This window comes from Bos javanicus, chromosome 26 (assembly GCF_032452875.1).
Source record: "Bos javanicus breed banteng chromosome 26, ARS-OSU_banteng_1.0, whole genome shotgun sequence".
NCBI lineage: Eukaryota > Metazoa > Chordata > Mammalia > Artiodactyla > Bovidae > Bos > Bos javanicus.
Genome location: NC_083893.1, coordinates 43,069,582 through 43,211,419, shown reverse-complemented (window position 1 = coordinate 43,211,419; position 141,838 = coordinate 43,069,582). Strand labels below are relative to the sequence as shown.

General features: G+C 50.5%; 1 protein-coding gene and 2 long non-coding RNA genes across 5 annotated transcripts; 1 reads left to right on the top strand and 2 right to left on the bottom strand.

The window, feature by feature from the left end:
• Window positions 1-7,335: 7,335 nt before the first annotated feature.
• LOC133239525 (uncharacterized) lies at window positions 7,336-18,081 on the bottom strand. The gene is made up of 3 exons (XR_009733862.1): window positions 13,783-18,081; window positions 13,307-13,432; window positions 7,336-10,639 (listed from the first exon to the last, which is right to left on the bottom strand). It is a non-coding gene; the product is annotated as an uncharacterized LOC133239525 (long non-coding RNA).
• Window positions 18,082-21,234: 3,153 nt separating this feature from the next.
• LOC133239524 (uncharacterized) lies at window positions 21,235-31,346 on the bottom strand. The gene is made up of 2 exons (XR_009733861.1): window positions 25,903-31,346; window positions 21,235-25,001 (listed from the first exon to the last, which is right to left on the bottom strand). It is a non-coding gene; the product is annotated as an uncharacterized LOC133239524 (long non-coding RNA).
• A 29,657-nt stretch (window positions 31,347-61,003) lies between these two features.
• CHST15 (carbohydrate sulfotransferase 15) lies at window positions 61,004-141,355 on the top strand. 3 transcript variants are annotated; one of them, XM_061403804.1, is made up of 9 exons: window positions 61,004-61,090; window positions 105,419-106,064; window positions 106,230-106,465; window positions 107,072-107,411; window positions 109,266-109,412; window positions 112,662-112,818; window positions 130,402-130,558; window positions 136,917-137,064; window positions 138,980-141,355. In XM_061403804.1, exons 2-9 carry the CDS (start codon window positions 105,920-105,922, stop codon window positions 139,168-139,170), a joined length of 1,521 nt encoding a protein of 506 aa, XP_061259788.1. In that variant the 5' UTR covers window positions 61,004-61,090; window positions 105,419-105,919; the 3' UTR covers window positions 139,171-141,355. The 3 variants fall into 3 exon arrangements, with proteins under 3 accessions (XP_061259788.1, XP_061259786.1, XP_061259787.1); XM_061403802.1 differs by having other exon boundaries at window positions 105,419-106,465; XM_061403803.1 differs by lacking the exon at window positions 61,004-61,090 and adding an exon at window positions 62,132-62,218 and having other exon boundaries at window positions 105,419-106,465.
• The last annotated feature ends 483 nt before the right edge of the window (window positions 141,356-141,838 follow it).

The window sequence follows — 141,838 nt, the reverse complement described above, 5'->3', positions numbered from 1 at the left end:
GGCCTGGCTCAGCCCCATGGATACAACTGAACTCATCTGAGCAGCCCAAGGGTGACCTTCCTGCCTCCAAGCCTGTTCGCATACAAGAGCCATGGTGCCAGAATTTCCACCATTAGGGAGTTCTTCCTTTGTTGCAATCTTGTCTTAGTCTCTGCTGGCCAGGCAGCAAGGTGTGGAGGAAGGACAGAGGCATTGCAGCGAAGGACGTGACTTCAGGACCTGCCTCCATGGGGCTTCCTGGCAGGCTGGACCTCTCCAGGTCGAGCCCCAGTTGTTTTGTCCCTGATGCGTTTAGGGTGGGTGTAGGGAAGGCATCAAACACAGAGTCAGTGCCCAATGAGTGCTCTATTCCTTTCAAAGGTCAAGTCCCCCAGGAACGGGGCAGGGAGAAAACACTGATCACCACATCACTGGGCCTGCCTTCCAGCTGGGAGCGGGGAGGATGGAGGAAGCCTGAGGGGGTGGGGTGGGGTGGGCAGGGTTTGGGGGAGTCTGCATGGGAGCAGGTGAGATGACTGGGCCAAGGTTTTGGGGCATAAATCTCCAGCCTTGTCTTCCCATTCTGAGGCAAAGAGCAAGACTGTGTGATGGTAACAGAGTCCTTTCTCTGTGTTGGTGCTTCCTTATTCCTAAAGGCACTTCAAGGTCAACAGTTTCCAGATTGAAATTTGGATACCAACTGGCGGACACCAGCGGAATCCCAATTCCCCCACTCCTCCCCCCGCGGCATTGACCTTGGAGAGCCTGGACCGCGTTAAAATTCTGGGGCTTCTTTCTCCCTGTTCTGCTGCCAGGGGCTAGGAGCCCTCATTTGCTTATATATTAAAAAAGGGGAGACAGAAAGGCTGCCGGACCACTGCAGAATTTCATCTGTAATCAACATCTGCCTAATTGCATTTTCTCCCAGAAAAAGGAGAATTTCAAGGCTACTGAGTTAACTCAAGACCTCGTGGAAAGGTCTCTGCCAGGGTTCCCTGTCTGCGAGGTGACGACTGAGACATTGTCGGAGCTCTTCCTCCAGGAACAGCATCTCAGCGTGCCAAGAATTTGCAAGCTTAAATGTCATCAGGTTAACTGAAAACGTCTTTCACCGAGTGTCCAGAGGTGGTTTCTTAGAAGGTTAAAGTATCTCAGGGCTGTTCCCCAAGCAGAAAGTGGGATTCTTGAAAGACAAGATGGTTCCTTCTCCCACATACACATAGAACCCACCCAGGGGGAGAGAAGTGCAGGGGTCCCAGGGACAGGGGTCAGGTCTGGGGATCCAGACAGATGTCTCAAAGTCCTGGAGTCAGTGCAGGGGAGACTCCTTAAAGACATTGTTCACAAACTGTCAGACAGTCAGGAGGGACAATGAAACCTTAGAGGAGAAATGCAGAGATGCCCCAGGAGAGGTGCAGAAAAGATCCTTTATAATAAGCCAGAAGCAGAGACTTCCACTCAGCCTCACATGGTTCCAGGAAGTGGAAGCAGGAACCAGATCAGGAGAACCTGAGTTACAGAAACACTGAGAACCAGGGCCCTGGAGGATAACCCACATCATCTGGGAAGTCTTCGACATCCGTGTGCAAACCGGATGCCAGGAAATTACTGCAGTTGTTAGCAGAAACACTGACCAAAACTGCTTGCCCTGGCCAGACCTGATAGTAACCACTTGCTTGACTTATCTTACAACTGGAGGTTCTGGTAAGGAACTGGGAACTAACAAGCTACCACCCACGGGAAGAATTCAGGAAAGGTCAAAAGGAGAGAGGGCATGCCAATTCATATGTTCCTACCAAACTCCCAGAATCCTTCTCACTGAAATCCATCTTGGCTGAGTGATACACATGCCTCCAGGAAGGACTCTGAGTCAGAGTGATTGGCCAGGGGCAACCTGGAAACTAACCCCATCACCGTAAAACCCGAGGCTGTGAACCATGTGGCAGAGCAGTCCTCCTGGGTCTCCTTACCCTACTGCTCTCCACCCAGATGCTCCTTCCCAATAAAGTCTCTTGCTTTGTGTCTCCTTGAACAATTTATCTCTGAGTGTTAAACAAGAGCCCACTCTCAGGCCCTGGAAGGGGTCCCCCTTCCTGCAACACCCTGACACAAGGAATGCAGGAAACAGAAGTATGGAGTGCAGAAAAGAATCCATGAAATGACACAGAGAAGTGTCTGCCCCAGCTTAAGGCCAGGAGGGTACTTGGTCAGGGCTGTGGGGGTTGTGTCTGTATCCGATGGTCATGATGTATTTCTGTGCCCTTGGGAGATGCATGCATCATGTTCCCAGTGCCAGCCAAAGAATGTCGCTCACCATCTGGTTCTTCAAGGATTAAGTCATTAGCCACTGCAGTTGCTGACCTTCAACACATCCTGGAAAGGACTCCAGGGTGGAGAGCAGGAATGAAGCATTCTGTGCTCTTGGAAAAACTGGTTGAACAGGCCTTCAGATGGTGAGATATTTTTAGGGAAAATTTTATGAACCCAGTTTCTTGCATCCTCCCATACCTAGAAAAGCACTAACATCCTTAACAGAGACATCTGGTCCTCATGTCTAGCAGCAAGCCTCTACCAAGATGTGTGCTCAACTCCATGTACCCTCCTCACCAAAGCCATATAGTCTGTAAAAGAATACATACATGTGTCACTTAGGTACACAGCAGAAATGAACACTATTATGCTGTGGTTTAGTCGCTAAGTTGTGTCTGACTCTTTTGCGACTCTGTGGACTGCAACCTGCCAGGCTTTGTCCAGAGGATTTCCCAGGCAAGCATACAGAAAGAGAAAAGCAACTATCATATACTAACACATGTAGACAGGATCTAGAAAGATGGTACTGACGAAACCATCTGTAGAGCAGCATGGAGACACAGACGTTGCGAGCAGACGTACGGACGCGGCTGGGGTGGGGGGAAGAACAAGAGGATGGGAGGTGTGAAGAGGTTAACATGGAAACGTGCATTACCAAACGTGAACAGATAGCCAATGGCAATTTGCTGTATGACTCAGGGAACTCAAACCCCGGCTGGATAACAACCTAGAGAAGTGCCATGGGGAGGAAGGTGGGAGGGAAGTTTAAGTGGGAGGGGACATGGGCAAACCTATGGCTGATTCAGGCTGATGTTTGGTAGAAACCAAAGCAATACTATAAAGCAATTATCCTTCGATTAAAAATAAATAAATAAATGCAGAACAAACAAAGAAACAAGCAAAAAAAGAATACCTGAGTGGATTGCCATTTTCTTCTCCAGGGGATCTTTCTGGATCAGGGATTGAACCCATGTCTCCTGCATTGACAGGCAGATTCTTTACCACTGAGCTACCAGGGAAGCCCCCAAATCAAAAACTAGACTTCAAACATTTTTTAAAAAATCATATATTTATTGGCCTCTTTGGAGCAGTTCCTCAGAGCTATCTGAGAGGCTGTCTCCCAGGCAATAGTCCTAAGTAAATCCCCAATAAAACTGAACCCACAGCTCTCATCTTGTGCCTTTTTTTTTCAGTCAACACAAGTCTAATGGGGTGGTGATCACCAGGTGGGCTTGGGAGCCACTGGTCTGGTGTTTGGGTGCCTGCTGCACTCCAGACAAGTAACCTCATCCTCTAAGCCTCTCCTGAGAAATGGAGATCGTGGGTGTGCCAACAGTTGTAGTAAGTACCAAATCAAGCAATGCTCCTTAGTTATAATAATGTTTTATAAGGGTCTGGTGAAAGGACTCCTCTGGGTGCCATTAAGGACTTTATCCACGTGACCCCCAGCCATGTCCACCTGGACAACCCAGGTGACCCATTCACAGAGCGGGGTCAGCCCTGTTGGATCCTGTGGGTGTGTGGACGACTCCAGCCTTGCCTCCGAGTTTCCCAAAGTGTGTGTTCCTGGTCCCTGGACTCCAGGGTCTCTCTTGACTCTGGCACAGCCCCCTCCCAACTTGCATGCAAAACAGCATGTAATATGGGACTTATAATATGAAAGCTAAAAACAGGAACCCAGCTCTATTTTTAGAAATGGCACTTAAAACTGTGCAATGTGGTGAAAGCTCTGTAATTTCTCCCTGGGTGTGAAGGAAGTGTGGTTTGCCCCAGCCCCGGAGGAAAGTGCTTCTGAAATGAAGAGTTAGGGGTGTCACGGGTGTCCACCCTCTGTTCATCCCGCTGCTCCCTTTCCTGGGCAGCGGGGGCCCCAGTCACCTACATCGGAGGACTGGGGAGACTCAGCCTGGGCGGTCAGTGCCCTGGCGGGATGGAATAGCCAGGATGGCTATTCTGGGGGGCTGTGATAAGGACGCTCCTCGCGGGCTCTGGGACAGGATCCCATGCGCTCACTGGAGCTGTGTCGTCCCAGGGGGATGCTCCTACTTTGATGAAGAGGTTTGAGCTCCTCTCCATTCTGTCCCTGCGCCCCAACTGTCACTGTTCCTCTCACAGGTCAACCCACGGGGTGGGAACCACATCTGGGCTCTCATCACAGCCTGGCCCCAGGTGAGCACGACCGGTCACTCAGGGATGAATGGAACGTGAACTTTCGACCCTCAGGGACACAGACTATGCCCTCCATGGCCAGAAATACTGGGCTAAGGCGCCACTGTTCCTGCCCAGAAAGGGAACTCAGCACAGGGTCTGTGGGGTGGATGGGAGGTTGAGGGTGGGGTGCAGAGTAGGACCCGGATAGGCAGACTTTTTATTTTTTAATTCTTAGGGGTGGAAATTTTTTTAATACTTATGTATTTATTTACAACACTATGCCAAGTCTTCGTTGTGACACGTGGGATGTGGGATCTTCGTTCTCAGACCAGGGATTGAACCCACATCTCCTGCATTGCATCTCCTGATTCTTAACCACTGGACCACGGGGAAGTCCACAGACAAGCAGTCTTTGAACCTTGCGTTATTCTAGCTGCTGCTTCATCCCTCTTGGCCTCAGTCTCCTCTGCTATAAAATTGGTGAATGTTACTTCTCAGAGACTGAATATGGACGGGCATCTCCCAGGGGCTGTGCTTCGTCGTAGCATAGGGGGCTCAAACCTCAGCATCCCCTGCAGGGAGTGGCTCATTAAAGCCTCTAGACATCTGCAAACCAGTCCTATGGCACAGACACCTGGGGACAGAGGGGCCTGAATGGAGTTTGTTGACCAGACGTCTCTTCCAGCTCTCAAGGTTTTCAAGCTGCTGAGTTGGACGTTCCTGTTTAACCCGTATCAGAAATCCCACAGGAAGCAAATGAGCAAAACACTCTGCTCTGGAAAGCAAACATTTGGGGCCAAGGGGACAAGGCTGGGGTGAGGAGCCAGGCCAGAGTCGCCGGACTGCAGGGCTTTCAGAGGTTCTCCAATCGGGGGAAAGATAGACCCCTTGCTCTATCTCTCTTCTGACCCACATCTGGAGCAGAGGCAGGCCTGGATCTTTGGTGATTCCTTTGGAAAACTAGACTTTAGGAAGAGGAGAGAAGGGGAAGGAGAAGATCCTGGTGGGAGCTGAGTGACTGCCTGGCTCTGAGTACCCTTGTCCCCAGGTACCGCTGGGTTGCGGCCAGCCGGCCAGGCAGGGGGCTGGCCCTGTGGGCGTCCCTGGCTGGAGTGGTGGTGTTGGCACAAGCCCTCGAGAGGAGTCTCCCTCTGTCACTCGGGAGAAGGGCCTTTGCTACTGTCAGGAGCTGTAAGGGTGTGTGGAGGCGGCTTCCCACTGCATGGGCCCAGCCCGCTCCGTCAGTGCCCTTCAGCGTCTTCCCAGCCGCTCCAGGCCCTCTGTAGGGCTTCCATCGCTGCTCCTGCTGGTCCTCTGCTGTACTAGGTTCTCCTGGCAGGTCTAAGAATGAAATTGACATGAGCCAGAGTTAAGAGGAGAAAATCACAAAAAAGTTTAATAACATGGAAGAGACCCAGGAAAACTGAGTAAGTCACTAAGATGGCTGCAACCATCTCTTTAAATTCCATCTTCAGCTAAAGATAAAAGATGTTGCGGATAATGCTGGGGACTTCAAAGGGGAGAAAGGTGATTCACCTGGAGATAGAAAAACAAATGTTTGATAAATGTTTGGTGGCCCTGCAGAGACAATGGACACAGAGCGGACGCTGATCTCTGGGCCCCGTTCCCCACCACATCAGCCCATGTTCTTTGCAGATGTCTCTGGTGATGACTCTGTTCTAGGAACAAGCCTTCCATCTAAATTTTTTTAGGCAATTAGGGGGAAAGAAAGAAAAGAAAGAAAGTGAAGTCGTTCAGTCGTGCCCGACTCTTTGCGACCCCACGGACTGTAGGCTATCAAGCTCCTCCGTCCACGGGATTCTCCAGGCAAGAGTACTGGAGTGGGTTGCCATTTCTTTCTCCAGGGATTTTTCTGACCCAGGGATCGAGCCCGGGTCTCCCACATTGCAGGCAGACGCTTTACCCTCTGAGCCATCAGGGAAGGTCAGTTTTTCCTGAGTCTTTTGAACCTTGCTTGCTTTCAATCAGAGATAATCTGCATGCCAGAGAGATGTTTTGGGGTGGCAAGTTCTGCTCCCCTACAGGTCCCACCCCTCCTTTCTTCTCAAATTCCCATGGCCTGGGCAGGGGCTCTGGGCCCCACCTCTGGTTCCTACCATACTTGGGGTCTGGCTAGCTGCTTTTCTCAGCTCCTTCCCTTTTTTTGGAATTCCTACTCCCTGCCTGCATGCAGCTGCTGGGCATCCATCAATGCCGCCTCCTCCAGGAAGCCTTCCCTGATGGGCTGACTCATGCGTCTTCTGAACTGCCACTTCACTTAGCACAGTCCTCCTGTGTTCAGTGCACTGGGGGCACCTGTTCTGCACTGGGAAGGAGGTGGTGGCAAGATGGTACCTTTGGAGTTGAATCTTGGCACTGCCAACTCCCAGCTGGGCGACTTCAGCAGATTATACCAACACTCTGAGCATCAGGCAGAAATCTGCCCTCACAGGTTGCTGGGAGGAGAGATGAAAGAAATCCTCCAGCACTAGGGGGCAGGTCTCTGAACGTTGGCTCCCAACTCCTTCTGACCACAAGGGTGGCACTGTGATGCTCAATGCTGGCTGGGTACTAAGCCCTCTGAACAGCCCTGAGCTGAGTTAACTCAGGGTCAGGGGCCTCTCCCGTGTCGCTTATTCAAGGGAGCAGGCAGAGCAGGGTCTGGACAGAGCTTGACCATGGCTCCACCTCTGAGTAAGCAGGCGTCCTGATGCCCTTCTCTGGGGACAGCGAGGCCAGCCTCACAGTGACAGCGTCACCCCGTCACGCCTGCCCCTCTCTGGGTGGACACGGAAGGGCTCTCGCCCACCCCCGTTTGCTGCCTTCCCCTTCTCTTTCTTCTCGGTGTGGACTGAGAGGCCCCCTGAGGGACCCCCTGCCCCCCGAGCCTCCAGGAGCATCTCAAGGTGTGAGGGCACAAGTTGGCAAGGGGGTGGGTGGAGGTTCCACTGCTGAGGCCTCAGGGCGGCTCCCGGGGCTGGTCAGTCCTCCTGGAGCTCAAGCAACAGAAACTCCGACAGGCTCTCTGGAAAGTGCTACCAGCCTGTGCCTTGGAGCTGGCTGTGGTTCCACAATCTGGCTATGTTGTCCGCTGGGGGCGCCGACCGGTCAGGAGACGGAGGCTCTGGGAGTGGAGGGCAGGTCTGAGGGGGTCTGTGCAGCCTTCCCTGGGGGCCTGAGCTCAGGCTTGGTAGTTGGGGGTGGGCAGCTCTCTTTCCTTCTCCCTGGACTATGGGTCTGGGCTGCCTGCCTTCACCTGCCTTTCCACTGCTTGCTGTCCAGCTGGAAGCCAGCAGCGCCCAGCCGGGCCTGTGCTGGTCTTCCCACAGCCACTTCCTGGGCCTGTTTATTGCCTCATTTACTTACCTGGTCAACAGCTCTGCCCGCCTCGGCTCCCATTACCTGGAGATGCGGCTGGGTAACAGCACAGCCAGTTTCTCACCCTCTATGAGCTGTGGGATTGATGACACTTATTTCACAGCCTTATTGTAAGGATTAAATGAGAAATGACCGCGTAACTCCAATGCATCTCTCCCCACCCCACTGGCCCAGGGCCCAGGGCCTGCACGCTGGCTCCTGGAAAGCACACGAGAACCCAAGATTGGCCCCGAGAGGGTGGAGGAGACATCGGTGAAGGCTTCTTGGGTCACACCAGAGAAAGTTCATCTCACAGGACACGGCCATGCTCCCCCGGTTCCCACGCGAGCCGTTCTCTCTCCAAAGTTCCCCTTTCGGTGCTCCTGGGAGACCCCCAGGCTGGCATTGGCTCCCCTCCCCCATCTTCCCTCTCCAGCCACCTCCCTGCCTAGGAAGTTAGTAATCTTGCTTCCTCTTGGCCTCTCCCATTTGCATTTCCTCCAAAAGATTGATTTCTGAGCCATACAAACAAAGGATTCATTTTCTTTGTTGGACAAGGCAAGGCTGCTTGGAAGCATCCATAATTTTATTTTTTAAATTATTTGCCGTCACATATGTGAAGCTCCTAAACAGTACACGGCCCCTTGCAGCTTGTTAATCAATAGTGCTTCCTGGTCCCAGGACAAGGGGCCCCTTCGACCTCTAAAGAGAGGGGTCCTCCAGAGACAGAGGCACGGGGGCTGCTCAGAAGGTGCTGGCGTTCAGAGTCTGGCTGTCCTCTGCCTGTGGGGCTCCCCTCTGGGTCTGGAGTCTCTGCTGTAAGGCAGGGATTCACGGTGGGGCTGGCTCTTCCTTGCGCCCAAATAGCCTGGTGGGAATCAGGGTGCACCGTGCTTGAAGTAGAGGCTTCCAGTCAAGTTAATTTCATGTTGATGTCCAGTGGAGCTACTCTCTGGCCCTCCCTCTGCCCAGAGCACTCACTGGCTCCCCAGCACTGTCGGGGCAAAGACGGCTCGTTAAGACAGCATCCGTTGCTCTGTGGACCGTCTCAGCTGTCCCTGGAAGCTCACCAAAGGCCTTTTGTATGCTTCTCTCTCTTACCAGAGCTCTCTCTGCCTGGGCTTGCTCTGATCCACCCTCGCAATTCGGCTTATTCATCCTCAGCCTCATGTCTCTCTGCTCCGGAGGTCCCTCCCAGCATCACAGATGCCTGTCTTACCCCATCAGCGCCCGTCTTGGCCTGGCTCACAATCATCTGCTCTCTTTTCTGAAGGGACCCCCCACCCAGACTCCAAGCTCTGTGAAGGCAAGGACGGTGCCTGTCTTGCCAGCACTCTGTCCCGAGTACCTCCTATGTGATGCGGATCCACACAAGACTCAGTGGAGTAGATGAAGAAAGGTTCTCATTGTGATCAAATGCCACACTTTTAGCAAAGAAATTCTTGGTGTTGGTTCAAAAGGATTTGTAAGATATTCATCCTAAATGACATGTTGTTGTTGTTCAGTCACCCCCCTCATATCCGACTCTGAGACCCCACGGACGGCAGCACGCCAAGCCTCCCTGTCCCTCACCAACTCCCAGAGTTTGCCCAAGCTCATGTCCATTGAGTTGGTGATGCCACCCATCCATCTCATCCTCTGATGCCCTCTTCTCCTTCTGCCCTCAATCTTTCCCAGCATCAGGGACTTTTCCAAAATGTCAGTTAAACGACATATCACTGCCTCAAATTAAAATGTTAAAATATTAAGCACATTGCTCTGTGTTTTTGGTTCAGCGTAAAATACGGTTTGTTGAGTTTCTGGAATCCTGGTTGGGTCTAGTTTTTGTAAAAAGTAAAACTTCTCAGTCAAGTCAGTTGTTTATTTGTTTGTGAAAATAAAAATCCACACCCAGCGTCTGGTTATAATAAAGCCCACGCTCCCCCACCACATGCCCAGTACCCCCCTCCTCTGGCCTCAGATCTGGGGATCCTGGCGTGAGGTCCTTGCAGGGCCTGACATCAGCCCAACCCAGGAGCACACGCAGCAAGCTGCCTGTGCTTCTACATTTTCCGTTTCCATTTTCAGATGATTGAATGCTCGGGGGTGGGGGTGGGGTGGAAATGCTTTGAAAAGAACCCCCCACCCCTACCCCAGCCCTTCAGCAGGTTAGTGTAGCTTAGTAATTAGCAATCACAATATGAGCTGGGATAATTATCCCCAAAAGTCAGATGAAAAACACAGATGTTTTTAAAGCTGCACAGTGGAGATTTTGCCTTTCGATTGTAATAATTCAGCATGTGAAATGAATTAAAGGCTGGCTTTTCCGGGGACTTCATTTCCAAGGTAGGTTAGGGAAAAACCTGCTGTTTTTGAAAAGAACAGTCTTGGTTTGGGGGGCAGGTGGGGTGGAGGGAACCCATACAATGCATGACAATTTTCAAAATCTAGCAAGAAGCGAGAGATGCCAGATTGAATGCATTAATGAGTTTTTTTTTCTTCCCTCCTGGGATTTGAGTTAAAGCTTTCTCATAATTGAAAACTTGTGGGATGCTCCTCGACTGAAATATCAATATAAAAGTACAGCTGTGTGTTTGGTTTGGCTAACATGCGGAACAGGTCTGGACAAAGGCATAGATACCTTTGGATGGCCCTGCTTTCTCTGGGTTCCAGAACTTTCCAGGGGCCTCTCCCATTTGCTCACCGTGATTCCTCCATAATTATAGAGTTGGTGATGGACAGGGAGGCCTGGCGTGCTGCGATTCATGGGGTCGCAAAGAGTCGGACGCGACTGAGTGACTGAACTGAACTGAACTGATATATCAGAAAGGTCCTCAGTGAAACAAACCAGCCAATCTTATTTCTGGAAATGAAACAAATGATCAAAAGGATCAGATCACAGGGAAAATGGGAAAAAAAACGTGGCTAAGACCGTCCCCTGGTGCACTGGGTCCTTTCTTTTTCTTTTTACGGGGCTGAGAAATTTTTAAAAATGTGTTATTGGAGTAGAGTTGCTTTACAATGTTGTGTTAGCTTGTGAATCAGCTATGTGTACACGTGTGTCTACTCTGTCTTGGCTTTCCTCCCCATTCAAGTCATCACAGGACACTGAATACTGTTCCCTGTGCTATACGGTAGGTTCTCGTTAGTCATCTGTTTTATGCACAGTACCCATCGTGTACAGATGCTGCACTGGTCCCTTCTGGGAGCTCCATCCTGTGCCATCTGGGAGGGTCCTCAGGAAGTTTCATTTGTCTGAGGAAACACAAGCATGCCCTGGCCTTGGGTCAGGGACTTGAATATCAGACTTGCTACTGACTATAAAGAAAGCTGAGCACAGAAGAATTGATGCTTTTGAACTGTGGTGTTGGAGAAGACTCTTGAGAGTCCCTTGGACTGCAAGGAGATCCAACCAGTCCATCCTAAAGGAGATCAGTCCTGAGTGTTCATTGGAAGGATGATGTTGAAGCTGAAACTCCAATACTTTGGCCACCTGATGTGAAGAACTGACTCATTTGAAAAGACCCTGATGCTGGGGAAGATTGAAGGCAGGAGGAGAAGGGGACGACAGAGGATAAAATAGTTGGATAGCATCACCGACTCAATGGACATGAATTTGAGTGAACTCCGGGAGTTGGTGATGGACAGGGAGGCCTGGCGGGCTGCAGTCCATGGCATCACAAAGAGTCGGACGCGACTGAGCGACTGAACTGAACTGACTCATTTGGCTTTTGTTGTTTGTAAACCCTGTCCCCTCAGGACCTTGGTTCCCTCAACTGTAAAATGGAACTTGGTTTCCATCGATGTTTTCCCAAATTGTGTTCTGCAGAATTGTAGTTCCAAGAGATAAATAAATAATAAATAAACAATAAAACAAAGGACAGAGGACCTAGTGGACCCTGCTTTTTCCCCTGGGCAGTAGTTCTCAGTCTGGGAGGTTTTATTCCCAGGGGACACGTGGAAAGGTTTGGAGACTTTTGCTTACTTGTCATAAATGAGAGATAGTGGGGTTTGCTGCTGGCATCTAGCAGGTAGAAGCCAGAACTACTGCTAACACCACCCAATACAGTCTCCTCAGCCAAGATTTATCCAGTCCCTCTTAAAAAAATTTCATCTAAGAACATTTTTAAGTTTTTATGAGCTTTGTTCAACAGTTCATGAATCAGGCAGTGTCCCAGCTAGTAAACAGAAAGGAGCTCTGAAGAACTGTACAAAATGGAAGTCTTGTATAGGCAGAAAGGGGCAGGGCTAGGCGGTTACTAGCAGAGCGGACTGTGGCAATTTTCTTGGGCTCCAAAATCATTGCCACCGGTGACTGCAGCCATGCAATTAAAGGATGCTTGCTCCTTGGAAGAAGAGCTATGACAAACCTAGACAGGGTATTAAAAAGCTGAAACATCACTTTGCTGATAAAGGTCCGTAGAGTCAAAGCTATAGTTTTTCTGTAGTCACATACGGATGTGAGAGCTGGACGGACCATAAAGAAGACTGAGCGCTGAAGAAAGGACACTTTTGAACTGCGGTGTTGGAGAAGACTCTTGAGAGTCACTTAGACTGCAAGGAGATCCAACCATCAATCCTAAAGGTAATCAACCCTGAATATTCATTGGAAGGACTGATGCTGAAGCCCCAATAATTTGGCCACCTGACACGAAGAGCTGACTCATTGGAAAAGACCCTGATGCTGGGAAAGATTGAAGGCAGGAGGAGAAGGGGACGACAGAGGATGAGATGGTTGGATGGCACCACTGACTCAATGAACATGAGTTTAAGCAAGCTCCAGAAAACAGTGAAGGACCGAGTAGCCTGGCGTGCTGCAGTCCTTGGGGTTGCAGGGTCAGACACAACTTAGTGACTGAACAACAACAGCACTTTCCTTTAAAAGGGGATGGCAGGGGTGTATCAAGCAGGTTACTTCACTAGTGCCGACCAGATAATTCCAGATTAACTGGTCTAAGATCCCACTCTTGGGAGAGATTGAAACTCTAAGTTTGATGCTAAGTCTTGGTTTGGTAATGTGGGCTTAGCACAAGTGCTCCATTTTAGGCTTGTTATTGTTATTTTTTAAAATGTGGACCATTTTTAAAGTCTTCATTGAATTTGTTACTATATTGCTTCTGTTTTATGCTTTGTAATTTTGGCCACAAGATATGTGTCACCTTAGCTCCCTGACCAGGGATCGAACTCACACCCCCTGCATTGGAAGGCAAAGTTGTTACCACTGGACTCCCAGGGAAGTTCCCTGTTGTTTCTTTCTTTAATGCCCCCATTTCAATAGTGCTGAGTTTGAGAAATGCTGCCAGAAGTTTCCAGAATCTATCTGAATAGTAAAGACTATGTGCAGTAAAAAGACCCTTTCAACTTTTAAGCCAAGATGCCATATATATATACAAGTAGGCAGAGTCTCTTGTTTTCCTACCTAACAATAGGATTAATGTACCTTAGGACTCACTCTGGGAAACAGAGCTAAGTGGTAACTGAGGTTTCCTTCTACTCTGACCAGCTCAGATGCTGTATCTAATGAACAGACCTTCCCAGAAGGATGCAGACCTTCTTCTACCCATATCTGGCACAGTGTATCAGTCAGATGAAGTGTTCAAGAACTGCCAGGAGAGCTGAATCCAAAAAGCTGGCCTTAGCTTCTGTGAAGCAGAACCTGAAACAGAGGCTTTATTGGAAAAGGGCTCTCAGGAGAAGAGAGAGGGAAGTGGATGGGGCTGGGCACAGAGCTAAGTTCAAGATGCGTTCTCTGCTAGAGTGTTACTTCTGCCTGAACTGAAGCTCCAAGGCAGGTATTGTATCTCACTGTTGGGAGTGACTTTGAGGCAGGAGGCCAGTCTATGGTTCAGACCAAGGACTTCGTCCAACACTGACCTTGGTGTAGGGGAAGGCATAGCCTCCCAGGCAAAGATGTGTTCTTTGGAGAAGGAGGTGGCTGTGAGCTGTCATCACAGACCCTTCTGGGGGTTGACTACACAGGCAGGAAGGAAGACCTATGACACCTACCTCCCTGCAGCAGAGTGTGGAAGTGCTCAGGATGGTCCATGCAGGGAGCCCCATAGCCTGGAGGAAAAGCTCGGTCTGTGCTTGACTGACTATTAGAACTGGGGAGTGATTTGGGGAATTAACCCCATTGCCACATCATTGGGTCAAATTCCCCTTCGACTTTCACTCAGAGTGACGAGGGGGGTGTGCAGTGGTAAGTGCTTCCCCACCCCCTTATTTCAATGACTACTTGGGCTTTCTTTTTTTCTCTTCTTTAGCTTTCTGAGATCCAGTTGTTGTTCAGTTGCTCAGTTGTGTCTGACTCTTTGCGACCCCATGGACTGCTACACGCCAGGCTTCCCTGTCCTTCTCTACTTCCCGGAGTTTGTTCAAACTCATGTCCACTGAATCAGTGATGCCATCCAACCATCTCATCCTCTGTCACCCCCTTCTCCTTCTGCCCTCCATCTTTCCAAGCATCAGTGTCTTTTCCAATGAGTTGGCTCTTCTGGGATCCTATCACTGCTCTAACTGGCGGGAGCCCAAGGAAGTGAAATGGCTGGTAAGGGAAACTGCAGAGGAAAAACCAGCCACCGGCCAATCAGCCACTTGATGAGCCCCTGCATTGGCCAGGTGCCAAGGGAGGGTGGTCTCAGAGCAGGAATTGGGTGTTCTTAGAGGTCCAAGGGCACACACTTGACAGGTGCTGGAAAGCAGAATTTGTGGCCTTCGCTTTGGGCTCTTCCTCATATGGACCACATGCGTACTTCCAAGTGGCCGGGGTGGGGCTGCTGATGGAGTAAACAAGAGTGAAATATGCAAGATGCAATTATTTAATTAGCCTCATATTTGAAAACATGTGGCTTCAAATCGGATGCCAGTGGAACATCCCGGCCCACATTCCCTCTCCTTCCCAGACCCGAGCCCATGGAGTCTTGGATCATTTCAGGGGTGTTAGCGACTGCTGCTGTCCTAGCAGATTTGCAGCCGCAAAAGGAGGAGGCTCTCCAGGGTCAGACTGAGAGGCAGCTACCTCTGGTGGGAGGACACTGGACTTGGGGTCAAAGCCTCTGATGCCATGGCATTTCTAAGAGCGGCATTATATCCCTTCATATGGATTTACTGTAATTTTCGTGAGCAGCAATTTATTGCTAGCCATTTGGGGTATTTTCCCCCCAGAATTTTCAGTATTCTAAGTATCAACACAATGACTATCTTTGTATATTCAGCTCTGCCTACATCTCAACCAAGTCCCTTGGGATAAAGCCTTAAAATAATTACGGGGTCAAGTGTATGTACATCTTAAAGGCTGCCAGATTGCCCTTCAGAAAGATGTGCCAATTTAAACACCCAGGGTCAGTGTACGGAGGGCCCATTTCTCTGCTTCCTCATCTGGACTAGGTATTGTCTTGGCCAATCTATTTTTAAAAAATAGCATCTTAGTATTTTAGTTTGTTTTTATCGTTCACTGTTGAGACTGAACTTTCCCCCTGCGCTCGTCAACCACTTGTATCTCTTTTTTTATAAATCGCCCTCACATGATGTTGCTCACTATTCTCTGGGTCATCCAACTCATGGTCACTTCTGCGTATGAAGGACCTCAGCCCTTTGTGATGAAGGTCACACCTACTTTTCTCAGTCGATTGTTTGCCCCGTTTTCGTTTTGTGGGAATTCAGTTTTGAGACCTTGACCCTCCAGGTGGAGATGGTTCCCCTGGAAGTAGTGACCATCGAACTTCTGGGTTAAGAGATTGTCTCTCACTTATCTTAAAAAATGAGAGCTCAGCTGGAACCAGAGAGGGTCAGTGGGGAAGAGGTTCAAGGGGTCAGAGCGTATCCTGTTCCTCGTTTCACAAATCACGCTGCTAATTGCCCAATTTGGAGATATTTGGTGGTGATTCTCGGCAGCTGGACGTGCATTGCTTCACACACAAGGACAGCTGAGGATGTTTTGTTTCATTGGGTGGTGTGTCAGGAAGTCCCGCAGTGGCCTCTGGGGCCCAGTGACGAAAGCCCTGGTCTTAGAGTGGAACAGAACTAGGACAGACTAGCTGAGCTCTGCGTCTCTGGGAGGGGTCACTGAACTCCTCCAAGCTTTCTGTTCCTGAAACAGGGGCTCTAATGCTTAGTCTGTGGTCTTGTTGGGACTACTAATAGTGACTGGCCAGTGTGAAAATGGTCCTGGCCATGGGTGGTGATCTGAAGCTTTGAACGGACTTGCCTTTGACCCCTCAGAGCTATGAGATGAAGTATGGAAAATATTTATTTAGGCCCTGACTCTGTGGGTGGTGACTCAATGTCCTTGCCCCTTCTATAAAACAGAGTTTTTCATGGGGTGGTATAGGCTGTGGCCCCACATCCCCTGGGCTGTTGGGGTTTCCTCTGAACAGAACTCTGGGTCAGAGGCTCCTCAGGAACCCTGCTGCTGCAAGGTGGAGGAGGGGGGCCGCCTTGGCCTCTCAGGCTGCTGGAGCACGGCACGACCACCCGCTGGCTGTGTTACGTACTCAGCCATGTCCGACTCTCTGCGACCCCACGGACTCCTCTGTCCACGGGATTTCCCAGACAAGAATACTGGAGTGGGTTGCCATTTCCTTCTCCAGGGCACCTTCTTGACCTAGGGACTGAACCCGCGTCTCCTGCATTGGTAGGCAGATTCTTTACCACTGGGCCACCTGAGAACCACTGACCGGGGGAGCTTATAAACCACAGAAATGTATTGCTCACGGCTCTGAAGACTGCAAGTCCAAGATGTTCAGGTGAGGGTCCTCTTCTTGGTTCTCGACTGTGCCTTTTCAGGGTGTCCCCTCTCACGTGCTAGAAGGGGCAGGGGAGCAGTGAGGTCTCTTTTATTAGGGCACAAATCCCGTCATGAGGGCACCACCCTCATGACCTAGTCACCTCCCCCAAGTCCACTTACTAAGAACATCACCTTTGGGGGTTAGAATTCCTACGTGTGAAGCTGGGGGGACACAAACATTCAGCCTGTAGCAAGGACTTTCCACCTCCCCTCTTTGCAATCTCCCTTCCGGCAGGACATGGCTAATCCAGCAGGGAGGACCTTGGTTTCAAGTCACCATGGCCTTGTGCTAACAGTAGTGGCTGAGTCATGCCGGGCACCTCCTGGGCACCAAGGCCTGAGCTCGGTGATTCAGAGACAAAGTCTCCACACGTGTGTGATTGTCACCAGGAGGCCACACCCAGCTCTCCTCCGAAGGATGTCCGGGGAGGGACTCAGAGACCCACACAGACACTAGTGTGCAGATACATGCACACACACACACACAGACATGCTCATGCACATATATTCACACTCATTCATACAGACGCAGACACATGCATGCGCAACGCACACATACACAATACATAACACTCACAACACGCACATATACACACACTCACATTTGCAGACACACACATATGTAACATAACACACACATGTACCGCATTCACCCACACAGACACTCAGACACAGACAGACACATATACACAGACACGCTCATACACACACACACACACACACACACACTCTCATTCACACAGACACACTCTCACACAAGCAGACACACACATATGCATACAACACAGAGACACACACTCACACACATGCACCCACACAGCAACACCAGACACAACCCTCAAGGGCTGGGCGGGCTCCTGGCCGTCACACGTGAGGAAGGACAGACACAGGCTGAGGCCCCTCAGAAGCAGATGGGCAGGCAGAGGAAGTTTCGAGACAAATACAAACGGAACGCCTCTCCTGGGCCAGCGCTGGGATGACGCCGTGCAGGGCAGACCCGCAGGGTCGCGTCCTTCCAGGGCGGGGCATCTACACGGATGACAAGCTGGAGTATCTGAGGGGCTGCAGGCAGAGCCCGGCTGGCTGGAGTCAGCTCCCTGTCTGTGTCAGCAGACATGTGACAAGACGCTGGCTGGGGTGTCACCTCCTGGGTGGGGAGAGTCCCTGAGACTGTCAGTGAGATCTTGCCCATCCATGACTCCAAAGCTGCTGTTTTCGATTTCACACTTGGTTCTCACAGAAAACAGAGCAGGAAGAGGAAGTAACAAGAGTTTCGTGGTTTCCTGCACACCTCACCCTCTGGGTTCTTCAGGGGGTGTTATTAGGGCATATCGGAGGCAGGGGGTAAAGGATGGTTCGGTAGCCCAGTGACCTCTGCCTTGGCTGCCCCCAACCTGCTTCAGCAAGGATGATTCTTTCAAGTTCGGAGGCCCAGGAAGGCAGGGCCGTGCAGGAGAAAGCAGAGCGTGGATGGGCCGGCAGGGAGCCTGGCTTCATTCAGCCCTCTGCTCTGTAACTTACTTGCTGTGTGCCTTTAGGCAAGTCACTCACCCTTTCTGGGCCTCTGCTGTAATTTGAGGGAGTTGCACTGGTTGGGTTTATAGCCACTCCAGCCCTGAAGGGCTACAAATAACCCTGTAGTTACTGAGCCCACGACAGGCCCCCATCAAGGGGTCAGTGGGTGGGTGGGCTGGCCAGCCTTGCTGTGTGGCTGCTGGGCTAAGATCAAACTTCTGAGCAGGATTTCTGGGGGTGATGCTATTTATTTCTTTCTGGGTTTCAGGAAAAAACCTCAGAAGCAGGTTTACTTCCCAGCCCCCCAGAGGTTTCTTTCCAAGGATGATATGTGCTAACCAAGACGGCGGCATCAGAGCTGAGACTTCTCTTTAAACCCTTTTCTGTAAACCTCCACGCGGACACTCCCCTTGTCTGCCGCAAAACTTGGATGGCGGCTTTAAATAGATCTCCTCAGGGCCTCAGATTTCAGCGGAGGCAAAATCCACAAACAGCCAAGGGCAAATGGGAAAATTAAATGTTTCAGAAACTTGCATTTTAAAACTTACAATAAGCACGCAGCAAGCTTTGTGAGACGACTCAGTGGTACTGACCAGTCTCCAGCCCTCTCTATCCTTGGGCTAAATCGATGCTGGTAATATACCAGCCAGCTGGCATGAACTCTGAACCATTTCTACAAAGTCTGTGGTGTAGGTTGACCCCCACTGCCTCAACCAGCCCCCACCCCAGGTGATATGAGCAGGCTTCATGGGTGGGCATGGTGTTTTTTGCCTAGAAGGGTCTCATGCTTGGTTTCATGTCCAGCTGTCACTATCTTAAAAGTCTTAAGTTTTGAACAAGGGGCTCTGTGTTTTCATTTTGGACTGGGCCTTGCAAATTTTGCACAGTGTCTGAACCCAAGCTCACTTTTCCTAGACAATCACTGAACTGACGGCAGTGTGTTAATATCTGGTCTAAAGCCATTTAACTTTCAGAAGAACTAAGCGTTCAACTTGGGTCTTATTTGCACATGACTTAGCCTACTTACCTGTCCAGGGTTAGTGCCAAGCACAAAATAAAGAGGAGTTATTTTTGGCTTAGAGAAATAAAACCAGGTCTGTCTCATGTGTAATTCCAAATACAAATGCCCAAACATGTAAATTTGATGAGGTACCTACAAAGACCATAAGGAATTGCCAATGTTCCAGTACTGGATGGTATAGATCAGGGGTGAGCCAACTATGGCCCTGGGTCTGATCTGGTTTGCCACCTGTTTTGTGAATAAAGTTTTATTGAAACTTTTACCTATTGTATAGGTCTGCCTGCAGGCTATAATGGCAGAATTGAGTAGCTACAAGAGACTGGAGGACCAGTCTGGCCTTTTACAGAAAAAGTTTGCCAACACTGATCTGCTATTTGAATTTATAAATTTCTAGAATACACTGATGAACTTCCAAAAGCATAGCTCTGAAGAATAACGTTGTACCCTTGGGACAGGAAATAATTACTTAGACATAAACCACAATTGAAAAAGATTTATTTATTTATAAATTTGATTACAGTAAAAAACTTTTGCAAAGCAAAAGCCACCATTAACAAGGTTAAAACAAACTTAACTCTTTGGGAAAAGTTCAAAATACTAAACAGAATTCAAATCATATGACGAAACCCTGAAAACCCAAGAGAAGTAGAAAAAGTGGCAAAAGGGAATCACGAGGAGGGTCAACCAGATGACCAGTGCCAGTGACAAGCCTGGACAATGATGAGGAGACCAGTGTGGCCATCCCTGACTGCCTGCTCTGCATTCCTGTGGTGGGAATTCTCTTCCCTCAGGTCTTTGCATGGCTCCCCCTTTCAGCATATGGATCTTGACTCAACATTGCTTCCCATCCCAGCCATTGGCTTGTTTGCCCTACGATCTAGTCCCTTTGTCCCCCTGCCCTGCTATAATATATCACAGAGCCCTGGGAAGGGGACTGGGAAATGTGTTTCTGGGCTTGCTTGCCATTGGCTCTTGGTTATGTTCAGCGGTTGGCAGGAGCTGGCAGCAGATTGGAAGGTGGGAGGAAGGAGAAGCCAGGTATCTGTAGCCCCCAGGCTTCCTCTGCTTCAGGGACCATCTCATCTCCAGCAGCTGCTCCATCTCCCTGTAGTCTGGATCCTGTTTCCCTCTATGGCACCCCCTCCTGGGCTCTGGGACACCCACCTTCCCTCCTTGGCCTCTCCTCTAGGATTAGTGCTCAGTTGCTCAGTCGTGTCTGACTCTTCACAGCCCCATGGACTGTAGCCTGCCAGGCTCCTCTGTCCATGGGATTTTTCAGGCAGTACTACTGGCGTACATTGCCATTTCCTTCTCCAGGGGATCTTGCCGACCAGAGATCAAACCCTATCTCCCGTGTCTCCTGCATTGGCAGGCTGATCCCTTACCACTGGGCCACCTGGGAAGACCCAGGGTTGGTGGCAGCTGCCTGTTGCTGCTAATCTCCAGGGGGACTCACCATCCTCTTTGTTTCTTCTGCTCTCCCTGCATCTTATAACTGGTTCTCCATACTAAAATCCTTCTATTGAACTCCGTGGTATAGGATCTGCTTTCTCCATGGGCTTGAGATTAAACATCTGGGATTCTGTGACTTTGCTTTGCAATTACTCTTACAATTCAGCCAATCTGGAAATAACTCAAAATTTCAAATTTCCTTTTCCAGAGTTGTCAACCTGGCTAATAAAAGCCAGAAATCACTAATTCCTTGGAGTGCTTTGTTCTGCTGGAAGCCCGTTGGTCCTGGGACACAACTGCTCTCTGTTAAGCTCTCAAGTGTGTGCACTCATTAGGAAGAAGGGAGCAGAAAGGCCATCACTCAGATTCAGCAATGACCTGACAACGTGAGCAGCTCACACCGTCCATTCCAAATACCAATCAGCACGTCGTTACAGCATCGGAGGCCAGCAGAGCTCGGCCAAGCTCATTGGAACCTGCCAGTCTAAGCTGTCTCTAGCAACACATGGGAAGAAGGCTGGAGCCTTTGTGAACTTTAAGGCAGCTGCACACTGAGCAGTCATTTCCAGGTGGGTGCACCACAGGCATTAGAAATCTTTCGAAATGGGCATTGGATAATTAGTATTTAGACAGCTTCTCTCTCCCCATTGCCACTGGCTCTATCCCAGAGTCCCCTTGCTTCTGGTATAGACCACTCTCCAGCCTCCTATTGGGTCCTCTGCAGCCAGAACGCACCCCCATGCCCCATTTCCGTCCAATCCATCCTCCACACTGCCATGAGAATGGCCTTTCCAAAAGGCTCAGAGGACTGAATCACTTACCCACTTAATACCCTTAAATAATTCCCTGTAGCTTTCAGGATAATTTCCTGGCTCCTTGGCCTGGCACTCAAGATTACTGCGCGGTCTGTTCCTCCCACAGCATCTGCAGCCCTCACTTTAACCGTCCCCTCTCCCTGTGTGCTTTAAACACACATTTCTTCTGGTTCCCCTGCTCTGCCTGCTCAGCGTCTTTGCTCATGTTCCTTCCTCCTCCTAGGTTCTAGGACCCAGAATACTCTTCCTCCCTTCTTCGTCTGATGCTCATAGCTTTCCCCCTCAATTTTAAAACAAAACGTCTGCATTCAAGGGTTATAAAGAATATCCTACTAAGCTTAAGAAATGAAGTCAATCAATACGACAAGGCTCTCTGTGAAGTGAAGTGAAGTCGCTCAGTCGTGTCCAACTCTTTGAGACCCCATGGACTGTAGCCTACCAGGCTCCTCCATCCATGGAATTTTCCAGGCAAGAGTACTGGAATGGGTTGCCATTTCCTTCTCCAAGGGATCTTCCCGACCCAGGGATCGAACCCGGGTCTCCCGCATTGTAGACAGACGCTTTCCCGTCTGAGCCACCAGGGAAGTCACCCCTTCCTAATCCTGGTGCTCTTCTCCCAGGTAACCATCATTCTGAATTCACTGTTTTATCGTTTCTATAAAGATCTTTGTACGTTTGCCATGAGTGTATGTACGCATGCCTAAGCAATATGCATTGTGGCTTAGAATGTTTTAAAACTTCGTATAAATGTCATAATCTCTGTGTTCTTCCACAGTTTGCAATGTGTGCCCAAAATCATGATTCTGACATGTTTCACGTTATTGCAGGTGGCCATAGGTCATTCGTGTTCAGTATGATACAGTATTCTAGCAAGTGCGTGCACACGGGTGTGTTCACATCTATCTTCTTGTTGACGGACGTTTAAGTTGATTTCTTTTTTTTCGCTAGTACAAATCTTACTGCTATGAACACTGTGAACACATGTCCTTGGGCACGTGGGCAAGAGCTCTTCAAGGGCATCCTGCAGAAGAGGAATTACAAACCACAGGGTGATCACACTTTCAGTTTCACTAAGTATTGCCAGATAATTTGCCAAATGGTTGGAGAAGTTTATGCACTCATTAATGATATGTAAAGAAAATTTCCTCCAGTCTACAAGGCTGTCTAAACTTTCTAATAACACATTTGAAAGATTGTGACAACCAATGAATGTGAAATGAAGTTCCATTGTGGTTTTGATTTGTCATTCCCTGATTCCAAGTGGACTGCCGTCTTCCTTCTTCTGCAAAACGCTTGATGATAACTTCTGTTCATGTTTCATTTTTGCCTCTAAAGGTTTTTAAAAATATTTTGATAAATTAAAAAAATTCATTTTGGATAATACCTTTTTGGTTATATGCATATATGTGTTTATGAATGAACTGTAAATAAAATATCTTTTTCCTGTTTGTGGTTTGCCTTTTTCTGTTTATGGTATCTTTGATGAGCAGAAGTTTGTTTTTTTTTTTTAATGTAGTCAACTTCTATTTTTTTTCCTTTTGTTATTTATTTTTGTTGTCTTTTTTCCTCCATATAATGAGAGAGGATCCATTTTTTTCCATAATCGATTTTCCTAGCACCATTTATCTAAGAGTCAATCCTTTACTCTTATATTCAACTTTTTCCATTGAATAGAAGCAACAATCATAAAATTTTAAAAAAGCAGTGATCATAGACTTGCCTTATTCATCATTCTAAAAGGAACACTTTTAAATGCTCTACTGTCCAATGTGATGTTTATGTAGATTTTAAATTTATTCTCTCAGAATAAGTAATACTATCTTTTTCTAGATTTCTAAGAATTTTTTTTATCATGAATGGGTGTTAAATTTTATCTAATGTCTTTTTCTGCTCTTAATGAGATTCTAATATAGTTTTTCTTTAATCTCTTAATATAGTGCTATTATTAGCCTTGATAATAAAACCAGAGGACAGTATGAGAAGGCAAATCACTGCGTAGCGTTTCTCACAAGTTTGCATGCTTAAAAGTCCTAACAGTACACTAGCGATTTGAATCTATCAACACCTATAAAATAATAATGCATAATCCTCAAGTTGGGTTTATCCTAAGAGAGTGAAGATGATTTACTAGCAAACTATGGCAATATAGCAGATTTCACTATATCACTGACTCAATGGACACGAGTTTGAGCAAACTCTGGGAGATGGTAAAGGACAGGGAAGCTAGAACAGTATCTGTAGTACAAACTCACTGAATATTTTTTGAATGAATGGAAGTCACTGCTGTGTGGAAGTTTATTGTTCGGTCGCTAAGAGAAAACTCTGGGAAACAGTGGAGGACAGGGGAGCCCGGTGTCCATGGGGTCAGCTACAGCCCACTGGGCCACAAAGAGTTGGACACTACTCAGATACTACTCTAGATGCAAAGAAATAATAGTGAACAAAACAGGCAAAATCTCCATTCTTAGTGTTCAGTCACTAAGTAGTGTCCAAATCTTTGTGACCCCATGGGCTACAGAAAGCCAGGCCTCCCTGTCCATCACCAACTCCCAGAGTTTGCTCAAACTCAAGTCCATTGAGTCGGTGATGCCATCCAACCATCTCATCCTCTGTCATTCCCTTCTCCTCCTGCCCTCAATCTTTCCCAGCATCAAGGTCTTTCCCAATGAGTTGGCTCTTTGCATCACGTGGCCAGAATATTGGAACTTCAGCTTCAGCATCAGTTCTTCCAGTCTGAAGGGTTGGGTTGATTTCTTTTAGGATTGACTGATTTAATTGGTAGGTACAGGAAATCAAGTATAAGAGTTGAAAGACCTTTGGAAACAGATTATTAGCTGGCTGTATAGACCAAAGTTTATAAAGCCAATAGCTGACCTCTATTCAGGTTGGTAGGTTTCGGGTTGTGAGGGATGACATGACCCTTGAGGGGTCATGATCTAGAAGGGTAGACAGACAGGGTTTTTTTTCCTCTTTCAAAACAGAGACCAGGCCCCTGGCAGCTGCAGCACAGAGAGGCTGGCGTGTAGAGCGGAAGGAGCCCAGGGGGCTGTGCCTCCAAATAGTCAGTGCTGTAGAGTCAGGGAGAGCTGTGTCCCATGGGATGGACAGGTGTGAGTGGCCTGGGTGCTGCTTGATCCAGGACCTTGGATATGGACTTGAGCAGTGACCAGACTCCCCTGGCAGGTTAATCCACGGGCTCATCATCTGAGTTCCCTACTGATGGTAGGATACGAGCCAACCCTGTTGAGACAGCCCCTGCAGACGTCACTCAGAATCCAAAGCCTGCTTCCAGGTCACTGCAAGTCCCTGGGGGTGTTCCCTGGGCCATCCAGTCATTTAACTTGTGGGAGCATTGCTCCCTTGTCTCGGGGAGTTGGATAGGACTAATGGGATGATTTGCAGTCTGAGAAGGAGAGAAATGTCCTCCCCTAAGATGTGTCATCAAAACAGTGACAGTATTTGGAATTAACTGGGCAGGTCCATGTTTCTTCATTTCCCAGCCGTGTGTGAGTGACATTTTCTGCCAGTCGGCTTTGCGCAGCCCTTTTCAGATGGCTCAGAATGTGCTGATGTGCTGGGGCTTGGCTGATGCTTCATGAGGGAAGCCGTCGTTTAGAGGAGTCAGGAAAGCAAGCTTCTAAATACACAAACAATGACAATGTCTTGTTTCAATATTTACCTACACCTTGTAAGGATGCGTTTCTAAGACATAAAACTTGCTCATTTCTTTCAGATATGATTCAGTAAATATGATATTTTGAAAATAATAGAACTCTCCTCTGCTAAAACAAAGATAAAGGAAATCTTGTGTGGACATGTGGTGGGGTGGGCGAAGAGGGGTGGGATGAATTGGGAGGCTGGGATTGACATACTTACAGTGTTATGTGTAAAACAGATAGCTAGTGGGAAGTTGAGAGTCCCTTGGATAGCAAGGAGATCCAACTAGTCCATCCTAAAGGAGATCAGTCCTGAATATTCATTGGAAGGACTGATGCTGAGCTGAAACTCCAATATTTTGGCCACCTGATGTGAAGAACTGACTCGTTGGAAAATACCCTGATGCTGGGAAAGATTGAAGATGGGAGAAGGGGGCTGCAGAGGATGAGATGGTTGGATGGCATCACCAACTCAATGGGCATGAATTTGAGTAAACTGCGGGAGTTGGTGATGGACAGGGAGGCTTGGCATGTTGCAGTCCATGGGATTGCAAAGAGTCGGACACGACTGAGAAATTGAACTGAACTGAACAATGGGAAGTTGCTGTACAGCACAGGGAGCTCAGCTCGGTGCTCTGAGATAACCTAGATGGGTTGGGGGGAGATCCAAGAGGGAGGGGATATATGTATACATACAGCTATTAATAATTCCCTTTGCTGTATAGCAGAAACTAACACAACATTGTTAAGCAACTATACCCCAGCTGCATTAAAAAAAAAAACAACAAACAAACGAATCTCCAACCACCATAAACAAAGAAAGTAATTGGCAATTTAGAATAGAAGCTAAGGAATTACAAATGTATAGGATCAAGCAGGTACCTTGACAAATACTCCAGTTATCAAGAGTCGCTGCTTAGTCAAAGCCGGTCTTTGCGCACAGTTTCTTTCAAGGGCTGCAGGAACCATCTGGGGCCACAGGGATGCTGGGATAAAAGCCTTTGTCAGTGCACCAATCCACTTGCATCCCTTGGGAGGAGGCATCTTCACTGCTTATCTTGTGGCGGGCGGGTCACTGTTCCTCTCCACCCTGGCTCTGGGGTGACCCCTGGGGCTCTCACCTCCCTGAGCTTGGCTGGTGAAGAAGCAGCTGAACAACAAATTCATAATAAGAGGCAGTTTTCCTGAAAAGTTACGGAAGAGAGCCTATGCCTTCCCTATTTCTTACTTTTTCTAAGTTTTTTCCTTGCAACCACTGTTAACTGATCTCTTTAGGAGGCTGGCAACCTGCCTTTTTTTTCTGCTTGCGTTTAGTCAGAGCTTTTGATTCCTTAAAGAGATTTATAAAATAGGTTTTATGTGCAAGAGTCAAACATCAAAACTCCGTCCTTCTATGCAGAGTCAGGATTTACCTTCACACCCTCAAAGGGCTAGACATGCCTGTGTATCCATAGCTGATCACTTCCAAATCAGTTCTTATCTTTGACCTTCCCTGTCCTTCAGCTGGGTCTCCTGATCAGGAAGACACGGTTACTCCACAGCTCTGATGGGGAAACCAAGGCCCTGAGAATTTGGGGGTACATCTAGCCCTGCTCTCTCTTTTCCATACTCACTGCTCTGAGGTCAGACACCACCCTCTTATGCCACACTGGGAATCCACAGGGATCCTATAGCTGGCCTTAGCACAGTCAGCTTTATCTGTCTCAGTCTCTCTGTGGCCCAGGACAACCGAGGAGGGTGTTCTCAAGGCTGCTGACAGCACATGTGCCCTCCACAGCAGCAGAGAGAAGTCTGTGCTGTAACCAGCCTGGGGAGGCAGAAGGCAGAGGCTGGGTCTCAAGTTGCACCTGGAGCCTCAGTTGTCTGCACCAGCTACACATCGAGTAAAGGGCTCAGTAACTGGCACAAACTTACATGTAAGCAAATGCAAAAGAGAAATCTAAAAATGGAATGAGGTTCTTAAGGTTTCCCTGGCTGGTTGGGAGCAGAGCTGAAAGGAGAGGCCAGGCCCCCAGTTCCTCCCCCAGGACGCTTCCTGTCTCCTTGTGATGTGTCTTCAAATCCTGCCATCTTGCTTTTCTTTTCACAGAAGTTGTTGTTCAGTCACCAAGTCACGTCCGACTGTTGGCAACCCCTTGGACTGCCGCACACCAGCTTCCCTGTCCTTCACCACCTCCCAGAATTTGCTCAAACTCGTGTCCATTGATTGGGTGATGCCATCCAACTGTCTCATTCTCTGTTGCGCCCTTTCATGGAAGAGTATTTGTCAAATATGTGCTTTCTTTATTTTGCTTTTAAAGCCCCGGGGGTAGGATCCAAATGCTTCTTTGCAGTCATCAATTTACAATAGGGTATTAAAAAGTGATTGCAGGCAGACCTCTTTATATTGTGCTCTGCAGATATTGCTTTTTTTTTTTTTTTTTACAAATTGAAGGCTGTGGCAACCTTGGGTCAAGCAAGTCTATTGACGCCATTTTTCCAGCAGCATTTGCTCAGTTTGTGTCTCTTTGTCATATTTTTATAATTCTTGAAATATTTCAAATCCCCCACCAACAAAAAGATGAGGATTTTCTGAAGGCTCAGATGATGGCTGGCAATTTTTAGCAATAAAGTATTTTTAAATTAAGATACGTATGTTGGGGGATTTTTTAGACATATGCTATTGCACACTTAATACCCTATAGTGTATTGCGAACATAACTTCTGTATGCAATAAGAAATCAAAAAAAATTTACACGACTTTCTTCTTTGTGGTATTTACTTTATCATGGTGGTCTGGAATCGAATGGGCAATGTCGAAATCTATCTATACTGCTGAGATGATGACGTTCCAGGGGAAGGGCCAAGGACCCACCTTAGAATTGTCTTTACCTGTGGCTGGGCCTAGGAAATGCCCAAGTTTGGGTTGAGGGAGTCTCTCCTCTCACAGAAAAGCTCCCCACTCGGCTACCTGGAAGGTAAATTATCCTGTAGCCAGACCCTCCCTGGGACCCCTGGACCTGGTCCCTGGGCCCTCGTGACTTCAACAGTCTTGGCAGGCCTGCAGTGCTACTGGCTGGGGGGTTAGTTTGCTCCCCACCCCCAACAACAGTCAGCTGCACTCCCTGCCTGGAGATCCAGCGCTGATACCTGCGGGTAATCATGGCTCTGTCATCTGTCTTCCCAGCCTGGCTCCATCCAGGTAATTCTTACTGGAACAATGCTTTTGTTCTTTCTTCTGAGATGACAAATGGTGGAATTAAACTGACTGATGGGGTGGGAAGTTTACAAATGTTGAAAATATGCAAAAATATTCCAGGAAGTTTAAATAGTGCCTCCTTTTCAAGACCAAGCCAGGGGAGTAGTGGCCATCAACATATGTACAGTGGATAAATGGAACCATCCGCCCCTTGAGCCACGTGGGGCAGGAGAAAAGATCACACGGCTGGTGAATTTCAAATTCTCCATTTTAGCTTGTTCTTGCTGTAAGAAAAGGGCATGTGCCCATGTTAATGTTTCATATCTAGGAATTTCCAAGTTCCTGCCTGAGGCTAACTAGAAATATCAGTGACTCTGAAGAGATTTGGCAATGTAACAGCAGGAAAAAAAAAAAAAGACTAGCTTCCGCCAGAGAGTCTGCAGGGAAGTCCCAAGATGCTGAGTGAAATGCCACCAATGATGTTATTTGAAAAGACGTTTTTCCTTATTTAATTTTTAAGCTATTATTTTTCCATCCATATGTTTTTCTTCCTTTGCTCCTGACTTCCAGGCTGCCCGCTCTTCTCCTTATTTCCTAGTTTATGGGTTCGTTTCAGTCCTCCAGGGACTAAACAGCATAGAGGATTTTGGCTTGTGACCTGAAATCCAGGAAGCACAGGGAGGTTGGGAGAGGTGTGAAAGGGAAACCAGGAGGCCAAAGAAGGGAAAGAGAAGAGGGAGGGGTGCTCTCTCCCTGCCGGTCCCCAGTCCTCCTGATGCTGGTCCCCTGGGGTTTCTCCCTGCAGCTGTATCAGCCCCCCACTCCCAGACAGCATGGCAGCACTTGGGAGAGTGTTGCTGGCCTGCCTTGTAATGTGCTGGCTATGAGCCCTGGGTAACTGCTCACAGAGTCACACAGCCTCTCCCCGCCCTAAGGTGAAGGCGTGCTCTGCCCTCCTGGGCAGCGGGGGGCGTGGGGGGAGGGGTGGCCTCAGCTTCCCTGCTCAGTGCTCCAGGTTTTAGCCCCAGCCTGGAGCCTGCCTTGAGCTGCTGCCTTCTTGGCTGGAACCTGATCAATGTCTTGGCAACCCTTCGGTCTTCCCCACTGCCCCTGGCTAGCCTGGCCCCAGCCTGGGTTCCCACTCGCTGAGGCCAATCGGTCCCTTCTCAGCAGAGTTGTTTTCCCAAGTCCCTTAAATGTCCCTTTGACCCCAGTAGCCCAGTCTAGGATTCTGAGGTCCCTGGGCATCTCAAACACAATCTGTTGTAGGTGTGGAGTAAAGGGAGAGGGGTGGTGGGGGGGCGGCTGTAAAGTCCTCTTTTGCTCCATCCTTCCACTTCAAGGGAAGAAGCTCCCCAGTGCCCCCAGCTTCCCCCCAGGATGTGAGGAGACAGCAGACACCTCTCAAGAGTTCTGCAGAGAAGGGAGGAGCCCAGTGCATGGTGGGCTTGCTACCGACCTTGGCAGCTTTGGGGCGGGGGAATGGAACAGCATCAGAACTTGAGCCCAGGGCCTGCCACCCCTGTGTATGCATGTGACAGGTCCCTAACCTCTCTGGGCTCAGAGGGCACATCTGTAAACCGCAGGGGGCTGGCAACCTGCTTGTCAAGGCTGCTGGAAGGCCCCGATGGATGCTGCAGCCCTGGGTTAAGCTCCCAGACAGAGAGGACCAGCCCCACTTCCCCTCCAGGATCCTCAGAATCAGGCAGTCTAGTTACAAACAGGTCTCCCTTTGGAGAGCAAGGAAGATGGTTTAAAAGCAGAGAGCAGGGACCCAGAAATGTGGCCTGCCTGCCCCCCACCCCAACCCAAGAAAACAGAGGCAGGGCCCTTGAGTGCAGTCTGTTCCTCTATGATGGTTCTCTCCTTTACTCCGTGTTCCCCGGGCACAAAGGCGTCCCTGGGGTGCCCTGGGGTCCCCGGGCACAAAGGCCTGGACCCCAGTGGGATGCCCTTCTTTCTTTAGTGATGAAAGGCACAGATGAGAGCAGATGTAGCTCCTTCGAGGAAGCAGATACGAAAGGCCTGGGTGCTTCTGGAAACACCTCAGAAGCATTTGCAGCGGAAATCAAAGCTGCGGCAAAATTCGTAATTGGAAACCCCTTTATTACATTAATTATCCCTCTTGGAGACCAGAGCAGGGCTTCCCAGGAAGCTTTTAACATCCTGCATTATGGCCGTGGGCGTCTCAGGGCTGCGTGCGGAGAGCATGGGCCTCGTCAATTATACATGGCCCCGCAGGCAGGCGGAGGGCATGCTCTGCTGGGAGCGGTGGGGCTGGACCACGATCTGCTCCGCTGGGAGAGCGAGCAGAATGTGGCTCATCTCCAGGCTGCCCTCCGGGCTGTGCCTCCTCTGTGGAGTGATGTGCAACTGAAGAGAAAAATCACTCCAGTGATGCAGGCTAACAGGGAAAATAATCGTTGGGAAATTTGTGCAAAATGGGACTTTTTCTTAAAGACTTTTTTTTTTTTTTTATGTGGACCATATTTAAAGTCTTCAATTTGTTACAATATCGTTTCTGTTTTATGTTCTGGTTTTGGGGGCATGAGGCATGTGAGATCTTAGCTCCCCATCCAGGGATTGAACCTGCACCCCTGCATTGGAAGGTGAAGTCTTAACCACTGGATCACCAAGTAGTTAGTTCAGTTGTTCAGTCGTGTCCTACTCTTTGCGACCCCATGGACTGCAGCATACCAGGCCTCCTTGTCCATCACCAACTCCCGCAGTTTACTCAAACTCATATCCATTGAGTTGGTGATGGCATCCAACCATCTCATTCTCTCTCTCTCCTTCTCCTCCCACCTGCAATCTTTTCCAGCATCAGGGCTTTTCAAATGAGTCAGTTCTTTGCATCAGGTAGCCAAAGTACTGGAGCTTCAGCTTCGGCATCTGTCCTTCCAATGAATATTCAGGACTGATCTCCATTAGGATGGACTGGTTAGATCTCCTTGCAGTCCAAGGGACTCTCAAGCTGCTGCTGCTGCTAAATCACTTCAGTGTCCGACTCTGTGCGACCCCATAGACGGCAGCCCACCAGGCTCCCCCGTCCCTGGGATTCTCCAGGCAAGAACACTGGAGTGGGTTGCCATTTCCTTCTCCAATGCATGAAAGTGAAAAGTGAAAGTGAAGCCGCTCAGTCATGTCTGACTCCTAGCGACCCCATGGACTGCAGCCCACCAGGCTCCTCCATCCATGGGATTTTCCAGGCAAGAGTACTTCTCCAACAGCACAGTTCAAAAGCATCAATTCTTCAGCACTCAGCTTTCTTTATAGTCCAACTCTCACATCCTTACATGACTGCTGGAAAAACCATAGCTTTGACTAGATAGACCTTTGTTGGCAAAGTAATATCTCTGCTTTTCAATATGCTGTCTAGGTTGGTCATAACTTTTCTTCCAAGGAGCAAGCATCTTTTAATTTCATGGCTGTAGTCACCATCTGCAGTGATTTTGGAGCCCCCAAAATAAAGTCTCTCACTGTTTCCCCATCTATTTTCCGTGAAGTGATGGGACCGGATACCATGATCTTAATTTTCTGAAAGCTGAGTTTTAAGCCAACTTTTTCACTCTCCTCTTTCACTTTCATCAAGAGGCTCTTCAGTTCTTTGCTTTCTGCCATAAGGGTGGTGTCATCTGCATATCTGAGGTTATTGATATTTCTCCCAGGACCACCAGGGAAGTCCCCCAGATGGGGCTTGCTATCATGTGAAAGCGGAAGAGGAAGTGCCTGTTTCTCCCACGTGTGGGCCCCGCAGTTTGGATGTTTGGGAAGCTCGTGCTGAAGAAGCCTAGGAGAGAGTCTAACCCACAAACTCAACTGACTGACGAGGATGCAGAGAAGGGTATGTGACTGAATCAGGGTAACACAACGGTGCGGGGGGAGATGAAATGCAGTGAAACCCCTTGGGGTGCCCCAAGGGGCTGCTTGGGAAATGTGGGGTGAGACCAGGGCCCCTTCTGGGTTTTGTGGCTTCACAGAGCTGGGAGCTGCTGCCCCCTCCCAGACAGACCTATCATGGCAGCCAGGATCCCAGGGCTTGCCTCCTGCTTCCACCCCTCAGCTGTGGTGCTTAGGCTGGCCCTGTGGAGCCACTCGTCTCTGCCCTTGCTGGGGCCATTGGGGTCAGCAAGCCTAGGAGTGTCTCAAACTACTGCTGGTCAAATCCAGAGACACCAGAGCCCTGCCAGGTGAGGGGACAGGATGGTGGCTATAGCCAAACAGAGAAGAGGACCACATGGCCTGGGAGGGCCGACAGCTGGTGAGGGCTGGGTGAGGAGACGCAGGGGGCAGGGTGGCTGGGAATCTCTCAGGGGTCCCACAGGGGCTGGGGGCCTTGGGGCAGATAGTCATTCCAGGGGTGGAGCAGTGTGGGGGTGAGGCGGTGTTTGCCCAGGGAGGTGTCCTCTGTGGTCTGCTGAATTCACAGCGTGCACACTGGAGAAGGCATTCAAAGCCTCAACTTTATCTTTGCAGACGGCCGTGCTGCTGAATGGCTTCTTGGGACGAAGCTCTGGGGAAGGTGAGGGAGTTGGTCACTTACCTGACAGAAAGCTCTGATAGCCTGTCCTGGCAGAGGAGAAAGAGTCTTGGGGCCAGGGTGCCCCAGATTTCACTGTCAGGGCCCCAGGGAAGGCTGGTGAGCTTGTGACAGGGAGCGTGTGCCACCTAGAAGAACAGTGGGGCAAGAATGCGCTTAGCTCCGAGGTGGGTGGCCACTGGGGCACCTGCAGCTCACCTCTGCTGAGGTGCCAGGTTCAAGGGCTCTGGCATACGAAGGCTCAAAGCCTTTAGAAAGGGAGCAAGATGGAAATTTCTAAAAATAGGAGTCCTGGAATATAGCGGCAGAGGGGCTTTGTGCTTGCTTGGATATGGGCTCTTGAGAGTGAGGGTTAGGGGACTCTGGCAACTTGTGGCAGAGGGGCTTTGTGCTTGCTTGGATATGGGCTCTTGAGAGTGAGGGTTAGGGGACTCTTTGGCAACTTGTGGGGGGCAACTTTGGTCTCTCCCAGGACCACCGAGCTATAGCAGTGGGAAATGTAGGGGATGGGCTGGGTTCTGCCACTTGCCAGCTATTATGGACTGAAGGTTTGTGCCACCATCCCTGCCATGCTGAATTCCTATGCTGAAGTCTTATTCCCTAATGTAATATTTGGAGATAGGGCCTTTGGGAGGCACTTAGAGTCAGATGAGGGTGGGGCCCCCACAATGGGGTTAGTGCCCTTATAAGAAGGGACACCAGAGAGATGCTCCCTCTCTGTCATGTGAGGACGCAGAGAGAAGGTGGTCATCTGCAAGTCAGGAAGAGTTCTCACCAGAAGCCTGGCCTGTGAGCAGATGTTTGAGCCTGGGGGGTGTGGTATTTTGTTACAATAGCCTGAGCAGAGTAATGCACAAGCCACATGGTGATCTCTGAACTGCTCTGAGTTGTAGAAAACATATTTTGGAGAGGAAGATACAGCATGTGTTTATGTTTGGGTCTGCTCAGAACACCACACCCCTTTCTCTGGGGGAATCTTCTCTCCAGTCATGGGCCTCTCGGGGTATAGCTGAACAAATGCTGTTCTTATGAGAACTGATGGCATCTGAGAGCACTTGGCACAGTGTTGGCCATAGAGAAGGCATGGGGTGAACACCCTCTTTCCACTGTTCCCTCCCCGTCCACCACCACAAGGGATCTGGGGCCGGAGGCAGGGCTAGACCCTGTGCCCAGCAAGCACTGGGCAGACAAAACGTGGTGGAGGGGAAGAGCTTTGAAGTGCCTTCTGGGATTTGCATCCAGTTCACCCTCGCAGGCTGCCTCTGGGCCTTTGCCTGGCTCCTTATTCTTCACCAGAGGGGAGATGAGGAGGTCTCAGGCTTCTTCTGAGGCTCTGAGCCCCTGATGACTGGCATCCGGGGCACTGGCTGGCTGTGTGTGTGAGGATGGAGGCGGCATCCTCAGGGACCTCGGTGGAGGTCTGGGGTATGGGCACTGCCCAACTAGCTCCCTCTGGGGAAGAAGCTTTCTGTGAGGGCATGAAGCTCAGAGGCCAAAGGGAGACCAGGGCTCAGCAACTAAGAGGCCACACAGCCAAACTCCAAGTGGGAATAGATTTAGCATCTGGCAAGAATACCATATTAAGAGGTAATTTTTCATCTGTTATAAATCCATTAGGAAATTAAAAATCTAGGCTGTGACTTTAAAATATGGAATGGGATTTTCTTCAGAGCCCCTGAAGGTAAGATTTTTTTTTTCCCCTTAATAAATGCTGAAATCCAATGAATCTAAATCCCCTGGCCGAGGATAATGCTCCCAGAGGCGGCGGCTGCTCCGTAACCATTTGCTGACTTGGGGCCAGGACCATATTTTCAGAAATATTAACATAAACTCTGGCAGTTTGGCAGTCTTTGCCCTGGGCTGGACTTGGAGCGGTACTCACAAGTGTTAGGAGACAGTGACTAGTTGCCAGGACCCACCAGGCGCTGAGCTGGGGCCGTGGAGGCGGGAGGGGCCGACTTCCAGGTGGCTGAGGTCAGCTCAGACCCTGCAGCTCAGGGCTGGTTTTGGAGACAGGAGGGAAACAATGTGCAAAGGTGCGTGTCGACCAGGGCAAGTCAGAGTTCAACGGGGACTAGTTAGTCTTCAACTAGGGAAGTTACTGTCCAACCAGGTCAAGTTCTTGCAGAGTCAGGGAAATCAGTGTACAATTAGGTCGTCACTGTACAACCAGGTTAAGTTAGTTTTTGACAAGAGCTAGTTAGTATACTCCAAGGTCAAGCTAGTATATAACCAAGACTTCAGTGTACCATCAGAGAAAGTGAATGGACTGCATGGAAGTGTTTTTAATACTCCACCAATCTGGAAATCAGACTTGGAGGAAATCGGGGTCTAGAATCTGATGTCTGAGCTGGGAGTGCGGATGGGGGAGGCCTGCGGAGGAGGCTCTGGGTCTTCATGCCTATGGCTCATCCCTCACCTGGGCTTCCAGTAACACCCAGGTTGGAGCAGGAGTGAGTCTCCCAGCCGGAGCCGGCAGGTCGGATGGCAGCCAGAGGACCAGAGCAAGGACACCGCAGAGGTCCAAAGCCTGGGCCTGAGAGCCACAGACAGCCGCGGATGAAGCAGATCTCTCTGCTCACGTGATGATCTTAAATCACGACTGATGTCAGAATGCAAGAAGCACATAAAACTTTTATTGAGGTTTTTGACCAAAGTGGTTGAAATTTTAAAACTTCATGTCCTGAGGGTGAATCTTACTGACCTGGGATACTTGATTTAGTTTGGCGCACATCCTCCAGCCATGCTGGAAGAGTGTGAGAATGTATGTGTGTGTGTGTGTGTGTGTAGTATGTATGTAATTTGTATGTACGTGTCTGGTTCGTGTTTGGGGTTTGAGGGAGTGTAGCGTGCGTGCGTTTCTGTGTACTGAATAAGTGGAAAAGAGATGCCAACAAGGGAGCTAAATACCCAGACAGTGCTGTAAAGAGAAGGGGAGCGTGGCTGGCTCAAGGTGGGCTAGGGCATTGGAAGTGGGAAACATACAGGCAAATGGATATACTGTTTTGACCGCAGATGAGGTAACACTTTTCTCAAAACATGTTTGTACAACTTGGTTGCAAGGTTTAAGCTGAGTCGTTTGGGTGTCACGTGACTTCTTACTGTAGCTGACTGGACCAGGATGATAGTGAACTAAGGCTACTGACTAATCAAATTATTTCCCCAAGGAAATGGAAAGACAGGGTCAGCCCATGAGGGTCAGCCTTCCCTGCCCATCCCGTGTCCTGGCGCTTCACAGCTCTTGGCAACCAGTAGGGCTCCCCAGGTGGTGTTAGTAGTAAAGAACCCACCTGCCAATGCAGGGGATGTAAGAGACATAGTTTTGACCCCCGGGTCGGGAAGACCCCTGGAGGACATGGCAACCCACTCCAGTGTTCTTGCCTGGAGAATGCCATGGACAGATGAGCCTGGCGGGCTACGGTCCATAGGGTTGCAAAGAGCTGGACGTGACTGAGGTGACTTAGCACGCACGCAGGCACCTGACATCTACTAACCGAAGGACTAGGCCAAGCAACCCAGAGGCTACTCAGTGTGTTGTGGCCATTAAAACTGCAAGGTCACAGGTACTCCGGCAGATGGCAAACGAGAAGAGAGAGACGTGGAGAGGAGCGAGACCATGGGGCTCAGGGAAGAGGGTCAGAGACAGAGATGGAGAGGAAAGAGATAGATGCATACAGAGACAGAGAGACTTTGAATTCCTGAATTCCGCAGCCCCTCAGCATAAACCTTTTCCAAGCTCTCTGTGCAGGTCCTGCTGTTAACCACGGCAATGGCAGGGCTAGGGATAGGGTTCAGGATCCCAGGACTTTCTCTCCTGATCAGCAGTTCTCGACTCTTGCATCTTTTTTCCAATCAGACCCCAGGCTCTGGACTTCCCTGGGGGTCCAGTGGCTAAGACTCTGACCTCCCCATGCAGGGGGCCAGGGTTCGATCCCCAGTCAAGGGACTAGATCCCATATGCCACAACTAAAGATCCCGTGTGTCGCAAGCTAAAACTTGGTGCAGACAAAATACAAACAATACCCGAGTCTCCTCCAGGAGAGAAACGGAAACCAGCTTTCCCGAGAGAACATGCTGGAGTTCCTGAGTGTCTCGTGTCTTCTAACATCTTTCTAGCCTGGACTCTGTCTTCCCGTTCTGGCGGTGCCCCCTTTGCCTAGAGAACTCCCAGGCACCAGAAAGCACCCCAGGCTGCCACGACCTTGGTTCCATCTGCATCCATGAATGGAGATCATTCCACAGGTAGTACACAAACACACATACACCGACACAGCCACACAAACCCACCCTCCCTGCCCCCCACCCCATTTCCTGTTTTGCTTCTATGTCAAGCCTGCCTGCTCCTGAGCCACCTCCTCTTCACACCAGCAGCATCTTAAACATAAGGCTTCCGAACGATTGCGCACTTCTCCAGCAGAGTTCCAGTCCCCACTCATTTCCTCCTATTGTTCAAAGAGGATGCACTTGATGCTTGTGTGTGTGTGTGTGTGCGCGCGCGTGTGTAACCATACGGCCTCGGTGTGTAGCCATAACCGAGGAAATGGCTGCAAAATGCTCTGTTGGTCAGGTTTATCAGTAAGGGGGAGATGGATGTGAATTCTAATTCCTGGGGCAGAAGCGAGGAGAGGAATCCCTCCTATAGGCTTGTCTTTTAGGTAATTTTAATGCACTGACCGCGTGTTTGCAGCATGCCCACCTCCCCAGCCCTTCACCAGCCACTGAGCAATGCTTGGGGAGTAAAAAAAAAAAAAAGAAAAATAAGACCTGCATCCACGTCCTGGGGAAGCTGAAGATTGGCAGGTGGTGAGAGGTCTGCAGGAGCGGGGAAAGCAGCCGTCATCTGTGGAGCTCTCGCTGGGTTGTCTAGGACTGTGCCTACATAAGCTTTCTCTTCTCTGTCGGCCGGGAGGCAGCTTCCATTCTGTAGATGAGGAAGTCGAAGCTCAAAGAGGAAGTGACACAGCTATTAAGTGGGGAAGCCAAGATCTGGGCCCAGGTCTGCCGTGGCTGGGTCACCGGGCCAGGCTGCCTTGAGAAATAAACAAAACCAGCAAAAGAAACATTCGCAGGCCAGGAGCTGCATGTGCGCCTGCTGGTGGGCCTGTGGGTTTGCAGAAGGGGTCCGGGAGGAGCCAGTTGTGGAGGAGACAAGGCTCCCAGGCCAGGGAAGCCCTGCGGCAGATGGAGAAGTGGCTGGCCCCGTGCTCCAGAAGGGACCCTGGGTGCCCGAGCTGGCTACGATGCTCATCCCGACCAGGGCTCCGAGGAGACAGGCTCCATGCAGGGATCTGGGAGGCCAAGGAGGACCGGCCCTGCCCTGGGGGCTGCGCTGCTCCTGGCACATGGCTTCTCCTCTCTCCCTGCCCCGCCTCCTCGCCCCCTCCCGATCCCAGCCGCACCCGCCCCCTTCCCTTCAGGCAAAGTGGGTGGGGTGCCCTGTGAGGCTGCGTCCCTCTGTGTCTGGGACTAGCTGAGAAGGGAATCTGTTTCCTCAGGAGGAGGAAATTGCTGATTTTACAATGCGGCATCGAGAAAGTCACCTTTCTCCATTTTGCAGGGCCCCGTCTTGATCATACGCTCCCCTGGGGAAGGGAGACGGCTCTATGCTGCCCTTGGAGCAGCTGTACGCCAGGGTGGTCTCGCCCCACTGATGGGAAAGGATGAGGACACAGGAGGACAGGACCCCCATCTTGAGCCGCAGCTCAGTCACCAGGAGGCAGGATGTCGACCCTCTCTGGGCACTGCACGCTGGTCCCTGCGTCTGAGGCCACCAGCCCCCCGCATCAAAGCCTGCCTGGTCCTGTGCAGCCTGGGGAGCTGTGTTTCAGCTCAGACTCTGAGCTGAACCCTCAGTGTGCCCTGGACCAATTGCTCTGCTCCCTCCTCCTGACCTCGGTGTCTCTATCTGTTCAGCGGGGCTGGGGGACAAGACAGCAACCAAACATTACCCCTGACCTGGGATCAAGCCTACTCCCTTGGCGGAGAGCGCGTGGAGTCCTAACCACTGTCTGCCAGGGAATTCCCTACTAGATCAGATCAGATCAGTCGCTCAGTCATGTCCAACTCTTTGCGACCCCATGAATCGCAGCACGCCAGGCCTCCCTGTCCATCACCAACTCCCGGAGTTCACTCAGACTCACGTCCATGGAGTCAGTGATGCCATCCAGCCATCTCATCCTCTGTCGTCCCCTTCTCCTCTTGCCCCCAATCCCTCCCAGCATCAGAGTCTTTTCCAATGAGTCAACTCTTCCCATGAGGTGGCCAAAGTACTGGAGTTTCAGCTTTAGCATTATTCCTTCCAAAGAAATCCCAGGGCTGATCTTCAGAATGGACTGGTTGGATCTCCTTGCAGTCTAAGGGACTCTCAAGAGTCTTCTCCAACACCACAGTTCAAAAGCATCAATTCTTTGGCGCTCAGCCTTCTTCACAGTCCAACTCTCACATCCAAGGCCCAGCCTCAGGCCCTGAGATTCTGATGTAATTTGTTTGAATGACTCGATTATTCCTGCCTTGAAAAATCTCTGCCAGCGAATCTGAAGTCACAAGCGAGCTGGATAACCGAGACCTAGCTGAGTGCGGGGGTTCTCTTCTGGGATTCCCCTGGGGTTCGGGGCTTGGCCTTAGGAAGGAGAAACAAGGTATTTGAAAGCCAGAACTGTTTTCACCTCAGATTCTCCTATTTATTTGTCCTTCAAATCAACGAATTTATAGGTAACTATATTGAGATACCGGCTGAAGCTTTCATAAAATTACAGATGAGAGTAAGAGCAGTGAGAATTATGCTACCCCACACAGCAGCCCCTAGACACACGTGGTGATTTAAATGGTTAAAAATGAAATAAAATCAAAATTTCACTTCCTCAGCATTCAATACCCCCGTGAAACCAGTGACAACAGGGGGTGGGGGGGGGGGGACGGCCCGGGTACAGGCCGCATCTCTCATCACAGAGAATTCTGCTGGATGGGCTGACCTAGCAGAGACCAGACCATAGTTGGGCCTTGCCATCCTACAGAGGGGGAAACTGAGGCCAGGGCCTGCTGCGGTGACGTGTCTTGCCGAGGGCCTTGGGGCCGAGTGAGGCTCAGGGCCTGGGATGCTAACATCCTGTCCCGTATCCTCCACTCGAGGAGGACTGAGGAAAGAGTTCAGACTTTGGAGACTGGAACTTTCCTGAGTCACATGTTTTCTTTCTCACTATTTGCCTTTCCACCCCAGCCCCACCCCCTCCACCAACTCCCTGAAAATGCCATGCTGGTGTTGGGTCTCCTCTGCCAGTGCATGGCACACACCAGGTGCCCAGATAATTACTGTCTGCATAAAAGAAGATCAGGAAGGTGGCTGGAACCCTGCAGAGAGCAAAGAAGGGGCTGCAGGAGAAATCTTTTAAGAAGCAGGTTGGGGGCGGGCAGGATGATGGGGAAGGGCCGGGGCTGTTGGGGGAGGACCAGGCCAAGAGGGGGACAGCCAACCCCTCAGGAGGAAGGTGACCACGGGCTCCTAATGCCGCTGAAGGGCCAAAATAGGGACAAAGGGTAGGGGGATATCGGGGCACATGCAGTGGCCGGGAGCTGGTGGGGTCAAGGCTATTGGCTGCCTCCTTGCAGCCATGTTTGCTTGGACCTTGGTCAGCACCTGGCTGCATCCTGTCTTTCAGGACCTTCTGTGTCCAGAGGACTTCCGAGTTCACAGATGCTGGCACAGGCCGGCTGCTGAAGGACCCTCATCCCCACCATGCAGGTTACTGGACGAGGTGCCTCCACTGCAGCCTCTTTCTCTGCAGGCCTGGGTCTGAGACAGGCGAGGGCGAGGCCTTGTTCCCAAGCCAGAGCCTCGCCAGTCAGTGCCCCCCGGCTGATGTTACATCCCAGGGGTTCCTTCTGAAGCCGCCAGTGCAGAGCAGAGTGGAAAAATGGATCTTCCTCTTTCCCATCCCCCAGCTCTCAGTCCTGAAGCATCTTTACAGAAGGGTGTTGATTTTATCAAGCGTGGATGGGAACCAAGTCTGTTAACCGAAGGCAAGCCTGAACTGGGCTTTCAGGAACCAGAGGCTCCTCCATCCCGCTTCCCGAAGCCTCCACATCCTAGACTTCAGGCTGAAAGGAAATTCAAATGCAAGGTGTCTTTAGGATAACATCGAGCGGTTTTTAAAAAATGCTATTTCATTTTCTATTCTTTTTTCAAATTCTCTGTGGAACATATGACTAATAAGTTTTTTTCTTTCTTTCTTTTTTTTTTAGTATTCAGGGGGCCGAGCTAAGGGCAATTAAAGCAGTCACTTAAAATACTCCACCCCAGTACTCTGAAAGTGATGTGCTAATGGTGATCAAATTAGCGATGGGAGCAGGGTTCCCACCAGAAGGAGAGAGAAAGGTGCAGCCTCTGCCTCGCTGTGCTCCAGTCTGTGAGTTGGGGTTCAAGGAACAATGTGGGCAGGAAGGTGCCCCTCCCTGCAACACGGCTGAGGTGTTGCAAAACATGCGGTATCTTTTACATCCCTAGGGTAGCTGGGGGAGAAGGAAATAGCAACCCACTCCAGTGTTCTTGCCTGGTGCATCCCAGGGACGGGGGAGCCTGGTGGGCTGCTGTCTCTGGGGTCGCACAGAGTCAGACACGACTGGAGCGACTTAGCAGCAGCAGCAGCAGCAGCAGCAGCAGGGTAGCTGGGAAGGGAGGCAGGATCGCTGTCTGAGAGGCACACCCTTTCCACCCCTAGGAAAATCACAGAGGTGCTCAGCGCATGGACTGGGGGACAGACCGCCACCCCATCGCCTGTCTCCGTGGACGGCCTTGCACCTGCTTCAAGCAGAGAATCGGAGCAACCCAGGAGGCTGTCCACAAGCTCCCCGCCCACCTGCCCGTTTGCTGTCACAGTCTTCATCTTCTCTCCTCGCACGCTGGACCGACCACCCACATCCAGCCCTTGGGTACCGGATCCCGTCTCATCTCCTGCTCTGAAGACTCTACTCTAGCAAGTTCCCATCCTCCTCGCCCACGTCAGGTCTTCCTTTCTCTATGGGTTCACCCCCATCCACATTCTTCCATGCTCTGCTTCTCTCTCCTCTTGTGACCCCACTTTCCCTCTACCTGCCACCCCCTTCTCCTCCTTCCTTTCGTAGCCTAGGTCCTGGAGAACACCGCCTACTCGCACTGTCTCCAACTTCTCTCTGCCAAACCCCTCCTTTTCCCCTCCCTGCCTTATTTTTTCTCCTTATACCTGTCTTGCTACAGAACCTTACTCGTTTCTCTGGTGCCGGCTTCCTCCCTGGAATTAATCTCCCTGAAGGTAGGGATTGGGTCTACTTTATTCATGGGTGTCACCTGACCATCTAGAGCAGTGCTGGTCTAGAGCAGGGGCTAGATAAATATTTTTTAAAATAAATGAATGGAGGAATTCACAGATGACAAAGCATGTCCATGTACATTGGTGAGTTATCGCCATGGATTTTCATAAATCCCCTGAGGCTGGTCTCGGTCTGCCTCATTTTGCAGAAGAGGAGACAGAAACGTAAGGGTTGGCTAGCTATCCCCAAGATGTGGGGTCAGGACGGAGCTGAGTCCAGCTCAGGTCTCCAACACCTAGTTAAGTGCTCTCTGCTCTACCCCATGGGGTTTCCACAGTGGCTCAGTGGTAAAGAATCTATCTGCAGTGCACAGGAGTTGCAGGAGATGCAGGTTCGATCCCTGGGTTGGGAAGATCACCTAGAGGAGGGCATGGCAACTCACTCCAGGCAAGAGCCTGGAGAATCCCATGGACAGAGGAGCCTGGTGGGCTATAGCCCGTAGGGTTGCAAAGAATCGGACATGACTGAAGCAACTTAACACTCACACATGCATGCTTTACCCAACGGCTGCCTCTGGCAAAGGGCCCCCCTTCTGTGTCTCTAGGGCCCTGATGAGAGCCACAAGCTCTGCAGATGGAAGCCAAGCTGCAGAGGACCTGCATTAACCCCATTGCCTCCTGCCTCAGAGCTTCCCTCCCTTTGTCTAGGACTGACCTCCCACTGCCTCCCAAACCTCCTTAGTTAAGCAAAACATTGACTGCGTTATGCGTTGGTTAAGATATTACATTTGGGGGTGTAATTATTTCAAAGGCAATTAGGTACTCGATATTTCTTATTCTGGCTGCCAGGAGGAATTAATAGGAAACCTTTCAATCAGGAACAACTGCAAAATAATTTCTGGCCCCAAAGATAATCAATATTACCCAGCAGAACATTCTTCGAGCTTCAGGAGGCTATTCATTTCTGGTACTTTCAAAACCGGAGGGCAAAGTGTTATTTCCATCTTCATCAGAAGGCTCCTTCATGTAGAGTGTTTAAGAAGACACTGACATCTATATGGCTTTTTCTGACCATCCATCTCCACGTCACCCTCCAGGGTACAGGCATAAAACCCTCTGCGGCGGACGGTGAATGATGTTCACGTTATTAGGAACACGAGTTGCTGTCTTGCCCTGAGCCTTCCCACCAAACTTTCTAGGGTGTGTAATGGGATATGAGACTCTCAACCATCCGCCAGGTGGTATGTCCTAGAAGCCCCCCTGAGCCCATGGACCCGGCATCTTCCCAGAAGCGCCTCTGGAGGGGCCAGTGGCATCTTCCCTCCCCATGCTGCGATGCAGGCAATTCCAGGGCTGCCCTCTCTCTCAGTCTCCCTGCTGTCACAAGGGATGGTGTCCTGCCTGCTTGGCGAGGTCCCTGACGTTCTGTCCAGCTCAGGCCTGGCCTTCTCCAGGGTGGAGGGTCTATGCGTGTGGAGGAGGGGAGATGTGGAATAAAGGTTTATAGTTGGTTCTTGCTCTCTATTCCCCTGCTCCTTTTTCTGGATTCACTTCAAGTTCTGCTCTGAAGTCTGCAGGACTTCAGGTGGGAAGGAGGTCACCACCAGGGACGATCAATGGAATGGGAAGAGTTTTCCTACACTAACAGAAAAAGTGATCTCAGAGTGTGCAGTAGGGAAGGAAAACTATAGGGCAATCAAGTCAGAGGGAGAAAGGTAGAGAATGTTCTAGAACAAAGACGTCTGTTGCATTGACTTCTTGGATAGGAGGATTCTGTTTCCACTGGAACCGATGTAATTTCTGCAGTTGTAGGCTTTCCCATCCATGAGCATGGGAAAGTCCTGCTCCTTGGATTCATCTACAGTCTGTAATGCTGGCCTCACAGGCTGAGGTCTTGAAGATGCTGTGGGAGATTTGAAAGATGATGGGAAAATGACCACATGGGGCCTTTTCTAGAAAGGAGAAGAGGGAACTATGAGCCTTAAAGGATTGAAGTCAGAGGTAAACCGCCAGGCTGTCTCTGTGGCCAGCGGAGCATGACGATGCTGGAGATATCCAGGAAGCCTGGGTTCCACTGGAGCACTCCTGTTTCCCGGTGGTGATAATGTGGAATCAAGAGGGCCAACATGGAAAGCACCTTCCAGGCAATTGACTTAAGCTCAGCTCAAAGGTGTAAGAGTGAATATACGTGGGGTGCTGTGCTTAGTCGCTCAGTCATGTCCGACTCTTTGTGATCCCATGGACTGTAGCCCACCAGGCTCCTCTGTCCATGGGGATTCTCCAGGCCAGAATACTGGAGTGGGTTGCCATGCCCTCCTCCAGGGGATCTTCCCAACCCAGGGATCGAACCCAGGTCTCCGGCATTGCAGGCGGATTCTTTACCATCTGAGCTACCCATGGAAGAGAGTAAAACTGTAGGTGGTTGAAGATGGGAAAAAGTTTACTTCTGATTAGAAGCCATAGAATCCCCTTCCTCCAGCCTTGCTCCTCCCCTTGTTCCCCCTCCCTCCACTCCCCCTTAATTCTCTGCCTTCAGTCCCCGCTGAAGAAGATCTAACACACACACACACACACACACACATGAAGTTTGGGGAAACTGAGGCGCAGAGATGTGAAAGGGCAGCTCTGTGGCCACCCTGTCAAGAAATGGCAGAGTTGAGATGTCATCCCAGGCGTGTGTGATCGCACGTGCCTCCCAACCGAGACTCCTAGGAGAGATTGGGGGTGAACTCCGAGCAAACATCTGGTGAGTGCCTGAGCATCCTGTGGTCCACTTACCAAACACTGAATGAACACCAGGATCCAGCAGGTGACGGTCTCAGGCTGCGTGACTCATGGGAGTAGCACATGCAAGATAAATATCCTAATCTGATCCCTTCTGCTCTCTGAAGACCATACACTGGCATTTCCTGGGCTTCTGACCTGAAATTTATCCCACTGTTTACTGGTAAAGGGAATCAGGAGGTGACGGCAGGATTACATGGTTGTGTTTTCGATTGACGGTGCCCTCCAATGACCGTGGGTTGACAAGTCAGGCACAGAGCTGTCTCCGAGGGTGGAGAGGTGATGGGCACTGCCCCTCTGGTGGGCACCCTGTCACACTGGAGGTCTGATGTCCTTCTAGGCTGTAGCTTATTCCCAGTGGCGGGATGGGTGAACTCCCCATGCCTGGTGATGGACCAGTGGCTCTCCTGCCCCTACCGGATGCCAATCTTTTCTGCTCTAAACTCCCAAAGACACCCTCTGGAAGATCTGGTCTTCTTTATGGCAGACTCATGCTTTTAGACCAGGCAGGGCTATCTGCCCATCTGTTAACACATCTCTCTACCCACCCACCCACCCATCCGTCCATCCACCACCACATTTTCCATCTGATCTCCGTTGCCTCCAGGATAAGGCCCAGACTCTTGGTGCATCGATTTAGGATGATTTTGCTCTAAGGAATAAGAGGCCTCGATTCAAAGTGGTTTCGACTGTCACCCAGACATCTCATAACCAGAAGACCAGAGCAGGGCAGGCTCCAGATGGGGTGTCAAGGTTCTGACCTTGTTCTCACGATCTCATTGGTTCTTCAAGACGGCTTTGTCCTCCGGCTCAAGACCATACGGCCATGGCCGCTCTGGGCATCTACACGGTCCCGGGGAAGAAGAGAGACCCTCTCTTCTTCTGTCTCTCTTAATGGCCTTTCGTTATGGATTTTCTCATCTCCTGAAGAGGCCACAAACCAATCCGGAGAGTGAATTCACACCTGGTCTCAGACAAAAGGCCAAGAAGCGATTGGGGCAGGGAGGTAGTGAATTCAAACCCAACTGACTGTCTCAGTGGGTCTCAAATAAGGCCTAACTGGTGGAAAAAAATCAAACAATGACCTTCTGCTGGTCCCTGGAGGCCAAGCGACTGGGCAGCTGAGCAGAGTGGTTGCAAGGTGGCACGGCCCGCTGGGCAGCACTGAGTCTCTCTCTTGTCCCGGAGCCTGGCATCTCACAGCCAGCCGGGAAAACACAACATCCAGACTGTCTGCTCACCTGGCAACTCTCCTCCACGCCCCTTCCCGGAAGGGGTCTCCCCGAGGTCTTTCAAACAGTCTTCTCACTTGTTACCTTGGGTTCGATTTTCTTTTTGCCCAGGAAGGAAGACAATCAGCATAATGGCTCTGTTGTGCTAAATGTGACACCAGAGACAAGCTCCTCTTGCTCCCTCCCCGCAGTGCTCACGGGCAGCGGGTCTCAGGGCCCAGCCCAGGGAGAATCTTCTACCTGCCCCCCCGGCCCCTCCCACCCCATAGCAGAGGCAACATGAGGCCGGGAGGTCACGTGACCTCTGATACCCAGAGGACCTGGGCTCACGCCACAGCCGCGCTTCTCGGGAGCTGGCTGAGTAGGGGTGACTGCCCACCATCTCTGGGCCTCAGTGTTCTCATCTAGGAAATGGGGGTAATAACTTCACAATTGAGAATCAAACAAGATAAGATGCTTAAAAAGTGCTCTGCACACAGCAGAGCGCTATGCAAATTTGGGGGCTATTCTAGAACTGGGGGGCCAAGGCCTCTGAATCTCAGTGTCAAGGTAGAAGCACATGACGAGGATCATGTCCATCCTGTTCCTTTCAGAGTTTCCTTTCAAAAACAAAACACAACAAAACCCCAGGCTCCATCACACACACATGAGTCTCCTGCAAACTGAGTTGAGAGAAAATGTCTGGCGTGAGCTGCCCTGGAGAGAGGGCGTAATAGAGATTTTTCTGGGCAACACTCGCCACTTTGCCCCAGCACCCGGAGCAGCCCCACCTGCCCCTGAAAGGAGAGGAAAGGAAAGTGAAGTCGCTCAGTAGTGTCCGACTCTTTGAGACCCCATGGACTGTATTTTCCAAACAAGAGTACTGGAGTGGGTTGCCATTTCCTTCTCCAGAGGATCTTCCCAACCCAGAGATCGAACCCAGGTCTCCCGCGTTGCAGGCAGACACTTTACTGTCTGAGCCACCAGGGAAGCTCCTGTCTCCTGAGGTCTCCTACAATAAAATGAAGGCCAGAAAGTCAGCATCATTTAGGGATTCAGTCGACAGACTTCACCGAGGATCCACTGTGTGCTGGGTGTGGGGATAGAGACGTGGATACGGAAGGGATCCAGCAGCGCTGGAGCACATCAGCTGTGGGCTTGGATGGACCACCCCTTGGAACATGGGCAACTGAACAAGCCACATAACCTCTCAGAGCCTCAGTTTCCTGGTCTGAAAAATGGGAGGAAGAAACAGTATATACCTGATCATGAGGGTTGGATGAGATGGGGTATGTGTGTAAAGCATTCAGACAGTCAGCATGATGATAGTGACAGGGACCGCAAGGATGGTGATGACCAAGTTCCTTCCCTTCTAGACGGGTGGCTCTTCAATGGGTGGAAGAGAGAAGGGAGTTCCTCAGGCCATCAGTCTGGGTGGGTGCGGCCTCTGCTACAGTCACTGCAAGGCTCACATCTTAGGGGGTTGACACGTGATTTTGTGTTCACACAGGCCATGTATATTGAAAGACTGGCCATGAGGTGTCCACCTTGCGGTGACTCAGTGCTGAAGTCTGCTTTGGCCTGGGGTGGGGGGGTCCACCCCTCCCCAGACAGCACAGGGAAAGCTCCAATCTCCTCTTCTGTGCTTCAGCCAGAAATGACACGCACCATCCTACTGGCAATCCCCTGACCAGTATCTGCCACATGGTCCCATCGAACCACAGAGAGGGCTGGGAAATGCAGAGGGCAGAGGTGGGGAGAGCCTCCCAGGTGAAGGGAGGGCCCAGGCGTGTTGAAACCTCAAGCAGATAACTGCTCTCCCTGCAGTTAGGAGAGCAAGGAAGGTGTGGGCTGGGGGCTGGGTGGTGGCGAGGCTGAGATTGTGGGTCACACTGGAGGGTTTTGGTTACTACAGATTGTGTGGCTGGTGGCAAAGAGACTCATTGGGAGGCAGGAATCTGGGCAACAGGAGTGGATGCCTGAGTTGGGGCCACAGCAATGGGGTGGGAGGAGAGGGCAAGCCTCAAGCTGTCAACAAACAGAATCAAGAGACCATTTGGAAGTTGGAAAGAAGGGAGGAGAGCAAAGCAATTCCCAGACTCCTCACTGGGTCCTCTGGTCTGAGATGGGATCAGGGAGGTTGGGGTAGCTTTGAGGGAAAATGAACTTCCCTGCCTCTGCCCTGGCCATGGAATGTAACAGGGCTTGGGAGAGAGGCCTGGGCCAAAGAGTCATCAGTCCACAGAGCCCAGACCTCCTGTCTGCCTCCCCTGTCCCACGCCGGGCACCGTTTGTCAGTCACCCTCCATATGCAGACCCCTGCTGGGCACACTTGGGGAAGACAAGGAAACCAGCCAGTCCTGGATGAACAAAGGGGAGGTTGATGGATTAAAAGCACAAGCACCCACTCCCCAACTCCGTCATCTCAGCTGCAGAAGTTCTGAAGTGTGAACGCGAAAGTGTTATTCACTCAGTCTCATCTGACTCTTTGTGACCCCATGGACTGTAGCCCACCAGGCTCCTCTGTCCAAGGGATTTCCAAGGGAAGAATACTGCAGTGGGTTGCCAGTCCCTTCTCCAGGAGATCTTCCCAACCCAGGGATCGAACCTGGGTCTCCCACATTGCAGGCAGATTCTTTACCATCTGAGCCACCAGTGAAGTTCTGAAGCTGGTGATCAATTCCCACTCTGAACATATCCAATCCTGGGGCAAGCCAGGAGGGCTTAAGGGACAAGAATCAAGGTGCTAATTATGGCATGTGGAAGTACACCTCTTCCACAAAGCATCATGCTGACATCATTCTTTGCAACCATTGAGGTAACAGAAACATGATGAATCCCCCTGGTCTCTGGTCTCTGGGATTTGGAATCTAATATACTGTAAAGGACTCCTTTCTGAAACTAGCTCTCTCACCCCGTTCTTTGCAGACAGGAGTTGTTCCCATCAGATCAGATCAGATCAGTCGCTCAGTTGTGTCCGACTCTTTGCGACCCCATGAATCGCAGCATGCCAGGCCTTCCTGTCCATCACCAACTCCTGGAGTTCACTCAGACTCACGTCCATCGAGTCAGTGATGCCATCCAGCCATCTCATCCTCTGTCATCCCCTTCTCCTCTTGCCCCCAATCCTTCCCAGCATCAGAGTCTTTTCCAATGAGTCATCTCTTCGCATGAGGTGGCCAAAGTACTGGAGTTTCAGCTTTAGCATCGTTCCTTCCAAAGAAATCCCAGGACTGGTCTCCTTCAGAATGGACTGGTTGGATCTCCTTGCAGTCCAAGAGACTCTCAAGAGTCTTCTCCAACACCACAGTTCAAAAGCATCAATTCTTTGGTGCTCAGCCTTCTTCACAGTCCAACTCTCACATCCATACATGACCACAGGAAAAACCATAGCCTTGACTAGACGAACCTTTGTTGGCAAAGTAATGTCTCTGCTTTTGAATATGCTATCTAGGTTGGTCATAACTTTTCTTCCAAGGAGTAAGCATCTTTTAATTTCATGGCTGCAGTCACCATCTGTAGTGATTTTGGAGCCCAGAAAAATAAAGTCTGACACTGTTTCCTCTGTTTCCCCATCTATTTCCCATGAAGTGATGAGACCAGATGCCATGATCTTAGTTTTCTGAATGTTGAGCTTTAAGCCAACCTTTTCACTCTCCACTTTCACTTTCATCAAGAGGCTTTTTAGTTCCTCTTCACTTTCTGCCATAAGGGTGGTGTCATCTGCATATCTGAGGTTATTGAGATTTCTCCCGGCAATCTTGATTCCAGCTTGTGTTTCTTCCAGTCCAGCGTTTCTCATGATGTACTCTGCATAGAAGTTAAATAAACAGGGTGACAATATACAGCCTTGACGAACTCCTTTTCCTATTTGGAACTAGTCTGTTGTTCCCTGTCCAGTTCTAACTGTTGCTTCCTGACCTGCATACAAATTTCTCAAGAGGCAGATCAGGTGGTCTGGTATTCCCATCTGTTGAAGAATTTTCCACAGTTTCTTGTGATCCACACAGTCAAAGGCTTTGGCATAGTCAATAAAGCAGAAATAGATGCTTTTCTGGAACTCTCTTGCTTTTTCCATGATCCAGCGGATGTTGGCAATTTGATCTCTGGTTCCTCTGCCTTTTCTAAAACCAGCTTGAATATCAGGAAGTTCACGGTTCACATATTGCTGAAGCCTGGCTTGGAGAATTTTGAGCATTACTTTACTAGCATGTGAGATGAGTGCAATTGTGCGGTAGTTTGAGCCTTCTTTGGCATTGCCTTTCTTTGGGATTGGAATGAAAGCTGACCTTTTCCAGTCCTGTGGCCACTGCTGAGTTTTCCAAATGTGCTGGCATATTGAGTGCAGCACTTTCACAGCATCATTTTCAGGATTTGAAATAGCTCAACTGGAATTCCATCACCTCCACTAGCATCATTAGTTGTTCCCATAAGCATCATCAAAAGTCTCGCACACAACTGAACAGGAGAGGTGGTCTTCATGAGCCCCAGAGTCCTTTGCCGTTTTTTCTGCTATGGTCAGGCATTTCAAAAGCTCTTTTCGAGTCTACAGAGAGCCACGGTTTGGCCTCCAGGGAGGAGCGCCCTGGTCCTGATCAGAGGCAGGCTCTTTACATGTCAGTCAACACCTGCATTGTATTCTAGCCATTTCACAGATGGGTACACAGAGGTGCCGAGGGGTCAAGACCTTGGCCAGGCTCATCGAGGAAAAGCACCTCAGGGTGAAAACAGGAACCAGAAGTTCTGCTCCAGCCTTTGTAATTCGTGGCTGCACCCGGCCTCTGCAGAGAGAAGACGAAAGCCCTGCTAGACCCAGAGAGAAGGCAGCACTCCCCCCCAAATCATCCGGCATGAAAGGGACAGGCTTGGGATGACAGCCACACTTGTGGGATCTTCTCTGCCCAGCAGAGAGGTCTGAGCGCATTTTATTAAACAGAGGACCATTCAACAATAAATATTTCTCTCACACGGCCAGAGAAGTTACCACAGTTGGCCCTTTCCCAGCCTGGCTGAGTCAGCAGGAAGTTAGCCAAGGTGCAGAAGACCTTGTGTTCTGTGGTGCCGGTGTGTTGATATTTTTGAACTACGGAGCTGGAAAGCAATGAGGACTGGAAAACACCCTCGAACACCACGATCCTCGTGTGCCCCTGATCCTGGAGAAATGAGTCAGGGTCCTAGGGTGCCAGGAGCCTCCCGAGGGTAGAAGGATGGGTGGGTGAATGTTACAGGGCGTTTGGGAAGAAGGGGCCCAGCTGTAGCCCTCTCAGCTACAGTTCCCTTATCTGTAAAACGCGGGTAGGAATGCATTTCCTCAAGGCTGCAATAAGGCTGAGATCTTCTGCCGAGTGAAGAGGGTTTAGTAGGGAAAGCACTGGCCTTGGACTGGATCCTTCCTTTACAGTTAGGACTGCTTAGCTGAGTCCTTGGGCAAGACCCTTTCTCTTTCTGAGTCTGTGTGTGCTCAGTCTTGTCTGACTCTTTGCGACCCCCTGGACTGCAGCCTGCTAGGCTCCTCTGTCCATGGAATTTTCCAGGCAAGAGTACTGAAGTGGGTTGTCATTCCCTCCTCTAGGGAATCTTCCTGACTCAGGGATCAAACTAGAGTCTTCTGTATTGGCAGACGAGTTCTTTACCACTGTGCCACCTGGGGAGCCCTTTTCTGAGCCTATTGCTTCTTCATATAAAGGTGTCTTAACACATCCAATATGGACCTTTAAGAGGTAGGTGTGGCAACCCACTCCAGCAGTATTCTTGCCTGGAAAACCCCATGGATAGAGGAGCCTGGCAGGCTGCAATCCATAGGGTCGCACAGAGTCGGACATGACTGAAGCGACTTAGCAACAACAATAGCAACAGCAGGGACCCAAGCGACTCATTGGAAAAGGCCCTGATACTGGGACACACTGAAAGCAGAAGACGACGGCAACGGAGGGTGCGATGGTTGGATGGAATCACCAATTCAAAGAACATGCACTTGGGCAAACTCTGGGCGATGGTGCGAGACAGGGAAGCCTGGTGTGCTGCAGTCCATGGGATTGCCAAGAGTCAGACACGACTTGGCGACCGAACAACAACAGGAACCCAAAGGACTGAATGAATGTGGAAGTGTCTGTGAATTGTAAAGCCCTAGAGAGACCAGGTATGACCTTTTCTTAGGTCCAGTTGTTATCGTGGCCTCTGCCTGGGGCACATCCTCACTGAGGTCAGGCAGCCGCATGTGGGATCTTGTTTATTTGTGTTAGGCTTTTAGTAGAGTCTGGGGACAGCTCCTTCATCAGGGCTTAATAGAAACAACAACAACAACAACAACTGATTCTGTTGTTCCCTTCCCATAATTAATATTCCAAATAAGAATTATGTATTCACTTTATGAATATTTGATACCTCCACTCTTCAAATATCAACTCAGCTCTCAGGCTGAATTGAAAGAAGAAGTAATTGTTTTTGCAAGAACTCCAATGGACCCTGATCACACCCTGAGAAGGGATGACTTAGTTTGGTTGACAAGACGTGTCATACAAACGTCTGAGTCATGGTCCCTGAAGCACCACTCAGCCCCTTTGAGGTGAACATTGAAGGGATGGACTTCCTGGTCCCGGGCCCTGTGAGGCAGGAGGGAAGCCCTGCATGAGGCTGGTTTCAGGGGAACCCCACGGCAGGGCATCCGGGACTCACAGAGACCCAGTCTCTGGAGGATATCAGTGGCAGTGGGTGAAGTGGGCGACTCATCTCCAACTCAGCCCCCGGTGGGCACCTGGGGAAAAATAGGTCCTCCTTCACCTTGGCACAAAGGTAGTGGATCCCCCAGGCTGAGGAAAGAGAGGACAGAAGGCTCCTTCTCCAGGGGATCTTCCTGACCCAGGGACTGAACCCTGGTCTCTTGCATTGCAAGCAGAGTCTTTATTGTCTGAGGAACCAGGGAAGGCCCAAAGGAAACTGTTACGTCTTCTTAAACCCATCTCAGTGAGAAAGCCCCTCTGGGTACTAGTCCTTAAAACTCTGACACTTGCTAATTTTCCTAACAGGGAGTATTAACAGGGAGAAAACACCCATCAGTAACCTTGCTGAAATGTGACCACTTTGCTGTCTTTTAATTATATGTACTTTTGGACAAATTTTTATGGTGAATGATAGTGGTTTTCCCATTTACGATGAAACACATGATCTTTTATAAATACATTTTCCCAATCTCTTTTTGCTGTTCAGTTCAGTTGCTCAGTTGTGTCTGACTCTTTGCGACCCCATGGACTGCAGCATGCCAGCCTTCCCTATCCATCACCAATTCTGAGCCTACTCAAACTCATGTCCATCGAGTCAGTGATGCCATCCAGGCATCTCATCCTCTGTCGTCCTCTTCTCCTCCTGCCTTCAATCTTCCCTAGCATCAGACTCTTTTCAAATGAGTCAGTTCTTCGTATCAGGTGGCCAAAGTATTGGACTTGCAGCTTCAGGATCAGTCCTTCCAATGAATATTCAGGACTGATTTCCTTTAGGATGGACTGGTTGGGTCTCCTTGCAGTCCAAGGGACTCTCAAGAGTCTTCCAATACCACAGTTCAAAAGCATCAGTTCTTTGGCACTCAGCTTTATTCTGTGGACACGTCCAAATGCAGCCCAGAAATAGAGATGGGTGCCTGACATCCCACTCTCTAGCTCCAACCATCATCAGCCCACTCTTCCCACACTCCATTATCGAAGCAACTTCCAGCCGCCTTACACTTTATCTGGATATATTTCAGTATGTAAATTGCTTCTATGTAAGCATAGTGAAAGAACGTGGCAAATGAATCACGGTACAGAAGGTTCCAGATAAAGCAAAACCTGCGAGCAGCCTGGATGACTGGGGGTTGGGGACCCTTGTGCAGACCAGCTTCTTACTGAGTGCATGAAAAGCCTGCCCCCGCCAGGCCTCTGCTCTAGCCCTGGCATAGGCTTGGCACTTGGTTCTCCCTGTCCATGTCCTTTCAGATGGTGTGCCTCTAGAGGGCAAGGCTGCTGTTCTGAGAGCTCTTGCATGGTATCTCTGGACCTGCTCAGGAAATGTTCCCTGAAGAACTGATGCGGGCAAGAGGAGCTAACCTTTCAGATTTCCTAACAATGAAGTGTGGTAGGCTGAATTTTAAATGAACCCCATCACCTTTGTCCCTGGGGTCACGTCTATGAATGTGTAGGTTACATGGCAAAAGGAACCTTTGAGATGCAGTGAAGGTTACTAATCGGTCAACCTTATCAAGATAAGGAGATTATCCTGCATTATTAAAATCTTGGACTCTCCTTGGTGGGCTCTGTGTCATCACAGGAGCCCAGAAAGAAAAAGCACAGGGGTCCCAAGCATAAGGAGGACTTGACATGCTGTTGCTGCTTGGCAAATAGAAGGAGCCATGTGAGGAGAGGTGTCGGTGGCCTCTGAGAGTAGAGACCAAACCCAAACCAGCACCCAATGAGGATATGGAGACTCAGTAACCTCAAAGAAATGAATCCTGCCAACAACCTGAAAGGGGCTTGGGAGGGCTTTCACCCCAGGACCTGCAGGTAAGAGCCCAGCCCTGCTGTCCCCTTGGTTTTATTCTTGTGAGACCTAGAGCAGAGAATCTACCAGACTTCTGACCCACATTACCGTGTGGTAGTTAGAAGATGCTGTTTGAAGTTACTGGGCTTGTGGTCATTTGTTACACAGCTGCAGGAGACTAATACAGATAGAGAGCGAACCACCTTCCATCACTCCTTGTGATGGGTAATCAAGATGCTGATGACACCTTGGCTCAGTCCCAAGAGAGAATCCAGTTCCACCCTCATGTCATGGGCAGGGATGTGAATCCTGGGGAAGGGAAGGGGCCATACTCACACTGGATTGTAACGTCAATGAAGAAAATTGTAAGGAAGCGACTTTTCTCTAGTTAACCCTTCATCCGAGAGCAGATAGTCCCTGGGAACGCCTGGTGATGCCACTGACCTAGAACTCATCTCAGCATGACCATGTCTGTTGTCCCTGGGCCACTTTGGGAGGCAGTGTGAGCAGTGCTGATGGGCATGTGGGAGCTGGGAAGGGAGACAGCACACAGAGGGGCCTTGGACCCTACCTGGCACTGTGGGCTGGACTCACCTTTGGGTGCAAGGGAGGCATTGTAGGTGTTTAACTGTGGGGCCGACATGCTCAGATTTGTGTGCTGGAAAAGATGCTGACTGTGTGTGTAGAAAGAACCAGTTAGTGGAAGGCAAGGAAAGGAGGCAGAGAGTGTAGGTAGTTAGAAGCTGCTGAACGAGGCCCAAGGAAAGAGCGGGAAGAGGGTTGTTTAATATACAGATCCCCACACACCACTCCCAGAGTTTCAGATCCTCGAGTCTTACCCTAGACCTACTGAAGTGGAGTCTCTGGTTCTGGAGCCTAGGAATCCGCATTAAAAAAAAAAAAAAGCAACCAGGCTTCTAAAATCTGTAGGCTTGAGAAGAAGATGATGGCTAATGGGAGATGGTGGGGCGGGGGGCGGGTAGTGGTATAAGGGCCAAGAGTTAAGGATGACACTGGGGTGCCTGCCTCAGGCCTCTGGGCAGGGGTGTGGAGGGGAATTCAGAGAACTGGGGTAGTGAGGGGTGAAGCAGGTCTGGTCTGGGTTGGACCCAGCAGCAAAGGTGGGCAGGGAAGGGGGTGCAAATTACCACGACCTGCTAGGAGCCTCTGAGCGTGGCTGTGTCACTCCCCTGCATTAAATGCTCAACCGGGAAAGTGGAATATATTTAGAAGGCTCAGGTATTTCACAACTAGGGCAGGCAGTGCTGCTTTAAATTTACCAAATCAACAGCTAATTTTTGTGTTGGGTGGGTTGGAGATCTTATGACAGAAACAAGTAAGTGAAAATGCTATCGGCTGTAAACTTTATTGGCTAAGTGTCTATTATGCAGCTAAAAACATCCAGTTAATAGGCGATGCCCGTCAACAGCTGGTAGCGACAGAGTCTTAGACGGTGATAACAATGACATTATGTCTCTCTCATCACCCGTAGGTTCTTCGTATCGCCAATTACTGGCCATACGCTGACTCGTGGAGGATAAAGAGGTGATGACATTGTCATCACTAAAACTGCTTGGAGTCCTCTTCCGATTTTCCTTCAGAGGTTTCTGCCTATGCTTGTAGGATCCCCAGGCTTCATTGGTGGGGAAAGCATTTGATTTTAGAAAATAGTTTGGTGGATAAGTTGCTAATCAAGCCAGGAAATTCCAACTGGGGCATTCACCGGAAATTGACTGAGCGTGTCCCCTGCCTCAGGCTCTGAGCTAGGGGTTGGGAGACTTACACGACCCTGTTCTCACCCTCAAAGGGCTTACGGTCTCTCAGATTTCCCTGGAGGGATCTCCAAAGTAGAGTTCTAAAGCCTTCAGCTATGGGAGCATCTTGAGAGCAAGTGAACTGACCCCCTGGGCCACCCCGTTAGAATAGGCAGCTCTTATGTAAATACACCTGTTCTGGTGTTTGTTTAAAACTGGCCTGTTGCTTTCTTCACTGAAGTTTTGAAACAGAGTTCAAGTCCACAGCTTTAAGGTATTTGCTATTATCCTAAATCTGGTTGAGGTTTTGGATCGAGTGTAGGAAATTTTCACAAGAACCTAAATTTCACGTCGATTTGTGATGGATTAGCATACCAAAATTGGCTTAAAGTGCACTTAATGGATGCATTACTGCAGAAGGGATCTGTCTAACCGGAGTATTTTTAAATTTATGAAATTGAAATGCACTTCAGGTTACCGAGCAGTCTAAATTCGTCAAAGTCAAAGGGCTGGAGGCAGGTCGTTGCCGGTGGCAGAAAGCTGAAGCCACGTCCACCGAAACACATTTGAGAGCTGGTGCACTGAGGCCCAGGGACCCCCATCGTCCCCGGGGTGGCCCTCCCCAGCACAGGAACTCTGACTCCAGTAGCTTTCCGCCCCACCCCCACTCTCCCCCACTCCAGGCTGTCCCTGTGGAAAGAGCCTCACATTTGGGAATAAAGTATCCCAGGCTCTGCTAAAGCGTTAACTGAAAATTAAGGGGTTAGGTGATAAGTAAGTCCTCTGACATATAAAAGGGGACATTCCTGGGACTTCCCTGGTGGTCCAGTGGCTAAGACTCTGCGCTCCCAACGCAGGGGGCTGGGTTCGATCCCTGTTCAGGGAACCAGATCCCTTGTGCCAAGACTAAGATCCTCATGCTCCAACGAAGAGCAAAGATCCCACATGCCGCAACTAAGACCCGCTGCAGCCAAATTTAAAACTGAATAAATATTTAAAAATAAAAGGAGCATTCCATTCTGATAGGAGGATCTGGGGAGACCCCAAACGCTCTGGTCTCAATGCTCCTATAGTGCAGTGACCGAAAGCAACGTTGTGGCTGTTGAGTTGGGGCTTGTAATGAGCAGTGCCCATGGCCTGACCTTGTCTCCTTTCCCCCCCAGGTGGTCTGTTCTTTCCATTTTCAAGTTGTTGGGCCAGTTCCTGGAACTGTGATTCCCATCTCTTCATTCCTTTAAAATGAACTTCCAACAGCCATGCCTCTTGTATCAGCAGCGTTATAAGATCCCAGAGCTGCAGCTTTCAAGGTCCTTCCTCCCTCCAGGTGGGGAAAGAGAGTGAGAGAGGGGCTCAAGGTCTTACAGACAGCTGATGGCAGAAGTAGAACCTGGGTCTCCGAGCCTCAATATTTCCTGAGCAACTCACACGCATGAGGCCAGGAGACTGACACAGCTGTGTCCACCTCTTTCCTCTACTCTCACTGCGCTTACATGATGGGTGTGCCCGCCGTGAGCTTGAATTCACGGACACTAGTGCACACTGAAGGTGTAGAGAGGCCTTTGGTCTTTGCCTGTGTGGCTTTGTTTCTGAGCCCCAGTCTCCTCACCTGAAAAATGGGGATTCAATAATAGTGGCTCACGAGGCTGTTGTGAAGGTCAAATGATACAGCACAGGGTGAGTGCTTCGTGGGGTATGTCACATGGTAGGGTGCTGTAGGTCCGCATTCTTAGGAGGGCGTGGAGACTTAACCGTCTTAGTAGCTCCCACCTTCACGCTAGTGTGTGGCCCACAGCAAGGGTTCAGGGAATGTCTGCCGGATGAATGAATGAATGAGTGAATGAATGTAACTTGGGGATCATGGCAGGTCCTCGGTCTTCCAGTTTTCTGATGTGCGTGCACTGTCTCATAGAATCTTTACTCAACTAATATTTGTTCATGAATTCAATTAACCAATTGAATAACAGTTCTCATGTGACTGTTACATGCAAAGCCACTTTCCATAGCACTGATTACTGATAATAGCTAACGTCCCTGAGCTCTAACTAGGGTCTAAGAATTGTGTTTGGTTTTTCTCAGTCACTGAGTCATGAATCTTCACACCAGCCCACTGAGGGCATGCATCAGTCAGCTACTGCCACGATAAGGCTGTGTAACAAAACTCCAGCATACACCTTGCAACACGCGTTTCCCCCTTGTTCATGTGTTTATAGGTCAGCTGAGGCAGTGCAAATTCCAGCTGTGTGGGGGAAATCACTCGGCTCCAGGCTGCAAGTTGAGTTGGGTCTGCTCCACATGTGTTTAGTTTAGAGCCTTGCTGGAAGCAGCAGCGGCTTCTCAGGATGTGTTGGTGTTGTTCTTATTAAGGATTCAAAGCACAAGAGAGCCAGCCCAGGCCTGCAACACACGTCGAGCCTCTGATTCAGCCACATTCTTCACAATCTCATTGTCTAAAGCAAATCATGTGGCTAAGTCCAAGCTCAAGGGATAGGGAAGCATGTTCCATGAACTATGACGCTGTGACAGGATATCGAAGTGTAAGAACCTGCATGCGGTCAATAATTCAACTTACTGCATGTAGTGGCTGTTATAGGCCCCAGACGGAGGCGAAGAAAGAGGTGACTTGTCCAGTGTCCCTCAGCTAGTCAGTATCAGCAGTAGGGGTTGAACTCAGACAATTTAATTCCAGAATTATGGAGGCCTAAGTGTGCATCTGGGGAAGAGACATTTGTTTTCTTAAATTACATTTTTTTTCACTCACTAGTTGCCAGTGTGATGCACCAGCCTCTCACACAGACATGTATCCGTCTGTCCATCCGTCCACTCATGCACACACGTCTGGTATTTGGGTGTTCTCTCAGCTCTCCAGAGTAACAGACTCAAGGGCAATTCTTGATTGATTTTTTTTTTTTTTTTGAAATTAAAGTTGAGAGGAAAAACTGCCCTCCAGTTAATCTCAGGCACGTGTATAAATACCTTTAGAAAGTCCCTGGTGGAATCTGTATCAAAGCAGCAGCATGACTATACTTAGAAACAATTTGCTCCATGTCAACCGTGATTTCTGACACCTGAATTTGAAAGTGACCTGGGTGGGCCCTGAGCCATCTACGCAACAGACAGATGTGTTTACTTGGAAGGAGGAGAGGAAAGACGGAGGTATGTGTGGCCGTGGAATAATGTTCCACACACCCTTACAGGAGGGGATTTCCTTCTGGGTGTTTCCACAGAACCTTCCCTGTGTTTGTTTAAACCCATTGCACACTCTGGTCTGACAGCTGCCTGGCCCAGGGCCTTCCTTGCAGACGCATGCACAACCAACCTTCTTTAACAGCACCCTGCTCTGTGCCCCCCCCCCCCCCACAATTACTTGAGTATATAAACCTCACTGAAAGGCAGGCTTTTCTTGGGAGCTAATAAATAAGCCCCAAAGCCACAACGTGTGTAAGACCTTGAAAAATGGCATCATCATCTATTGGGAATTGTGAACCCTGCAAAAAGCAGCTCATTGTATTTTCAGAAAAAGCTTTTTGTTAAAAAAAATAATAATAATGAACAAAACCCACCAAGTGGAGTCTATATGGAAAAAGCAATCTAGTCTGAGATTCTAAGGCTGGTCTCTTTGCTGCATTAATCTCTCCGTAGATTTTATGTAAGAGGCATTATTTGCAGGAAAACAAGATACCGTTTTGAAGAATTCCCCTCTCATCCCAGCTTCACATCTGCAGTTATAATCCTCTGATTGTGACCCCCGCGTTAGTTGCCATGGATGCTGAGCAGAAGTTTATGACCTCAGGGTGGGCTACAGTTTCTGGGGGTGAGAGGAGCCTCAGGCAATAAAAATCATGTTTTTCCAGAAAGAGAGGAAAGGGTTGGGGTGGGGGGAGATACCCTCAGGACGCATCCCTCAGCGGTGTGTCAGCACTTGACACGGAGAATTTTCAGCCCCACTTCTGGTCGCTCCTAGGACAAGATGCTGGACTGTGGTCAAGGGGACTCGGCCGGCAAAAGGCTATGTGACCGAAGACAAGGATTTTTTTTTTTTTTCCTGCCCCTTAGACCTGTTTTCTGAGAGGCTGGGCTTGAGTCTTTCCGAATTCAAAGTGTTTTCTTCAACTGGTTTATCTTCGGTGGAGAGTCTCCAGGTCGGCCACGGGTGCGGCACTTCCTTGACCTCAGGCAGCCCGGTGGTTTCCTGGAGCAGCCGCGCCCGGGGCCACTGCTCCGTGCGGGGCGGGGGCGGGGGGCTGGGGGGCGGGCTCCGGGTCCCGCTGAACCTTCCTTCTCCGTGAAAGCAAGCAGGCTGGGCCGAAGAGCCTGAGAGAGCGGTCTCCAGATGCAAAACCACAACAGAGGGCTTAGAACCCACCAGCGCCGTGGCCTTGAATATCAATGCACGGGCTGGCTTCAGACCACCAAGTTCGTTAAAAAAATGTCTCTGGCAGGGTGTCACTGGCAGACTTGAGGGGTTTCGGTTTGCTCTCTATTCGGAATCACAGCCGCGCACATGCCGTGTTGACTTGGAACGGGAGGGGGCGGGAACCAAACCCACCGCTCGGCGCGCACGCCTTGGTCTCACATTCCAGACCCAAGCTGATGTGTGTCCGCGCGACATGGGGCGGGGGGGCGGGTTCTCTTCGGATGTTTCATTCGCCATCTGCACGTCACTCCCAAAACTTTTCCTCCCTGCGCTCGGGGAGTCAGGTTGACGCGCCCCGCATGCCGGGCTCCGGGCGCGGGGCTAGGCGCGCTCCCGCGGAGCCGGAGCCGCAGAGGCTGGGCTGCCCCCGCCGCCCCCAGGCTGGACTCCTGCTTCTCAGGTACAAGTTGGGTGCCAGGCGCGGCGCGGGGGCGGCCACAGGCGGCGGGTGGGTGTCTGGCCCCGAGCTCCGGCGCCCCTCCGCGTTCCGGCCGGGCAGCGCCGGGGTCGGCCCGGGCTGGGCGTAGGGAGTCCGGGCCGGCCGAGGCTGCGCGCAGCCTCACTCCCCACGGCGCTCTCCGCGCGGTGGCGGCGGAGGCGGCGGCGGCGGAGGCGGCGGCGGAGGCGACGACGGCCCAGGCAGACAATGAACTTGCGAGCGCGCGCAGAGCCCAGGCAGGTTTGGGCCCCGCGACCCTCGGCCCAGCCTCACCGAGGCAATCGGCGTCTCCAGCGGAGGGCGTCCCCTCGCCGCCGATCCCGGCCGCGCTCTGGGCGCCCCGCGCGCCGGGGACTCCGCGGGAAGGGATGCTCGGCGGCGGCGGCGGCGCCAATGGCTCGCACGCCCCCCTCTCCCGCTAGGGAGAATGCGATCGGAGCTCCGGGACCGGGGACTCGGCGGCGGGGTGGTGGCGCTGCGGACAGCTGCCTCTGGGCACGCACAGGCCGGCTGTCCAGGAGAACGGCCCCAGGAGTCGGAATGGGGGTGCGGGGGGCGCGCTCTGCAGGCGGAGGACCGACTGACCGACCGATCGGTGCTTTCTCCCTAGGAGCGCGCGTGGGGTGAAGGTGGGGGTAGGGATTCCCCAGCCAGGCGCTCCGCTCCGCGGCGCACTTCGGGGAAGTTTCCAGGCGCGGCCCGGGGCAGGTTGGTGTGTTTGCTATCCGCCACTCTCTCCCTGACACGGGTTCGGGCCCACCTTCCTGCCCAGGCTCCAATCCCGCGGCCGCCCCGGGCGGGGAGGCGTGGGGTGGGGGATCCCAGGCGCGGAAGCCCGTGGGACCGGGTTCCGGGAGGGGGACCGCGTGGGCGGGCCTGGGAGGAGACCCGGGAGCGGCGAGGCCCGGAGCGGCCTGAACTTTTGCTCCCCGCCTTCTTCCTCTGGGCCCTCCGCCCCCTGTCCCCTCCCAGCGCCCAGCCGCAGCTCCGGAGGCGGTGTGACTCGGGAGGAGCCGGCGCTTCCCGGCGGTGGCGGAGGCGGCGGCGGCGTCCCCAGCCGGCCTGGGCGCGGCGAGCCAAACGCTGCAGGTCTGAGCCGAGCGGCGCTGAGGGGCGGCGGGGGCTGCGGGGCGACGGAGCTGCGGGGAGCCGGGGTGGCATCAGCCCCTGCGAGGGGGCGACGCCGCCGATTGGGATGGAGCGCGAGTCTGTTGGGCTATAGGTGCGGGTGTAGAGGACTCGGCGGCCGTGGGCTGATGGGGGACGGGTCGCGGCGCAGGTGGCCCCCTTGGAGTCCTCCTAAGATCACGGGATGGAGGCGCCCGGGAGAAGCGAACCTCGCCTTTGGGAGAATGAATGAAGCGCTGTGAAAGCGCCTTCCGACTCCTCCGGGCGAACGGATTGGCCGGCGTGCGCGCGTGTGTGTGCGTGTGTGTTTAGGATTCGGAGCCGCCAGGGTCCTGGGCGCGGCTGCTTGACCGCCCCGTCGCGGTCCTGGCCCCACGTTGCCCGTCCGCCCCGCAGCCCGGGTCGGCCCGCGGGGGCTGGAGCGGCGGGTACAGACTGAAGGCTGGGGCTCGGGGGCTGGCTGTTGGCAGCTGGAAGTCCGCGCCTGGAGTAGGGAGGTTCGAGAAGGAGGCGATAAAGCCTGGGGCTGAGCCCAGCTTCCCCGCCCCCGGTCCGTTTTCCCATTCCCCGAGGCCCTTGCTACATTCATGTTGGGTGAGTTGATGGCACGGAGTTTGGGGGAATGAAGTTACATCTCTAGGAAGCCCCAGGGCGCCCCGCGAAGGGATGTGGCGCGCCGTCTTGTGAGGCTGAGCCAAGGGGTTTGCAGGGCCCCAGATCTTATCAGCTGCGGTTCTAGAAGGACATCCACCAGGTGACGGAGCAGAAAAGCAGTCGGGGGGCGCACCTCCTGAGGCGCCCGGGGGGAAACTGAGGCCTGGAGATTTGCCCCAATATCCTCTAGAACTGCCCCCCTCCCGTTCCTCCCCCACACAGCATTTCCCATGTCCAACTTTCCTACTCCCCTTCCCCCAGTGGCAAAATCAGGAGCCCTCCCTTCCAGAACATGGTTCTTGTTAATTTTACCAACAGCATGTTGAATCCGGATGTCTTAGCATACACATCATATATGATTTTGTTTAAAATAGCATGGGAATAAAATGCCTTTTAACTGCTGCTGCTAGGTAGTTTTTAATCAAATAGGTTTTTCAAATGGGTTTAGTCAAATAGGTTTTTGTCTCTAACGCTCCTGAAAGATTTCCAGGAGAATGTCCTGCCTCCTGCTGGCTGGGGGAACTGAGCCAGCAGGTGAAGCAGCTTGCCAGGCTCTCTCAGTGCATAGGTGCACAAGTGAGCCAGAAGTGGAGCTGCAGGGGGCTCTTCTCCCCCTTCCAGGTCCAGCTCCCTGGCCCTCCGAAGGGAATTCAGCAGTGTTTTTGTGTTCTTTCTCGGGTGTTGCATGACTGCAGTGAGCAGCATTAATTCATCCAGGACCTTGTGTTTGGAGGCAGGATGGAGAGGCTGATTTGTCCAGAGTGGATCCCCTGCCTGCCTTGCTGTTCTTTGATGATCAGATGGCCAGAGGTCCCAGCACTGTCACGGTGGTTGCTGTGAGGCCTCTGTGTCTGCACCTTTCTTCTTTTCTGTTGCTGTTGCCTGTGGCCAGGAGAAGGGAGGTGTTTGGTTTTCCCACTGGCCCGAAGAAGAGAAGATTAATCCCAGTGTGTGGAAGAGGCAGTGTTTGCAGGAAAGTTTGGGAGAGGTTGGGAAGTGGACTTTGCTTATTTGGTGTCTGGAGAAGGCGCAGAAGAGAAGCCCCAAGTTAACCATCTAGTCCACAGGAATCTCAGGCTCTTGGAACCTGCTCTAGTGGGTGCTTCAGGTTAGAGCTGGGCTGTGATTAGACCGTGGGTGTCCAAGGCCGCCTATGACCTGGCTGGAGGTTGCCTGGCGCACTGGCTTCCAGTTGAATCCCTGCTAGCTTCAGGGGATGGGGAGAGGTGGGGAGACTCCGGGGCTGCCCTGAGCAGGTGAGCACATGCCCTACCCAAGAGGGCAGCTTTGATTCAGCTTTACCCAGCTGGGAGAAAAATTGACTTGACAAGTCTTGTTAATTTTCAAGGAAATTCTCAAGCCTGAACATTTAAGTGTGGGCTCAAATTCTACAGGGAAAGGAGACGGTTGGGAGTGGGTGCTCTGCCAAGAAGTCTGAAGCTTGACATCTGGTCCTGAGTTTGCATATTGGGAAGGGTGTCCCACCATCAGAGAGGTGTAACACATGATAAGGATATGGAGACCACAGCCCCAGGCCAAGGGACTAGAATGACGGACGCCTCTGTGCCTGTGGCCAAGTGCCAGCCTTCATGTGCTGTGTGTCACGCATCCATTCAGTAGCTGTCTGATGAACTCCTGTCTCAGTTGGTAAAGAATTTGCCTGCAATGTAGGAGACCCGGGTTTGATCCATGGGTCAGGAAGATGCCTTGGAAAATGAAATGGCAACCCACTCCAGTATTCTTGTGTGGAGAATTCCATGGACAGAGGAGCTTGGTGGACTACAGACCATGGGGTCACAAAGAGTTAGACATGACTGAGGGACTAACACTCTCACTTGCCATATGGAAAGAGGCACTCTGCATAAAACTTTTCATATTGTTTCATTATTCAATAGTATACACCGATACCGGGAGAAGACAGAGTTCCTGCCTTTCTAGGAAGGGCGCAGGCAAAAATGTCTGTGCCAGGTAGATAGTTGAGCAGTGAGCTGCATTAACAGCTGGGAGAGTAAGGCCAGGAAAAAGGCCAGTGAGGGATGGGTGGCCTGGGAGGAGTCTTTTCTTACCATTGTGAGAATTGAGGCTTGGAGCAGTGAGTCTCAAGTCACAGAGCCCAGAAGTGAAACATCAGCCCAGATCTCCAATGCTCTGGCTCCTGGGCCGGCTCTTACATCCCACCCTGCCAGGCTGGAGCCTCTTGGAATCTCCCAGATGAGTGGACATCCCCTTTTCTGGGCAGCTCTTGCTTCCTGCCCCCCAGATCCAGACCCTGTCCTGATCCCCAGGCGTCAGCAGTTCCAGGATTACAGAGGTACTGTTTAGAACCTGTTCATATGAGAGACGAGTTTCCTTGATCTATGAGTAAAAGCAGAAAGTACTTAGAAACCTAGCTGGCCTGGGAGCGTTGTTGTGTGAGCATTCCCTCACCAGGCGTCTCTTGAGCGGCAAGTGATGTGGAAGTGATGCTTTCAGTCATCAGCTGGTGAGGATGGTGCACCACCTGAAAGCTGGGCTGCTCGGGACGGTGGCTGACTTCCGCCCTAACTGTGCCGCTTCGCTGCGATTCAGAGCCTGTCTTTTCACTTAGCTGACAGCATATCGGGGGACTGTTCTGACTTGCACAGGGTGTTTCTTTATTGTTCTCAGGTGCTGGGGTCTGATTTCCTTCCTGAGAGGCTCCTCCGTTAAAACGAAGTGCTAGGATGGGAAGATTTGTGTGTAGACCTGGGTCTTCACGGCGTGAAATGAAGCGCAGAGGTGGTTGTTATCTAGTGTGTGTATCCAGTGTCCACATCTAGGAAGAAAAGTAAAGGGTCTGTGTTCATTCGGGCCAATACATAGTATTTTTAAGTATGGGCATTGGGGAGGAAGACATTTGGTCCTAACAGCTGTCCTTTGCTGGGTCCCTACGGGTTCCCAGCTTGCCCTATGCCAGCCTGGTCAGACAGGTCTCCCTTTGTCTCAATCAGAGGGCGGGGAGGCTGTTGGAGACCACAGGGCCCAATCATTTAGCCCTCCGGATGTGCAAGAGGTCGGATCACAGAATGGCAGTGGAGGAAGGAGGGACTCAGGGTGGGGGTGGGGAAAAGCAGTCATAGCTCTCAAAGGGGAAGGCGGTGATGAATCAGCAAGTGGGGTGGGGGGGTGGCAAAGGAAAGCAGGTTCTCGGTCTCTGTTGATTTCGAAAGGGATGTGGAGGAAATGCGAGCAGCCTGTTTCATCAGCACCAGCCAAACGTGGCATTTATGTCTTCCTCCAGGTGCAAGCCCAGGGCCAGGTGCATGGGGGCCACAAGGCAGAGCTTAGAGTAGTGGGCCAGGCAGAACTTGCACGAGTCAGACTACGTAACACTGCCCAGAGCGCAGCAGTTGCTAGGTTAGCGCGGCTCTGAGATTGGAGTGGCCTGAGAGCTGGGGCCTGAGAGCTGAGCCAGGTGTTATTCGCTCTGTTGTGTCCTGCTCTTTGCAACCCCATGGACTGTAGCCCGCCAGGCTCCCCTGTCCAAGAGATTCTCCGGGCGAGAATCTGGAGTGGGTTGCCATTCCCTTCTCCAGGGGATCCTCCCCACCCAGGGATCGAACCCAGGTCTCCTGAGTCTTCTGCATTGCAGGTGGATTCTTTACCATCTGAGCCGCCAGGGAAGTCCTACACAGGACACTTAATACCTGCTTGGAGTGGTGCCTAGCATACAGTAAGTGCTTAATATACATCAGCTCTAGAGCTCATTACTGGGGATGGGAGAATGTTTCTGAGCTCCCTGAAATTGCTTGCCCAGCTTTCTTTTTTTTTAAATGTAGCTGTGTATATTTCATGGTGGAGGAGGGGAGCATGACTTTTAGCATATTCTACCTCAGAGAGCTTCTCTGACACCCCAGGACGCCTTAGCTTCTAGTCAGGCTGATTGCTTCATCTCTCCCGGCAAAGAGAGGGCTACATCCACAGCCGCCCTCTGAGATGTTTCCAGCGGACGCCGTGGACAGGTGGCCGGGCGGTTTGGCTGTGCTCCTGTATAGTGGTGATTAAGCCGGGGGCAGATCAGGGGATGTTCTGGGGAGGCCAGCTTTCGAATGTTGCATTCCTGAGCCCCACTCCAAGCTTCAAAGAGTTCTGAGCGGGTGTGCCGGGGCCTTCTTGCCCGGGCAGGCTCATCCTGACACCTATGCTATGTTTCTAGAATTTGTCCGGGTCCAGGCCTTCTGGGTCTCTGAAGCAAGAAAGGCTGGCAGATCCTCAAAAGCAGAGAGTGTCATTATAATGGAAACCTGGACCCTTTCCAGAACTGTGCTTGTGATAAAAATATTGAGACAGGCCGCCTCATCATCCAGGTGCCTGGAAAATACCCCAACATGGGCACATAATTAGATTACAGGGCTGTGCTATGCTCAATCACCTCGGTTGTGTCTGACTCTTTGCGACCCCACGGACTGTAGCCCATCAGGCTCCTCTGTCCACGGGGTTCTCCAGGCAAGAGTACTGGAGTGGGTTGCCATGCCCTCCTCCAGCGGATCTTCCTGACCCAGGGATTGAACCCACTTCTCTTACGTCTCCTGTGTTGGCAGGCTGGTTCTTTACCCACTAGCGCCACCTTTCTGTTCAGATGCTCAGTCGTGTCCCACTCTTTTCAACCCCATGGACTGCAGCACGCCAGGCTTCCCTGTCCTTCACCACCTGGGCAGGCACAGTTATTTTTTCCTATGACGGGTGGTTTCACATCTTCTCTTGAAATGGAATATGTGCCTGCTGACCCTTTTTGCTCCCTGTGATCGAGATGATATTGGTGTGACCTCAGAGGGGGAGAGGCCTCGGGAGATGGTGGGTCCCTTCCTCCAGGGTAGCCCTGGATCTCGGGGAAGTTCTGACCTGCTCTGCTTGCCCTTGTAGGGAGCTGCCCTGAGGGGGCCGGGGGCCCATAGCGCATTTGCTGTGAGGTTGGAAGGTGCATTTCAGAGTCTGAGAGGCCTGTAAAGCTGTGTTATTGTCTCACTCCTTGTTGAAAGGGGTCTGGACTGCTGTGTCTCCCCTTTGTGACATGCGTTAGCTGATTCGGGCTGAATGAGGCGAGTTTGACTAGCACCTTCATTTCCCAATCAACCAAAGGTTTGATGCCCATCACACGGATGTGGATTTAGCCTGAGTGTGGAATCCCTTGTCCCCTTGGAGAGGCAGCCTAGGTGGTGGGGTGAGCCTGGACGCCACGTGGACCTGGGCTTGAGTCGCTCCTGTGCTTCTGTGTTCCATTATCGTGACCCTGGGCCAGTGGTTACATCTGCTTGGTCATCAGTTTCCTTATCTGTAAAGTGGGGTTGATAATCTCTATCTTGTTTTTGTAGCATAGTTTGGGTACCAGGAGTACAAATGGGCTTCCCTGATAGCTCAATTGGTAAAGAACCCGCCTGCATTGTGGGAGACCCCAATCGATTCCTGGGTCGGGAAGATCTGCTAGAGAAGGGATAGGCTACCCACTCCAGTATTCTTGGGTTTCCCTTGTGGCTCAGCTGGTAAAGAATCCACCTGCAATGCGGGAGACCTGGGTTTGATTCCTGGGTTGGGAAGATCCCCTGGAGAAGGGAAAGGCTACCCACTCCCATATTCTGGTCTGGAGACTTCTCCATGGGGTCCCAAAGAGTGGGACACGACTGAGGGACTTTCACTTTCTTTTCACAGTACAAATTAGGGTCCAAGGGAGCCCCCCAAATTAAACCCCTCTTTCCTGGCCAAGTTCTGAACCAATGGAGAGAGGGGAGGAGAAAGATGCATAAAGAGAAATGCAGTATTTGGTCCCAACTGAAGTGGATCTTGGAGAATGTGATTGAACCAGTGGGCATGTGGGCATCGCATACCTGAAGTAAGAAGCGGGCAGTGAGGCCCACTGACCTCTCCTGAGTCGCAGGCCAGTGGGAAAGCAGCAGCCTCTTCCGGGGCGGCCGCCACTGCCCCCCTCAACCTGGTGCAGCCAGCAGGGGGCAGTGCCTACTCTGTGTGGGAAGAGATGAGGCCAGGCTCTTGCTTGCACGCTCCTGGGATGGTGTGGACCTCACCAGGTGGAGACACAGTGGTGGTACACAGGCAGCTCTGTCTCCATGAGACAGGAAACATCAGGAGTGGGCAAGAAGAGTCCCCCGCGGCCCCCCACCTCCCCTGACCCCTCCATCCACCCAGAGCAAATGATAGGTGTTGAGCCCGGGGCCTGACCCATGGAGGGGTCTCACACGTGGCACCTGTTAGGTACAGAGTTGATAAGGACAGCATCAGATATGCAGTCGGTAAGGACATCAAGGTTAGGAGGTAAGCCTGTCGACTGTGTTGCTATCTGCAGAGCATGGCAGTGATGAGTTAGATTGAGGTAATGATCAGCCTTTGACCTCAAGGCTGCATTCTGACTGTAACACAAGGGTAATTTACAAGGAGGGGCAGAACCACTGGCAGACTGACCGTCTGGTAGCCTGAGTGTGAGGGCCTTTCTGCCTTCTCTCGGTCCCCCACTCTTGATTCCCCCTCTCGGCCTGAATCTTCGTCCAGCCCCCTGCCCCCATCTCCTCATTGCCTTCTGGAAGTTTTGCGAGTAATTCTTAACCGTCTTTCCACATCCTTCCATCCAGATGTCACCGTTCTCCTCTGAGTGTCTGCAGGGATCCTCTACTGACCTTGACCTTGACCCCATCCTCCTTTTTACCATGATCTTTCTAGTATTCCTGGGTGTGGTCCACTCACCCCAGCCTGGTGAGCCTCTCAAGGGTGAGAGGCTGTCTGGGGGTCCGGTCAGTCGCTAGAGACTGTCGTTTGTTGAATTAACACATCAAGAACCAGCTTGTCCTGGAGAAAGGGCTGTGATGGATTTCGTGTGGGCCTCTGAATGTACACCCAAAGAAGACAGAAAAGTAACCCCAGTTTGGTAGCGTGGTGCAGGAGAGTTAGTGCTTATCAGTAAATTTCAGAAGGAGTCAAGAGCCTAATGTGCTAAACTTGGCTTTCCTGACATTAGGTTTTGGGCTATTACACAGTTTTTTTTGTGTGGCTGGAGAGTCTTGGGGAAAAATACTATGGAAATTTGTATTTCAGGAATAGAAGCAGGAGCCATTAACTCAGGCAAGAAATGTGGGAGCTGTTAGTGTTTCTTATAGCCGGTATAAATAGCTTGTCATTAAGTTCCATGCTCCTTTGTTTGGAATGTAAATATTTGCATTAAAAATATAAAGTATGTCCTGGAGTGTATTTATAGAGACCATAATTTCCAAACCGAAAATCAGACTATTGGTCTACAGAGGATTGTTCCCTCTGATTCGTGAACCTGTTTATATAAAGAGCCTTCCAAATGTACACACGCAAGCTGCATTTGCTTTGTGCACGTCAGGGATCTCCAGGATTACAAGAAAGCGGTGGCCCCGGGGAACTGGGCCAACCAGTGGGGTTTCCCAGTAGACACTTGTGATCATGCCATCTGTTAAGCTGCAGCCACCCTGGGCAGGGCGAAGTTTTGGCCCAGGTCCCGTGGGACCAGCCGGCTTCCCTGCCTTCAGTTTCCTGGACATCCAGGTGGGAGTTGGCTGCAGCTGGCTAGTCTCTGGGTCGTGTAACCAGACACTCGATTTCAGAATCGCTGTTGCTTTAAGAAGATGTGGAGAAGAATTCAGGATCAGTGGTGCTCTTTCCATGGTCTCGTTTCTGGTTCAAGGTTGAGGGCCTCCGTCGGATGTCATCCTCCGGCAGATTCTTGGGGCCGTTTAGCTTTTTCATTTTCCATGATGAACAGCGCAGACTTGTCAGACGTTTGCCGGAGACAGGATGTCAGCACGTATTTGCTCTTCTTTGGAATGAGAGACTGGGGGCTACAGTCCGGCTGGGCCGGGGCCTCTGCTCCTGGCATTATGTGTGTGTGTGTGTGTGTGTGTGTGTGTGTCTGCGTGTGTGTCTGTGTTGGGATGGAGCGGGTTTATTCTCGAGGGGGCAGCCCTCGCTGGAAAGCCTCTCTCCAGTGTCTCAACAAATACAGAGTGAAGGTCGTCTGGTCGGTGGGAGCGGGCCGACCTGGTCCACAAGTGAGCTCTGAATCCAGGCTGTCCCCCACCTGGAAACCCCCTATCATCACAAGGTGATGAAGGACAAATGAGAGGGGATCCAGGGGGATCTTGGCAGGACTGGGGATCCCCCCACTGCAGCCTCTGGTTGGTTGGTAGCAGCACCTCCTTTGCCTGGCATCCCAGGCAGCCCAGGACCCTTCTGTGGGGTGGGGGCCAGCTCCATCTCTCCCCCCATGCGCTGTTGCTTTAGGACCAGGACTCGGTTGAAATGGCAGGAATCCTTCTCGGTCTCGTACGGGGCATCGTGTCCTGGCTGTAGGAGCTTCGGGCATCTCTCTGCTCGGGATCCCAGGATGCCAAGCCACATTCAGGGGAGCAAGTAAAACAGGGTGGTGATCTGAGGGGAGGGGCGAGGCGAGCCGAGTCATCAACCTGACCATGCCCCGTGCACCATCCAGGGTCAAGCACTCAACTTCCCCTGGTTGCCTCTTACTTTGACCCATCAGTATTTCTTATCTGAAAGAAATACCCTCTGGGCTTAGAAATGGTGAGTCCTTAGAGAGGACCATCTTCCTGTTTACCTGGATGTTCTTGAACTGTGGGACACTCAGAATTGCCCTTTCTGTGGTCATCTGTAGCCGGACCCACATGTTGTGACCTTCCCTTATTCTCTCACAATTCTCGATCAAGGTAATAGTTCCAGGAGGCCCCAGCCAACCCCATATCAGACCAGTAATCCAGCCGCGCTGTTTTGAAAGTCAGAGGAAATAGCTGCTTTTAGGACATGTTGAATTTGCTGAAGAAAGTTGTCAGGAGCGCTAAATGAGAGGATGAAAGAACGCTCAGAATAATGGAATTGGGATCAGCCTGACATCTGTGTCGCCCTAACTTTGAAAGCTATTTATACTTGTTCCGTAGCAGTTTCTGTGAGAAATTAGAAAGATACACAAAAGGGAAGAGGGAGCTTAGCAAATGTGGCCTCTTCATTGGAAATAGCTTCCAGGCAAAAAGAAAGAAAATCCTTTGCTCACCGGCTGGCTGTTGAAAATCCACGCATCTTTTGCATTCTTCACAATTTGTTTCTGAGAATAAAAATGATGTATTAAAGAGTAGATGAAACCTCAGTTGCCATTTCGATGGTAGAAAATAAATTTGCTTTTGGCTGTTAAAACTGAAATAAATCAATAGAAAAAGGCAAGCCTGCCCACTTTCAAGTCAGCAGTTTTTTGGTTTTTTTTTTTTTTTTTGTGGTTTATGTACCTTTGGATCAGTTATGAAGCTGTGGAACTGTTTAGGGAGAATGTGTGTGTGTGTGTGTATGTGTATTTATGTTATGTATATTTACTTTACAATGTTCTCATCTGATTTATTTTTAAAAATCATGCAACAGTTTTTTTTTTTTTATTCAACCTATCCTTTTTATAAAACAGCTTTCAGTTCAGTTCAGTCGCTCAGTCGTGTCTGACTCTTTGTGACCCCATGAATCGCAGCACGCCAGGCCTCTCTGTCCATTACCAACTCCCAGAGTTCACTCAGACTCACGTCCATCAAGTCGGTGATGCCATCCAGCCATCTCATCCTCTGTCGTCCCCTTCTCCTCCTGCCCCCAATCCCTCGCAGCATCAGAGTCTTTTCCAATGAGTCAAGTCTTCGCATGAGGTGGCCAAAGTACTGGAGTTTCAGCTTTAGCATCATTCCTTCCAAAGAAATCCCAGGGCTGACCTCCTTCAGAATGGACTGGCTGGATAATGAGATGTAATTCACATGACATAAAATTCACCATTTAAAGCATACAGTTCAGTAGTTTTTAGTAGGTTCACAGATGTGTGCAACCAGAACCGTGTTTTCTTTTAGAGCATGTCCTCATTAAAAGGAAACCATATACCTCTTAGCTGTTAGCCCCCTATCTCCCCATTCACCACCCCCACCCTAAGCAACCAAGAATCTACTTTATCTCTATTGAGTTCTTTATTCTGGACCTAAGATGAATGGAATCACATAGGATATGTTTTTTGTGTGTGTCTGGTTTCTTTCACTTAACACCATGTTTCATGGTTCATCTATATGGTGGCTTATATCAGTACTTCATTCCTTTATATGGCCACATGATATCCCATTGTATGAATAGGCTGCGTTACATTTATCCATTCATCTGTTGATAGGGTGGTTCCACTTTTTGGCTCTTAGGGATAATGCTGCTATAAACATTCATTTATGAGTCTTTGTGTGGACATGTTTCCATTTCTAGGATTAATTTTTTTGAGCTATCTTTACTTGCTTTCCATAATTCATTTACTTTTTTGTATGCTCTTCTCCTGGCCCTAAAGGAGGACTGATTCTCAGATGAGGTTCTGATTCCCTTGGCTTGTCTGAATGATAGAGCTTGCAAAGGCCTTCAGGGGAACATAGTCCTGCCCCATTTTGCAGATGGAGAAACTGAGGCCCAGAGAGGCCACACAGAGTCAGGATTGAATCTGGGTTTTCAGAGTCGACTCAGTTACACTCAACACTCTCCCTGAGCCCTTTTACTAAGTGGCAGGTCACCCTCTTGATTGGCTGGGGATGGTAAACGCAGGCTGGTTGGGCGGACAGGCGGTGACTGCCTGGCCCTCGCCTGCTGTCCTAACACCCTCTGACCTGCAGAGGCCCCGCAACAGCTCATCCTCCACCAGCTGCCAAGCGAGAGCTGCAGCTCGTGGCTTGTGGCGCCAGTGCCTCCCGAGTTCTTTCCCTGCAGCAGTGGGAGGCCAGCGCTTATCCGGGGAGTAATTAAATTAGGAACCAATTCAGAGAATGAAATTTTATCTGATCTGGCTGAGCCCATAAACACGGGGCTGTGCTTGTGACTCCAGGGTACATTATGAAGTTGATTTTTAAAGAGGCTGGGCCATAACAAGGAAGGAAATGCACAGGGCCAGCCGGCAGCTCTCCCAGGCAGGGGTGCTGCAGTGGCTGGGGGTGCATTCCCGGGTGTTGAGCCGAGTCCCCAGGCCAGCTTCTGTATTGTTACTGGAATGTTCTCGGCGCTTAGGAAGGCTCACCTGTTGAGATCCTCCTGGATCCATTTCACGCTCTTATTGTTGACACCGAAAGGCACCTCTATAACTACAATCAGAGGGAACTTTGCCGGAAGCTGGTTGGTTCTAAATGCAGGTTCTAAATCTAAAGCCCTCTTGGGCTTTTTGAAAGAAAACGCATATTCCACTTCTGTGTGAGCTCTTCAGGGGTGGGCCCCTGGCGTCTGTGTACCTGTGCGCTCCCGTGTGCACGCGTGTGGTCATGTTTGTACGTGGGTGCGAGCGTTAAGCTCTTTAAGATGGAACGTAGCAGTGATCACAGCTGTTCTTCTGAGAAGGATTTCCAGTTCTTCCATGGCAAAGATGGGGGCCGGTAATCTGCAGAGATCTCAGGAGTGAGCCTCTTTTATCCTCAGTCTGTCCTTGACTGTGACTTTCTTTGGGTTTTTTGGTCAGATTCCCTGGATGTAACTAGCATACATGTTCCATCACTGCAGCTTCCGTGGGATTTTAGCTCTAGTTTTCTTTTCTGCATGAATGGCCCTCATCTCCACAGGGGCCCAGCCAGAGGCCCAGGAGTCGCCTTTGGCCTTTAGCATGTCACTGCAGGAATTACCTCCATTCCGTCTCTGCCTTCAGAAGGTTATTTGTCCCTTTAGGATAGGAGGTGTGTCTTATTCAAGGTTACATCCCCAGGACGCGGGCCATGGGAAAGAATGGTTGGCTGGACGGACAAGTGGCTGAAAGGAGGAAAGGCAAGAATACATTGAATTGCCCCTTGATCCTGAAACTTCACTCATGAAAACCATTTGGGAGCCTGATCCTTCATCTTCAACTCTTCTGACTCAGGCTCTACACCCCCTTTAAGAATCACCCTTCAGTGATGGAGGACCTACTGTGTGCCCAGCGCTAAGAGCTGAGACTGTAGCAGTGACTTGACAAACAGGGTCCATCTTAGACAAGTTCATAAATATCAGAGAACAGACAATAATAAGTGCTATATGTTAGGGGGTGACTGTCTGGGTGATTGGAGAAGGCCTTTCCAGAAAGGTGACATTTAAGCTGATTCTCGAACGACAGGAAGGCACCACGGAATGTAGCTCAGAAAGAGCATCCCAGAAGGAGGGAACAGCCATTGCCAAGATCCCAGGAGGGGATCAGTTGATGGGATGGGATTGGGTCGGTCTGGGAGAGCAGGTCAGAGAACTTGGTTTATAGTACACTTGGGTTGAATGAACCCAAGTGTACTATTTGAAAGTACATTTTTCCTTTGAAAGTGATAGTCGTTCAGTCGTGTCTGACTCTTTACAACCCTATGGACTGTAGCTCCCCAGGATCTTTGAAAGTGTTAGTTGTTCAGTCATGTCTGACTCTTTACAACCCTATGGACTGTAGCTCCCCAGGATCTTCTGTCCATGGGATTTTCCGGGCAAGAACTGGAGTGGGTAGCCATTCCCTTCTCCAGGGGATCTTTCCGACTCAGGAATCAAACACGAGTCTCCCACGTTGCAGGCAGATTCTTTACCGTTTGAGTCACCAGGGAAGCCCACCAGGGAAGCTCCTTTAAGCTTCGCTTTCTCACTGTCTCATCTCTGGGTAAAGAACCCTTGCCCCGTGCTGGGCTGGCCTGCAGCTGCTGTGGTTTCAAAAGGTAGGGCTAGTGAGAAGCAAAACCCCCATCCTTTTTGTCTTCTCACTGAGGGTTTGGCTTGTGAGCAAGTTATTTTTATATAAGCACATGCTTGATGGGAGAAGTCTTGGGTGGGCAGCTGAAACCACACTCATGAAAACAGGACTGAAATAGTCCGTGAAATCCCAAAGGTGAGCATGTGGCTGTTCACTTGAGTTTGGTGTTGACTCCAGACAGCCTGGTTCAGGGAGAGGGCACCCTTTGGAGAGGGACCGGGGCATAGCAGTCTCCCCAGCTGGTGTGGCCCCTGCCTTGAGCCTTGCTTTCTAACCCTGACCTTGACCAAGTCCTGTCCGTCCCTCAGGACTTGACGTCCTCTGTGCCCTCATGGGGAGGTTCTTCCCCCACCCCACCCATGGCTCCCCACACCTGGCCCTGATGTCTTGACATGTTGACAACTTGCCAGGAGTCCCCTTAATCTTTTGGCACTCCTGGATTCTGCCCATAATTTTATTTTAGTTTTTTAATTTGAAGTAATTTTAGACTCATAAGAAGTTGCAAAAATAGCACAGAGTTCCTGTGTACTCTTCAACCAGCTTCCCACAATGATAACATCTTACATAACCACAGAACATTATCAAAACCAGGAAACTGACACAGATACAATTCCATCACTATGCTACAGGCCTTGTCTTGCTGCCATCTAATTTCATTAAACCTAGGGAGCCTCAACGCTTTGGAAGCACCTTAGAGTTTCATGAACTTCAGTGTTGTCATTTATCTTTTAGATTGTTTTTGGATCCCTCCCAATTGGCCATCAATTAAATTAGTTTTTATCAGATTAACAAATTCTGAAAGACCCATGGTTTATGCATTTCATGCCTCTGTGTGCCCACTGGGAGCTTTGTAGGTGCCTCATCCCTGGGTATGCGCACAGCCTTCTTCTCTAGATCTGAAAAATTCTCAGAGACAGTTCAGTTCAGTTCAGTCGCTCAGTCATGTCCGACCCTTTGCGACCCCATGAATCGCAGCGCACCAGGCCTCCCTGTCCATCACCAACTCCCGGAGTTCACCCAGACTCACATCCATCGAGTTGGTGATGCCATCTAGCCATCTCATCCTCTGTCGTCCCCTTCTCCTCCTGCCCCCAATCCCTCCCAGCATCAGAGTCTTTTCCAATGAGTCAAGTCTTCGCATGAGGTGGCCAAAGTACTGGAGTTTCAGCTTTAGCATCATTCCTTCCAAAGAAATCCCAGGGCTGATCTCCTTCAGAATGGACTGGTTGGATCTCCTTGCAGTCCAAGGGACTCTCAAGAGTCTTCTCCAACACCACAATTCAAAAGCATCAATTCTTCGGCGCTCAGCCTTCTTCACAGTCCAACTCTCACATCCATACATGACCACAGGAAAAACCATAGCCTTGGCTAGATGGACCTTTGTTGGCAAGGAACCTATAGTATATAGAGAATAGTTTGGTGAGACGGAGAAGGCAATGGCACCCTACTCCAGTACTCTTGCCTGGAAAATCCCATGGACAGAGGAGCCTGGTGGGCTGCCGTCTGTGGGGTCGCACAGAGTCCGACACGACTGAAGCAACTTAGCAGCAGCAGCAGTTTGGTGACATGGGCTTCACTGGTAGCACAGTTGGTAAAGAATCCACCTGCAATATGGGGGACCTGGGTTCAATCCCTGGGTCAGGAAGATCTGCTAGAGAAGGGATAGGCTACCCACTCCAGTGTTCTTGGGCTTCCCTTGTGGTTCAGCTGGTAAAGAATCTGCCTGCAATGTGAGGGACCTGGGTTTGATCCCTGGGTTGGGAAGATCTCCTGGATAAGGGAAAGGCTACCCACTCCAGTATTCTGGCCTGGAGATTTCCATGGACTGTGTAGTCTATGGGGTTGCAAACAGTCAGACATTACTGAGCAACTTTCACTTCACTTTGGTGAAATAGAACCCAGGACAGGGAATTGAGAAACTTGAGTTCTGATAATAGTAACCTACATTTGGGTACTTAGTATGTGCTCGATTTTGCATTATTCCATTTACTCTCAGCAACCTTGCGACAGACATGATTAACATCCCCATTTTACAGATGTGAAAACTGAGGTTAGAGAGGGTCACCTTACCTAAATTTTGGTAACTTATGAATGATAAGAGTTGGGACTTGAACCCAGGCAGTCTGACTTCAGAGGTTGCTGACTCTTACCTTGTGGGGCTGCCCTCACTTTTTCAGGCCTTTACACGTCTAGTTCCTGTTCTCACTGACTGCTCTGTGTTCTCAGGCTGCTTCCTTACTTCTTTGAGCCTCTTTCCTTATCTGCAACATGAGGGACTTGACTGAGAAGATGTTGTGTCCCTTCCATCTTTGAATGGTGAACACAGGTATATCAGTAGAGGAGGAAACACTCCAAAGATCTGAAGGAAATTTCTACCCTGCCCCTCATAGGTCATTTTAAGGTTGGGAAGATCTCTGCAGCCTCATGTGGTTTGATGGGGAAACTCCATTCCAATTGAATTATGCTCTAGTGCCTTATATTTTGTTGTTTTTCACTGCACTGCATGGCATGCAGGATCTCAGTTCCCCAGTGAGGGATTAAGCCTAAGCCCCTTGCAGTGGAAGTACAGAGTCCTAACCACTGGACTGCTGGGGAAGTCCCTTGCCCTGGTGTATTTTAATTACACCGCATACAAACGGATTTCTTCAAGATGCAAAATCCCCATGCAGCCTGCTATGTCTGAAGCCCCTACATTCAGCTCTGGGTCAGAGTGATGCTTGTAATAACCAGAAGGTGCTGTGTGAAGCTGCTCCCGGTCAGCCTCACGGGCAGCATTAGTTACCAGATGCCACCAGCACGGGATGTGCAGACGTTATCAGCTGATACGTAATTGATTCGGCATCCTCTGTAAAGGCAGGTTAAAATTAAGCTTGTTGGTAAATGGTGTTTAAACCTTGGTGTCTGGGGACGAGTGGCAAAAACTAACGGAGCAGGGCACTTATGGAAGGGCTTGATTTTTTTTTTTTTCCCCCAGATTGTGGAATGAGCTCATCCCTCAACTACGGTAAAGATTTTCCTATTTAAAGGGGCTGGAAGCGTGTAAGCTTCCGATCATAAATTTCATAGGAGGGGCCTCCACTTGAGTGCCTATGAGATGGCTAGACTGTGGGATGGCTGTGTAATCACATTAGCTTGATAAATTAAAGGTCCCCGTATTGTTTAAATCATCAGGCCCAGCTGTGTTAGAGAAGATACTGCGATGATTCAGAGCTATGATAAATGGGCTTGTGGAAACTCCTGGTATAGAATGGAAGGTACTAAGTCTGCAGTGATCCTGGAAAGGTCCCTGCTGAAACCAATGATGGGATTAAACCCCAGGCATCTTGCCATTTTCTAAGTATCCATTTGTATTGATATTTAATACTTTGGACTTCCCTGGTGGTTCAGCTGGTAAAGAATTCACCTGCAATGTGGGAGACCTGGGTTCGATCCCTGGGTTGGGAAGATCCCCTGGAGATGGGAATGCAAACTTACTCCAATATTCTTGCCTGGAGAATTCCATGGACAGGAGTCTGGCAGGTTACAGTCCACAGGGTTGCAGAGTCTTAGCTGTTACGTGTACCAGGAATCAGAGAAGCTCTTTGGATGTGATTTCTTTCCCCGTTGTATTACTCTTTCATTAACTCCAGAACTGGCGCTATAATTTGTAGACCTCAGTACAACATAAAAATGCAAGCCCCTAAAGGATCTGCCTGCAATGCAGAAGACCTAGGTTCAATCCCTGGTCAGGAAGATCCCCTGGAGAAGGGAATGGCTACCCACTCCAGTATTCTTGCCTGGAGAATTCCATAGACAGAGGAGCTTCAGTTCAGTTCAGTTCAGTTGCTCAGTTGTGTCTGACTCTTTGCAACCCCATGAACTGCAGCAGGCCAGGCCTCTCTGTCCATCACCAACTCCCGGAGTTCACTCAAACTCATGTCCATCAAGTCAGTGATGCCATCTAGCCATCTCATCCTCTGTCGTCCCCTTCTCCTCCTGCCCCCAATCCCTCCCAGCATCAGAGTCTTTTCCAATGAGTCAAGTCTTCGCATGAGGTGGCCAAAGTACTGGAGTTTCAGCTTTAGCATCATTCCTTCCAAAGAAATCCCAGGGCTGATCTCCTTCAGAATGGACTGGTTGGATCTCCTTGCAGTCCAAGGGACTCTCAAGAGTCTTCTCCAACACCACAGTTCCAAAGCATCAATTCTTCGGCGCTCAGCTTTCTTCACAGTCCAACTCTCACATCCATACATGACCACAGGAAAAACCATAGCCTTGACTAGACGGACCTTTGTTGGCAAAGTAATGTCTCTGCTTTTGAATATGCTATCTAGGTTGGTCATAACTTTCCTTCCAAGGAGTAAGCATCTTTTAATTTCATGGCTGCAATCACCATCTGCAGTGATTTTGAAGCCCCCAAAAATAAAGTCTGACAGTTTCCACTGTTTCCCCATCTATCTGCCATGAACTGATGGGACCAGATGCCATGATCTTAGTTTTCTGAATGTTGAGCTTTAAGCCAACTTTTTCACTCTCCTCTTTCACTTTCATCAAGAGGCTTTTTAGTTCCTCTTCACTTTCTGCCATAAGGGTGGTGTCATCTGCATATCTGAAGTTATTGATATTTCTCCTGCCAATCTTGATTCCAGCTTGTGCTTCATCCAGTCCAGCGTTTCTCATGATGTACTCCGCATATAAGTTAAATAAGCAGGGTGACAATATACAGCCTTGACGTACTCTTTTTCCTATTTGGAACCAGTCTGTTGTTCCATGTCCAGTTCTAACTGTTGCTTCCTGACCTGCATATAGGTTTCTCAAGAGGCAGGTCAGGTGGTCTGGTATTCCCGTCTCTTTCAGAATTTCCCACAGGAGCCTAGCAGGCTATAAATCAATGGGGTCACAAAGAGTCGGACATGACTGAGCAACTAACACTTTATGAAAAAATTATTAAGAACTTCAAACTGGGCTTCCTTTGTGGCTCAGCTGGTAAACAATCTGCCTGCAATGCGGGAGACCTGGGTTAAACCCCTGGGTTGGGAAGATCCCCTGGAGAAAAGAAAGGCTACCCACTCCAGTATTCTGGCCTGGAGAATTCCATGGACTATACAGTCCATGGGGTCGCAAAGAGTCGGACATAACTGGATGACTTTCACTTTCTCAAACCAGGGAGAGCAGAGCATTAACCAAGTGCCCCTCTGGGCACCAGGCCCCGTGTGACTGCACAGGTGGTGGCCCATGGAGCTGGCGTGAGACCACCCACGTGTGTCATGCCCTAGGGTGTGTCATGCCCACCCTAGGCCACCTTGACCTACAGCAGCTTGTGTGCACCGTAGCTTGTGAGCACCAGGAGGGCCGGGCTGCGGCTGCATCACCTTGGTTTGCTCTGCGGGCTCTGGCGGGGTTCCTGACCCCCGTTCATGCTGAGGAAAGACTTGCTGAGATGAATCAGGACACAGAAGGATTGTCCTCATCTGCTAGTGGGATTACATGTGGCTTTCTCAGATTCCGTGCATCAGAAATCTGGAAAAATCCACCTTTGGGCTCTTCAGAGTGGATGGCATGAGGACCAAAACTCCTACCATCTGCAGCTCAACTTGGAGGAGAATGCAAAGCGCTACTGGACATCTCACAGTGGTTTATGTGTGTTTCTATTTGCAGCCCCGGGGCCTCGGTCCTTAGAGAACCAGCCCCATCCCTCTGGACTTTCATCTCTGGTTGTCCTTGACTTGGGCTCTGCCCTGCCAGCTGAGTGGAAGACCCCTGGAGAGAGTCCAGGATTCCAAGGCCTCCATAGGTCAGCCTCATCATTTCCCAGCCCTGGAGTGAAGCCGTGGAGATGGGAGGGGGTGGACGGGGCATCTGGGCGAGGAAGCGGACCCCGGCTGCCGAAGCATCTCTCTTCAGGAGCCAGTGGCTGCAGGGCTTGGAAAAGCCCACTTCTTCTTTGTGTGAAGTCTTTGTTCTCTCCGGCATGTTGAGCTGGGGCTTGTACGGGCTCAGTGGGTGCCTATTTCCTCTTAGAAGCCAGTGGAGAAGCGGAAGGTAGCATCCCTGGGCTGGCTGCCAAAGGGAGGGGAGGTTCCAGCGGAGGAGAGCTGGGACTTGCTGGGTTTACATTGGAACCGGAGATCTTGAATGAGGATTAAAGTTATTTTATATTGAGGGAGGAGGCTGGGGGTTGCTCCACTCAGAATCCCTAAGGACAGCTCTTTAGAGCTGTGTCTCGGGGCGGGAGTTGGGGGAGGGTGTGTGGGGAGCTACTGTGGATTCCCCCCTCTTTTGTTCTCAGTTTGTACAGAGGTCACCAGGGGTGTGAGCTCAAAGGGAGCCAGGATGCCGTGCTCGCCTTTCATTGTCACAAGCCGCTGGGTCTGAATGGGGCTGCGACGCTCCAAGAAAGAAGCCGTCTTTACTGCCCGTCCTGGCTGGGGTTTCAGAAAGAGCTGCTCAGCAATCGGAGTGGTTCTGGAGGCCACATCTACTCTTGCTGAGCCCGAGACAGTCTGCGGTACCTGGGTGTCCGGAATCACATCCTCCCATTCAAGGTTGTGCTCAGCCAGGACTTAACTCACTCAGGAAATGACACGTTATCGCACCTTGGTCTGCAAACAAAAGCTGGCTTTACTTATTTTCCTTGTGAAGACATCCGCAGTCATTGTTTTTACTTTGAAAAGAAAAATAACAGGAAGAAAAGCCCACAATATTTTTATTAGCTGGTGTGGGAGATTTAGATACCTTTAATGATAATGTTGGGTTTAAAACTATTGGGGAAAAAATCTTGATGCATAAACCAAAAGAGAGAGAGAGAGAGAGAAACACGAAAGATGAACATGCAAAACCTCACAAATACCTCTTACCTCTGCAAAACCTCACAAACACTGAAGTGGCCAGGATCTTGTCTGTGGGGTCCACCTACTGTGTCCATGCCTCACCCAGCCACACTGCGTGGGTCCTGCTGACGAATGAATGAATCGCAGTCCAGATCCCTGTTTTGGGCTGTGAATTGGCTTTCTTGGGCGATGACCTCAAATGGAAGGAAACTGTAAAGATTGTGGTCAGTGCTTAACATAAGTCAGTCTCCCCTCCAGCCCTGAGAGGTAGATGACCGATCCTTGTTTATAGAGAGGCTGATAAAACTCAGACAGGTTTGGGCAACTTGCCCAGGGTCAACCAGCTGGCTGTGGCTGGGCTGAGATTTGGTTCTAGGACTTGCCCCATGGCTGCACGCCACTCTTTCTACAGAAGATGTCAGGGAGAGGAGGAAATGACACTGACGGACAGCCAGGTGTTGGAAATGCCTCGGTGTCCCCATTCTGAGCCTTAACCCACAGATGGACACAGACAAGGAAATAGACAATTGGCTACCGGGGAGCTGGTGGTGGCTAAGACATGCCTGTTTCCTGCCTGCATGGAGCTCAGTTTCTAGTGGGTGGACGAGATACAAACACTGAGTCAAGTGACTTATTTCAACAGTGATGAGTGCCCAAAGGGAGATGAAGGGCAGGGGTGGTGTGTGCATGCGCCCGTCAGTACGCTGAGCAAGCGTGGCCAAGGGTCCATGGAGGTGTCAGAGAGTTCCAGGGAGTGATGGAGGAAGCTGGGAGAAGAGTAAGGCACAGGAAGCTCTGAGCCCAGAGAGGAGGGAGGGATGGCCTAGCAGGCCTCCTGGACGGGCAGAGTCTGTGATGTTGGGACAGTGACAGGGGTGGTCATGGTGACCTTGAGTGACATACCAGGACCTGGGGTCTCTCTCTTTAAGGTTCAGAATGTGGTGGGCTTCTTGTCCCCTGGGCACCAGATGGGATTCCATAGTGACCAACCCTCTCTAGGATCAAAGAGCGTGTTCCCTTCTCACTTTAAAACTCAAGGGCTTCCCTGGTGGCTCTCTCCACCTGCAATGCGGGAGACCTGGGTTTGATCCCTGGGTCGGAAAGATCCTCTTGGAGAAGAGAATGGCCACCCACTCCAGTGTTCTTGCCTGAAGAATTCCATGGACAATGGAGCCTGGTGAACTACAGTCCGTGGGGTCGCAAAGAGTCAGACACGACTGAGCAACTAACAGACACTTAGACCTCATGGCTGCCTGGCCTGCAGGTGGCTGCAGGGCCCCACGACACGGCCCAAGAGGACTGGGGCTTGCAGCCTCCTTGCCTCCCCGAGAAGAACCCTTTAAGACCTTGGAAACCCTTAGAATCTGGGAACTGGAGGTCATTAGCCTCCAGACTGAGACATGGGTTGTAAAACCAGCCCTGAGTGGTTATGAGCAGAGGTGACTTTGGTTTGGTGCCTCTGGAAGGAAGTGGGCATCTCTCTGAGAACATTGTCCTTCAGGGTCAAAGCAAGAGAGCTGAATTGTATGGGCGCATTCATGCCCGAGTCAAATTCCTGTGTGCCCTCTGCTTCTCTCTTAGTTTCTTAGGGGACAGAAGACCTACCACCACCCATTCTTTCTTCTTTTTATGAACTTTTCCCTCCCGTGGAGGATAGCAGACCTAGCTGGTGAGCATCTGCAAAGGCTTACAGCTTGATGGACTTGCATAAACAGAACTCACCTGTGTACCCAGCATCTCGGTCAAGCGTGGAAACCATATCCCAGAATCGCCCAGTTCCATTCTACTCACTGACCACCTGCACCAGCCCCCAGTCAGGCAAGATCACCATCCTCATCGCCACTGCCTCTGCCTGTTCTTTATACTCAATATAAATGGGACTATGCGGAATGTTCTCTTTTGTGTCTACTTTCTTGCGCTCAGTACTGCATTTGTGAGAGTCTTCCCTGGTGTTGCAGTGTTACTTTGGCCTTACAGCTGGGGCTCTGAGCATCCTAATTCTAGTACATGGCCTTGAGCAGCGTGAGGATGCGTTTCTGCTGGGCATGGACCTGCGAGTAGAATCGCTGGTCTTTGGGAAATAATGTGCTCAGTATCCGTACGTGTGGCTAGTCTTCCAAGCTTTTGTCCTGAGTATGGTTCCCACCAGCAGCATATGAGTCTCCTGAAAGATGAAATAAGAGCCTGGAACAAACATACTGTGAGACTGACGCCCCTTTGGTCCTCTCCCCACAAAGGACCCTGAGGGATAACTGCTGACTGTCCTGCAGGTTTGCATTGAATGAATAAACTGTGATCTGCATAGAGAGAGTCCCTGTGATGCCCCAGAGAGTTGTCCCAACCTCCTGGGATTCTGCACCCCATGGTCACATTTCACTGGGAGCCAATCTTTGTGCCTGAACTTGGGAATGGGGAAGAGTCACTTCCCCATTTAGTCACTGCCCTTTGGGGCATCTTCACTGTAGTAGAGCCTCTAGGCTGATCCTTGAGATGGAAGTGGCTGGCCTGGGGTTCCTTCCTCCTGGAGCAGGGACAAGAAGGGAGAGCTGCCACCACTTAGATTTTATTTGCAAATGGGTTCAGTCCCAGAACCAACCGGTTCTGCCCACTCTCTCCTTTTGTGTAGCCTGACCAGCCAGACTTGCTCCCACTGTGTTCAAGGCAGAGAAGGAACTTTTTCTTCCCCCAAGGCTGATGTTCAGGGTGACTGGGGGGTCTAAAGCAGTGAGAAGAGGCAGCTGGCATTTCCTAGGCCATGTTGACACCATGGACATGTTGTTGTCCTGTGTTGACACCATGGGCATGTTGTTGTCCATGGTATGGACAGGAAACAAGGAGAAAGGATTCTAGAAGTCCTTGAATGCAGAGTCCTATGGGGCCAGCCCAGGCTGAGTGCCAAGGTGTGAGTGCTGCCCTCATTCCATCAAATTCCTAATTCACAGCAGTGGCCGTGGCTGCATAAGGGAGGCTTGGAAGGAAGGAATATCCGTGGCCATTGGCTTGAGGCTTGAAAGTGAGTAGGAGAGAGTGCCTACCTGCCTTGCCCTGCCTGCAGTGGATTCTGCAGATCTAGGGCTGGGGTGAAAGCTGTTTTATCTTGTGCCCTACAGAGTCTTACATCCATTTTGGGAAACAGTGATTTCCCAGTGCTTTTTGTTGGGAGGCCAGGTAGGGAGAGGAATGAAGGAGGTAAGAAACAGACCTCCCCTCGGAGGTCCCTGGTTAGGCAGGGATGAGCTGGTGGGCTCAGGAGGGGCTAAGCTGGGCTCTGTGCTCAGGTATCCCTTGGCAGGAGCTCCTGAGGGGACACTGGTGTAATTGGTGGTCTTCTCTGCCTTGCCTGTTCAAAGTCGGTCACCCAGATTTCTACAATCTGAAACCATACACTCAGGAGTCCTGCGGTCTTGGTGGTCTCTGGGGAAACACCTGGCTCCCCCGCCCTCTGAACCCAGGCCTCAGCCCTGTGCTATGCTTGTCAGGGTTTCCCCTTCTGTCACGGGGTGTGGAGGAGGCACCCTTCAGCCCCCCAGAACCGCTGGGCTCCCCCGCCCAACCCCGTGGGACCAGCCCTCCTGACTCCTGTAGGGTCACACCCTTCACACCCACAGATGGTGTCTGAAAACTGCAAGGGTGAACCTGAACTTCACAAGACTCTTGTGTCTCCTGGCTGTCTGTATGGTCTGTGGGGCCTTGACTGGTGCTAGAGCTAAACTTGCAGAATTCAGATGAACCCGATTCTCTCTGTGTTTGGGAGTCTTACGGGATGTGGGGAAGCAAGCGAGATGTTGGTTTGGGAGTGTGCACCTTTGCCTGGTGGAGCCCAAATTTCAGATCACTGCCTCCGAGGCGGGGGCCTGTGGGGCGCGATACACAGCTGAATGTCTGTGTAGTGACGTGGGACGTTTTGGCTCTGAGAGGCAGAGTCCCCACCCTGACTGGTTGTTTCCCACTCATGTCTGCTGGTGGCTTAGCCCAGAGAGGGGCGTGCTCAGACCTGTGCATACACTTTCTTCCCAGCTTGCATTTCTCCTTGCTCTGCCATCTTTGTGGGCTTGGGGCCCCAAATACCATCAGATCTAAGGCTGAAAATAAAAAAATGATCCTTTTTTTATCGTTTGAATTTATGTTTCTTATTACAATGGAATGCTCTGCAGTTATTTGCAAGATAAGGTCTCTTTAAAAGAATAATTATTTCCTCTGCCTCTCTGATTTTTTTTTTGTAAGAGTAGGGCTATCAAGACAGGAGATATGAAAGCAGAATTTTTAATAAGAGCATGTGATTCTTTTTCAACCAGCTTAGAAGACATTAAAATAAATGTAGGTGCTTTGATCTTCTCTTTCTGTACTAGAATATGAAGGATCAGTTGTTGCAACAGACAGCGAAGTAATTCATTTCTGATGCATTTCAGAGAGCTGGCTTTCCAGAAGAGGCCAGAATGAAACATGGAATGCCATGACACAGACCAGACCAGAGACATACCGACATGTTTACTAAACACAAGTCCTAAGAGCAAGTGGTAATAGGAATAATAGTAATGATGATGATAAATATAATAAAGGTAGTGACCAACCAGTCAAGCACCTGGGGATACCAGGCTTCTTGCTCAGAGCGTTCGATGGGCCATCTCAGTCCTTTGTGCAATTCTTAGACTAGACGTCATGGTCATCACCCTCTCTTTTCAGCTGGGGAACTGGAGTGGCCTTGGGGTCAGGCTGTGGGGCCAGGACAAGGACCCTCGTCGACTGGCTGCCCTCTGTGCCGGTAGCCAGCACCCTGCTCCCCAGGAACTGCTCCTAAGTGGTGACTAGTCTCCACCACTGTTGGCTCTGCCTCTGACCCCCCCTCCCCGCCACCGGGGGGGTGAAAACTGGAGGCAGCTATTCCTGGAATGAGCCATATGCTCATTTTTTGCCTCAGTTATTTCAGTAATTGAGGCAAAGGTTCTGGGAGTTTGGACATTAAGTATCTGGATAATTGCCTCAGTACATCATTTTCATTTTACATGTTTAGACCCAACCTTTAATGAAATTTGAAAACCCAGCTGTACCTGAAGCAGTATTACTTTCTATTTCTAACTTTGTTTGCCCAAAGTAGCTGACAGCTTTGGCTTCTAGTTATCAGCTTCATTGCCAACATATGACCTCCTCCAAATACCCTGTTTGTCAGACTTAAAAAATCAACCTAGATTTGGGGGCAGATTCCCTGACTTTTCCTTTCCTGGGAAATGAAGACTCTGAAAAGAAGGGCTCTCGGGTGCCTGGGGTTGGTTCTGAGGCTCTGTTCTGGTGACTTCTGTCCCTAACTGGATCACGGACGTGTCTCAGGAGGGCGGGATGGAAGTCTGCCTCTTCCTTCACCCCTCCTCAAGGCCCAGCACTGGTGGTTGAACAGATGGGTCAGGACCAGCGTGAAAGTGCCCGTGGTTCCCTGAATGATGTGAATGCAAATTGCCGGCCAGAAAATATCCAAGGAAGATAAACGTCTAAGAGCTTCCTGCTACCTTTGAACATTTTTCCCCCTAATTTCTTCTTTGAGATCTCAAAGAGAATTTTAAAGAGACTTCAAATATGCTGCTTGCGAGTCCTGGCACATTATCGTAGTGTCGTCATACCACTAGGGGTCGGGGTCTGCATGCCCGGTGATATTTGGAGAAGCCCAGCTAGTGACTCTGGGGCATGCAAACAACTCCTCTGCTCCTGCTGCAAAGCCCCTTTTGGGTCAGATCTCAGTGGGAGTGGGGGTGACCGGGGCAAGAGGAAGAGGTCAAAGCTCTGGGAGGTGCTCACACAATCCTACCCGAAGGCTCTGCCTGTTCTCAGCAAGCTGTGAGGGGACCAGGAGGCGGCCTCGGCACTGGACCCCACCCCTCTGGGAGCGAGGTGACTGGCAGTCCAGGTAGGGGTCTCCCTCCTCCCCAAGCTGAAACGCCTCCATCTCTTTTTTCCATTGTAAAGTGAATGCTATTGGCCATTCACAGGGAGAAGCTTCTTCGGGGTTTGTTCACGATCATTCGTTTCTGCTCAGGGTTTTTCCCACTGCAGAAAAGGGTGTGAAAACCTCAGAAACACGGAGTTAACTAACCAAAGACGGCCCAGCAATGCTGTAAACTGTGTTGTCATCTGAGAGTGAAAAATAATCCCAGGGTATGAACAGTCAGGAAAAAAAAAAAAAGTCAACCCATATTGCTTTGTGACAACGTCAGCTTTTCTTGTGGCCAATTTTAGAGGAGGAGGTGTGGGTGCGGCTGGAGAAAGGGAGAAGTAGTGACAGGCCTGCGGAGGCGTCATTAAAGAGGCTCCAGGCTCCCCCCGGTCCCAACCTGCTGGCACAGACTGGTTGGCACTTAAACCCATCCAGCCCTGGCACTCTGGAATGCCATGAAGAATTACTTTAACCTAAAAATCTGGTTTCTCCCGCCCATAAAAACCAGTAAATCCTTCAAACTGATTGAATGAAGGAGCTCATTTATTTACATAGCAATTGGTATTTTGTCTCTTTTAAGTATAGAAGAAGGGAAAGTGTCTGAGAAGAACACACTCCCCCCCTTCAAAAAAAAGAAGAAAGAAAGAAAGAAAAAGAGAAAGACAGAAAGGAGAAAGCTAATTTGGATTTTCAGTTGACTCTGAATACTTGATGTTTTTGAAACATTTCCAGATTTCCTTTACAGGAAAGGAATGAAAAGGATCCAACAGGAGGAAGAATTTTCTTTTTTCCCTCTTTTGTCCTGAACTCAGTCCTGGGGTTTTGTGGCTTGTGCTGAGAAACCGGGTAGGCTGAGTGCATTCAGAAAAATTTGCCTGAAGGGGTTGTAAGAACTGAAAATGAGTGAAAAGCGAAACAAAATGGAAAAAACAAAACTTCCGGCCACAGCTAAGAATCATGTAATTTGCTAAGACATATCATTTGGTGTTTTCTTGAGGACGAAAGCTAATTTGGAGCAGCGGGGAGGTACACTGGAGGTTAGGGGAGTAAGATACAGCCTCGGCCCCTGGAGACCCTTGTTTCTGCTCCAGCAGAACTGAGGACGGGTGGGGCAGCCCCCTGGGTGCCCAAGCCTGGGGCCAGCCCACTGGACAGTCTCGCCCTTGAAACCAGCGTCAGCTGCAGGCCAGAGAGATACCAAGAAATGGCTTTTCAGTGCCATAGGGTCTAATCCTAGAGAAGCAGATTCTGAAAACCTGCAAAATTTAAAACCCTATGTTAAACGTCAGCTCTCTCCCCTTCCCATCGTTGGGAATTCTCTGTTTGTGACTGTACTCTATTTCTGTATATGTTGACTGCTTCCTGCCTGCCTTTCCAATTTCCTTCTTTAGGAAATATTTTAAAAGTGAGCAGAAGAGACTCTTTTGCCTTGGAGCTTATAGTCCACTGGTCAAGGAAAATGCCAGCCCAACAAGCATATCGGGGTGACTTGGTCTGGGGGCTGGGTTGAGGGAGCTTGGCTGATACTGGAAGGGGGAGCAGGAGCCCATGGGTCAATGTAGAAGGAGATGGTAGCCATCCAGGGAGGCTGGGGGAGTCAGATGGAGACAGAAACAGAGGTGGCCCCCGCCTGGGGCAGAGTCCTGCCCTTTCCTTGACTGGAGACTGTCCCCATTCACAGTGTGGCTGCTGACCATGGCTCAGAGGTTAGGGGGCCTGCCCAAGGTCACCTAGTCAGGGGATTGTTTCAGGGCCTTGTGGTATAAGAGCCATCGAATCGGGCATGCTCCTGGTTAGCTCACCATGTGTCCCCGGGGACACCAAGTCCAGTGCCCGTTTGGTGCTCCAAGGCCTCTGCTGGGCCTTGCATGGGTGGACAAATCATCGCATAGGCCGTTGGATTGTGTCAGGAGAAGTTGTTACTGACTTTGAGCTGATTCAAGGTCTGAATATCTATGTGCTTTGACCAGATATTTTTCTGAACCGACCCAGAACAGTTCTTGATAGAAAGTCAGCAACAAGGATTTTTTTTGGTCAACTTTTTAAACGTTTGAGATTTTTTTAAGCTCAGGAAGAAGTCTGCTGTCTGCAAACAAGTGCCAACCTTGATCATGACGCCTGAACACTTTCCAGATCTTTATGGAAAAATTCCAGTCTTCCACGGTTAATTCCAAGATGTTACATGTTTACGTAGAACTGAGTTCCCAGGGTGGCTCTTGCTGCACAGCTGTCTGCTTTTATACCTGTATCACTTCCTCTCCTATCCCCTCTCTGCTTTGTGTACATGTTCAGTCCCTGAGTTGTGCCCAACTCTTTGCAACCCCATGGACTGTAGCTCCCCAGGCTCCTCTGTCCATGGGATTCTCCAGGCAAGAATACTGGAGTGGGTTGTCATTTCCTTCTCCAAGGATCTTCCTGAATCAGGGATCGAACCCATGTCTCCTGCATTGGCAGGCAGCGCCTTTACCACTGAGCCACCAGAGAAGCTCCCCTCTCTGCTTTAACTCGTTGCAAAAGGAGACTAGTCCTCTCCATCAGCAGGGTGGGCGTGGAGGATTCCACTGAAACAGCATCTTACCAAGCTGTTCTCGGAGGACACATCTTCGTTGTGATGGTTATTGAAGGTCTACCTCTCCAGCGTCAAGAATCTAAACTTGGAAAGATTTTTTTCAAAAGAAGTCATACCCCACCAAACTCTTTCAGAATGTCTTTACTTAATGGAGAAGAGAAAAGAATTCTTTTCCTTTTCGATAGGCTGATCTGTGTTCAGCGTCTGGGGTCATATGTCTATAAATAAATACTTACTTGACCTATTTATCTTACAGAGGTTGGGAATCTAGATTTCAGATTTGAGTGGGTATTAGAAACTGGGTCTCTTTTCTAAAAGTGTCAAGGATGTTAGAAGGAGAGTTTGAGACTACCACTTAAAATTATGTATTTATTGAATACTAAGGAATTTTGTTTTGCGATTATTTTAACTGGTACAACTACATGTATTTTGGTTGCCATTTACTTTTTTTTTAAAAGGTTATATTCCATTTATAGTTATAAAATACTGGCTTACACTACCATGTTTAAAATGAGTTTCTTCTCTGGGTCTCTCCTTCCATCCAAAATCTAGGTCTTGGCTCCACGTGCCCTGGTGGGACCAGCATCTCTGTTGCCGTGTCAGCGAAGGAGAGGGCCTGTGTCAGTTTTGTTCAGATGTTGCTGACACGCAGCCTTCGCGACTTTCTTTCTTCCTGTCTTGCATCCAGGCCTGGCTGGGTCTTCGTACCCTAGGCGAGAGTCCATCCTGCTCAGCTGAGATCCTGTCTGCAGAGGTGGGAGGGAGAGAAGGACATGGGGGAGGTGGTGGGGATCTGGTTGCTGTTTGCAGAGCACTTGGAGTTGGCGGCCCTGTGGAGGCATTGTGCACGAGTCGTCTTGATCCTCAGCATTTTCTGGTGGGTGCGTAGCGCCACTGTCTCCCTTTGATAGATGAGCAAACTGAGGCACAGAAATGTAAAGCGGTCTGCCCAACGGCACACGGAGCTTCGCAGGTGGCGCTGGTGGTAAAGAACCTGCCTGCCAGTGCAGGAAATGTAAGACATGCGGGTTCGATCCCTGGGTTGGGACGCTCCCCTGAAGAAGGAAATGGCAACCCACTCCAGTATTCTTGCCTGGAGAATCCCATGGACAGAAGAGCCTGGTGGGGTATAGTCCATGGGGTCACACAGAGTCGGACACAACTGAAGCAACTTAGCATGCCAAGGGCACATAGTAACCTGATGGGTATGCGTGCACGTGTGTGTGTGTGTTCACATACTTCTAGGGCGTGGACTTCATCTTTAGTCCCAGCCACCATGCTTTGCCTTCCACGGGGGCAATGTGCCTGTTCCCATGCCATGCAGCTGTGTGAAGCAGGATCAGGGTCAAAGGAGTCAGAGGCTGATTTGGCCTCTGCACACCGTCAGTCACGCGACATCATCCTCTGGGGTCTCACTGCCCTTTCTGCTTGTGGTCCCTTGGCACTCTTCTGGATTGTGCATGTGGATGCCCACTCTAGGGACTTCTGTGGTCGGCTCAGGGATTCCCATGGCTGTGGCAGGGAGGGCAAGGGACATGTCCCTCCCAGGCTCACTCCCAGGCATGTCATTCTTGCTTAAATGGCAATCGGATTTGTTTTTTGTTTTTCTTTTTTCTTCTTTTTAAAGCAGTTGAGCATTATACCATGTCTGTTGGAGAGAAAAGATAACTTGAAAAGTGAGGGGATAAAGTGGAGCTTGACTGTAACTTCCCACTTGGCACTTTGCGTAAACCCCTTCTGTGCCGTGACACCTTGCCTCGTACAGCCCTGAGGTCTCTTTGCTGTTGCACCTGATCTGGGGAGAAGGACAAGAGTGACCCATTTTCAACAGATGAGGAAACTGAGGCTCAGAGATGGGACCTCATGTCCCAGGGACCTTGGCCCAGCCCACTTTCTATTTACCACTCCCGTTTCCTCAACATGAATTGTCATTGTTGTTTCATCTTCCCCATCTTTGTGATTGTAAAAGTAATACTCTATGTGAGTAAAATTGCAAGCTGTTGATTGGAATCCATAATGTATGTGTGGGTCCTGCCCCCACGCCCCCTGTGAGAGGGGCAGTTTGGACTTCAGCTCATGTTTAATTCCAGCTCTACCACTTACCTGCTGTGTGATTTAGGACAAGCCACTTCACTGCCCAGAGCCTCGGTTTTCTTACCTGCAAAATGGAGCGATTGCATCTATTGCTATCGTTTCAAAGGCAGGGTGCGTGAGAAGCACCTCAGTGCCTTCCATAATAGGTGTTCAGCTCCCGCTAGTTCTCCTCCCAGGCCCTGTATCAGTGCTCCTCAAGCTTGCCTCTAGGGGACCCTGAAGGCAGAAGATAATAAATTCTCACTGGAGTGCCAGGGGCTGTCCCCAGGCAGCTTGCAGAAGGCAAGACAAGCTGCAACTCTGCAGATTTGGTATCACTTAGTGATGTATCTGAGTATAACTTAATTTATAAACAATGTTTTCAGTGTTTAAACATGTAAAACCCAGAAGCTTCCAGTTGTGGCTTCCTGCAGCTCCTGGCATACCTTAGCACACTCCTGGGAGGTTGGCCCACACATCCCCACGGCTCTGGGGTCTACACATCCCACCTGGGAGCAGTGCAGGAGTTGCTCTCCTTGTCTCTTGCCACCCCTAGTAAGGGCTAGACCTGTCTTCGAGCAGACAGTGGATGTTCTGAAGAAATCCCGTTTCACCCTCATCTTGTTCCAGAACCCACCAGAGGATATTGCATTTCAGTCTGATTGCTCACTCTTTCCATCCAAAAGAAATCCCAAGAACTGTTGTTAGGCAGTTCTTGTTCAAGGGTTAACCAGATTCTTATTTCGCTTATCTTTGGAAATAAAACAATGTTTAAAACTATTCAGATCAGCAAGGCCATCTGGTGGGGAGTACGCAGCTGCTCCACATTCAATGGTTGCCACCTCTAATGTATTCATTGCAGAGCGCTGCCACGCATCTGCAGGGTCATTATTCGCCGTTGGTTTTGAATATGTGAGCTCTGTCTGGGCAAGACCTCTTTCCTCCGCCCTTCCTGAAGGACATCTTAGTTGGGTATCTCCTGACGCTTGGCAGTCTTTTTACTCTTCCTGAAACTGCTTCAAAGCAGGTGAGAGGGCTCCAGACACCCAAGTGAGGGGGGACAGAGCCACCTTGCTCCTTGGGGCCTGAATACCTAGTCTCTACATTATACTTGGGGCCACTTCTCTTTTTCATTCCTTTTCCTCTTTGTGGTAAAGAAACATTGTTGGAAGCTAGAATCTACCTCTCATCTTTGTGGTCTAGGTGATTAAGAGCCAAAAGGATCCCCTTCCTGAAAACGTGCACTCCCCCCTCTGCACTCACCCCCCCGGTAGTTAAGGTTTGTTGTTAAAGATGTTTGAATCCTTGAAAGCATGCAAAAACATACCTCAGTTATCAGGTACCTGTGTTCCTGAAATCATGATGCATCATACTTTGAGAAGAAGAGACTGAGGGTCTAAGTGCTGCTGGGGTTTGCTTACAGTCCCGTGGCTGGTTGAGAGGGGTCCCAGGTCTTTGGATCCCTAAGCCCTCTCTCTCCTGTTTTCTAAGTCATGTGGAGGGTGGAGTGTATAGCATTAAATTTGTCTATAAAATGGGACAACCACATGATGTTTTCCTCTTAGATTACCATGACGTGTAAACAGGATTATCCATATAAATCTCAGCCTGCTGTCTGGACACCAGAAAGCCTTCGCTAGATGTTAGCTCGTGTCACTTTTATTCTTGTCACTAAGTGGCCAGAGCCTTGCTCTGGATTTCTGCCAAAAGCTTGCTCCTTCACTCATTCATTTAAAAACTCTTCAGAAGATGCCCGCCCCTGTGCCAGGCATGGTTGATGTACAAGGAACTCCACTACCTAAGCTGATTTGATTTCAGGATTGAGCATCGCTGACCCTACCTTTGTGGAGCTGACAGTACAATGGCTCAGACAGTCACTGGACCGTAGCCACGCCTCTTTGCCTGGGAGCCAGGGTGGCTGGTGCGACTGGGTGAAAGCTGACCTTGCCACTCCTTGAGCCTCGAGTTCTGGGCAGGTTTCCCCTAGCGTTACTCCCTTATGTGATGGTGAGGTGCAGAGAGAGGTCATAGGCTTTGCAGCCAACACACCTATGGTTGGATTGTGGTCCTGCCAGTGGCTACACGTGGGGCTCTGGGAATGTTTTTAACCCCGCTGTGCCTCAGTTTCTTGTATATAACTTGGGGGTCACAGTGCAGACCTCAGAGAGTTGCCATTAGGAAGGGAGCTTGCAGGCTTCGCTGGTGGCTCAGTGGTAAAGAATGTGCCTGCCAATGCAGGCAGTGTGGGTTCAATCCCTGACCTGGGAAGATCCCACATGCCTTGGGTCAACTAAGCCGGTGCACTGCAGCTACTGAGCCTGAGCTCTAGAGCCTGGGAGCTGCAGCTCCTGAGCCTGAGCACCACAGCTGGAGAGTACTCCCCACTCACCACAACTAGAGAAAAGCCCACGCAGCAACAGAGACCCAGCACAGTCAACAAGAAATAAATAAAATTAAAAAAAAAAAAAAGAGAAAGGACCTTGCGTGGCAGGGGTTGGACCAATGTTTGTTACCTTCTCTTTTCATCATCCCTGGAGCCACTTAAAACCCTAAACTGGGCCGATGCTTTGAAGCATGCATCTCAGTCTGCACAAGGAGTGGTATTTCATTTCTAACGTCAAGTGTCTACAAACAGACTCCACTCGGCTTCCTTGACATGCTGTGCGTTGTAGGATTGTCCTTGCTTTCTCGCCAAGAACCGTGGAGGTGGGTGGGTCCCACAGCACCCTGCTAAACTTGTCTCCAGTAGGTTCTGCCCTAATAGAAGACCGTCGCCATAGATGTGCAGCGTTGAGTGGAAAATCAAGCACCTAAATCTAGCACTGATTTGGATTACTACTGGAAATAATAAATTGAGCATTTAGGAACAGTTTCTCCCCAAGTTTGGTTTCAGAACAAGAAAATCGTGGGTTGTGTCACGAAGACCTTTAGCATCTCAAGCCTGTTGAGAGTCTCAGGCGATGGTGCAGTGTGAACATCTCGCAGCTTCTTGTCTACCCTGCCCCTGGCTGTCCTGTGCTTTGCAGAGAGACGGGGCCATCTGGCCAGTATCGTCCGTACATCTGGCTGTTGCGTGAAGGAGCCGGAGCAGGTTACCCTCTGGGAGAGTGAGCGGTCCTGGAGGATGTTAGATCTCGTTTGATCTCCTGCCTTCAGCTGTTGGAGATCCCGTGGGTCAGCGGGGCAGCCCTGTTGTTGGGTGCTTTTTCAGCCCCCTGAAGTAATGCTGGTTCTCCCGGCTCTGCAGACACTCAGGGGCTGGTGAGCTTTGCGGCTGCCCTCGAAAGGGGATCTGTCATTCTGAGCGTGGGAGTTTTTCTGGAACCTCTGTCCTGGGGTTCATTGGGATGTTCCAGAGGGGTGGACTGGCCATTTTTCATACTTGTAGCCTCAACAAACAGCGGTCTGCACACCATGGATGCTTGATAAACATGTGCTGCCCAGTGGGAACTACTAATAAGGAGAGAATACTTCGTGTGTTTGGGAATTAATTGTCCAGCTTTTTTGCCTGGCGTAAGGCAAGTATTGCACCAGGTTTTCAGTCCTTGCTGCAAAATGGTTGGCTTCTTAGTGGCCTGAAAACATAATAGATGATTATGATATGAGTATAATGATAATGGGCTTTTACTAGGGAGGAGTTCATTGCAAATCATCCATTCAGGAGTGTCAGGGCTGAAAGAGGTATTCCTGACTCCATATTTTCTGTACAAGATACAGGCTCAGAGATGCAGGGACTTGTCCGGGGTTATTGGCCAGGTGAGTGTCAGGTCTGAATGGTGACCCCTTGGGAAATCTCAGCTTTCAGGGGCCACACCCTGTGGCTCGCTGCCTTATTGGAGACAGATGCTCACTCCAAGGGGCCTCATCTTTCCCCAGGGCGGACGTCCAGTTATCCCAGGCTCTCCAGGGCTCCTCACCCAGGTTATGGAAGTATCTGAATGATCCCAGTCAGCTCTGCTTTTTAATATCCTGTTTTGGCTGTAAAACTTGGCTGTTATTCTGTCGTCTGTGTGCCTGCCTCTAGCTGCCACCTGCCTCTTCTCACTCATTACTTCATATTAGTTGCAGATGGGAAAATTGGACACCTGTACCTAGAACTATATATACACTGAAAGCAAGTAGCCTGGAATGAAGAAGGCCTAAGGGTTTCTCCTGTAACAACTCAAAGAATACGTATCATTTATTGAGGCTTGCTGTGTGCCAGTTGCTAGGCTAAGCATTTTATATAGATTATCTCATTTCCTCTTCACATCCATGCTGGGTGGAGATCGTTTTATTTCCATTTTACAGATGAGGAAATAAAGTCACAGGACAGTGAAGTTAGTTACCCGAGATCATTAAGCTGGCTCAGACTTGAGTCAGATTGAAACACAAGTCTGCCTCACTCCAAAGCCTGCGAAGCTTTGTTCTGACGTCTCAAAAAACATTTTTGCTCCCTCCCAACTTTCTACCAAGTTGCACATCATTTGGTTCCCTGGGCAGAGGAGGAGCTGGCTGTATATTTGCAGAAATTTGATCTCAGAGAAAATGTCTCTTTCATATAGATATATTTTATGTAATGAAGGAATAGTTTAGAATGTGTTTTCTATACTGTAAAGCATGTGTAGTGGTCATTATTAACAAATAAAAATTTGATGATGAGCTTAATACAGAGTCATTATTAACAAATAAAAATTTGATGAAGAGCTTAATACAGAGTCAAGTACGCTTTAAAAATAACTTTTAAAAAACTACCTGTGTGGATGTGCCATACATTTTGAGTGAGCCAGGGAGATTCTGCAGGTCAGTTTGAGAATCCTGTCTCAAACAAAACACAGATGAGATTTCTCGGTCACCGGGAAAGGTGAAATCTGGCAAGGAAACCAGAAGAACAGGATGCAGGAAGAGCTTGCTCAAGGAGAGAAGCAAGGAAGAAGTTATAGTGACTGTAAAATAGGCAAGGGGGAAGTTTCTTCATCAGGGAGTAGGGAGAATGGGGTCAGTTGTTTGATTACCAGAACATAGTAGCTGTGGTTGTCATAAATACACATTTTGCCAGAAAATAACCTGGTATGTGACATTTGGGTAGTTTTGTCTTGATTTGGGACCAACTGCCATCTGGGTTTTCAGCATTATTTTGGCATATCTACTTTTGGTGTTAGCCGAAGAATTCTCCAGGGCAAAAGCATTGATTCAGTTGATTCACTGGGTCTTCTTTGGATGAATTCAGTTCAGTTCTGTTCAGTAGCTCAGTCATGTCTGACTCTTTGCGACCCCATGAACCGTAGCACGCCAGGCCTCCCTGTCTATCACCAACTCCCGGAGTTTACCCAAACTCATGTCCATTGAGTTGGTGATTGATTACTTTGGCCTGAATTGCTCACTGAGATAAACATACTTTTTGAAACTCTTCAATGCAGAATCATATCAGCTTAACTTAGTAAAGTCTATTGTTTGTAACCTGTAGAGGGGTGTATTGGATAGCTTTTATCACACAGCAAGATACCCTTAAACTCAGTGACTTAAAACAGCAGCCACTTATTATTTCTCATGTGTCTGTAGACATTGGCTGGGGGTCAGCAGGGTATTGGCTACTCCAGGTGGGACTCAGCCAGGTGGCTCTGCTCCACGTGTCTCTTGCCCTCCTCTTGGCCATGCTGCTGTGTTCTTCCCACAGCGCCCGTAAAGGCAGAAAGGGCAGGTGGACACACTCGGCCCGTCTGAGGCCTGGGCTTGGGACTGGCCTGCTGTCACTGCGGCCACATTCTGTTGGCCAAAGCAGTTTCCAAACCCAAGTCAAAAGGTGGAGAAAGGTATTACACTAATTTGATTAGAAGAACTGCAGAGTCCTTTATGTGGTGAAGGGGGTGAACAGAGAGAGGAATAATAAGCTGGAACCAAAGGTCAAACTGCCATAAACAGTAGTAAACTGCTACTTTCCAATTACTTCCTGTGGGCCAGGGCTGTGTGTGTTTAATAATAGCTAAGATTTATTTGGCACTTACTGTGGGCCAGAAATTCTTCTACACGCTGGACACACATGGGTTCTATGAGTGTTACGAGATTATCTCCAATTCACACCCAAGGAAACAGGAGAGAGGTTCAGTGGCTTGCTCAAGGTCAAGGTAGGGGAACCCCGCTCCAGCACCCAGTCTTCAGGGGACTATGTGATCTATGTGTCAAGGACTGCTGAGAATACAGAGACCCAGGTCACTTAAGGGACCTGTCCGAGGTCACCAGGTGGACACAGCTAAAGCCTGCTGGCCCACATGACTGCTGACCATATTCTTCCCACTGTGCTATTGACCAACGTCGTGAATTGAGGAATGTAGCTTTCTTTATTCTATTTACTGATTGTGATGTGGCCAAAGGCATGAGATCCAGGTATGAGACTGAGACTGAGCATCTGTTGTTTGTACAGAATTCTCCCCTCTCCTTGAGCTAAATGTGAAAAATATTCCTTTTGCCACTTGTTGATTAATATTCCTTGGGAAAAAAAATGTATTTTCATATACATAGCCTGAAGAGAAATGTCAGCAGTTAGACAAAGTAGTCAGCAGAAGGCTTTGTGTTTTAGTAAAGATTAATTAAGACCCATCAATTTTTTTTCTTTAAAACCTTGAAGTAAAAGAATGTAATTAGCTATTTTTTCCCCTCTCTATTCCCAGAGGGCAGATGTAAATGTTCTACCTAAATGAAGCCATTTATTTAAATTCATCCCGATTTCTTTGGAAGTTTTGTACATCTTTCTTCTGCTATATCAGCTTATAGCTACAATTATTTAATAAGGTTTTCCTAGGGTGAAATTGGATGCCCTTTATCGATCTTAACGCTGAGGGGGCATTCAATTACTTAATCTGAAGTGCTATATCTGGGTCTCTCGATTACAATTTTGTTATAAATGGCTTGCTAATGATGCTTGGGGTGCATAGGTTAATAGGGGCCATCTTAGCCAAGGCTGGGTAATTGAACGCTTTCTATTTTGGGACCGGTTATCTGATCTCTTACAGTGGTACTGGGTTCCCACAATTCCAGCCTGCACCCACAGGGCACAGCATTGAGCCCTGGCTGGAGGGCGATCTCACTGAAATGCATGCCTGCGGACTCTGGTTTAATACCCGAATGGGAGAGCCAGGGGTCCTGGCTAATCGGAGTCCACCGGCACCAAAACGGGGACATTCCAGACAGGTGAAGTGGATATCCATTGCTTATTTCTTAAGAAAGAATAACCTGAGTGTTAGGTTTCGGAATGACTGTTCTTGGTGTATAGAAAATCTCAACACAGGAAAAAAAACAGCAATCCATTTTCCTTTCAGTCTAGCTGCATGAGTTCCCAGCTATATGTATTTTAAAGATCCTTTTGAAAGAATCCAGAGTGTGCCTCCCTCTTTGTGTGTGGACGGATCCCAGCCTTCCAGGCCTTCCAGAGTCTGGTCCCTGCCTTTTCTCCCATCTGTTTCCCACCCGTTTCCTGCCCCATAATCCAGAGATCTGCTCTCCTGATGGTCGCCATGGTTTTGCTCTTCAGCTTCCCTTCTTTGCGGGATCTTTACTTCCCTGGTCCCTACATGACTGGCTTCCTTCTCATCAGTCAGATGAATCCACCTGAAATAGGTCTTCCCTGGCCATTCTCTCCACTTTACTTCCCCTTCTTCTAAGGCAGCAGTTCTCCCCGGGGATGAAGGTCAGGGATGCTGCTAAACATCTACAGTGCATGGAACAGGCCCCCACAACAAACCATCATCTGGCCCTGGTGCGGCACGGGGAGCCCCTGTTCTAAGGGTGTCGTTGTTTTCTCCCTTTGTGTTTTCTTCCAGCATCTGAGACGATGTTACTCATTTGTGACTTTTTAAATTGTCTATTGTCCTGCTATTCCCCTAACTCCAGGTGGAATATAAGTTCCAGGTGAGGCAAAGGTCTCCCTATTATGGTTACTGCTGTACCAGTCCCATCCACTTGGACGAGGGTGGTCTGGAAACCTCAAAGCTCCAGGCCCTGTTCACAGCAATGCACTCACTACTCATATGGTCGTTGTTTTTAATCAAGTATTTTACATACTATATGCTGGTCAGATGTTTCGATAAAACATGTAAATGTAACAAACATTTTTTTTTTCTCAAACAGAGTCTCCCGGGGGGATTTTGCCACACTGGCAAAATCTCCAACTCTCTAGATACCAGCTGGGTGTCCTGTAATTCAGTTGAATTCTTCTAGTAACTCCCTGGAATTAGCACAACTTTCACGGGTTAAGGGCTCAGTCCTCTGAGACTGGAGCTTCCCTGGTGGCTCAGCGGTAAAGAATCCTCTTGCACTGCTGGAGACTCGGGTTCGATCTCTGGGTCGGGAAGATTCCCTGGGGAAGGAAATGGCAAGCCACTCCAGTATTCTTGCCTGGGAAATCCCATGGACAGAGGAGGCTGGTGGGCCACAGTTTGTGGAGTTGCAAGAATCGGATGCAACCTAGTGACTAAACCACCACTACCACCTCTGAGACAGCCCCTGCTTCAGACCTGAGTCACAAGTCTCGGGTCCCCAGGCTACCCACACTTCTGTTTTAACGGCTGCAGGGTCAGAGGTTCCTACAGTCCTTTCTCAAGTTCCTTAAGTTGAATGATGCACGGTACTCAGAAAAGCACCTTCCTTACTATTATGGGTTCGTTACAAAGGAGACAATACAAGAACAGCCAAATGGAGGAGATGCACAGAGTGAGCCTCGGGGAGGGTCATGGACCTTCCAGGCCCTCTCTGCATACACCACCCTCCCAGCACCTCCACGGGCTCTCCAACCAGAAAGCTCTTGGAATCCTGTCATTTAGAGGGTTTTTATGGAGGGCCTGCAGCTCATGGGGTCGCAAAGAGATCCCCTGGAGAAAGAAATGGCAGCCCACTCCGTATTCTTGCCTGGAGAATCCCATGGACAGAGGAGCCTGGCGGGCTAGTCCACGGGGTCGCAAGGAGCCGAACACAACCGGGCGACTGACACTTTCAGACCTGGACGTGCACCTCGGGCGGCGCCCAGTGCAGGGTCCTCCTTCAGGAGGGATCTGGAGAATTAAAGGGGGAAGGGATGAAGGAGTGAATTATAGGAGATAACATTGGATCTGAGTGTTTAGGCTCTGCAGGCCTCTGGAATTGTGTCACTAGTTTTCTGCTCCCATTTTACAAAGTGAGACTTGGAGTGGGAGGTCTGGCTGGAGGATGCAGCCGGCCCAGGGGACAAATCCTCTGGGCTACTGTGTCCCAGGCCTCTCTGTTGAGACTGTCAGCTTCTCTGACTACTCAGGTCTATTTATTTATTGTGCTTGTCTTAGAAAACCTTTGTTCTTGTTGAGGAATGTTTTGCCCATTCTGGTGGGTCCAGATTTTGTACATTTTTGTCTTGGAGCTTCAGAGACCATGTTTTGGAAAAGATCTAATTAGGCCTCCTACAGCCAGAGAGACAGAAGGGTGCAAACTGACTCCCCCCTGCGATGCTGGCTGGAATCTCATTTTAACCCCATTTGGCCTTGTCTTCGCTGTGTGAAAAATGTTTTCTTGGCTTAGTGACGGGGTTTCTGAGTAGGGGAGCTTGCCCTTTTGTTTCTTTGGTTTGGGAGAATTGTTTGTAGCAAGTGATGGTTCAGGGCTGGTTGAGCAAGTTGGAGGCAGAGGCCTGAGCCTTGAGGTTTCTGCCGAGTCCCTCCAAAAACTCTCAGGGATGAGGGGGTGGTGGAGCTTGAGATGTTGGCCTGGTTCCGGGCTGTTTGCTCCCACGACTCCCTCTCCTCTGTGCTTCTCAGAACTGCTCTGACCCCTATCTCAGCCTTTACTCACTAGCATTCCTCAAACTGCTTCCTTGAGACATCAGTTAGAATTCCATGGTCAATTATGTTTTGGAAATGTTGTGTATTATAGTCCTCTCTTATGGCTTCACAGTGAAAAGGTGAAGTCTGCTCTAAAGAAGTCTGTGTCACCTGGGCCATTCTACCATTCCTCCAGGTAATTCAAGCCCTGAAGACCTATCGAACATGCAGAACATTTTGTGGAGGACGTTTTAGGAATACTGCATGGTTATTTCATGGTTATCATGTTTTGATAAAACATAGGCCTTTCTGTCCAAGGGAAGGGGATGTTGCTGCTGCCAAGTTGATTGCTTGGCCTCTCCGCCAAAACGAGGGGGGCTTTATGCAGGGTTAGTTAACACCACCTTCCCTGGGGACAGTAAGGATTGTTGGAGGGTGTGTGTGTGTGTAGAAGTGAGTCTACCACCTGTAGCTGATTCTCAGGTGCTAAGGAAAGACACTGTGATGGGATTGCCCATCTTTTGATTCCACTTCAGACGTTCTTGGTATTTACTGACAATGAAAAACATAATAGTAAGAGTCATCGATGATGCTATCATTATTCATGTTATCTCTCCTTTATGGGATCTTAAACACCTGACCTGCCTCTTGAGAAATCTGTACGCAGGTCAGGAAGCAACAGTTAGAACTGGACATGAAACAACAGACTTGTTCCAAATAGGAAAAGGAGTACGTCAAGGCTGTATGTTGTCACCCTGCTTATTTAACTTCTATGCAGAGAACATCATGAGAAACGCTGGGCTGGAAGAAGCACAAGCTGGAATCAAGATTGCCGGGAGAAATATCAGTAACCTCAGATATGCAGATGACACCACCCTTATGGCAGAAAGTGAAGAAGAACTAAAAAGCCTCTTGATGAAGGTGAAAGAGGAGAGTGAAAAAGTTGGCTTAAAACTCAACATTCAGAAAACTAGGATCATGGCATCTGGTCCCATAACTTCATGGGAAATAGATGGGGGAACAGTGGAAACAGTGTCAGACTTTATTTTTTGGGCTCCAAAATCACTGCAGATGGTGACTGCAGCCATGAAATTGAAATACGCTTACTCCTTGGAAGGAAAGTTATGACCAACCTAGATAGCATATTGAAAAGCAGAGACATTACTTTGCCAACAAATGTCCGTCTAGTCAAGGCTATGGTTTTTCCAGTGGTCATGTATGGATGTGAGAGTTGGACTGTGAAGAAAGCTGAGTGCCGAAGAATTGATGCCTTTGAACTGTGGTGTTGGAGAAGACTCTTGAGAGTCCCTTGGATTGCAAGGAGATCCAACCAGTCCATTCTGAAGGCGATCAGCCCTGGGATTTCTTTGGAAGGAATGATGCTAAAGCTGAAACTCCAGTACTTTGGCCACCTCATGCAAAGAGTTGACTCATTGGAAAGGACTCTGATGCTGGAAGGGATTGGGGGCAGGAGGAGAAGGGGACGACAGGGGATGAGATGGCTGGATGGCATCACTGACTCGATGGACGTGGGTCTGAGTGAACTCCGGGAGTTGGTGATGGACAGGGAGGCCTGGCATGCTATTCATGGGGTCGCAAAGAGTCGGACACAACTGAGCGACTGAACTGAACTGAACTGAAACATGTGTAGGCATTCTGCAAAGTTTTCACATGCATTAGCTGACTTAGTACTGTTACACACTTGAAAGGGACATACTTTCATCCTAATTTTACTGGTGAGGAAACCAGAGCTTAGAAAGGTTATGCTGCTGGCTCGAGGTCACACGGTTAGCTCATTAGCAATGTTCTACCACTGCTAAAAACCATATAGTTCTCTTCTTTTTTTTTGCTGTTTTTACAATGTCTACAAAGAAGTGTCACTTGGGCAACAATACATTTTATAACTGCAGACTTCTATTAATGGATTTTTAAGAATCATGTTTTCCCAAGCATGATGAAAGTGAAAAATTGTTTCAGGGTCTGAAGTTTTCTGTTACTTGGGGGAGTACTACATGTTGGATTTAATTGCTTAATAACTTAAAGTCAAATTTTTTTTAATATGATACATTCTACTGAAGGAGAGAATCATTTCAGTGTTTCTAAATTTTCATTAACTTTTGCATCCTACACTGATAATGTTAGCTCTAGGTTAAAAGACTATTAGTGCTGTTGGGAGGGGACAAAATATTTTCTCTGCCTGCTCCCATCTTAACTATTCTCTTTAGATTTTTTTTGTTGATTTAAAAGAGTTGTTATTTCAATTCATCCCTCAAATTTAGAATGACTAACTGTGCATGAATCTAAGAATGATTCCAAGTTGGGAGCAAGGGTTCTAGTCACTTAGCTATGTCCAGGCACAGACATTATGGAATATGTGGGTTGTGTGAAATAAGAGGTGTTTAATAAGGTGCTGGTGGAGCTGGTGTTGGGGTCACATTTGGTGGCAGAGACTGAACTCCAAAGCCAAACACCAAGGACCCGACACTTCTCCCTTCATCCTATATGATTTTCAGTAACTTGCTTGTGACCTAGCCAACGTGGCTGAAACTTAGAAGTGGAAAAGAAGCGGGAACTTCTCTCCTTGGAAGATGTTCCCAGGGTGATTGCTGTCATCATCTAATGTAATAAAACCTCTTTTCTTTGTTGTTTAGGTAATCTGACATCTTGAGGATTTTGTTCCCCATGAAGAGGAAACATTTCAAAGGAACTTTAGGATGTGAAAGAAGAAATCTCCATGGACTCTGCGTGGATGGTGCGTCTGTCCATCTCTCATTGAGGCCATGAGATCTTCTAATCCCTTGGGTGTTTCCATGTTCTCCAGCAAGAACACTTCCACTTCATTTGGTGCCATGGGAAAAACCTGAAGGTCAGGAATAATTGCTCCTGACCTTGTGGCTTTTTCCAGGATTACAGAACATGACAGTTGGACATCATTCGTGTTATCTTTCAGAGGCAAACCAAAGAACGTGATCCCTCATTCTCTGGTGTTTTGGCACCTGCTCATTTTTACTCTTGTTTCTGTTGCTTGTGCCTTCTGATCATCTTATGTGATCACTGAGCCATCCTTCAAGTTTCACAGCACGACTTTCAGGCATCTGGACTCCTCAGAGGCTTGCTCATGGCTCAGTGGGCCAGCATCCAGGGGCATTATCATGAGGCACTGCATTAATTGCTGCATCCAACTGTCACCTGACGACGTACAGACACAGCAGGTCAGCTGCCGAGGAGGTTCACATCACGGTCGCCAGGAGTGCCCAGTGTGCAAAGCAGAAAACAAAATTGTGTTTCGAGTGGACGGTAAGCAAATGAACTTGCTGGCTGTTCTCGAAGTGAGGGCTGAAGGGAATGAGAGCTGGGGTGGGTTTTTGCGCTTCAAGAAGGGGAAGCGATGCAGCCTCATTTTTGGATTGATAATAATGACATTGGTGATGGCTTCTTACATCCTTTCTGGGGTCCACCAAGAACTTCTGATCTCATCGCCTTTCCATTACGGAGCCTTCCCCAGCAATCCCAGCTTGATGGAGGGCGAAAATCCGAGTGACGCAAAAGAGCATCATCACCAATCCTCTGTAAATAATATTTCATACGTGAAGGACTATCCAAGCATTAAGTTAATTATCAACAGCATCACATCCAGGATTGAGTTCACCACCAGACAGCTCCCAGACGTAGAAGATCTCAAGAAGCAGGAATTGCACGTGAGTAGCCCGATGCGCATCTCCATTGACTGATTTTCCTATCATCACCTTTGGCAGGAAAGTGACCAAAAATTTCCCAAGTGTAATAGTGGTAATTTGACAGCCTTATGGATGAGGGTTCACTGAGAGGGCTGTGTCCATGCTGTTAATGCCAACAAGGGAACTCTGTATTAAATGGCACAGCTAAAACGGTTGAAGGAACCCCCCTTTCTAATAATTCCTTTCTGGGATGTTTTGCTTGAAAGGTGGTCCTGGCAGTTAAAATTACTTTTGTAGATCACTCTCTAGTCTGTCCTAAATCACAGTGTTTGTCTCTAACGGCCACTTAAATATACAACTATATAGTCGTGTGTGTGAGTAAAATAAATCATGGTAGAATGGATTTTGATGGAACTTGTATTTTCATTCTCTTCATATTTTATTTTTATTGGGGTTTTAGGAAAAGCATGGTCATTGTTTACCAAGTTTACTTTTAGTATTTAGTCATCATCCAATAATACTTCCCATGCGAACGTTGTAATAAGCCTCAGTGTAGGATCATATTGAGGACAGAGTGTGTTTTCCCCTCTCAGTGTGTCTCTCCGTTTTGGTCTCTTTCTGTTGCAGATGTTTTCCGTCATCCCACACAAATTTCTTCCCAACAGTAAGAGCCCCTGTTGGTACGAGGAATTCACAGGCAGGAACACCACCGACCCCTACCTGACCAACTCCTACGTACTCTACTCCAAGCGTTTCCGCTCCACCTTTGACACGCTGCGCAAGGCTTTCTGGGGCCACCTGTCCCACGCACACGGCAAGCACTTCCGCCTCCGCTGCCTGCCGCACTTCTACATCATTGGGCAGCCCAAGTGCGGCACCACCGACCTCTACGACCGCCTGCGGCTGCACCCGGAAGTCAAGTTCTCTGCCATCAAGGAACCGCATTGGTGGACCCGGAAGCGCTTCGGTGCGTGCCGCCATGTCCCCACGGCAAGGGTGCTTCAGGCGCCTTCACTCCGTCACTCCTTCCGGGGTCAGGGGAGTGGGAGCCCTGAGACTGACCTGAGCGGGGCATTCTGGGAGGTTCCAGGAGGAAGGCAGGTGGGGAAATGAGAAAACACGCTGAGAGGCGGCGATCAGAGAGTTCTGTGGTTTAGAGATCCCCAGGCAGACACCCAGCAGGACTGAGTACCCAGCTTCTGATCACCTGGTGAGCATTTATACAGTGCTGGCAATGTGCAAGGCCAGCGAAAGGGTGCCGGATGGGCACTCTTCTTGTCCTGAAGGGCCTTGGGACATGCGTCATCCAGGTGGACGTTTGTTGGGGCCTGTCCGCTCCCAGCTCCCAGCTCAGTGCTGTTCCTGCTGGAGCCTCCGCACCCACACCCCTGCACTAGGAGGAGGCAGGAGAAAGAAAGGCGGCTGTGTCTGGCCAGGTTTCAGCTTCCTGCTAGAGCATCCCAGGACCTGAGCCTGTCACTGAGCTGCTTCCCGCCTCTTCTCTGACGTGCCTGCCCCTTGGGCCTCAGAGGGTCAGAATGAAAGCCCCATGAAGGTAATTCTGGGCCCCCCTGCTCACAGCACCCCTTTCCCAGGAGGTTGACAGTAGCCACCACCCCATGACTCCTGCAGGCTGGTTTCTGCTCCACCCAGCCCTGAGCCAGCCTGAGCCACCTCCTCAGCCCCCAGGGTCACTGTTTCCTCTCCTCAGCCTTTTCCCTTCTTCCAGGAGACGTTTGGTCACTGGAGCTAAGGGATGACAAATGCAAAAGTCTGGGTGAGCCTGGAGGGCGGTTTCCATGGAAAGGACCTAGGTTGCTTGGAAAGAAATTTTGAAAGCTTTTCTTAGTACAACCTAAGTTGAGATCAACTCTTAGTGTGTTTCTGACAGACATTTGACTTAATCCTTTTGATGTTCGTCCCAAAGTGAATAGAAGTGTAAATATGTCTTTTGTGGTTTGGCAGCGGTAGCTGTGGAAGCCAGAGTTTCTGTGCTCATCTTTAGGGGGCCCTCCCCTGCAGAACTCACTGTCTTTCCCTGTGAAAACCAGGTTCCTGCTGGTCAAGGGGAGAGTCATGGGGGCATGCAGCCTCTGGAGTCTGGTGTCTGGTATCACCTTGAACCTCTTGCTGTTTTGCCTGTGGATACTCTCTCTCCACTTTACATTAACCTTGGTGGCTGTGGTTTGGGGCAGTGTGTTGTCAATACATTTTCAAGGAAAATTTACCCACCTCTCAGGCAAGGGACAATTTAGGCTGCTTGTGGCTGATGCCAGAATCACTCAGGTGTCCATCTAGGGACCATCAGTTCTCCTTATTGTTTGGAGAAATGGATAGACTTCCTGATGGAAAAGAACCTCTGGAAGGTGCTGGGGAGCCCTGACAAAAAAAAGATGAATCTGAGCTTCAGAGGATATGGCTCCTCTGATAGAAGGTGTTTTCTTGTGATTCGTCGTGTGTATTCTGATGCCATTGCTGCCCCGCCCCTGGGGGACCTCACGTGGTGCCCGTGTTAACCAGCCCCGACCTCTCTGGCCCTCTAAGTAGACCCGATTATAGTTCTTTGAACAGGTGTGCCATCCTTTCAGGGGCTACTGTGCACCCGAGTGGTGGTGTGTTCCATCCCTCAAAGCACATATGGCTCAAAAGAGGGTGGCCGGTTTGCAGACATTCCTCCATCTCTTGTAGCTCATGGGGTCAAGCCTTGGCTGCTGCAGTGGGGCCCTCAGACCTTTCCATCCGTCTGTGGTCACTCCCTGGAGGCCACCAGCCCAGCGTGGTAGCTTTGTCCTCAGTAACCCCTGCTTCCTGGTTCTTGTAGGAATCGTCCGCCTGAGGGACGGGCTGCGGGACCGCTATCCCGTGGAAGACTACCTGGACCTCTTTGACCTGGCCGCACACCAGATTCATCAAGGACTGCAGGCCAGCGCTGCGAAGGAGCCGAGCAAGATGAATAGAATCATTATCGGTATGGCTTCCGTGGAGCTCCTGCCATGGGCCAGGCCGGGCTTCACTGCACCTGCAAGCATTTGCATGACATTTGCCCTCAGCTGCTGAGTGCCTATTTCCCCAGTGACTCCCCCCACGTCTCTCCCCCTGTGTAAAATGTTCATATTGTTTGTGCAATTTTCCATAAAGCAAAAGCGTTTAGTAGACTCTCTAGTTCGTGGAGACTCAAGTGCACCTGAAACGGCTTTTTAAAAACGTTGCCGTTTCTTGCTTTTATTAAAGTTAAGCTTGCATGCTGGATTTCTTTTCGTGATACGCCCATCTGAGTAAGTTTGGACAGGGGATCATGAATGCAAAATGAACCAATTAGTCATCGGTTTAATTCTTGTGGCCTCTTCTGGCCTCTGGGACCCTGTGAAGATGGAGGTGGCCTCTCCTGAAATAGACACATCTCTCGTGCATCATGGGTGACTGATTGCTGTTGGAAAAGCTTCAGTCTTGTCAGCCTAATGCCTTTAGACATTCAAAATGAGGTGGTTTGATTAGCAATCATTTTTTTTTTTAAATTCACAAGGATGTTTTATAAAAAACACATCTGTTCACGCTCTCTATTGGCTTCAGCTTAAAAGACATTTATCCACTTACACCTCTGAGAGAGAGAAATCAAATCACATATTTTTCTTAAATTGGTTACCTGAGGCAGCGATCTATTTTTTCGTTTTAAATCTATTATATTTTGATTCTCTGAATTCGGTTACACTATCAGTGACTAAGAAGAATTGTAATCAACCATCTGAAAGACGGCTGTTTACTTATATGTCCCACGTCCAAGGGGACAGACTTACATGCTGAAGCTCTGATTTATTTATTTTTAACTCGAAGAACTCGAGTCCTAGAAGCCAGATGAGAGCATACCCTCTTACTCAGTCCGAACTGGGTACTAGCTGTTTTCTTGCAACCATGAGTTAACACCCAAATTACAAATCGTAACTAATATTTGACTGCGGCTCAAACACACTGTGGGCTTCGCTGGTGGCTCAGTTGGTAAAGAATCTGCGCAGTGCGGGAGACCCTGGTTTGATCCCTGGGTCAGGAAGATCCCCTGGAGAAGGAAATGGCAACCCACTTCAGTATGCTTGCCTGGAAAATCCTATGGACAGAGGAGTCTGGCAGGCTACAGTCCATGGGGTCACAAGAGTTGGACACGACTTAGTGACTAAGCCACCACCACCCTTACCATATACCTCTGGGAAAATCTCTTGTTCTTGTGAAAGAGCTAAAAGTCTATACATCCTAAGGTTGGGAAATAGAGCCTAAGCTAATGAATAAAAAAAGGAAGGCTTTAGTTTGGTTTTCTCATTTTATTTACTTCTAGATTTAGAAATGAAAACTAAAGAATATATCCATGCTCTGATGTTTACCTGAAGCAGAATTTGTTGAGTTTTATGGTAGATGGAAAGCTGGCATCTGGCCCGGGCTGTGCCACCAGCGAGCTCTGTGCCATGAGACAAGTTGGTCTTTGTGTTCCTGAACTCAGTCTACTCATCTGTAAATGGGTTTGTTGGACCAGATCAGTTCTGGGTTCCTCCAAACCCTGAAACTCTGCTTCAGCTTCTTCTGGTTAGATCCCTGGAAGAAGCTTACTGGTCTTTCTTCATCTTGGCCAATGGATCATAGAGAGCCCTTTCTCGGTCGTCTGGGCTAATGGCTGGAGTCAGGAAGGACTCCAGTGGCTGGGTTCTCTGGGCTGGGGATCAATAGATGTGGAAAGGCTGCTGCCCTCTCTCAGGGCTCTCAAGGTCCCCTGCTCTGCCCTGTCAAAGTGCTCAAGTGAAGCTCTGATGGTTTATTGAATTATTGATCTTCTCCTAGGTTGTAAGGTTTGAGATTAAAGGGGATTGTCTGTCTTGTTTCTGTCATCTATCTATAGTGCCAAGCACAGTGCTGGGCACATTTTAGACACCAAATCAGAGCTTTCTGCATGGATGGATGAAGGATGGGTGAATGATGGATGGAGGATGAATGAAAGATGGATGGGTAGATGGACAGACAGATAAATGGACAAGCATAGAACCAGTTCATTTATGAAATTGACAAAATTTGTGCCAACTTAGTTCTAGGTACTTTCCTTGACCTAATATTCTCTTATTCATTGTGAGTAGAATTTTCAAAGGACTTCAGATTGGCTTGTTTTTTTTCTGTGTTCTACGGTATTACCTCTTAAAAAAAATAGAAAGAAAGAAAGATCAGAATAGAAATACTCACCTGGACATGATTGCACATCCAACAGAATAAATAGGAGCCTGCTAACTCTCCGCATAACTGTGATGTGCTCATCAGTGATCAAAGAGACTCAGTCTTCAAGCTCAGATTTTCCCTGAATAAATGACTTTGAGACGTGTCATATAGTCCCGTGTACGATGTCGGGAAATCAAATGTATAATGAATTGATTGATTTGCCTTTCTTTCTGAATCTCTGAAGACTATTCTTAAAAAAAAAAAAAAAAAGGAACCAGTTCAAGTCTATGAGATAGAAATGCTGAAAGGTCTGTGTGTTGGCCTCACCCCTGGCCTAGAATGTCCTTAACTGACCTCATCATGCTTCAGTCATGCAGACCGTGATCAAACAGGCTAGAACCAGCTTCCCGTTCACCCAGCCAGCACCGAGTGAATCCCAGCTGTGTGCCAGGCCATGGGGTGGGTGGGCACGGAGGACCAAGGTCCCATGAGCCTTCCCGCAAAGCCTCCCTCTTCGAGTGTGCTTGGGGACTGACCCTTGTGATTTCAAGGGAAGATTGATGTGGATTGCCTGCAGTTTCCTAATGAGAGTCAGCTTGCCCGAACTCCTCCTTCACCCCTGATGCCTTTTGAAGGAAACCATCTAATATGTTCCCAGCGGGCCCTTAAAATGCCACGGAGCTGTGCGCCATAGGCAAAGTTAAACATCGTGAAATTGGGAGGCCAGATACTCATAGAGATTTTTCTGTCACATCCTGGAGAGAGGAGCTGGGAGGAAGAGGGATGCTCAGTGTGGCTCAGATCACCTTTCATCTCCAGATGGAGGTCCTTGCGGGGAGGGGGTGACGGTGTGGCACAGGGCGGTCATCAGCCTCCTCTTCCCAGAGTCTGGTCTGCCCGCTTCCTGGACCAGCTCACCCGTGCACAGCTGTTTTAGACGGCATCACAGCCGGGTGTGGCCCCTAGTTTAGGCCGCTCTGCGGGAGCCCGTAATTCAGCCCCACTCACTTGCAGCGTTTTCTGTTTCTAGGCGAGGCCAGCGCCTCCACCATGTGGGACAACAACGCCTGGACGCTCTTCTATGACAATGGCACAGACGGCGAGCCCCCCTTTCTGACCCAGGACTTCATCCACGCCTTCCAGCCAGACGCAAAGCTGATTGTCATGCTCAGGGACCCTGTGGAGAGGTGAGCAGTGTATTCGTGGGTTTTTTTGTTTGGGGAAAAGAAAAGGCAGTTTTGAAGGCCAGTCTTCCTTCTCATCGCAGGCAAGATTTTCCTGCTTCTTCTTTAAATAAACAGGCTTAACATGTGATGTTACTGCTATTTCTTATGTAAACGTTATTCTTGGGGCAATCTTCACTGCTTCTAAACAAACTGTGGATTGTTTCCTTAGCCATTCTAACCCTAGCCTGCGGGCCTTCAGCCTCTGCCGGTCTGGCCTGGGGATGTGGGACTGCCCCTTGAGTGATGTCCAGGCGTGAGGAATGCCCTTGGAATCAGGGGTGTCGGATTTCTCTGTAGGGTTTAACTCCTATAGTTCTTTGTCCTCTGCCTTGATTGATGTCTTTATCCTGTCGGCTCTGAAAGTGCCAGCTGCACCTTTCCGAGAGGAAGAACACGACAGAGCTGCTCTGTTGTGCAGTGTGGCAGCTGCTCTGTTGTGCAGTGTGGCAGCTGCTCAGTGTGGATGAGGCCAGGCTAGCGTGGTCCCGAACAGACTGGGTGAGGCTGGCGGGCCAGCGCTAGGCCATGCTGATGTCATTGACAATGGCTGTGTGCGTGGCAGAATCTTAGGGCTGCCAGGACTTAAAATCATTTAGTCCATCACGTCCCCTCTGGCCTGACCAGTACCCCTGCCCCAGAGACAAGAGGCTCCATTCTGGTCCAGGAGTTCCCATCCAGGACAACCCAGTTCCGCTTAGACAGCCCAGTGAGAGCATCCTTCCTACATTGACCCCAAGGCTATCTTTTGGGAGTGTCTACACTTTGGACCCATTTTTTCCCCATAGAGCTACATAGATCAGGTCTAATCCTTCAAATGGGAAAGCCTGCAAGATATAGAAGATGTTGTCAGGGCCCTGTGTCTTCTTTCCTTTGGACTAAATGCCTCTTGTTATGGGTTATTATAGGGGCTTCCCAGCTGGCACTAGTGGTAAAGAACACGCCTGCCAATGCAGGAGACATGAGATGTGGGTTCGATCCCTGGGTCAGGAAGATCTCCTGGAGGAGGGCATGGCAACCCACTCCAGTATTCTTGCCTGGAGAATCTCATGGACAGAGGAGCCTGGAGGGCTGCATTCCATGGGGTCACAAATAGTTGGACAGGACTGAAGTGACTTAGCACACAGCACAAGAGTTATTATGCCCCACGCCCCCACACATGCCAAAGATGTGTGTGAACTTGACCCTGTTGGGAAATAGAATCTTTGCTGATGGACTCAGGTTAAGATGAGGTCACACTGGAGGAGGGTGGGCCCTAACCCAGGAGCTGGTGTCCTTTTGGGGAGAGGAACTGTGGGGCCCGGGATCCACAGACACGGAGAAAGTTGCGTGAGAATGAGGCAGAAGTGTGATGCTCCCAAACCCCCGAGGACCGCCAGGGATGGCCGGGACTGAGGCCCGGAACAGACTCTCCTTGGAAGCCCCAGAGTGAACCAGCCCTGCTGACACCTGGACTTCAGACTTTGGGCTTTCAGAACCGTGAGAGAATAAATTCCTGCTGGAATAAGCACCAAGTCGGCGGTAATTCATTATTAGCAGTCCTAGGACACTAACCGGAGAAGGCAATGGCACCCCACTCCAGTACTCTTGCCTGGAAAATCCCACGGATGGAGGAGCCTGGTGGGCTGCAGTCCCTGGGGTCGCTAAGAGTCGGACACGACTGAGCAACTTCACTTTCACGCATTGGAGAAGGAAATGGCAACCCACTCCAGTGTTCTTGCCTGGAGAATCCCAGGGACGGGGGAGTCTGGTGGGCTGCCGTCTATGGGGTCGCGCAGAGTCGGACACGACTGAAGCGACTTAGCAGCAGCAGCAGCAGGACACTAACACACCCCTGGTTCCTTCCTCGGATGGCAGACATTGCTGGCCCTGTAGCCTTGTGAATGATAATCGTTTTAAAAACACGTATAATCTCCCACCCAGATAATCGATATTTTTATTTTGGTTTGTTTTCTTCCAAGCTAATACTTATCTATGCAGAGAAGTGTTTTGTGTGTGTGTGTGTGTGTGTGTGTGTGTGTACAGCTGTGTGAATATACAGTCTCACATCTTGCTTCTTTCGTTTCGAACTCTTGGCTTACCTCTGTGGGCCCCATGTGGGTCTTGGAGTGAACGCCGGGCCCTGCAGTGATCTGGTCAGAGAGCTGGATGGCCCCTGCCCCGTCCCCACCCCTGCAGACCCCCTGTGGCGGCCATCTGGATGCTGCAGATGGTTCCACTCTGCCTGCTGCACCTCCTCCGCCTCGGGAGTCCCTCCATGCCGGTCCCGAGGCTGCCCTGACCTCGGGGCAGCTCGCCATGTCCTGCCTGCCGCTTCCCACACATCGGGAGACAGGAATTCGGCCCTTCTGCTCAGGGAGTGGGCTGGCACCCCCCCCAGCTTGAGAACAGTTGACCCAAACCAGCGGTGCTCTCGTGTGTACGTGATTACATAACCGTCAGCCTTGAAAGGCCCGGTGACTAAGTGACCCCGCACTGCCCGCAGAGGTGTTTCCACAGCTGCTCCCGCAGGCCACCCCCACTGCGGCTCACGAGCCTGGAACATTCTCTCAGAAAGAGGGGGGTAGCACACTGCTTGGCCAGTGTCTTCCCGTCACATCTCCCTGTTCCTCATTCTGAAGAAGGTCACCTGCCTCGACTATAGAGGGCCGAGAAGGTGAGACTCGGCTCTGTCGCCCCCTGGGCACAGAAACAGGAGCCTGGGGGACAGGCTGCTCATGCCAGCTGCAGGCAGACAGGTGTGGGTGTTGCGGTCTGCAGTTCAGCCAGGGCTAAGGGGTAAGTGTGGCACCCAAGAGGGAAGGAGCAGCTAGTGGAGAGTGCAGAGAAAGGCCTTTCTGGAAGAGCTGAGGCCAGGCGGGGTTTTGAGGGCTGAGTAAAAGTTTGCCAAGGAAGGAGCGAGGGACATAGTCAAGGGGAAGGGGCAGGGAGGATGGAGAGCGCAAAGGAAAGGACTGCATGTTCTCTCAGAGAGTGGAGCCAGCTTCCGTGGGCGCGTCCCTCTCCCCACAGCTCTCATTCCACCTCTGGGGACATGGGAACCGTGAAGACAATCTTTGGACAGCAAGGGCCGTCATGCTGCCCGGGTTCAGACACAGAACCAGGGGCCAGGCCTGCCTGACTCACCTCTCAGACCTCAGCCCATAGTTCCTCTTTTAGTAGGTGGCCATCCCAAGGAGTCTTGCCTCCTTTTTTTTTTTTTTTAAAGAACAATGCTCTGTTTATACTGGAAACTGAAAGTTCTTGCCTTCCTGCCACTCACTTAACAGAAGGAGTTCATCAGTTACAATGTTCACTGATTCCCAGTCACATGCTGGGCACTCCTCTTGGTGCTGAGCAGGCGCACATAGACGCCTGCCCTCCAGGAGCTGCACTTTGTCAGGAATGCGAGGCACTGATCCTCACGCACGTGTGATGGTGCGGAGGAGGGCAGGATGCCATGGCAACACACAGCCTCCTCAGGAAGCTGACCCTGCCGAGGGGCTGCTGACTGTATTTCTCATCAACTGCTGTGTCACAGATCACCCAGCAACCTGGCAGCTGAAGACAGCACACTTAACTATCTCACACTGTCTTCCATGGGGCAGAACCCAGCACAGCTTTGCTCTCCCAACGCTGTCGTCAAGGTGTCACCAGGGCAGGGTCTCATCCGAAGGCTCAGTAGGGGAAGGATCTGCTTTCGAGCTCATGAAGTTGTTGGCAGAATTCAGTTCCCCAAGAAGTGTGGGAAGAGGGCCACAGTTCTTTGCTGGCCATTGGCTAGAGGCTGCCCTCAGTACCTTGCCACTGGGCCACCCCGTCATCAGAAGCTGCTTGCCCCATCAGAGCCTGCAAAGGAACAAGCTGCTGCCAAGTTGGGAGCCTCCATGTTTTGTCATCTGAGCACAAGAGTGACAGCCCATCTCCTTTGCCACATTCTCAATGAGAAACAAGTCACGTGGTCCAGGACACAGGCAAGGGGAGGGGACTGCAGGGAAAAATCCCAGGGTGAGGAGAGGATCTTCGGGACCATCTTAGAAGTTACCTACTTCTCTGTGCGGCTCTCTCGCTCCTCTGGGAAACCACGCCCTTACAGCCGGAAAGAGAGGCGGCGCCGGCAAGCCACGTGCGCAGGGCAGTGTGTGCGCGTGTCCATCTTCTGTGGGGGTTACTGACAGCAGCAGCTGTTCCATTGCTTATTAAACGTTGATAAAGGATGGAACAATAGGAATTTCTTCTCTTTTGAGCCCCGTGACTCACGGCCTGTCCGAAATGGCTGGCTCATTTCCCATCGCCACCAGAAAGGATGATAAATACTGGGTGTTTAGGTCACTCTTGAAGAAACAAACAGTTGGAGCCATGAGTCTTAACTGGGTCCCGGGCTATCAGCCACTTAAGCCGTTCTGTGACCTTGTACTTCTGCAAGTGGGAGATTCCCTGAGTTTCTCCCTGCCCGTGGGATTGGACCGAATTTTCTTTCCTTGTACAAATAGGCTCGGAGAGGAGTGGGGAAAACCTTCATTTCTAGTTTAAATTCACATTTAGTCTTTATGTCTGTAATTGATCAAAGGCAGAGAGTTTGAAAATGTTGGAATTGTAAGCAAAATCAAATCAACCACTTTAAAGCTTCCAGAGAAGCAAGCCCATTTATCTTTCTGGCGAGGAAGAGAGAATACTGGAATGTGGATGGGATGGTTCTTTAGGGCCAAAGGGCCAACCGAGAATTCCTGTTGCAAGTTTCTCTATGTAAGAGATAATGACAATTTAAAATTCAAGTTTCTCGGCTAAATCGTCCCAGTTAATTAAAAAGAAGCCAACAATTACAAGCAGGGTTTTCCTTCATTTAGTTCAATTCTTAAGTAAGACTTCTTTTCAACACTGCCCACATTGGCCGCCTGCCTGTTCATTTGTGAGACAGTTGATGGAGTTTGACTCAGTGCAGAGGTGGTTACAGTTCGCAAGAAATGCAGAAAATGGCTGGGAGGTGCCGACCCCTTCAACAGACTTTGTTCCAGGGATGCTTGGAGAGTGGTCCTGCACCATTATTCATGGACTTTACCATCCCTGTATCTTGGGCTTGATTTTTCGGGTGGTCTTCCCACAGTGCATGGTAACAACCACCTCAGGAGTCTTTGGTTTTCACGTTTTATGGAGAGAGGTCAAGGCAGAAGGAGAAGTCAGCTCCATAAAGGGTAGAACTTGATTTTGATCCCAGTGCCTTGAGACCCAGTGTCTTGTCCCCAGAGCCGTGGAACCTGGGGAGTTATTTTCTTCATCTGCTTTTATGAACTGATTTTCTTAACAACCCACTGGGCTGGTTAAATAAATTACTCTCTTCATGGCGATCAGCTAGGAATGGAAGGAATGAGGCTGCTAATGAAATGAATCCATTTATGTGCAGTTTTTCATTCGGACAGAGAGTGATGAGCAGGAGGGAACCTTTCGACTGGAACCTTGAACCTTTCATGAATGTCATTCCATCTCCAGAGTGGCCGTTGGGGTGTGTGGGTGGTGAACAGGGATCCAGGATCATTGTGATAGGGATGCAGCCTCAGGGACCAGAGGGTCTGTATTTGAACCCCATCTCTGCGGCTCTCTGGCTATGTGACCTTCAGCAGGTTATTCAACCTCTCTATGCCTTCTTTCTTCCTCATTGATGGAGTGAGGGGAAATAGTCCTATATCTGGGGCTTCTATGGTGACTCAGACGGTAAAGAATCTGCCTGCAATGCAGGAGACCCAGGTTCCATCCCTGGGTCGAGAAGATGCCCTGGAGAAGGAAATGGCTACCAAGTCTGGTATTCCTGCCTGGAGAATTACATGGACTAGAGGAGTCGGGTGGATTACAGTCCGTGGGTTTGCCTAGAGTCGCACATGACTGAGCAAGTAACACTTTCACTTTCAGTCACGGATCTTGGGTTGTGAGGATGAAGTGACTTAATATGTGTAGTGTGTTTAAAAGTGCTGGGCAAATGGTCACTATTATATACTTATTAGTTACTATTATCAAGCCACAATAGTAGCAGGTAATAATAACAATATCCAGACCAAGCGCTCAGATACTCAACGAAATGTTTATCCAGCCCTCTTGATATGCTAGATGCACTGCATACACTGGAGAGCCAAGTCCTTCCCATCTGCCCTCCTGGAGTCTTCTCCAGTGGGGAGGTGGCAACCTAGCACTCACTGATCACTTTCTTTAGCCTGGTTCAGTGCTAAGTCCTTTTCAGTCTTTGCCTCCTGTGAACTTTGCAAGCAGGTGAGAGGGCTGTCTTGACATGTCACAGCTAATGTGTGTGGGCTCAGTGGGGTTAAGTCACCTATCAGCTGTCACCTGGTTAATAAGTGGCCGGACTGGGATTTGATCCCATGTCACTTGGCCTGAGGGGCCAAGCTTTTCATCTCTGTCATAGGTCAATTATTGGGAGGCCGACTGTATGGCAGAGGGTACAGGAGGTTTATCAGTTTATCAGACACGCTCAGTTGTGTGTAACTCTTTGTGACCCCATGGACTGCAGCACACCAGGCTGCCCTGTCCTTAACTATCTCCCAGAGCTTGCTTAAACTCATGTCTCATCCTCTGTCGTCCCCTTCTCCTCCCGCCTTCAGTCTTTCCCAGCATCAGGGTCTTTTCAAATGAGCCAGGTCTTGGCATCAGATGGCCAAAGTATTGGAGTTTCAGCTTCAGCATCAGTCCTTCCAATGAATATTCGGGACTGATTTCCTTTAGGATGGACTGGTTGGATCTCCTTGCAGTCCAAGGGACTCTCAAGAGTCTTATCCAACACCATAGTTCAAAAGCATCAATTCTTTGGCGCTCAGCTCTCTTTAGAGTCCAACTCTGACGTCCATACATGACCACTGAAAAAACTATAGCCTTGACTAGACAGAACTTTGTTGGCAAAGTAATGTCTCTGCTTTTTAATATGCTGTCTAGATTGGTCATAACTTTTCTTCCAAGGAACAAGTGTCTTTTTATTTCATGGCTGCAGTCACCATCTGCAGTGATTTTGGAGCACCCCCCCCCCCCCAGCAAAATGAAGTTTACAGGGCTTGCTTTTGGGCCAGCCCCTGTGAGGGGCGACAGGGCAGGACCGACAGAGGGAGAGGTCACAACAGGGGTCTCAGCCAACCACTTCCTTGAAGCATCTCCCATCCACCGGCCATTGGCTGTGTCTGCCCTGGGGAGGTGTAACCTTGGGTGGGGCAGGTCTTTCGGTGAAGGGACTGAACCTGTGAGCCATGAGCAGGATGGAGGCTCCCCACTTGGGCAGAGTTCTGTGATCAGTAAGGATGCCAGTCTGCGTAGATGCCTAAGCCTGGACTCAGCTCCTTCACTTGTGTCCACACGGGTGAGAGCAGGATCCTGACCCAGGGCGTGGACCAGCTTGTGGAGCAGGGAGATGAGCCGGATTGACGCTTCTGAAATTGTCGTGCGCCCATACTACTGATGAGCGTCTCTCTGGCAACTCAGCCGCTGCTGAAAACCTCGCACCAGCCCAGCTTCTCCAGGTCACTGGAAGCATTGACTGGTGTGCGGTAGACGTGTTCTCAGGCAGAACAGGAGCTCTAGCATTCCAAGGCTGAGGGATGTTTTCTCTATAGCAGATTTTGCATGAAGACTGAAAAGCAGGCCGTTCCCTAGCACTGACAGATTAATTTTTAATGTAAACGAGCTCAAAGGGAAATTAGGAGAACTCCCTTGTGGGCAAGAGATGGAATCCGGTGGAGGTGGGCGTGGCGCTGAAATGTACAGGTCATGACACCCGCAGCATCGCGCACCCCCGCCACCTAAGGCCTCGCCCTCCTCCCTTTTCCCTCTTTAAGACCTTGGAGGTTTTGGAATCCCAGGCAGCAGTCTTGAGAAAGACTGTAGCGGAGTGTCCTAAGCCGCGGGTTAATTTCCTGGTGAATTTGGGCGTTCTGCTTCTCAGAAGCTGCCTGTCTGGGTGTCACCGACATACCTTGGTATGGGCCCTAACGGTGACACCAGGTCCCTTTGATCAGGCTGCACTGTGAGCTTCCAGGGAAGGGAGAGGGAGCTGGCCGGCTCTGGGTCAGGGCCACAGGCCCCATCCTCTGAAGGCCGTTTGGGAGTGTCTGTCCGGGGAGGGATCTCATCTTGTTACTGGTGGGAGAAAAGCCATCGTGCTGAAAACCCCCATGTGTTTAACACTGTTTATTTTTTTGGGAAGTTTTTACAAAGTCATTGGCAGTCCTCAGTATTCCCACATGGACTGTTTGCAGAAGGAGGCTCTGTGTGCCGGGGAGCATGGGGAAGAAGAGCCTGCTGTGTGTCTGTCTGCAGAGATTGGAAGCTGGTGGGGGCGTGGGGTGCCGACGCTAGGCTGCCAGGAGGAGTTGGGGGCCTCTCCGACCCAGGGTGTGGGGGCTGACGAGTGAGGGTGGCCCATGTCCCGGACCGGCCAGCCTGGGTGGGGATGGTGGCCATTGCTCCGCGGTGGGGTCTCCCACCTGGGGGTCCCGGCCTGGCCTTGCTGCTGCTGTAACCTGGGGGTAGCCCAACCATTCTTGGCGCCTGCCTTTTCTCTTTTCCCCTGGTCTCAGGGTCTCGGGCACATTTCCTGTGAAAGTGCTTTGTGAGCCACATGGGACTCGTGGGTGGAGGGCTGCTGGCATGGCCTCCACCCACAGAGGTTCACCGAGGCCCCGCGACTGGATGCACAGAGAGAATCAGAGCTGGGTCCAGAGCGCTGCTCATGTTCAAGGGGAAGAGAAGGCCCAGCCCGGGCAGCCCTGCTTCCCTGTGGACCCTTTTTAGGCCCCAACCTAGTATGTTTTTCTCTGGCAGAAAGTGAGCTTCACCAGCATCGCACAACCTGGGTGACTCAGAGGTTTTCTCCGAATAAGCTGGTCTGGCCAGTCCCGCTTCACCGTTCCTCACGATGAGGTGTTCATGGTGCGTGAGTCAGCGGACAAAGGGCCTCCGTCCCAGCGATATTAAATGGCTGTTTTTTTTCCTCATAGGAAAAGTACATATCATCGTTATTGATGACACCGTGTCAAAGGTCGGGAAGTTATCGATCAGGAATTTGGGTCTGAGTGCCAGCAAATGGACAGTAATGACGGGCTGCTCTGGCTGGCACTGTGGTCACCACGTGCACGAGACCCTCCAGGAGCCGCGGAACCCTGTGCTCTTATGGGGGCGGATTGGAAGACATGAGTGTGCCCACTCTTGGGGGCTGCCAGGGATGAACTGTGACCCTTCACATGTGTGTCGCTGGCTGGCACGCACTTCAGGGGCACAGAAGGGCTGGGGAGTGCTTGGCCCAAGGTAGGCCTGTCCAGGAGCTGTTGGTCAGCTGTCCGCAGCTTTGGCATCTGCCTGGGGTCTTTCCACCAAGCATGGCTCTCTGTGATGGCTGAGGGGTGAGCAGTAGTAAGCTGGAAAGAAGAGGAGCTCCAGGCCTCTGACCGTCTGCACTTGGCTGGACGGACCTGACACCGAGGCTCCAGCTTCTGTGGGCCTTTCAGGCTTGGGGATCTGAGTGATTTGGGACCTGGGTCCCTCTGAGGACTGACCGGTGAAAACCAGCTCTCCCTTTGGGTGATGAAAATGTGGAATTAGATGGTGCTGGTGTTTGCACAAATTTGTGCGTTTACCAAAAACTACTACATTGTTTGCTTGTTTAAAAGGGTGCATTTTATGGGGTGTGGATCATCTCTCAATTTAAAACATAGTATGAAAAAATTCACAAAAGGAGGAGAAGCCAGCCACAGGGGGTGGTCTCACCGTAGTAGCGACGTTTGAGCTGGAACCTGCGGAGTCTGCACCTAGAGGAAGGCCATGTCATGGTCTCGGAGCTAAGTGGTAAACTGAAATGAGCTGTTTGCCGTGGCCAGTGAGTATCAGCTCATCCACGGGATGAGAGATCGGGAAGTAGGGACAGGAGCCGTGAGGTACCTGGGCCTCTGCTGTGCTGGGATTTCCAGTTGCCGAGCACGTTTTCTCTTCCTGGTCATCAGGTTTCACCCTGGATGTCTGCTGCTGTGTTACAGGTGTGATTGCGTTTCAGTCTCCTGTAACTTATTAAGTAGTTCTGTGACAGAACTGACTTTTGCTTGCAAATCACTCTGCACCTAAAACAGCAGACTTCAAAACCAAAACCCCCAAACCATCACATGGCTAGTCCCCAACTCGGGCCAGCTGCCGATTTGCAGCTCCGTCCCTGAAGTATGAGCCTGGGGCCGGGTCCTGTCGGGTCACTGGGCTTTGGAGTTGAGCAGGTCTGGGTTGTTTTGGACCCAGCCCTGGGGCCTCCTGGGCCCCGTAACCTTGGGACGCTTTGCACGATTGGAGAGGACAGAACACATCCCAAAGGCTGGTTGTGAACAGGGAGGGAGACTGCACGTGTAGTGCTGAGCACAGGGCAGGCCTCAGTAGCCAGGGGCAGCCACGTAGCAGGTGGACACCAAGAGGATTCTGGGAGGCCAACCTATACAGCTCTGGAGTGAGCCTGGCTGGAGGAGAGGCCCAAGAGGTAGTGGCCACCCTTGTTTTCCGGACTGTCAATACACCCAACTCTGCTCACCTGGGCTCAGAGGAGTGCCCTGCTGTTGTTGGATGAATTCAGCTGTGACCTTGGGGTAACCATCCAGATTTTGCATGGTGAGACCTGTGAGCTCACTGCTGGCCACTCCTTTGTCCCCCCTTGAAAGAGACGTGGTTCTTTCCAGAGGTACCAGGTTCAGGGAGCCCCTGCCACCTCCACTCCTATGCCCCTCTCCAGGAGTGCTGGGGTCCCGGGACCCCTGTCCTGCCCAGGAAAGACACCTCACACCCATGAGCAAGCCTGTTGTCCCAGGGCCGCCCCAGCAGCCTTCTAAAATAACCGCAGCACAGAAGGCATGGAATGTCTTATATTTGGAATAGCTGTTGGAAACAGTTCTGGCCAAATGTAACACCCATCTGTTTGGGAGGGTTTAGAGTCAGAAAATGAGGTGGTTCAGCAGGAGGGGGCTTGGCAGCACCAAAACTCAGGGCTGGGGGCAGGGATCAGGGTCAGCTGGCCCTCACTCGGCGTGGGAAGCCCTTACCCCTGCAGCCTGGACCACACCCGTTGTGCCAGACGGCCCCAGATGGAGAAAGGTTCCCCCGTATCAAACCCGGCTTTCTTCCTGAACCTTCTACCCAGGGGTCAGTCCTTCAGGAGTCTGGGACCTGTCCCCTCCTAGCTCTGAATAGCCTTTTAGCCGTTGAAGCTGGCGTCCTTCCTGCTGAGTCTCGCTTCTCCAGATGAAGTGACTCCTTCCCCTTCGCTGTCTGGCACCTGGCCCTGAAGGCGAGTGGCCTCTGGGGCTCTCACCTGGCCGGGTGGCACAGAGCAACACCCTCCCAACATTCTCAGTGCCATGCCTTTATTAAGGCAGCCTGAGGTGCTTGCGTCCCTGCCGTTCTGTGATGATTCATTATGCACTTATGTCAGCTAAACCCCTCGTGCAGTTTCCAGGCTGGCCTTTTTCCCCTACATCATCATTGCACAGTTGGTTTTTAAAGAGTAAAATATGAATATTTAGGTTTATTTTGTTATGCTTCCACTTGTTATTTGAGTGTGCCTGTAACCCAAAGAGGGCTCTGGCTGCTCGCTGCTCAAAAGCCAATAAAGAGGCAAGATTAGTGGAAAGGAAAGTTTATTTTGGATGCCGGCATCTGGGGTCGGGGGAGTGGGTGCTTCTCCAAAGGCTCACTCCCCACCCCCTACTCCCTCCAATCAAGGGGTAAGAGCTTTTATAGACGGAGGGAGGGAGGTACGAGCAGAAACAGCACAGTCATCTCTGACAGTCATCTTGAAGTTGGCCATCAGTGATCTCACCAGCGTCATCTTGAATGTTTTAGGTACAGTTAATCTTCAGTTCCAGGGTCAGTTCGTCTCCATTTTCTTGAGGCCAGTGTTCAGAATTCCAGCAGCTTACGTCATGGTGATGGTCTGGTCATCATGTAGTTAAATTCTTCCACCTGGTGGGGGTTTCAGTATCTACATGACAGCTAACAGGGTACGGCTCAGAATATTATCTACAACCCTTGAGGAGGAACTGAAGGTCCTTGACTTAACGATTACATTACTATTATCTAGTCTTGTTGAACTAGTTTCCTTTGTCTCTGCATTTTCTCACTTCTCTGATTAAACTTATTCTTTGGCTAACGTTGTCCCACAGACAAAGGCAGGTGGAGGACATGATCCATAGTGTCCTGCTCCGGTGTTTTGAGGTGTGTTTGGAGCCTTATTCTTGATATATCGGCTCTCCTTCTCAACGTTTTTTGAATGGTCTTAATGCATCCAAGTGACTGGCACTCTTCCAAAATCATTATCTGACTTTCTCCCCAGAGAGTAGTTGTGGGGAATCATGCACTCGTGTAAGTCACTTCAGTCGTGCTCGACTCTGTGGGACCCCGTGGACTGCAGCCCGCCAGGCTCTTCTGTCAGTGGGATTCTCCCGGCAACTGGAGTGGGTTGCCACACCCTCCTCCAGGAGATCTTCCGACCCAAGGATGGATGCAAGGTCTGACTCCTGTGTCTCCTGCATTGGCAGGCAGATTCTTGACCCACTAGCACCACCTAGGAAGCCCACCTGGGAAAATTATAGTATTGTTTATCCAAGACAGTCTTACCCCTGATTCTTCATGGGTACTCAGATAGTGCCCTCTGGGGAAGTAAGGGTCTTGTGTTGCTCGTCGTCCTTCTTATTTCTTTGTGGAGGAGCTGGCCACATGGCCATCATCCTCCTGCACACGCAGGTTACTCTTCGAGGGTCTCAGGGTGAGAGAGGTCCTGGCAGAAATGACTCCTCAGGAATTTGGTTTCGGGACTGTTAGTTTCTTGGGGGGCTCTCGTAACAAATCATCACAAATGCGCTGGCTTGAAAAAACAGACATTTATTCTCATTGTTCTGGAGGCTAGAGGTCGAATTTAAGGTGGTGGTGGCGAGTTTAGCTCCTCCTGGAGGTTCTGAGGGAGGGTTCGTTCCACTGGTCTTCCAGCTTCCAGTGTCTTCCGCAGTCCTGGCATCCTTATCTTGTAGGTAACACTTCGGTTTCTGCCTCTGTCTTCATGTGGCCTCCTCCCCATGTGTCTGTGTCCTTGCCCCTTACAGGGATGCCAGTCCTTGGATTTCGGGCCCACCATAAGCCCAAGACATTCTCACCTGGAGGTCTTCACCATAATGACATCTGCAGAGACCTTATTCCTGAAATAAGATCCCATTCGCAGATACTAGTGGTCAGGAGTTGGGCATCTTTCAGGACATCTGTAGACTCCAAACGGGCGCAGGGAGGTTCTCGGCTCAAATAGCGTGTGAAGGACTTGGTGCAGACACGCATCTCGGCACGTGTGTGGGCTCCAGGGAAGCCTGCTGCCCACCCTGTGAGCAGATCCAGGGTCCCTGGGGGACTGAGGGGAAGGAGAAGTCTCCCCTCACCCTGCCGAGGAAGTGGGCCTGGCCTGGTGCTCAGGGCCATGAACCCACCTGATTCACAGCAGATGGGGCCCTGAGCTCATTTCACTGCACCCCAGGCAGATGGAAATCAGTCTTCTCACTTGGGTGGGGCTGGACTGGCGCGGCTGGACCTGAGGACATGTCCCAGTTTGTCCGCTGGAGTTACTTCTGGATCTCTAAAGAATTGTATGGAGTCAGCAGATTTTTCATGAAGTTACTTTGTGTTTAAAACTAAGCCAGGTTTTAGAGACTCTTGTTTTATTTATGAGCCACCCGTCTACAAGAAACGTCATCACCACAAAATAAACTCACTGTGGAAAGCCTGAGCCCAGGGTTGGGATTTTAGGTGGCAGTTGATGTGATAGCATTCCAGCTCTACCAGCCAATTTAGATGGTTGTGTGGGAGGCCTTGCTAACGACTCTAAACTTGAGCTCCCTATTAGAGTCCAGATTCTGATGACAGTCTCAGAGGCATCGGTCACTTCCCCCCTGGCATCTTTCCTGGGCAAAGCTGTAAATTGGCAGCACTCACAGGAAACGGCATGAGCCTGGAGGGGCCTCCAACAGACTTGCTGCTACAAGGTGCCCAGGTGTGTGCCGCCCAACTGCACTTTGAGCTGCACGCAAATCTGATTTCGGGTATTTATCCATCAGCTCTTCGATTATGCTGTGACTGAGCCTGCAGTGACAGGTGCCATGTCTCAGTCTTGATGGAGGGCCCGTGTTTGAAGAGGGAAAGCCGCACAGCTGATGTGGGGGCCGCTTGTAATCGACAAGCACAGTGTCATGGGGTCATGTACGTGGCTGGACATGGATCTGGGGGAAGATCTACTTGCCAGTGCTTGAGCATCTCTCAGGACTAGTCTTGAAGCAAGTCCTTTTGGAGGCGTGGCTGACCAGGCTGAGATGTACGAGCACTCTCCTTCCAGTGTGTGTGCATGGATTCTAGGCAATCTGTGGGCAGATTCCAGACACCTCACTACTTCTCCAAGGTGTTCTCTCTGGACACTGGCAGTGGGTGATTTCTAAAGGGCCATGCAGAAGGCACTGTACCAAATGCCAGAGGAGAAGACGATCAGTCCCTGAGAAACTGCTCTAGTTGTCAGGAAATCTTTGGATTCCCTGGTGGCTCAGATGGTAAAGTATCTGCCTACAATGCGGGAGACCCGGGTTCAATCCCTGGGTTGGGAAGATCCCCTGGAGAAGGAAATGGCTACCCACTCCAGCGGACGGAGGAACCTGGTGGGCTACAGTCCATGGGGTCGCAGAGTTGGACACAACTGAACGACTTCACCTTCTTTTCTTTTCACTAGTGAGTGGGGAGGGGTGCCGGAGAAGGGATGTGTGCAGCCCACCTGTGCCCCCAGGGCACTGCCGTCTCTGCAGGTGGGTGAGGGTGGCCAACAGCCAGAAGGAAGCCCTGGGTACAATCAGCGGTGCACAGCTACAGTCCCCAGACCTGTGGGACCCTAGTAAGATCTGCTGTTTCCTTCACTGGAAAGAGGGAAGCCGGGTTGGAGACGCTGGGAGGATAGAAAGTATGGAGCCGAGAGGGACAGAGGCATGCCACCGCTTAGCAGGGAGCCAGTCTGCATCTGCTTGGTTTCCAGGCAGCTCCGGGCTGAGTGTGTGTGAAGGGTGTTGGGCATGGGGCGGGGGCGGGGAGCGGGGCAGGAGGTGTGTGTTGAAAAAGGCATGAAACAGAAACAAAAGGGGAAGTGTTGAAAAACTAAAAAAAAAGGGGGGGAGGTGGGGGGGGAGACTTAAGCTCTCTGCCAGCAGAAAAAGGAGAAGAGGTGAAAAGAGGTGTAGAAAACTCTCAACTTGGAAATTCTATTAAAGTAAAAAATTGCTGGGGCATTTCCCAGTGACCTAGTGGTTAGGTTTCTGGGCTTTCACTGTCGTGGCCCAGGCTCAAACCCTGGGTGAGGAACTGAGCTGCATGGAACTGCAAAAAAAAAAAAAGAAAAAAAATTACAACAGTGGAATCTGTTTGTGTTTGGCTGCAGTGTATATATTATCTTATCTACTTTTATGAATGTCCAAAATTCTCCCTAATTAAATAATTAGAGAAGTGCCATAAGAACAGATATATTATCTGATCCCATCCAATATAACCTGATACGTCTGTGTTTTTAAAAAATATAAGATATGCAGATATATATTTGAGGGTGCACTGAAAATTTCTGGACAGATGTATGAGAAACTGATAACGAGGCTCACCCTTGAGGTTTATATGGATTACCTTGTCATGAGGAAAGCACAAGGAGTTTTCCTGTTTTACAGATGAATTTAATGCTATACCCATCCTTCCCACCATGACTTAGAGTATAGGAGCTGGGGATCAAAAGTTAAGGCCACAAGGGAAATTGGGGCTGAGGACTTTAAAACAAAGGTGTGCTCATTATAGTGTTATAATTTGTTTTGTTTTACTTTTATTTTATTATTTATTTTTGGCTGTGCTGGGTCTTCATTGCCGCTCAGACTTTTCTCTGATCACGGTGGGTGGGGGTTACTCTCCAGCTGGGGTGTGCGGGCTTCTCACTGCAGTGGCTTCTCTCCCTGTGGAGCTCGGGCTCCAGGGTGTGCAGGCTTCTCTAGCTGCAATACGTGGGCTCAGTAGATGCGGCTCCCAGGCTCTGGAGCACAGGCTCAGTAGCTGTGGCGCACGGTCCAGTTGCTCCGGGGCATGTTGGGATCTTCCCGAACCAGGAATTGAACCTGTGTCTCCTGCATTGGCAGGCGGATTCTTTACCACTGAGCCATCAGGGAAGCCCATTCTTTTGTTTATTTGATAGAAGAAAAGAATTATCCCATCATCAAAGGAAATATCTATCTGTAGTGTTAAAGTACAATACAATATATTTGGAGAAAGTGAAAGCATAGTCACTCAGTCATGTCCGACTCTCTGCGACCCCATGGACTGTAGCCTGCCAGACTTCCTTGTTCATGGGATTCTCCAGGCAAGAATACTGGAGTTGGTTGCCGTGTCCTCCTCCAGGGGATCTTCCCAACCCAGAGATCGAACCCAGATCTCCCACATTGCAAGCAGATTGCAAAGGATTTGTGGGAAAAGAAAGAAAGAATCGTTATTCTGACTCCTGTTAAAGAATGATAAGGCGACTATTGAGGGCTATAGGTGTAGGGACCACTGAGGTGGGATCTTGCAGTAGGGGAAGGAGACTGGGGTCAACTCCAGATACAGCAAGAAAAGGTGGGAATTTGTAGCCCAGGAGGATGTGGGTTGGCAGATGGGAAGCTAACTAAGAGGAAACAGCAGGGTTAAGGGGAGAGTCTGGCTAAATGGCTAAATCGAGCTGGCAGGATTCTTGTTAAAACTGGGGGATGCAGAGACAGACAAGGAAAGTCTAAGAGTCAAGGCTGAGCTGGGAAGAAGGCCCAGAGGAACCTGAGAACAGTTTGGTTACACAGAGACACTGTCAGGTCCTGTGTGCATGCCGTGGGATATGGGTGAACAGCTCCCATGTGGGTGGACACGTGTGGAGGTCTACTGGTGTCTGCATGCCGTTAGACCTGGGGTGGAGATGTTTCTACATTGTGTTAAAAATAGATTCCTATCAACCTAGAAGGATGCATTTCATAATTTTGCTTTAACTTTCCGAGTCTGGAATGGGCTAGGAATCTCACACAGAATTGTTAATACTGGCAGAGCGACAGCTGTTCTGTTATTGTTGCCACGAACAGGGGAGATAGGAACCGGAAGGGGCATAAAATTTTCATGGCCTCTCTGCTCTTGTACAGTCTTTGTAATCTGGTGTTGTTTCAAAGTTCACTCATCGTGAAAACCGCCTTGGCCCAAGGTGCCTAGAAAGGACCATAAGAGAGGAAAGCACAGAAAAAATGAATGGGGGCTTGCCTGGGGCCAGTGTAGACCGTGCCTGCGTCCAGGAGAGCGTGCGTGGACCTGTGAAGGGTGGGGAGATTGGCCGGGGCAGGGGCGGTTGGAAGCAGCTCGTGGGCTAGGGAAGAAGAGAGCTGTGGTGTCTCAATGAACTGAACGAAGTAACATAATTGCTTGCTGATTTCCATTGTCACGCAGATAGCGCGATTTCACATTCCCGGGGGTAAAAAGATCCATCTGTTTTATTCACAGGTTGTACTCCGACTATCTCTACTTTGCAAGTTCGAATAAATCTGCAGATGACTTCCATGAAAAAGTGACAGAAGCTCTGCAGCTGTTTGAAAATTGCATGCTGGATTATTCATTGCGTGCCTGCGTCTACAACAACACCCTCAACAACGCCATGCCTGTGCGTATGCGGAAGGGCTGCTCCGCGGTTATTGTGCCAGGGCATTGTGGTTGGGGATTTTAGCATTTAAACAGAGAAGCGTTTTAATGTGCAAATGCCTCTCCCCATGCCTTTGAGCGGTGGCTAATGCCAAAGAAATATTCATGGATGTAAAATCTATAAAAGCTGATGGGCCCTTTCAGCTGGCACCCTGCTTTCTTCCTCGCTGATGGCTCAGTTGCAATGCTCATTCCTCCCCCCCTGCGAAAGAAAGAGGGTGCATTTAGGAAGATTATTATTTAGCAAGGCTCGGAAACACACCCTGCAATTAGGACTGGCAGACGTGAAGACCCAACTCTCTGATTGTCTTAAGAGTGTTCTCTAATGCTGGATTGTTTTGTTGGTTTAAAAAATTACCCACCAGTGACTTTCAGTGCTTCTCCAACTGAGTCTTAATGCAAAATTTTTTTCCATCGATCCCTCTTTTTTTGCTCTCCTTTGCCTTCAGGAATATAGCTGTATGTTTCTTGTGGTTGCTGCTGTTGTTCAGTCGCCCAGTCGTGTCCAACTCTGCTACCCCATGGACAGCAGCACATCAGGCCTCCCTATCCTTCACCATCTCCTGAAGTTTGTCCAAGTTCATGTCCATTGCATCAGTGATGCCATCCAACCATCTCATCCTCTGATGCCCTCTTCTCTTCCTGCCTTCAGTCTTTCCCAGCATCAGGGTCTTTTCCAATGAGTCAGCTCGCTGCATCAGGTGGCCAAAGTATTGGCACCTCAGTTTCAGCATCAGTTCTTCTAATGAGTATTCAGGGTTGATTTCCCTCCAGGTTGACTGGTTTGATCTCCTTATCCCCTCTTTTTTTCCCATGTAAAAGAAGCTGTTACTGGTGACTTCAGCATGGTGTAGCTAAGGGATGGTTTCGCACTGCACAGCACCCTGGGTTGTCCCAAGTGCCTTCTCAGCAGGCTTGCCACAGTGGTAAGTCTCCTTCAGCCCCCGAGTGTGGTCCACAGGCTTGCTCCACGTGGTAGATCTGCTTGAGGTGGGGGCCGGGGAACCCCCAGGTGTGATGGGGTTCGAAGTCAAGAGGGTTCCCTCCCTTTTCTTTGTTGTCTAGACTATTTTATCTGACAGCGTTGCAGGAAGGTGGCTCTTGTCTAACACTTGGAAATGAATTGTCCAAGGAGACACACATGCAGATAAAGCAAGAGACTTTATTGGGAAGGGGTGCCCCTGTGGACGGAGAAGGCAATGGCACCCCACTCCAGCACTCTTGCCTGGAAAGTCCCATGGATGGAGGAGCCTGGTGGGCTGCAGTCCATGGGGTCGCTAGGAGTCGGACATGACTGATCGACTTCACTTTCACTTTTCACTTTCATGCGTTGGAGAAGGAAATGGCAACCCACTCCAGTGTTCTTGCCTAGAGAATCCCAGGGACGGGGAAGCCTGGTGGGCTGCCATCTCTAGGGTCGCACAGAGTCGGACAGGACTGAAGTGACTTAGCAGCAGCAGCAGCAGCCCCTGTGGAGAGCAGCAGGGTAAGGGAACCCAGGAGAACCACTCCACCAGGCGGCTCAAAGTTTTAGGTTTCGTGGTAAAGGAGTTAGTTTCCAAGTTGTCTCTGGCCAATCACTCTGACTCCATCCTAGCTGGTGGTGGGTGCATGGCTCAGCCAAGATGGATTTCAGCGAGGAGGATTCTGGCAGGTTGGTAGAACATATGGATTGGCATCTCCTCTTTTCTTGACCCTTCCTGAATTATTCTGGTTTGTGGTAGCTTGTTAGTTCCATATTCCTTACCACGTGTTCCTGACCTGTTGTTAAGATAGCTCATGCAAGTGGCTCCTACCTTGCATGGCCGGGGTAGGCGGTTCAGTCAGTGTCTCCCCTAAGAGCAGGCTGCACAGAGGAGCAGGTAGGATCCCAGGCCGCCCTGCTGGCGTGTATAGTTTTGCAGGGAAGACGCACACAAAGGATCAACACAGAATCTGGCCCCTGAGCCCGGGAGCCGGTCCCGCCTGCCTGCCCTCCTGCTCCCCACGTCCCATCTCCCTCTCCATCACTGCTCTACAGCCGCACCCTCCCCTGCTGGGTCCTCTTGCCTCAGAGCAGGGATTCACAGGTGTGGTCCGAGACCAAGAGTATCGGCATCCCTGGGGACTTGTCGGGAACGCATACTCTCAGGTTGAGTCCCAGACTCCAGAATCAGGAGCTTTGGGGGGGGGGGGGCGGTCCATCTGCCTGTGCAGCAGCCCTCCAGGGGTTGTTTTGGGCGCTCGTCTTGGGGACACCTGGTTTCAGAGCCTACCCCACGCCCCTGCCTGACACGTGCTCCTCATCCTTCGGGTCTTGCTTTAATCTTGACTTCAGTTCACTTTCTTTCCACACCTTTCATTTCCCCACAGCCTGGATCACAGTTGGCCATTACAGATAATTGTTCTTCACCAGTTTAGCTCCACCTCCACCAGATTGCAAGCTCCACGTGGCCAGGGGCCATGTCTGTTACATAGCAGCACATCCCCGTTGCTTAGCATGTAACCTGGCATGCAGGATGCGCTAGAATATTTGCAGAATGAATGAGTGAATGGGTAGTCTGTGAAACTAGTGGAGAAGCCGGGTGGAGAGTTCCAACTGATTCCCTAATGAGGAGCAGAGGGCTTCGTGTGCTCTTGTCAGGGGAGACCCTGCACCGCACTCCTCAGCTCTTTCCCGGCCTGGGATGGGGGTCCCCAGGGCGAGGGCCCAGCTCCGGGACCAGGCTCCAGTGGGTGTTCTCCAGCCGACCCTGGCAGGCTCCTTGCCTTCCCTGGGCCTCTTGTGTTTCCACCCAGAGCCGGCTGAGCAGATAAACCCAAAGGCCTCTCTCAGCTCCAATGTTTTTAAATTTTAAACATACTGGGCACTTCTCCTAAAGACTCTTTTTTATCCCCATTCCACTTTGATTCTCTGATCGGTACTGGGGAAAGATGAGGGGAGGGGTGGTGTGAGCCTGTCTTGGGTTGTTGGCAGTGATGCTCCGTGAACCAGAAACTGTCATTCGAGGTGAGCAGCACTTCCTTTGACTGGTAGGGGGTGGGGGTGGGGGGCTGAGGGGTTGGAGTGAAACAGGAGTGTCCAGGAGACCGGGAGGGCTTGCCCACCCCTCTGCCCCTGCAGAGCCCTCTCAGGTTTGTTTCCTGCTTGCCCCAGACGGTCCCTCTGCTGCTGACCAGCCCTCCTGGGAAGACAGACTCAGTTGCAGGAGGCCTGCCTGGCCAGTGCGGGGGGGTTCCGTCCATGAAGGCACAGATGCACTTCCAGGGAAATGCTGTCCCCTGTGGCCGGGTCTAGGGACCACTGCAGCTACTTTAAAACACCCCCGTCCTGCCACAAAGGCAGGAGCTTCTAGAACCTTCTAGAAGGTTCTCAGGAGCGAAGGCAGGTTCTCTGGAAGAGATAAACTTGGTCAGGCTGGTCCTCCTTGGAGGGACAGACAGGCTGAGAACAGAAAGCTCTCAATGATTTAGCAAGAAGCCGTGCTCACAGTGGTTGTCTGTGTTGGAGGCGACACATGTGTTTATTTCTGAGGCTGGCACGTTCCTGTTTTCTCTTTATTTCTGGCCCAGCTTGAGGTCTTTTTATGAGCTGGTGTCTGAGGTAGCTGCAACCTGAGGGCTGCAGGCAGCTAATGAATTCTGAAGACAGCTTTCCTCCCTCCAGTTGTTTTTCTTCCTCTACCACCTCCCACACAATTAAAAGAACAATGAAATGGGAAAAAAGAATAGCGAGAGATGAAGCCACTTAGCATCTGTACGTATTTTGTCAAGGTTTCACGTCTTATGGTCATCAAGGTGTTCAGCGTGGGAGTGCCAGGGGGCTTGGCCTCATGCAGGATGAGGGTATGACAACTGGGATCCTGGTCCCCACCCTGGAGGAAGGAGGTCAAGGTCGAGCTGGGAGGGAGCGGAAGTAGGAGGTGAAAGTCTGCGTCAGGAACCAGGATTGCGCACTGAGAGGTGCTCCACGTGGGAGGGGGTGGGTTGGGGGTCCAGCCAGGCCAAGGACTTTGCACACAAGGACAGCCAGGTGAGGCCAGGCATCAGTGTGGGGAGCTTACCCTCAGAGACTCGAGGTGGGAGCACCAGGCAGGGGGCTGGGACCATGCCTGAACAAAGAGACGAGGCACAACCAGAGGCCAGACACAGAGCGGGGTCCCTGAGTCGGGGGAACGGATGGGAGTGCTGGAGAAAGGGGGGGACCTCAGAGCAGAAGGGGAAGGGTTCACTGTTTTTCCGGAGCTTTGTAAAGCCAACTGTGAAGTCAGAGGGAGCAGTCCCCAAGACCACTTTCCCTTCTGACACTGTTTGCAAACTGGGGGACCATCATGTTCAGTAATTCACTGGAAGGAATCCCAGAGCACACGGTTGGCTGTTACACTCGTGGTTACGGTTTACAGCAGGGAAGGGACACGGATTAAAGTCAGCCAGGAGAAGCACGTGTGACGGTACACGCAGCATACTGCCGGCCGGGGACGCCCACCCAAGCCTTTGGCGTCTGCAGCGTTTCTCGAGGCTCCATCACGTACTGCCCGCCTGGCTGACCTTTACCCATCCAGTCCCTCTTGGAGGTCAGACTGGTCCTGCGAGGCCCAAAGCCCCCATCCTAAGTCATGCTGTTAGACTGTCCAGTGGCCAGACCCACCCCCCCGCCCCCCTGGCAAGCGAGATACTCTCATCAGGCAGGACTTCCCAGGTGGCTTTAGGTGGCCTCCCAGGAGTCAAGGACCAAGGCCAGACATCTCTGTGGGTCAGGTTAACGCTTCACCACAAACGCTTGCAGTTTGGCATGGGAGAAGGCACAGGAGAAGGACAAGGACCCCGAAGTGCAGGTGGACAGGAAGGGCTTCACACAACGCTGCTCAGACTGGGATGTGCACACACATTGAAGGTCATAGACCTCCATGTGGTGCCTGGCATTTGGCGGCTCCTCTTGTGGCTGGTTGCTGGGCATTTGCAGGTGTTTCTCACGTCTGTTGCGTGCTGGGTATAGAAGCAAAGGCAGCTGGGTCCTGTGTAAAGGAATTCCATGCCACTGGTGGGCGTAACCTTGGCCTCTCCCTTCACCCAGGTCCTCTCTATGTCGTGAAGATACCTACAGGGTGGTTCTAAGGATGAAACGAGACCCTGAGTGTGGGAATCCTTTGTGCATGGAACACAAAGGCCTGCACAGGGCAGCAAGCGCGAGTGGTGTTGAAAATCCGGCTTCCAGGGACGTCCCTGGTGGTCCGGTGGTTGAGACTTCGCCTTCCAATGCAGAGGGTGGAGGTTCAGTCCCTGGTCACAGAGCTAAGATCCCACATGTCTCTTGGCCAAAATGTAAAAACAGAAGCGGTATTGTAACAAATTCAATAAAGACTTAAAAAAACAGTTCAGTTCAGTCACTCAGTCATGTCCGACTCTTTGCAATCCCATGGTCTTCAACACGTCAGGCTTCCCTGTCCATCGCCAACTCCTGGAGCTTACTCAAACTCACGTCCACTGAGTCGGTGATGCCATCCAACCCCTTCTCCTCTTGCTTTCAATCTTTCCCAGAAGCAGGGTCTTTTCAAATGAGTCAGTTCTTTACATCAGATGTCCAAAGTATTGGAGTTTTAGCTTCAGCATCAGTCCTTCCAGTGAACACTCAGGACTGATCTTTAGGATGGACTGGTTGGATCTCTTTGCAGTCCAAGGGACTCTCAAGAGTCTTCTCCAACACCACAGTTCCAAAGCATCAATTCTTCGACACTCAGCTTTCTTTATAGTCCAACTCTCACATCCATACATGACCACTGGAAAAACCATAGCCTTGACTAGACGGACCTTTGTTGGTAAAGTAATGTCTCTGCCTTTTAATATGCTGTCTAGATTGGTCATAGCTTTTTTCCAAGGAGTAAGCATCTTTTTATTTCATGGCTGCAGTCACCATCGGCAGTGATTTTGGAGCCCCCAAAATAAAGTCTCTCACTGTTTCCATTGTTTCCCCATCTATTTCCCATGAAGTGATGGGACCAGATGCCACGATCTTAGTTTTCTGAATGTTGAGCTTTAATCCAACTTTTTCACTCTCCTCTTTCACTTTCATCAAGAGGCTCTTTAGTTCTTCACTTTCTGCCATAAGGGTGGTGTCATCTGCATATCTGAGGTTATTGATATTTCTCCCAACAGTCTTGATTCCAGCTATGCTTCATCCAGTCCAGCATTTCGGTCCACATAAAATTTCCAGCTTCTGAAGGTACTTGTTTGCTGGGATTCCTCCCGCTGTTGGTTTATAATGTGTAGTGCATATAGAAAAGCATCTACGGTTTTGGAGGAATTACCCCTGAACTAACGCCCGCCTTCTTGCTCGGTCCTAGGTGAGGCTCCAGGTTGGGCTGTACGCCGTGTACCTTATAGACTGGCTCACCGTCTTTAACAAGGAGCAGTTCCTCATCCTCCGCCTGGAAGACCACGCCTCCAACGTCAAGGACACCATGCACAGGGTCTTCCAGTTCCTCAGCCTTGGTATGAATCTTGAGCGGGACACCCACAGAGCAGGGCGGGAGTTCCATGGACACCGACCTGCCGGGTCCCAGGCAGACTCCGTGAGCCTGGGCAGGGTGGGCCTGGGTGGGGAGAGCCACAGATTAGCGCCTGTTGGTGAAGCACCAGCTCCAGATGGGGCCTTGTACGCAGTGTGGGGAGGGGGTCTCCGGGGAGGAAGAGACAGCCACTCATCTGGGAGCTTATGGTCCAGTGGAAGGAGAGGAGGAAGCAAGGCTTGAATCACCGAGTGACTGATGGTGACATGGGCGAGGAGTGATTTAGTGTCCTCATACACGTGAAATCCTTACATGTGACTTGGGGGTCCCAGCTGCTGAAGGGATCTTGGAAGGAGTGGTGTGAGCTGCGCCATGAGGATGGACAGGGTGTCCTGACTGCTGGAACTCTCTTTCAGAGGCCACAGGGCCTGGAGGAGGGGATGGGCAGGTCATCGGTTGTCCCTGCTTTGCTGGGACCCCTGGAGGCAGAGCCACGTGGCCAGGTTTGGGCTCCTGGGCCTCCAGGGTGAAGGACCCTGTCCCCACCCAGAGGAGACCGTCCCCTCGAGTCCCTGGTGGCACTTTGTGGTGGCAGGCTAATTCGCTGGCCCCAGTGACGGCTGGTAGAAGCGTGTACACGGGTGCAGAGGGTCCCCGGTGGGCAGCACCCAGGACCCCTCGAGAGGCTGGGCCGGCCTGCACGTTCCTCCCCCACAGCCACCCAGATGCCCCCGCAGCCCTGTCTGATGAGCTTGCCTGGGAGTTTTGTCAGTTGAATATTTCCTGAGATCCATTTGCCCGCCGCTGGGACTCAGGGCCCTTTTGTCATTTGATTCCTGTCTCCTTCTCGCGGAGACCTGGTAATGCAGTCGAGTGTGATTACCTTTTCCTTTTAAGGCCTGGAACCGTTTTTCCTTTGACTGGGCCACCTGCAGACTCTGGCACATTTCAGTGACTCGTCTTTGGTCCCTAAGATGGACGCTGGCAAAGGCCAGTCCGCTCCTTCCCTGTCACGTAACCCAGGGACACTGGGGTGTAGTTTCTGTGCATGGACTCAGGACTTCAGCCTGACCCTGAGAGCCCTGGGGCGCAGAGGCCGAGTGGGGATCCTGGAGGTTGAGCCAGTGAGAGGCTTCAGGTCCTGCGGGCTGGGGGTGGAGGCCGCACTCTTGGGAGGCAGCACCTGCTGGTTGTTCTCGGGCCTCCCCCCACGGACACCCCTGCTGTAGGTGGGGGTTCAGCCAGTGGGGGGTCCCTGGGCACGGGTGGCCCCCACCCCTCCCCCCGTGGTGACTGCACAGCAGGACACACGGGGAGAAATACGGCTCCACCACGAGGCCCTCTGCAGCGGCCTGGAGTGGAAATGGTGGAGGCAGAATTCGAGTGGCCGGTTGCAGAGCATCTCCGTGCGGAGGCCGCGTGTGGCAGGCCACAGCTCTCCAGGCACAGGCCGGCTCCTCTTTACGGGGCTTTGGAAGTGAAACCAGGAGGCGAGGCTGCACCCAGAGACCCAGCTGTGCTTCCAGGGTGGCAAACACACCAGACCACGTAGAAGGCATCTGCTTACAACGCAGGAGACTTGGGTTCGATCCCTGGGTCAGGAAGATCCCCTGGAGAAGGCAATGGCAACCCACTCCAGTACCCTTGCCTGGAAAATCCAATGGACAGACGAGCCTGGTAGGCTACAGTCCACGGGGTCACAAAGAGTCGGACACGACTTCACTTTCACTTTTCACTTTCCCTCAGCAACTCCGAAATGAATCCAGCCAAAGAATCTGAATCTCCATACACATTCTTACAGGAACCTCCTGTCTTCCCAGGAAGCATGGCCTGGATTCTCTCATTAGGGTTTCTTATGCCCCTCACTGGCCTCACAGGCTCTTTCCTTTGCGTTCTAGGACCCTTAAGTGAGAAGCAAGAGGCCTTGATGACCAAGAGCCCAGCATCCAACACACGGCGTCCTGAGGACCGGGATCTGGGGCCCATGTGGCCGGTCACCCAGAGGCTTCTGCGGGACTTCTACGGGCCTTTCAACGCCCGGCTGGCGCAGGTCCTCGCCGACGAGGCCTTCCTGTGGAGGAAGACGTGAAACCGGCTTCCCGGCGCCGGCAGGGCCGCGGTTTCTGTGACTTCCATGGTCTGAAGGTCTCTCTTGGGGAACCCTTGCACTCAGAGCCTGGAGGAGACCCCCCCTCCCTGGGCCCGTGTTTGTGGAACCCGGTTCCGAATCCTTTGTGACATCACGCAGCCCAGCAAGGACCCATCGCCAAGCCTTGGATGGAGGCTGTTGGAGATTCCACTTGGAAAGGGGTCCCCTTCTGCTCTGAGAGTGTCCAGGCTCCGGGACGAAGCAGGCGGGCGCTGGGTGGGGTGCAGGAGGGTGCTGGGTGTGGAGTCTGGGCTTTGACGATTCCGAGATCCACTGGAGGCCCCACCCCAGCGAGGGCCAGGATACACACTACACATTCAGTTTCACAATCCTCTGTTCAGGTCACTAAACCTCAGGATGGCGGAGAATGGAGGCTCTTTCATTTTTTTTTTTCACCTTTTACCCCAAAGTCAGCCCTTCTGTCTCTTCAGATATAAACCCCATCAATTTCACTATTTACGAGAGAAAAGACACAAATCAATTTTGGGTAGCATGTTCCTGTCTCGGACCTCCTCCCCTTCTGTCCTCGTGGACTTTACTTATGTTTAAAAAGAAAGCGAATGTATTTAAAACAAACCACTTTCTGCATTTCACTGGCTGGAGCTCTCTTTTTCTGTCCACGTAGATGTTTTCTCAAGAGTTTTTTTGTTTTTTTTCAATTTCTAACTGGAGATATAAATTCAGTTTAAAATCAGAAGGGAAATGGTCGCTGTTAATGCCAGACTGAACACCTTGAAGGAATCGATGGAAAAATCTGTGCACCTTGGCCCCGGCTGTGCCCCCGAGGGCCTCAGAGAGCTGCCCGCGCTGGGAGGTTTTAGTTCTGGGGGCGACAGGCTCCACTGCTCTGCCTTCCTCTGTGGTGAGCTTGTTACCACCTTCTCCTCCGTACGTGGCCAGAGGGCCTTCCTCACCCAGCGAACTGCAGAATGCCCGTTTCGGATCCAGAAATAGACATGTGAGCTCTGCCTGGGCCGGACGAGCTGTGCTGGGATTCCATACGAGAAAGCCGGGAGCAGATCCTTGACAGAACTTTCTGGGCCACTTGGCAGCTCGGTTTGCTGTCAGATGCGCTGACGGTCTTGCTGTTTCTTGGAGGTGATGGGAAAGATTGAACACCATCCTTGCACACAAGCCCCCAGGTGGGACCCCCAGCTAAACTCTGCGCACGGTTGTCAGTGGAAGGTTCTGCGAGTCAGAGGTCTCCAGGTCGAGGTGCCAGGCACACCATCAGTCAGAAAGTGCAAACGCCTCCACGGGCAGCCGCCACTCGTGGGGCTGAGGATTCACTCAGCTGTCCCATCCCTACTGCCGTTGGAGGTGGGATTCTCTGTCCACGCGGCGGGCTCGCCCGGGCACGGCCGGGCTGTTTCTGCTGTGGAGGAGCCCGGGTCCCGAGCACCCACTTTCAGGGACAGGCCCCCTCTTCCTCTCTCCCCGTGGCACTTGGAGCAGCAGCGCACAGGAGACCTGGCCTGAGCGCGAGGTTCTGTAGGAAGATATCACTGGCGCATACGTGTGTATTTCTTTGCAGTACAGGGGTGCGTGTGTGGGTGCGTGCGTGTGTTTCTCAGCGGGTTCCCTTCAGTTCTGTTGCCTATCAGCCCCCTCTGCTCTGGACTCAACCCCCATTCATGGGTTCATTTCTCTGCCAGTTCTTCAACAGCTCGTCAGTTTCAGCCCACGTTTTGCTCCTCGGCCCCAACCGTGGTCACGAGGACTTTGCTCACGCACCCCCTGCATGTGAGCAACATGCAGCGTAATTCTACTTCTTACAGAAGTGTTAACCGAAAGTCTGACTTCCAATATTATTTGGTTTATTATACAAATCTTTCTACAGACGCAGGCCCATCCGTGGGTGCCAGTCAGCACCGTCCGCGCGGACCCAGTTTCTCCAGGGGCCTTTCTCCAAAGGGCTGGCTGGCTGTCGCCTTTGCTTTCCTCTGCTCTCTTGCGTGCGAGGCCCCTCTCCTGGTGACAGCAGAGCTGCCATTTCGAGCGGTGGTCCTTGAGCCCATCATCCCACACCAAAGCGAATCAGAGCCTCTCTCACTACCCAGGTTACTGTGTGTCCCCAAAGCTGTGCATCCGATTGTATTAAACTATGCCCCCTTCGTTGCGTTAAGGTGTGTTCATGAACCATCATTGTGCTGTCCTTTTGTTAATACTGATCGTTATTAAACGTGAACCCTAGAGGGCACGCCCTTCCTCCTTAGCCGTCAGAGCACCCACAGGAGTGTGTCCACCAAGCGCAGGCGTGTGAAGGAGCCACAGGAGGAGCTCAGCGTCTCGCCTGCTGCACTATGAACCCTGTACGCAGGGGACCTGCCACGCGTGGTGACGGTGAGAGAGAGGACGTGGACGTCCCCAGGGACTCCAGCGGATGGTGTGAGTAAGGGCGGCGAGGTGCAGCCCTGTCCAAGACGGGCCTAATGTCATCTTCGGACATTCAGGTTTCAAGCTTGGGTGATCAAAGGTCCTGCTGCTCCCAACAGGCTGCTTTCCTCATGTCTCAGGCCTGCCTGGCCCCTGGGGGCTGCGACTTTGAGGTTCCTGGTGTCACTGTGTGCATGTCATTGTCCCTGGACACCCCAAGGCCCCCAGGTGC

Excerpts from the sequence above, each read along its gene's own strand:
- CHST15 (XM_061403802.1), top strand. The coding sequence starts at position 105,920 with ATGAGGCACTGCATTAATTGCTGCATCCAACTGTCACCTGACGACGTA. Across the intron at positions 107,412-109,265 it reads GTGGACCCGGAAGCGCTTCG|GAATCGTCCGCCTGAGGGAC; the intron begins GTGCGTGCCGCC and ends TGGTTCTTGTAG. Across the intron at positions 112,819-130,401 it reads CTCAGGGACCCTGTGGAGAG|GTTGTACTCCGACTATCTCT; the intron begins GTGAGCAGTGTA and ends TTTTATTCACAG.